The sequence below is a fragment of the Drosophila mojavensis genome, unplaced genomic scaffold, assembly GCF_018153725.1.
Source record: "Drosophila mojavensis isolate 15081-1352.22 unplaced genomic scaffold, ASM1815372v1 contig_74, whole genome shotgun sequence".
NCBI classification, from domain to species: domain Eukaryota; kingdom Metazoa; phylum Arthropoda; class Insecta; order Diptera; family Drosophilidae; genus Drosophila; species Drosophila mojavensis.
The window spans coordinates 829,003-938,688 of NW_025318899.1; the positions used below are offsets into that span (position 1 = coordinate 829,003).

Here is a 109,686-nt window from a genome sequence, read left to right on the forward strand (position 1 = left end):
AACTCTGGAAGTAATAGGCCAACAGGAATGAGTAGTAGGGTGAAAAATGTTCGCTAACAGTATATTAGCAGCACACTGTTAGCGCACGTTTATTACTCTGTTAAATAACAGCCTGGTAACAGTACACTGTTAATGTACTTTTCACGAACACTTCCCACCCTACTTCTGATTTCTGTGGGCCTGGTACTTCACCAGAATACCTATAGAAACTCTGGAAGTACCAGGCTAACAGGAATGAGTTGTAGGGTGAAAAATGTTCGCTAACAGTATATTAGCAGCACACTGTTAGCGCACGTTTATTACTCTGTTAAATAACAGCCTGGTAACAGAGCACTGTTAATGGTAATGTTAACAATCATTTGGCACCCTACTTCTGCTTTCTGTGGGCCTGGTACTTCACCAGAATACCTATAGAAACTCTGGAAGTACCAGGCTAACAGGAATGAGTTGTAGGGTGAAAAATGTTCGCTAACAGTATATTAGCAGCACACTGTTAGCGCACGTTTATTACTCTGTTAAATAACAGCCTGGTAACAGAGCACTGTTAATGGTAATGCTAACAATCATTTGGCACCCTACTTCTGCTTTCTGTGGGCCTGGTACTTCACCAGAATACCTATAGAAACTCTGGAAGTACCAGCCCAACAGGAATGAGTTGTAGGGTGAAAAATGTTCGCTAACAGTATATTAGCAGCACACTGTTAGCGCACTTTTATTACTCTGTTAAATAACAGCCTGGTAACAGTACACTGTTAATGTACTTTTAACGAACATTTTGCACCCTACTTCTGATTTCTGTGGGCCTGGTACTTCTCCAAAATATCTATGTAAATTTTAGAAGTAATAGGCGAACAGAAATGAATAGTAAGGTGAGAAGTGTTAGTTAACAGTGTATTATTTTAACACTGTCCGCTCACTATTGTTTAACATAATAAACACTGTTAAATAGCAGTGCATTACAATACACTGTTCATTAAAACTTAATTTGATCTATTTAGACCTCCCTACTTCTCATTTCTGTTCGCCTGTTACTTCCCCAAAATGTTCGTTTAAATTTTGCTCTCAGCGACAGCCTATAGGGTATTTCGAAGTCTCTCAGTATCACTCATTGGACAGACACTCTCCCTTTTTTCTCTTGTTTGCTTGTGTGGCTTGGGTTCGAACGGCGCAGAATCGCCGATTGACGATGCCGCGATTCAGCAATGCCGAACTTTTTGTTCAGCTCAGAGCAAGTAAGTATGTTTTTGTTGTTGTCATTGTCATTGTTGTTGCTGCGGATCCATTAAGCCAAATGATGTGCAGCCTCCCGGCCGAATGAAGCTTTGCGCAACAAAGTTGCAAATCGGCGACGTCGAGTCGCAGCCACGGCGGCTGCCGCTGTTGCGGCTGCTGCAGGGATCGTCCCATATGCAATGCATTAATGAAGTGATTTGCACTTTTTTCTCTGTCTTCCGTCTGACTTTGCTTGAGCTCCTTTTGACCACCAGCAACAACGGCGAAGCTTAAAGACAAGCTTAAGCCACCAAGCGATTCCGGGAACAATCCCATCATGTGCCAGCCAAGGTAGGTGAGATTTATGACAGCCGTTGTGGATCGTGTCAATGTCAGTAAGCAGCAACAACGAGAGCACTTGAGCGCGTCCAAGATCTCGGAATGCTACAGAGCATAAAGAAGAGTTCAAGCCGAGCTGAGAAGAAAGAGTGCCTCGGCTAATTGTACCCTGATCGCCAGGCGTTGGGAATTGATCTTAATAAAGGATTTACTGTTACATTTCAAACCGCGCAGCTAAAGAAAGATCATTGACATATGTATATAACTTGGCGGACTTTGGGCCAGCTAATCGATCATAGCTAACATATGATCTTAATATACATTTATAGAGCGATCTACATGTAGGGTATATGAATATATGCATTTGCTAAGCGAGCAGATCACACATTGCAACATAGTTTAGGTAAGTATCTGATCTATTCCCTTAATTGTCTTAGCTCCTATATAAAGGTATATATTTATCTGTTTGATCTGGGCTAACGATCGTGATCAATTGATACGAAGAGCAGGCATTGTTCTGGCTGCTGCTGCTGCTGCTGCTGCTGCTGCTAGCACACGATCTCACGATAGCCTCGAACGCCTTCTTGGAGCTGGTCCTGTCATCACCAGCAGCAGCAGCGGCGGCAGCAGCAGCAGCAGACCGAAACCACATTTTGCGCATAATTCACATTTTCATTTGGCATGCCCGTTGCCTAATGTCGCCCTGCCTCCATCCGCCTCTGGCGCATCTTTTAGTGATCTGTCTGGGCAAGAAATGGACATTGACCGTCTGCAAGGCGAGTCAATGATCTTCAAACGTGTCAACATTAAAAATAGCAACCAAATGCGCCCAGTGCCAGTCGAAAGGCCGCCTGCTCGAGTTGGTTCCTCCTCCCCCCTCCCCTTCTCTGCTTTAGCTTCATGCCCCAATCGCCGTCGCAGTCGCAGTCTGTGCCCCAGCCAGTGAGATATGTAGACGTGCAGACGTTTGCGAAATGCCAAACTGAGGAGAGACCAAAGACACAATCCCCAAAACACCAACAGCAACTACAACAACAACACATGTAGACATAGCAACAACAACAACAGGATGTTTGGCGGCGCTATCAACGAAATTCCAGCATTTGATCGCGAGCACCTCGAGAGGATCGCAGACGAAAATGCAAAGAATCAAAATCATATATACATATATACATATATATGTATGTATATGTATGTATGTATGTATACACATGTTGTTGGGCTGACAAAGCCATTAATTACTGATTGCCGATATTCTCGACGCTCAATGAAATTTGCAGACGCGATCAAGAGGGGCACGAAAATGAGCGTGAGCAAGAGGGAGAGGGGCAGATGGAGGGAGCCTCTTTGATGGCGCTAAGCGAAGCAGAAAACCGCAAGCAGTTAGCTCCACTGCAAACACACAAATGCACACAAATCTGAGTGTGTTGCCTCCGCCGCCCCTGGGGCCTCCCCCTCTCGCTCTCTCATGGCATCCCCACTTGTGCGCATCTGACTGACCGTTATGACTTCCGCTCGAGATGAGCTCAGCGAGGCGCGCAGCTTCCCCTCAGTAAGTCAACGATCTGCAGGCGCAAATTGGAGGCAGTGCTCAAGTACAGTCTTGAGTCACAGTCACTGAGCGAAAGCAGGTTGGAGTTGTAGAAGAAATGAGAATGTCAAATCTAAAGCTCACGAAGTAGTTCAAGAATGAACTATATGAATAATGAGTGAGCTTTGAACGATTCATACATTCAACAGAGAAGAGAACTAGTTTAGAAACAGCTAACGAATAGAGCACTAATGTTGTTCGTATCGTACTTTTCTCTCAGTGCATGTCTGAATACATGTCTACTTATGAGGCATACCCTTGCCCAAACAAACACACCACACACTCAAGCACACACACACATGGTATATTCGATATGCCGCATTGTCCTTGAGCGTTTAGTCGAATTTTATGAAATGCATTGAACTCCGTTCACTAAATTAGTCAGTTAAGGCAGCCCAAACAAACCAAAAAAGGAAGAGAAAATAACAAAAATAACAATACCAAAGAAAGGGAAACAAACAAGAAAAATCCGACTGCATGATACTTTGTTCCCACTTTGTGTTTATACTCTGAGCCCATTGAAAATGTTGCTAGCTCTATAAATAGTCAAATTTTTTCATATATATTTTCAAAATATCGTATTTTCAAATATCGTATTGTTGTTACAGTATCATTAATCATTACATCTACACTTATCTAATTGGTAATATTAATATTCCAAGACCCAAGTTAAGACTCAGCCTTCTTCATCAACATCTTCAGCTGCATCCTGAGGCAATTGGATGCCGTGGCAATGGGAAGAACATCATCAATGCTAAAGCGCCGGTTTATAAGCTCCCATAACTGCATTTTGCAAGTGCCCACCTGGGCGTGCCCTGGCCAATGAGCGAAAAAAGAATGTGCTAGGGATAAGGCAAGTCCTTTTGAGCAGACTAAGCGGCTGGCAAACTTCGTCCTGAGTAAATCCTTGGCTTTGTTTGCGCCAAGAGAAAAAAAAAACAAATAAGATCGTTGCAGTTAGGTGCAATCGACTGCGTGATACTCTGTTCTTGACAAAATGTAGCGGTGCTATGCCAAGGTGTCCCCATTTCGCATATTAGACTGTAGTGAGTTATCGAGTTACATTGTTATCTGTAGAGCCAGTAGATCAATTACTTCCGACATTTAAGCATTAAATAGAATTTTTTTTAATTTGCCTGAGTTCTTACAGTGCACAAAGCCAATATACTCGTTTTCCTTCTGAGAACAGAGTATGAGAAAGGAACTGCATTAAACTTTTGCGCAAATTTTCATGTTTTTGTACACGTAATTCATATTTATGAGTAGAGACGTTACGGCATCGGTGTGTGAGGAACGTCCCCGAATGGGCTGGGCCCAGAACTTTGCTCAATTGAAAGTCAAGTGTCAACGCAAACTCCTCAGAGCAGCTCAACGGCAATCGACTCTTCAGGACCGCTTTGGCTGCCACTCCACGAGGTAGCCTCCATTCGCTATCCGCTATCCGCCACCCCCCTTTCACCCTTTCTCTCCGCCTCCACGCTCACACGCAACCCCTTCAAAGAGGGCGTCCCTGCATCCCTCTCGGCTATTTGCGCGCTTTGACATGCAAAACGCGCGCTTCATTTGACATTTTCTTATTTCTTTCTAGTCCGTCTTTTTCCCCCCAGCTCTTCCCTTTTCTTCTTCTGCCTCCTAGCCTTTTTTCAAAACGTTGGCAACGCGCGCGCTCGTATCGGGTGCTTATACACCGTTAGAGCATGCTAACCAATTTGCCACCCGCCACATCATTTTCACATTTTCAGTTCCTTGTTTTTTGCTTTCTGCCTTATGCGGGGGAGCCGGGAGGGTGGGGTGTGGAGGTCTGTGCAGAGAACCCTTTCATCAAAGGCGCCCGTGTCTACGGTCCACGGCATTTTTTGCGGTTGCTGTTAATATGATTTTCCGCCTGGGCCTTTCATATACCTTGTTATACTCTGAACCCATTGAAAATAAAAATCTGGTTACAATGCTTTTGTTAAACTGTATGTCGCAGGCAGACGGAGGCGTGGCAGACCCAATATATTTTTGACCAGGGCGACGAGCTGAGCCGATTTTCTCCGGTACGCTAAGATCTAGAGACTTGAAATTCGTTTGTAGGTCCTTGCACAGCACGCTTAGATCGAGTTGGTTTCATAGCACATCTTCAAATGATAAATATAGTTGTGTGATTTCTGTAAACCCTACCCTCCAAAATTTGCATATAAAAACGTGTCTCAAAGACAGAACAGATAGGGGATCTCATAGTCGGGCAGTGCTCTAGTCGCTGTTACTTGTTTCTTATTTTTCCTCCACAACTTCATAGTTAGCTTCTGCTTTTGTTGCTGTTGTTGTTGCCTTTTGGTAGCTTGTTCAATTATCCCTTTTTGTGAACTGAGAATACGCACTGCGTTGCTAGAGATGGAATATGCATGAAATGAAACAAGGTGGAACAACATGGAATAAAGTAGAATCAAATGAACCATGGAGAAAAGAGAGTTTAACTTTAGGTAAATTTCAAGTGAAACAATGTGGAGTCCTATGGAGTAAGTATACATAAAATCAGCTTTTGAAACGAAACTAAACGGAATCTTGCAGAATACAGACAGAGCTTTACTGGAGATGGAACATATGGAATCTTTACTGCAGATCGGGAAATAAGAGTAACAACAAACAAGCCACACCAATTTCTTCAGGCAGCTCATCATAGACCGCTCTACTGCCTAATGCCAACTACCTAAATTACAATCCAAATAGTGATTCCGGTTCAAGGAATCGTAGTTCGAGTTCTTAAGCCACGCTTAAAGCAGACTAAACTTTTTCTGATGATTAAGTAGGGCCAACGTTTATTATTTTTAGTGGAATTTTGTGTGGGTGGTTGTTTTGTTAGTGGAGAACCTTTAAGATCTATTATACTTCCGCTGTCGCCGCCCTGCGTCACCCTTTCAGTTCGTTTGAATTTTAATTACAAGCTGTCAATTGCTGTTCCCTTTTTAGACGCGAGCGAATACCTGCACCTTCATGTTGTCTAGAGTTACACGCACTTTGAACCCTGCCGTCAGTAGGGCAACCAGCAACCGGAATGCGTGAGCGCCCTCCCACCCCCAGCTGAACCACCCCGCACCGCTATCAGTCATAATGTCGTTTGCCACGAAGTAATTGGCGATTGCTCATGAAGCGCGCCTAAAATGAAGTCGAGGCTCGTCTGGCAAGGGGATTAAGTGTCAGTGGCAACCGAGGCCCCCAGCCGCCGTCGCTCAATCTGGCAACCCTTGAGTCCCACTAGCGGGGCAAGGGCAACTAACCTAGAAGCGGTGTTCGGGCCGGCTGGCGTAAATAAGGAAATCAATTGTTATGCATGCAACTGGGCATTAATCTTAAGGATGACAAGAGCGCTGCTCCATTTCGGGGCGTGGCAGCCCCTGAAAATGGGACAATGCGCTTCTGCCGACGAGCCAGCATCGGGAGCAGCAGTTGTAGTAGTAGCACGATGCCAAAGTACAGTCACAGCGAGCGTGGAAAACAACGGCGGGCCATAAAGACGTCTGCTGCAGCTGTATAGCCGTGCTGGTTGGGCGGGCAGCAGGGCGTGGCACCCAGCCAGCCCCCCGTCAGCACTCGCCGTCTCCTGCTGCCCACGCAGACGACATCCTTGTGACTCGACATCTGCCCTAATCATCAGTGGCCCAACACTCTCCCCTCCCCCCGCCCTTCGCTGCCCTGCCCCGCTCTTCCCTTTGCCGCCCCTCCCAGCTCTGCTCCTGTGTTAGTTTTCATGGAAGCTTTTAGTTGTCTGCAAAATTTTCGGCGCCTTTTTTGTATTTTTATGTGTTGTTGCTTTGCCGGCGTGCGTGTGTGTATGTGTGTATGTGTGTGTGTGCATTTTTGGGGGTTGAATTTTCGGGTTTTGTGATAAGCAGCAAGACAGGCGCCCAGCGTAGAGTGGAGAGAAAGCGCTGCTCGCTGCTCGCTGCCTCTGTCGCTCTGCCTCTGCCTCTGCCTCTGCTACACGTATGTGTGTGTGTGTGTCTGTGAGAGAGAGTTATAAGCAGGGCATTGCACTCACTCACACACACACACAGCATATATGTATGTATGTTTGTATGTCTGTTCCACACACTTGACGCTTTCGCACAGTGTTGCAAAAGTCTCGCTTTTGTGTGTGTTTTATCTCATTCCATTTCATTTAATTTCATTTTGGCATTTCGGTATTTTGGCTTTTCGGCTTTTCGGCTGCTTCTGCGGCATCTGTGCTGCCACGTCTATATAATTAACCGTTAAACTTGGCTAGTCAACGGCGCTCAGAGTTGTCGCAGGTGTCGCCGGCTATTCCCCCCCAGCAGTTTGTGAATGAATCTCCCGCTCAGTGTTGAGCGCGAGTATTCGATTATAATAAACAGTTGTAAGTTCTCCAAGTGTGTGTGTGTGTGTGCGTGTGTGTGGTCAACAGGCTGTCAGGAGCGGGTTATAAATAACATCAATAACTTCACATGATAACAGAGTTCCCGTTTCTTGAGGCAAGGAATTGCTGTAAAAGCAGCTTTTCAATATGGGAGTGAAATATATATTTAAATTCGTTTTTCGCACATAAATCCTATTCACATAACAATCGCTTTGTGGTCTTAAATTACATATTTAAAATATTTCACGCCTGAGAGCTGTGAATAACGACCTCAATAACCATTTGAAGATATCGGAGTTAGTTTTATTATCCCTTGGAAATTATTTAAAAAACATATTTGTAATATATATAGAACCTTATGTAAATATCAAAATATTTACCTTGGGGAGAGACAGACGGACGGACGGAAGGCCAGTGTCCTCCCTTTCACTGATAGCAGAGTGAACTTTTGCCAAAACTAATATACTCTGCATTTTCTTGACCATTGACTGCCTAGACTTCTGAGCTCCACTGATACCAAACCCAAGCTTACCCACATATACAACTCATATATTCAACCTGACATCTGTATGCAGTCCCATTCTGGTATCTATCTTGTTTCAGCATAAATTCTTGCTTCCTCCCACAATAGCATTTCAATTCAGTATTCAAACTGCCAACATTTTCCAACACTGCCCTTTTATCAGGCTCGCTGTCGGCTCCGAAGCTTCTTTGAAGCCTTTTTGTATTATTTTTTAAGTACATATACATTGTTATTTTCATGCTTTATGGCAACAAAAGGCAAGTGCATACAACGTTCGCCTGATAAGCCACAGTGTCGCTCTGATGAGCCGCAGCAAAACAGTTACATTGCACATTACATTTACCGTTACAGTTACAGTTACATGGCCTCATGATGGATCCAGTGTGGCCGGCGTTCAGCAAATGCCAACAGGAGCTCCCAAACACACGCGCACACAGACAATAGTGGGTATGGGCAGAGAGGGGGGAACAGAGTTGTTGGGGCACAGCAGAAGCAGAGGCAGCGAGCAGAGCAGCGCAGCAGCAGCAGCAGCGGCAGCTGAAAAATGTTGGGCTAGAGTAAAGTGGGAAAATATCGATTGCTTCCTTTTTGTTTTGTTTTTGTTTGGGCTTTTTTTTTTTGGCTGGCGGAGGGACGGAATGGAGCTTTGACTGGAAGGAGGCCTGTTGGAATTTCAGTGTAGTGTGGAGAGAGAGAGAGAGAGAGAGAGAGAGAGAGAGCGAGCGGGAGGAGTTGGTTAAGCGTGCGCAGCGTGGACTTTCGATTAATGAAAAGCGCGCCAAGCGTTCCGCCTTGCTGCAGTGTCACTCACAGGAGGAGGCGTGGCAGAGATGGGACGGATGGGAAGGGTGGGGGTGGGGAGATGGTCGGAAGAGTGGATTGGGTCCACATTCCGAATGCGCTTTCAACTGTCAACGACGGGCGCCCGGCGTGCAGAGAAACTCACAGAACACAGGCTCGAAACGTTTTACGAGTGCCACAAAGAACACGCCAATTGGACAACAACAACAACAACAACAACAACAGCTCGAACAACGCGAACAACGCGAACAACAACAATCAGAAATGCTGACATTTTCGCAGCGACAGCTGTCAAAAGGACGAAGGCCGCCAAGGGCCAGCCGATTGGATATGAATCGAGATATTTATGTGTATATGTGTGAGGGTGGGCGGGGGCCTTTGTAGAGGGTGTTGGGGTGGTAGGGCTGTCCCCATCCTGTGGTCGCTCTCTCATTATGCAAATTTTATTGATATGCCAAGGCGGAACGTTTACGAATAAAACTTGCGCCTGGTTAAAGCGAGTTTTAATATGCGCTGTTTATGTTGTTGTTGTTGCCTCGCATTTTGAGTTACACCGGGGAGCAATGCTTGTGCACCCCCCACCCACCCCCAGCCCTACTCCAATTGAGCCACAAGCAGCTGAGCAGCCTTTCCTGGTAGCTGATTATGACATGGCGAATGGGCTCGGCAGACCAAACATGTTGACTCTCCAGCAAGGACACCCGCTTGATTAGGATTGGCAGCCTGTAGGGGGCGGTGGGCGGCCTTTAAATTGCTTGTTTATAAATAACACTGGCGAGCCGATTGATTAAAATTGCTCTTTAAAAATTCATTAAGTTGGCGCTTAGTTTGAATTGCACATGGAGCACACGCACACACACACACACACACGCAACGAACTCTAATGTCAGAAACATATTTGGGGGTTTGAGTATTTCGCATCGATTGGCGCGAATCGAGTTGAATATGAAAAGCATTCAGTGTTGATCAACGTGTAAAGGCAAATGGAATAGATTGAAAATGAAAGAGGACCACCTAAATGTAATGGGTGATGGGATGATACTGAAATAGGTGATGACTGTTCTGGAGCTATCAATCACCATCATTCGATTCAGAAGAACACCCCAGTTTTCCGGGCAGCGCTGCCTGCCCTAGACTACCTGCATTTAACTCGATAACTATAAAAATTTATACACTTACTCCTATACTTCCCCCTCCTCCAGTTTACCAACTGTCTATGAAATTCACTTGCTACAAGTCGAGTTACAATAGAACAATCAAACCAAATGTATTTCCTATGCCACTCCCTCCCACTTCCATCGCTCCCGCTAACAGCGATGATTTAGTGAACTGATCGATGTCTGTAGCTTTAGTGAATGAAAAATATTTGCTCTAGCTCTTATCTACTGGAGCCCTATCTGAAACGCATTCGAAACTCCCATGCATTGCACAAGGCCCTCCTAAATGGTAGCTCCGAGTGCAGTTGAAAATATCTCAGGAATTTCATTCACAAAAAAGAATACCAAAAGAGACAAGAAAATTACGAAAAAATGTCAATAATCAATTTTGACGATGATAAGTTATCGGGGCAGCTGCTTAGTAAGCGAATAACTGTGAATGCAATGCGCCGGACAGCCACTCCGAGAGCGTGAGAGGGGGCAGGCTGGTGGCTCTGGCTGGTTCCGGGTCTGACTGGCAAGTGGATGGATTTGACATTATCTGCAATAAAGATTACAAGTTGACTTCTTGTTTGGCTTTGCCTTTTTGGCTGGATGTCATAAAAAGGTTTTATGAGATGCCGACGACAATGCCAGGGGCGGCAACGAGAGGGGGCGGATGAGGGATGGAGGAAGGAGCAGGAGCAACAGCAGCAGCAGCAGCAGCAGCAGAAGCATTTTGTTTGCTTTTTTGTTGCATGTCACTCGCTCGATTCGTTTTAGAGCTGTGATTATATTATCTTGATTTACGTTTACATTTCTTTACGGCGGCATTACCCTGCCTTCCCCTCCCCCCTTGTGCACCTAGAGAAAGTGCACGGTCATGCGAAGGCGGGAGCCGGCTCGGGGTCACTCAAGACTTTTTACAGACAATTTCTGGCTTATCTTATGTTTGCGTTAAACATATTTACACAGCACAGCGTGAATGGCAGCGGAGAGGGGCAAGCTGGGGGCAAGCCTGGGGGGCGTGCTTCAAATTTTCCACTTGGTAAGCTATAAAACATTGATGCGACACTAGTCACTAGAAAAGTCAAGCAGAAGAAGTTCTTTCGAGTCGCTCGCTCAAGTGCTGGATAGTTTACAGAGCACTGTTAATGCTGCTAGCAGAGCTCTGCTAACGAATTGCTTTCAACTCTTTCTGTTCTCTCTCCTACAGCAGGCCAGCCAATCAAAACCTTTGCTCAGAGAGATCAGCACAAAACTCTGTTAAGTAACTTACATATGTATGTTAATGTCTGTACTATTTCATTCCGCGCTAATCAAACGCTGTTAAGTGGGACTCTGTTAAGTTAACTAGTCTGTATTGAGCTGCAGCAGATGCTATGCTCAGAGCATAAATATGTGTGCTTTGACTATCCCCCCTCCTGGCATTTCGATAAAAGGGATTCCTGAATTCAATATGAAAATGTAGTTGATAATAAAATTAGCCAGCCAGCCGTAAAGTAGGTGTCTGCCACATGAATTTCTGGCGCTCTCAATAAGCAATTTAACTGAATGCCAGAACCGCATACCACCTCCACCTCCACCTCTACCACCACTTCACCCACTTAATCATTAACATCGGGCAAATGGGAAATTGCGAATTGGGAGCTGGCGGTGCCCCGTTCCCTGCGCTGCGTTGCGTTGCTTTGGCATCCCTTTGGGGCAGCGAGGAGACAATGACAGCACTTAGAGACATCAAAAAGCAATGCAAACGCTACCCATTCGACAGCAGCAGCAGCAGCAGCAACAACAATGCTCTCCTCCCTGTGAGTCAGCTAGTTCTGTTGTGCCACGCCCCAAGCCCACCAGCCTCGCTCGCTGCCAAATGCGACGCCCTTTTCATTTAATATAAAGCAATTTTCCCCTCAAATTCACTTCAATAAACAATTTTGACTGCCACACACACACACACACACACACACGCACACACACACATTGAATGCAAACAAAAGCGCGACTTTTGAAAGATTTCCCCCGCAAAGTTTTCCACCCATCAGCTGCAAAAGGTGCGCCAACCCAAACAAAACTGGGAGAACTGTGAAAACTGAATATGGGATAAGGTAATCAATTTATGCAACCAGCTATTAATAACTCACTTTCAATTTCCATTGAATGCCAAATGCGCGTTGTCCCCGGATTGCGCGATGATAAATGCGGGAGGAGATTATAAGGAACTGCAGATATTGAATCTAGTACCATCGCTTAATACTGCTACTGTAAATAGCCAGATTAATAGAGATACATACGTTTATGGTCCGTTCCCAAGTCTTTTAGCTACGCAGCCTTTCTTTATCCTTACCTAACCACTGGGTCCTTACCTAAGTCACTGGGCTTCATTTTTGCCTAATTTGTAATCCATCAAAATCTTATTATGATATTATCTTGCGCAGTATTATCTTGTTGTAGCACCACTAACCTTAAAGTCTGAGGTCTCACAAGGAAAAAGCTGAAAATCTTGGGTTTTCGTTGGCATGCATTGTTTAAATATCCAAAGTACAATATGGGTTTGATCTTCACTTGGGACGATACAGAGCCCGTTAAGGGAGCCATTGGATATGCGCCGTTCAACTTGAGGGAAGTCCGCGAGAAGAAGAAGCGTTTAGTATCCTGCTGGGGCTATTACAGCCACGTGAGCAAATAATTTTATCCAGTATACCGAAACAGACTAATCGAGATTGCCCTTTCCCACTTTAGACTGTAAAAAAACGATATGGATAACGGTCAAGAGCAGAGAATTTCGTTATAAGACCGTTCAAGAGTTCGGCTATATGTGTACCTGGACAGGGTACGGCAATTGGACCTAGCATTACTGATTTGAGTGCCCCACTGATGAGCGACGATATGATTCCGGGGGTGAGCAGCATAACAACCGGGTACGGTATAACTATGTATGTAAAGGTGTAGCAGTAAATGTGTTTGCCAAATTTATAAGAGCAAGCATTTAGCTCTACCTCAAGGCATCTACAATTTTTACTATATTATCAAGGTGCAAGTGTCTGGGTATTTGCTAGTCGTGCACTCCGGTAACACTGTACCTCTTGTATTTGTTCATGTTCAATTTGACGAAGGAGTAACAGACGCTGCGAGTGCCCTCACTCTCACCAACTGTTGTCCCGCCTCCTGTCTCCTTTCAATTCTCCACTGCACGCTTTTGGCAATTATTTAAAAAGTGTCAACTGTGAAAACAAGCCACAATTCACAGGACTCGCAGAATTCGCAGGAAGCTGCGACAGGCGAATTGACAGGCGAGGACAAAGCGCGACCGAAATGATGAACGGGCCCCGGGGAGCTGACTAGAGGGAGCAGTGGGTAGGGCCTTGGCCCACGTGAAGGGAAGAGCTAGAGCGGTTGGGGTAGAGTGAGTGGGTGGGTGTGGCTGTTTGACCTCGACTCGGCTCACAAGCGTGCGATGCCCGTGCGTCGAGCCTTGGTCCTTCTCGAGGGTTTTCTGCCTGCTTCGGCTGCTGCTGCTGCTGCTGCTGCTGACGACTCGTTGTCTGTCTCAAGTGGGTAAAAACGCTGTGAAACGTTTATAGCGTACACACACACACACACGCACAAACTTGACCCAATTCCTTGTGCGTGTGTGTTTATCCTTGGCGCTGGTGAAAAATGGTGTTTATGAAGCGCTTATTGTGTTTGGTTTGAAGCTGCTTCCGTTTCCGCACTCGAATGGCGTGCGCCACAATGAAAACCAGGATATGCCGCACACAGACCCCCAACCCCTTGCCACCTCCTCCTCGTCCTGCTCCTCTTATTTGCTTGGCATGCGCCGCTGCCTTTGGCCCGTTTTTGTCGCACGCTTCGAGCCCCCCCAGCCGCCACGCATCCGAAACATTTTACGCATCTATTGGCATAGGCGTGCCCAGGTCCAGTCTAGTGAGTAGAGTCCTGCCTATGTCCTGGGCCACTTTGACAGCAAAGGGAAACGGAAGCGGAAATTTCGTGCCCATGCGTTTTCATTTTTTGTGTTGACGACTGCCGCAGGACTTCTACTACTTTGTCCGCCTCTGCCTCTGCCTCTGCCTCTGCCTCTGCCTCTGCCCCGGCCAGGACGTGGGGTGTATTGGTGGTTCTTTTGTGGTGTGGCAGAGCACCACCCCAGCCGCCGTGGCTCACAAGCTACTGAAGTCAACCGCAAGTGTTTCACATTAGAACAGCTCACCAAAAGTGGGTGGGTTCCCCCTTCGGGTCGCCTAGGCTGAGTCAAAGTTCTATTTCATACTCAATCACGACAGTGTAAAAAGGTATATGGGTTTTATGCAGTGTCCCTTTTGTCCGCCTGTCCGTAACGCTAGAGCTAGAGCCAAGAGACTTGAGATTTGGAATACATTCGTATAGATTCTCGAATTACAAAATACATAAAACTTGGGGGCGTGGCAAGGTTTTGGTAGATAAGTATTCTACAGTCGGTAACAGCCGACTGCACCGTCTCTAATTTTTTTCCTATACATTCTGTAAACTTTTGTTGCAGTCTCATTTCTCGTTTGATTTGTGGGCCTGTCTCGTCGAAGTCAAGAGAAGAAAAAAAAAAGAAAACAAAAAGGAAATGAGAACTGCTGTGAAGGGGGTCAGAAGCTGTTCTGAAGTCAAAGGAAATTAGCCAGGAATGCTCGAAATACTAAATTATTTTCCTTTGATTTTTTCCCCAGGCCCAAGTCCCATATTTCTATATTTTAAATTTAGTATTAGAGTCTCATCTCACTTTCACTAAAGTTAGTAGTGGGCAAAGTTGACTCTTAAATTATTAAGCCAACTTCTCAGAAAGCTCTGCGTCTTACCATTGGGGTAGCTCACTCCCCACTTCCCTCTGGCCGACCCTCGGCAAGGCCTCAAAGCATTTCTCATCCCGTTTCGGGAAACATTTTTTAATAAAATGTAAATTATGCGTCCTCGTTTGATAAATGTCCATTGAAAAAGTTTTTAGTTCAATGTGTTGGCTTTGTTTTTGGAAAGACACGCACACGCACGCACACATAGATATATATAGATATCTTTCTAGTAGCACTCGTTCTTGTGGCTTTTCAGTGGCTCCAATATTTTATTCATAGTTGACACGAAATGCGTAACAAATCGTTTCAAAGTCGATTCCTCTGACTGGGCCATGAAATTTATAGTTGCTGGCCCGAGCACGGCATACGTCAACGGAGGGCGAGGGTGCCCCAGTGCGAGGTGGGGGCGTGGCAGTCGAAGAAGACAAACGTATGTGGATGTAGGAAGTGGGCTTCGGGCTGATCTGTTGGCCGTTGCTTTTGTTGGCGCTCGAATCAAAAATAAATAAATATAAAACCAGTGACAGGCATCCAGAAGATGGAGGCGGGCGAGAGAGCAGGGGGCGTGGGTGGGGCTGGGCGTGTGGCTTGGATAACTGGAAGCAGCTGGGGCTAATAAAAACCGAATTTGCATTGAATTTCGACGCACGTCGCCAGCGAAATGTGTGGAGCGAGAAAGGGAAAAGGAAGAGAAGGGAGAACCTGTAGATATGATCGAATAGTTAAATAACCTATAAGGTGAGCAGAGAATATGGGAGAGATGAATGCATAGAGGGCTGGGAAGACTTCCGACAAGACATCTTATATCTTATATCAAGTGAATCATCTGTTCCGACGAGGTATGCGGATATGAAATTTCCCAAAGATCCTAGAAAACCCCATTTCGTTGGACTCTCTCTTAAGAACTCTTCCGTCTTACACTAATAGGCGTATATCCAAACCCAATTCTAACAAATTTCCTTGCGTACCAATTTCATTCTCTCTATTTTAGTCCGAGTAATCCCCAGCTACTTTCAGTGGCTCTCTAATGTACCGTAATATCCCACACATTGCTCAGCCTGATTCATTGAGTTAATGTTTCCTCTTACTGCTTCGTCTGTCGCACACGATTTTCGGTCTTCCCCTATCTGGCTACCCTTCTCACTCTTACTCTCTCTCTCTCTCTTCTCTCTCTCTCTCCCTCTGTCCATTCGCTGGCTTTCAAAAATGGGCCATCAGCAAAGTCGGTTTCATTTGGGATGTTTACAAACAAATCGCTGCGACAGAAACAAAAGCAAACAAATCTGTTACCTAGCTCTGTCCCCATCCTCGTGCTCCCTCACCCCCGTTCGCTCCCTTGCCTCCCTTGGGCTAATCCAGCTAAAAAATGCAAGTCTGCATTTGTCTGCCCGCCTTTTCGGGCTTTCAATTTTCAATTTTTGCGCGCTAAATCCAGATAAGGCTGAAGTCCGGTCCAGGCGGCGACGTCGGCCTCGCAGCCGGCTATCGGGTTACAGCTCCACAACACGCGCTCCCCGGCCGTCCCCACTTCACCCACTGTAATTCAAGCCCCTTGCCCCGCTTTTAATTGAAAAATGCCCGTGCGAGTCGAGTCGAGTCGACGAAGTTGCAGCTCGTAACTTGACATCGAAGTAGGCGACGCAGTGCCGGGCTGGGGAGGGGCAGCGGGAGGCGGAGGGCTAGGGAGCTTGTTTAAGTGCTTGTGGCATCTGTGGCAGCGCACGTGCAACGGCTTTTTGTCAAAGTGTCGCCAGCGACGTTGCAAATTTGCGCGGGAACTTTTTGTCCACAAGCAGACAGACCTCCCCTCCCGCCGCCTTCCGTCCGTCGGCAGCATGCGGAAACCCCGTTGCGGCTTCATATTTACACAAGCGCGGGCGAGCGGGCAGAGCATGTCAGCTTTTATGAAAGCCAAACATTTGGTCGGTTCATGTGAACCCACGCTAATCCATTTTCGCAAACAGAGGAGGCGAGGAGCAGGAGCAGGAGACGGGGGAGGGACCCCTCACCGCCTAATACAAACAGATCTGGCGTTATCGGGGCTATGGTCTGGGGCTCGGGTCCCTGGAGTCTGCCTCCCGACGCTTGGGTGGCGACCGGTTATGTAAGCCGAGCATTTGCCCCGTCTTTTGGGCCGAATTCGCATTCGCAAAATTAGTTTTATGCAAATGCTGAACGCCACATAAATTTGCTCTACAAAACTGCAGCATGCAACAGAGGGGAAGCGGGCAAGCGGGCAAAGGGGCAATTGGTGAGCAATTCGAGTTGGACTTCCACTTTCGCCTTGATGTCTTTTGTGGCCAGTGAGATTGCGCTACAATAGCAGCCAGGTGGGCGACCAGGTGGGCCTAGGCCGATAAAGATGACAGACACCGCATGTGAAAGAGAGACAGAGTAGAAGAGGATGGGAGAGAGAGAGAGGGGAAGACAAACAGGGTACAAAAGTGAAATTGAATTAATGGAGGCAAATGTGATGAAATTGTGGGTTAGAAGTTCTGTAGAGTCTCTCTCTAGAGATATAGAGGGAGAGAGAAAGATGAGAAACGTGTTTAAAATGAGGGGAAGATTAGGATAAGATAGAGGGATTAGATCAGCAAGAAAGGGAACTTGGTCTGTTGATTGATAGATGATCTCTTCGAACACCTTTAAATCCAGCTAGCCTCTTTTCTCTTCCTTTCCTATCTCTCGACAAATAATGACCTAATTAAGTGCCACACAACACGTAAGCCTCAAGAGCTTAAATCATCTGCCTAGCCTCCTGCTCGCTCGGAAGTTCCCATCATAAAGAACTCTGGGTTGAAAGAGTCTTTCACAATTCAATTCCAATTTATTGGAATAAGATATCGGAAACCTAAGCGGGCAGTCAATGCCATAAATCAGTCGATGTCTCATAATTCAGAAGGTGGAGGAGGAGGAGAGCGAGAAGTCATTTGGAATTCCATTGCTAAACGATCGTTTAGCGTGTTGAAGACAGGAGGGGGAGCAGGCGGAGCAGAAGGAGTGGGAAGGTGTGCAAAGGAGGAAATAGCCGAAGGACACACGCACATGTGAGCTGCCGCTGGAAAGGGGGCGGGGCAGAGACAGGGACAGGGGCGAGTCGGTCTATGCGTCTGCTTGAGCACGGGCGCAGTGTGTGTGTGTGTGTGTGCGTGTGTGTGTGTGTGTGTGCGTCTGCGTGTGTGCGTGTGTGTGTGTGTGCCCTGTCGACAGCTGAGTTATCGCTTTGTTTACTTGATAATGAAAAATGCAGTGCGTGGAATGCGCGACAGAGCATAGGTGCAAAGGGGCGGGGGGTAGGCAGTCGGTGGTCGGCCTATAAAGTGCGACACGCAACGAACCTCACGTACGCACTTCAAGAATATGACGAAGAAGAAGCGGCAGAGGAAGAAGCAGCAGCGGCAGACAGTGCAAACACCCACTGCAGTGCCCCTCCTCCCCCTCCCTGTCTCCATCAACTACCACGATCGCATTTAAATTCTTATTGTTGCTTTGATTAGCAGGCAGCCAGAGGGGGGTGGTTCGGCGGTACAGTCGACATGGAGCAGCAGCTATCTAGGCGCAGCTGGTGGCAACACCTGCCTCAGGGATTAGCACGTTCACCTGGGTCGCATCCATCAACTGGATTAGCTGCACGCGGTAAAATTCCATTCAAATTGGGGGCGTTCAAACACACACACACACACACACACACACGGAGAGAGATACGCACATACACGCACGCGCACACATACAGACACAGGCGAATGAATGGTGGAAAAATTTCACTTTCTTCGGGCTTGCCCCACCTCCCACTTAATTGGGATTTTTATAGGAAATTTCTAGAGAATTTCATCAAAATTGGGAAAACGAGTGAAAATATTGCCTTATAATGGAGCTAAGAACAAATTATTTCTAAATTTGCATCAACTCCAACTACTGCTTACATTTTGTATATATATACATACGTATGTATGTATGTATGGCTGAAGATTACCAGACCCACATAATTGACACTTGGGATATACGAAGTAGATTTCCTAGAAGCGCAGCGTTAAGTACATTTCCCTTGCCCAAGAAACAATACAAAGATGTTTTTCTGTTGTTCTTAACATTTCTGACAAGCAGCTATCGGACTATCGCATCAGCCTATCGGCGGGCGTTTCTTTCCTTCCAGAATAGTCGCGCAGCAGCCCCTGACCCGCAGCACGCAAACACAAACACACACGCACACACACACACACATGCAGACGCACGCACGCTAAACAAAGACAACAAAAACAACAATTACAATCTGCACAAGGCATTCGTCAACAGCGTCTGCTGCTGCTGCTGCTTCTTCTTCTTCTTCTTGTCTTCAGTTTTTGTTTTTATTTCGTTTTTCGTTACGAGACCTTTTACACGCACACACAAAACGACAGTTCGTCTGCCGTCTGCCGTTTGCCCCTGTTCCACAGCCCACATCATGCACAAACACTCATACACACAAACACACACACACGCACGCAGCTCGTAAGCGTTGTAAAATTACAACAGCGCCGAGCACAAGTGAAATTGGCACGAGGCTCGCTCCGCTCACTCATTTGCTCGCTCGGCTGCTGTTGTGAAATTCCCATTCCACACACACATATCCAAAAACGCACACACACAGCTGCGGCTCGCTCACACGCATACGAATTATAATTGTTTGTTATTCTTTTGTCTCGCTCGCACGCTGGTTATCGGATTTCAGAAAGGCGCATCAGAAGCAGCAGCACAACGGCAACGGCAATGGCAGAACAGCAACAGCAACAAAAATACATACTCAAATACTACTGCATACTACGACAACAACAAGCAGAGAGTGCGCTCTCTTTAGCTCACACACAGAACCATGCACACACTCACGAATACGGCCCCAACCATTCCATTCATACAACGCTTCGCGTATTAGACAGAGACAAAACACAGTGTGAGAGTAGCGCGCGTACAGACGACGCCGCCGCAACGAAGAAGAAGAAGGAAAACAAAATTATTTACGATTTATTTTGATCCACGACAGATAGGCGAGGGGTTTTCATGTCAGTGGCGGTCGGGCTGCTCGCTTGCCTGCCTTTGTGTGTGTGCATGTGTGTGAGTCGGATTGGAATGGCAGAGCAGCGCAGCGGGTACAGTTGGCAATGGCACGCAGAGAATTAGTCGTCATTTCCTAAGAGAGCACAACGCAAAATGAACTGTGGAACGCAAGTATTCATTTCGGTATGCTACTCTTTGGCCCAATGCCACATCATTCCTATGTGAAACGTTATGGTATATGGCATGCGCGTTTTCGGCTCTCTTATGCCTTGCATACACTTTCGTAACATTGCCGTTGTGTTGTGCTCTTTTAGGTCGCTCGCCTTCTCTGTTTTTGCTAGCATTCTCTCTCTCCCCACTCTAGTTCGTTACAAACTGCTTCTTCTTGCGGCAGCGACGAGTCGCTGCCACTGCCGCTGCCTCTGCCTCTGCCTGTCGCTGTCGATACGTCTGCGACTGCGACTACTGCTGTTGCTGTTGTTGTTTTTTGTTGTAAACTGTACGCGAATGATTTCTGTTGTTTTTGTTATTGCTTCGAGTACATTTTACGTTACGTTTGTAAAATTGATCAACTTCCCCACTCTCTCACACTCTCTTGCTCACGTTCCATTTCCAGCCCATTATGAGTTCATAAAATTAGAAATGTAAAGTTTATTGGCGCGCTTTCTGTGCCTTCACACATATACACACACACAGGTAGAAAATGACAAGTTGCAAGCGGGAGTCTTTTGTCTTTGCTTTGTCTCTTTCTCTCTCACTCTCTGTGACATCTGTTTATGCTGCTCTTTGTATACTTCTTCAAATGCAGCACAAATCAAAATAAACATTTACCGTTCCTATTTTCCACTAAGTTGAATGAACCAAAGCAGTGGCGTAGTTTCACTGGGCATAGAGTGTTGGAGGGGACACAAAAGGGTGAGGGAGCCACATCTATTTAGTAAATGTCTCTCTTAGAAACCTCCACTAAGAATTTAGTCACATTAATTGCCATAAAACCGCGGCAGCCACCAAATGAGGCGTGGCACGTGTAAAACTTAACGTTATATTTATAGCACTCAATGCGAATAACAGTAAATGCGTAAAAATGTGAATGTAAATTGCGGTTGGGGTGGGGGTGAGTGTTTTGGCATTGCTATAGATAAGATATTGGAATATGTTTGTTTTGCTTTTGTTGTGTGCTCCACTATAATTTAGACAAGAGCGCTCAAGTTTATTATAAACAAAATCATTTGAATATTTATTAGCAATAAAGGCCACGAAAAGAATACAATAATAACAACAAGAACAGAATACCAAAAGAAATCAATCAAAAAACAACCCTGAAGAAAAGAAAACAAAAACAAGGCTAGCGAAAACACGACAATGGGAGATATGTACATATGTACATATGTAGATACATACATACATATATAGAAAAACAACTGTAATGTGCGTGATGCGTATATATGGGGTATAGGGAGTGTTGTATGGTATAGGGTATGAAGTATAACTGTAAATTGAAAGAGTTAGCCAGCGAGTAGAGTGGCCTATTAGATTATTAGACTTCAAATATTTACATACCTGATTCTGCAATGGAAGAAATAAAAATCCAACTTTTCCTGCATTCGATCTATAAAAAGGAAGATGAGGCGAGAAAAAAGCGGGAATGGCACCACTGTATGAATGTCTGCATACGCGCATTAAAGAGTTACAGCAGTTAATCCACTCTCTCTCTTTCTCTCTCTCTTTCTCGCTGTGTTGTGTCGCAGTTCCAAAGTCCAAAGCGCGACTTGGCTTTCCATTCATTTCCAGCTCAAGCTCAAGCCACAGTTACAGTTGCTGCTGCTACTGCTACTATTGTTGTTGCTTTTTTTTGTTGCTCTTTTCTGTTTTCATTATCCGCTTTGGCACATTGCATAACGGCTTATTAGCGAAGGCTGTTTTGCAGCCACAACAAAGCGAACAGAGCAAAACAAAAACAAAAACAAAAAATGCAAAAGCACGTTTCCAGCCGTATTTCCAATGCCAAATTTCGCATCTCTCTTTCCATTGCAATTTTTAATGGCCTCCCTCACCTGTAAAAGCGAACGTAAATAAATGAAATTCTTTGGCAATGAGACGCGTAAAAGCCGCAATCGAACGGTGAATGTTTTTATAGAACTTACATAATGTTTTTTTGCACATATTTTATTTTATTTCTTCTATCAACACAGTTCCGATGAAGCGAAAGCTATTTCAAATTTGCCAGCTCAATTGCGGCGAAACAGATGTGTAAAAATAAATCAAATTGCAGCGAATTCGCAAGAAATTCGCTAAGCTTAACGTGACAACAAGAACAACAACAACGGCGAATCATTGGGGTAAAGCCCAAACCAGCATCAGCAGCAGCTGTGAGTGAGAGTGAGATCGCAATAGGCACGTCTTAGCACCAAGATTAAGTCGTAAGCGTGGAAATTCCGCTTGCAACTGGCGCCGGGCTCTGGCAATCGGAATTTATTAATTGATCAATAATTAGCAAACAAAAACAATTTACATTTGATTTAATTGGCTTTGATTAGATTCTGATTGGCTTCACGATTTATCGAGCTATTCAACTTGTTGCGAGGTATTATCTAAATTAGTTTAAATGCATGTTTTATCTCAGAAAATCTATTGAATGTGAATTTTTAACCAGTTGCTTATGACCTAACTAACGGTTCCAATATGTCAATTTTTAAGACATAGGTAAGTGAGACAAGTTTTTCAGGAAATAAATAAATTGTTCCTTGGAACTAGTTCCTTTTTAACATTAAGAAAACTAGTCCATAGATCCATTAAATACGCTTGTCTAAGGGAACTGTCATATTGAATGCAAAATAGACCATTAGAACTAGTTCCTTCACACTAAACTATCAGTTCTAATCTATCATTCAAAGCCAACACCAACAGTAGGGGAAATGCGTCACTCGCATCTCAGAAAATTTTCTCAGAAAATGGAAAATTGTCTTCTAAGTGGCCCAGCGATATCGTTTGACAACATTTTCAGCAAAAATTTCCCACAAATTTCTATGTGTGAGCACGGAAAATAGAAGAATCGAATCCGAAAATAGTTTCGAAATGCAATTTCTGCTTTAGCAATTAGGAAAAGTCCCGACCAATTTTCTTGAGTTGTTTTTCTTCGGCCGGGGAAAATGACTTCCGGGTGCAGCGCATGACAAATGATGACATGAGCTATTTGACATGAGCTATTTGACATGCGAATTTGACAGGCGAAGGGCTTGCGCGAGTCAAAATAAAAACGAAAATAGCTAGAAATATAACCAAATACGACGAAACGAGACTTTCGGGCTGAAAGGGGAGCCCGCTCCTATGCCTATCCCTCTGCCCCTGCCCCAGCCGTGCCTTGCTCCTGCTTCTGCTTTGGCTCCTCCTTCAGCTGTCAACATTTTGAGGCGTGGCACCATGATGACCAATTACTTGGAAAATGCAACAAAGTTGCAAAAACCAAATGAACAAGTTGCAAGCACAATTCTCCCCCTCTCCCTGTATCTCATCCTCACTCTGTCCCTCTCTTTCTCTCTTTCTTGTTGCCTGCGCCCACAAATGTCAGCTATTAAGTGACAAGAACAGGGGCAGGGGGTGGGGGCTCGGCCTGAGGCGTAGGATTGGCGCAAATTCAATTTCCGCAAACGCAAAAAGTCAGTGCACTGAGCGAAATTTCACTGCAATTGCTGTTGAGCTGAGAAGTTCTATATAAGCAGACTATATGGAATGGAACCCGTATCTAGAATGTGATTGTAGTTAACTTTTTTTCTACTAAACCTTTTCTAAGCACAACCCGCTATATCTTTTCGCGCAGTGTAATAACGAGCTGCCACTAAAATCCTGAAGACCCCAAAAGTCCAAAACGATTCACACATTGTCGCAGCAGCAGCTACTCTCTATGGCCCTTCCCATTCGCCACTCGCCCCCTTTGGCTCTACGCCTCTGCACAGCCCATTTTGGCTTTGGTGTTAATTGCTGTCACATGGCTGGCGAAAGAGTGGCAAAAGGATCCATGCGGGCTGCCTGTCTGTCTCTCTCACTCCCTCTCACTCCCTCTCACTCCCTCTCACTCTCTCTCACACCCTCTGCTCGTTTGATGATTCAATTGTGAGCAAGTGCAGCAGCCTCCTCGCTCTCTCCCGCTGCTTTCTCCTCTTCACATTTGACACTTGTCGCCGACTGCGATTTTGAGTGTCGAGGCATGCTGCTGGCCATGCCCACCGCCCATGTTCCACCTTCTTCCTCTTCTCTATCATAAGTGATTTTTACAAAGTGTTTTGCGTGAATTGTTGCGCTTTTCTTTCCAATTGCCACCTCACTCTGCTTCCCTCTCTCTCTCCCTCTCTCTCTCTCTCTCTCTCTCTATCTCTTATGGCTGTTGTATTTTGGTTGATTTTACAACGTGCGCCACGTGACATTCGCCAGACACTTAACGGACACTTGCCACATGCCACATGCCACATGCCCCTGCTGCTGCTCGGCTGCTGTCTGCTTCGACCTCGCCGCTAAGTAAACGCGCGTTACGCATACGCCCCGTGCCAACGAAGAAACTGCAGCTCCAAACCAGAATGGACCTTGTGATACCCTGTATACTACTTCTACCCTGTACGAACTACTCTGATACATTGATATATGTATTTGAGAGTGATGAGAGATGAGAGGGATATATCGATTCTATTAGCTGTCTCTCCCTCCTATCAATCAGTTTTCAGCTTTTCCCAACGATACAAAATCTCTTCTGAGCCAAGAGTGAGTGAAAGCTTCAATCAGAGCTAAGAAAGTTTTAAGGTAGGCGCATGCCTTTGTTTCAAGCACCCTCAATCACAGGGTATGCTCTAATAGCCTCATATTCATGCTCAAGGATCCATTTAAAACATTTAACCAATCGAGTCGTCAGTCAGAACTTTATCTCACCCCCCTCAAGCAGCGTCATTTACAGGGTATACGCCGGCACATGCTGATTGCCGAATGCAATGTGGGAATCCGTTAGCAAGAAGCAGCAGCTGCTGCCTGCCAGCGGACATCTTGCCACATGCGACGCGTTAACTTTGTTGTTGCAACATTTTGTGCCTTTGGCTGTGGCATTCAATGACTTGCCCCTTTATATGGATGCCTTTTGTTGTTGTTTGGGTGGCACAAACAATGTCGCCAGCCGCAAAGCCGTAAAGAATCCATAAAAAATAAATGCAACGTGGCGTATGAGCAACGGCAACAGGAGGCGGCAGCAGCAGCAGCAGCAGGAGGCGCTTTTGGCGCCAGCCTCGCAGTCGACGCCACGAGTAACGAGAGGACAATGTTAACGAGTTTCCAAATAAAGGAATAGCTCAAACTACCACTGCACGCATCGCACCCCTAACCGTAACCCCTGAGCCCCAGCAGACTTCCTCAAGAGTCCCTCAAGAATCCCTCAAAAGTGCGGCAAGGCAAACAAATAAGCGAATGCATCAGAAGAGCAAAAAGTGCAGCAGCAATGCTGGAGTAAGGCAGAGGAAGCGGTCGGGGGGAGGGAAGCGCAGGGGTAGAAAGTCAGGGCGAAGGTTAAGGCGCACAATGAATGCAGAACTGCATAACGAGAATAGGAGCCTAAGAGAAGAAGTTGAGATCATAGAATAATCATGCAAACTCTAGAAGCTGTTCAGAGGATTCCGAATTGGAGATGGAAGATGATAGATGAAAGAGGGATTTCGTAAGATTGACTCTTACTATGGTTGAGTAAATCGAAATGAAATTAGTTTTTACATCAATCAAATATCAAATTGTTGCAATCTGATAAGGCTGAACAGTTCGAGCAATCCAATAACCCTATTTGGCACATGCCTGCTATCAACTACAACTAAAGCCCCGATGACCTTTGATAAGAGAAGTTCAATGGTTCCTCGCAAAATGCCAATGCTAAATATTGGAACTTCCTGTTCAATAGTTTATCAGACGAAGATTAAAATGTGGATAACATGAAGCAAATGTCGCCGATCATAAATAATGTTATTACATACCCCATATATATACTCCATATATATACTCCATATATATCTAGTTAAGGCAACCGCAGAATATATTGCAAAGAACTATGAACCATTTACAACATGTGACGCTCGAATAGTATATGTATCTGTGAGTGTGTGTGTGTGTGTGTGTGTGAGTGTTCATTGATGTGCATGCACTCGTGACGCCTTAAAGCACTTGAGTTGTCTACACGCGCAGTAGCAAATGCAGCGCCCTCCCGCCCATCGCCCATCGGCCATCGGCCAAGCCAACATGATCTGCCCAAAGTAATACTCCGCTCCGCCCCGGTACAGTGCTCTCTGCTCCCTCTCCAGGCCAAAACACGCGCCTCTTTTTGTTTCACGAGCAGCGCGCAAAACTAATAAAGAAAAGAGGAAGAAAACACACACACACACACACACGCGAGCAAAAGAGCATATAAAAACAAAACTACGATAATGGCAAATGGCAGCTAGAGTGTGGAGCGAAGTGAGCAGAGATAGAGAGAGAGAGAGGGAGAGAGGGAGAGAGCGCGAGCACCCAGCGCTGTCCAGAGCGATTCCCATTTTCAACAACAATAAATTGTTGTTGGCTCCTGCAGTTGTTGCTGTAGTTTTTACGCGAGTTTTTTACTACAAAGTAAATGTCAAGTGCGAATCAGTAGGCGAGTGAATGACTGAGTGTGCGAGCATTACAGCCGACTCGCTTGCACGCGTGTGTAGTGTGTGGCCTTGGGAACGTTTGTTAACCTCATTTTGATAACCAAAACAACAACAGCAACAGCAACAGCAACAACAACAACAACAGCAGTAACAACAATCGTAGCTCGACACGCAGCCAACACGCCAGGGGCGTAGCATTCGGGGCGGGCGTTATGTAAAGGGTGCGGTCAGGGTTACGTGAAATGCAAAAAAAAAACGACTTCGTAATATTTTATAGTTTAGACCACATGTGGGACCCTCTCCAGCTACCAATAAGCGTGCCAGACACTTAACATTTCAGCAAAAAAACAAAAACAAAAACTTACAACTAAAATGCGCAAAAAATATATAGCATAATAAAGCGTCGAGTACCTAGAATACAAAACAATGATAAAACGTAAATTTAAATTAGAGAATATATGAATATGTGTGTGTGTATGTAATAGTGTAAGTATATAAAAGACATTGGAGCTAAAAGACAGAAAGGACAACAGATCTTTAAGCCACACATTATATATTAATTTTTATTAATTATATTATTTATTATTAATAAATTGTTACATGCGAAATTCAAATATTGTGTCAAATATCATGGCAGTATCCTCAGATCTCTTTTCCTATCTCAACTTCAGTTCAGGGTTTCTCTCTCAATTGTTTACTCTCAGATTCTTAGTCTCTAGAAACTTCTTCAGCCTACTCATGAAGGTTATTCGAGAGTAAGTAAGGGTGCGTTGGGTCTTTGGCTGGGTATGGAGTGGTGCTTGGCCATTTGCCTCGCAGCTTTCGTGGTTTACTTCACTTCGCAAATATTTATAATGTCGGCACATTGAAAGGAGCAGGAGGAGAGGGGGAGGGCTGAAGTGGCTGTTGCACATAGCTGACAATATCTGTGTCTGTGTGTGTGTTCAGGTAGTGCGAAGCCAGATAATCACGCGCTCACCTGTCATGAGAAAGCGTCTGTTATCACGAGTCGTGTCGCCCGTCCTATTATTGAAGGTGGGAGAGGTCAAACAAAATAAGCTCCATTTCACGCATGCTCCCCTCCCCTCGACTCCTCACCCTCCATTACGCGCTCATTATGCAATGTCGCCCGATAATGCCAATGGCAGCTAAAGAGCTCAAAAGATAAGCAAACGCATACATTACGTATACGTAATTTCTGGGTTGGTGCGCGAAGCACAGGCGTGGGAAAGGGAAAGCCCATAGCTGGCAGGCGGGTGGTGCAGTTGCTGTCAAATGCAATGACAATGAGATCAAATGCTGGGGAGAGAGAAAGAGACAGAGAGATAGAGAGAGAGAGAGAACTTTACCTGAGTCGAGTTGCCTTGTGATTGCTGACCTTTTTTTGCATGGAATGTCTCGTTCCACTATCTTGGCTTCTCCTTTCCTTCTTTGTATTTCTGTATTCTCCTCCTCTACTCTTTGCTATCTCGTTTTCCTCTCTCTCACTTTCCCTCAGTTTATCTCTCTCTCTCTGTCTGTCATGCATCTCTCTCTACCTTCCCAAATCACGCTTTGTCTAACCTTATGTTCCTCTCGGACACTATCAATGCCTCACTCTGCTTTCTTTTTCTATCTCTCTCTTTTTCTTTCTCACTATCTCAGTATCTCCTGGTTCAACATCCTACCCCTCCCCCACCTCATCTCTTTCTGCCTGCCACGCCAGTGCTAATAGCTATTTCCCTTGTTATTCTCACACGTGGTAAGTGTGCATACATTTTTGGGCATTTCCGCTTCCTTTTGTTACCTCACAAACAGCTCCAGCTCCAGCTCCATGTGCCCAACCAATCACAGGGTAGATCGAGCAACGCCAAAGTTCATTGCCTCACTATTTTTGGCGCCAAATTTTGCTTGGCGACTCATCGCCAAGCGCTCGCATTGTTGTAGCTTTATTTATTGTTGCTGTTGCTGTAGTTGTTGCTGCTGTTGTTGCTGTTGTTTCTGTTGTTGTTGCCGGCTCGTGTTTTGATTTTTTTCCTTTCGCTAGCTACTCACTCTTATTATTATTGTTGTTGCTGTTGAGTTGAGTTTATTGACTTGGGCGCCGAAAAGCGACTCAGTTCGCAGAATGAGAGCAGAGCCAGCAGCAGCAGCAGCGGCAGTGGCAGCGGCAGCAGCGGGTGGTGTTGCCAGTGGGGCCCGAATGGCTGGCCGAGGAGGTGGAGAAGACCTGGCCCCTTTTAATGGGGTAAGCGAACGCTTATGGAATTTGCCACCTTCGCGGCGGTACGGCAGCACGGCAGCACGGCAGCTCTGTCGACGATCGGCGCTCGCTTTTTGACCGCACATGAACCGCGGCGCATGAATTGGGGAATGTGCTGTGTAACTGCGTGCTAACGCCGCCCCAGCTGCCGTCGCCACTCCGCCTCCTCCAGTGCCCAGTTCCAAAAGAGAATAACAACAACAGCTGGAGGAGGCCCGAATGTGAAGCCAAAACAAAACGGGCGCAAATAAAAACAGAATATGGGGAAATACGTGCGAAAAAAAGCGAAAATTTTTGGTTGGCGGTGTTTTTGGCTCGAGAACCAAAACAGCAACAACAGCAGCAACAACAACAATAACAAAAAGTGCGCGTTCCCAGCGCCAAGTGCCGGGTTAATGACATCAACAACAACAACAACAACAACAACAACAACAACAACTATAAACAACGAACTGAAGTCACAGCAACAACAACAATAACTGCCCATAAAAATGAAGCAACAACAAAGCAAATTACAACAACACCAACCTATCCAAGCAGCAACAACAACCACCACCAAAAAGGCAAAGTGAAACAAAAAGTGTATTTAATATCGTTGTTGTTGTCTTCGTTGTTGTCGTCGTTGTCTTCAGCAAAAGTTTCTAGCCCACGCTCCAGGCCCCCCAACAACCCTGATCAACACTCCAGCTATCCCCCTACCTCTCTCACTGTGCTGTAGCGTTTTGCTGTCTCGCTTCCATAGTAGAACCTAAAGAAGAACCTGTTCGACAAGTCCAATGTCTCACCCGCCTCCCTAACCTAAAGTAGCGCCAATAAAATTCTGGAATGGTTCTCTATATAATACTCTACCCCTATATCTGTATCTGTATCTGTATCTGTATCTGTATCTGTATCTGTATCTGTATCTGTATCTGTATCTGTATCTGTATCTGTATCTGTATCTGTATCTGTATCTGTATCTGTATCTGTATCTGTATTTGTATCTGTATCTGTATCTGTATCTGTATCTGTATCTGTATCTGTATCTGTATCTGTATCTGTATCTGTATCTGTATCTGTATCTGTATCTGTATCTGTATCTGTATCTGTATCTGTATCTGTATCTGTATCTGTATCTGTATCTGTATCTGTATCTGTATCTGTATCTGTATCTGTATCTGTATCTGTATCTGTATCTGTATCTGTATCTGTATCTGTATCTGAATCTATATCTGTATCTGTATCTGTATCTGTATCTGTATCTGTATCTGTATCTGTATCTGTATCTGTATCTGTATCTGTATCTGTATCTGTATCTGTATCTGTATCTGTATCTGTATCTGTATCTGTATCTGTATCTGTATCTGTATCTGTATCTGTATCTGTATCTGTATCTGTATCTGTATCTGTATCTGTATCTGTATCTGTATCTGTATCTGTATCTGTATCTGTATCTGTATCTGTATCTGTATCTGTATCTGTATCTGTATCTGTATCTGTATCTGTATCTGTATCTGTATCTGTATCTGTATCTGTATCTGTATCTGTATCTGTATCTGTATCTGTATCTGTATCTGTATCTGTATCTGTATCTGTATCTGTATCTGTATCTGTATCTGTATCTGTATCTGTATCTGTATCTGTATCTGTATCTGTATCTGTATCTGTATCTGTATCTGTATCTGTATCTGTATCTGTATCTGTATCTGTATCTGTATCTGTATCTGTATCTGTATCTGTATCTGTATCTGTATCTGTATCTGTATCTGTATCTGTATCTGTATCTGTATCTGTATCTGTATCTGTATCTGTATCTGTATATGTATATGTATAATATTAATATCGATTCACTACGAATATACCCCGTTTGTTATACGTTTGCCTTTTTCGGGCTATGGCATTGTTCGCTCAATATGTAGTTGTTGTTCTTCAAGATTATCTATTTTGGCTAGTTCCCGGTCTATGTGGCCTGTTTCCATTTTAACTGGGCTATTGCGACTTAAACTGAAGTATCAAAACATATAGCAAGAGAGACAGAGAGAGGTAGATAGAGCGTGTGTTGGTTGAAGAAGTCGTGGAGTGAACTACGGCAGCGACGACGCTTCAGGTTTTATTGAACTTTGCCAAGTTCTGAGCTCGCCTCGTCCGCCCTCTCTCAGTCCCGCTCTCTGAATACCGCACACCCCCTGCTCAACCAATACGTCAATTCGTGTCTTTTTTTGTTGCTGATTTTGCGAAATTTATTTAAATTGTATTTTGGATTTTTTGTTGTTGTGTTTTCGGTTTTCGTGTTTTTGTAATGAAAAGCGCCAAAAAGCTAATGATGAAATATTTGCCAGGCTTTGCACTGCGCAGTTTCGGTTCGGTTTTTTGTTTCTGTTTTGTTCTCCGCTGTTTCTCTTGGCCGTTTGTCTGGGGCCAATAATCTTACACGAGCTGGGCTCAAAACTACTAACTATCTCTCTCTCTCTCTCTCTCTCTCTCTCTCTCTCGCTTTCAGTTTTCCTCTTCGAATCCCTGCCGCATTCTTTAGCCGATCTGTGGAACGTGCCAGAAATTGAAATATCGCTAGTTCTTCTTTCTAGGTGTCATATTGTTAGATATATTGCGCGATCTGCAGATGTACCAGGGCGCACGTTGTGTATGCGTAATATTCACGTAAATGTATACACACAAACATATATATCTCTTGCGAGCGGGATTCAAGCTCTAAGGGTTATTGACTTTGAGCCGAGACTTTGCTTCCAAGAATTGCGTCCACATCGAACATGAGCTCATTTATGAGTCAGCTGGAATATGGGAATGCTGAAAGTCAAACGCCCAGTTATCGCGCCTGAATTGGGCAAGATATATACACATATATGTAATTATAATAGTTTGCAATAAATGTAGTTTACTTGGTGGGTGTAATAGGATGAGGTAAAGTATATTAAGTGAATTGTGAATCACGCAGTTCAGTATCGGAGTATCTCAATATTATAGTATCTCAGTATTGTGGTATCTCAGTATCTAGTATCTTAGTATTTTAGTTTCTTAGTATCTTGGATGTCAATTGGAAATGTTGGCAAAAGGTTAACTCTATTTGTGGCATTGCGTTTGCGTTTATCGCAATTGACTCAGCTCGTTAAAAATAGATGAAGGCATCAACAACAATTCGAAGCTTGTACTTCCCACTGATGAGGGGGTGATAGCGGCTAATGGGCGTGACAGTATCTGGAGTTCCCATGAGCACTGGCGAAAATAAAAACAAATCAAGTCGCAAAAATCAGTTAGCAAAGTCATACACAAACGGATATTGCTGTTTGTTGTTTACGACTTAACGTGTCATTAACGCGGCCGAGAGCTGTTCGAAATTCGTGGAAAACTACGAAAATGAAATCGTAACTCGAAATCTGATGAGTTGACTGATTTCGTCGAATGGTGGAAGCAAAGCGCGTGCCGCATTTCGACTCGGACTCGGCTAATTCACACGCGGACACTAATCAAATTGTTTGCCCAATAGTTTTTACACACGTAATTAACGCGATCGCTGCAGAAACAACAAGTGAGTGGGCCTTAGCTGGGAAGGGGCACTATGTGATACTCTGTAAACAGCTGGGAACTGTAATTGGTTAAGTCGCACCATATGTCCTCCGCTTCTAATGTAAGCGCTACATAGGCTGTATATGAAGCGATCGATATTTATCGATTGTGTGTACGATGTTCAATTGCTAGCCCAATTATATTTATTATCCATGAGATTTCTGTCTGTGCTTTATAAATTTGTTTAACTTATCAAAATTTGTGTTTTAGAATTTTAACAGAACCAAAATTATGGGCTCGCCGCTTTTTTTTTATAACTTTTATCACGTTACTATGTCTATTTTCATTGATGAATAGGGGTAAGCCATATCGATTGCAATAGTAGATGTGTTAGGATTGCCTGACTAATTGATACCCTGAGTCCCGTCCGAAAAGAAATTTGTCTTCGCAGGAATCAACTCAAAGTCTGTCAATCACATCACGAAATCATAAAATAAAACAAGTATTTCGATTGATCTTAGATCATTGAGTATAACCAATGTTTATTCCTTAAAGCTGAAGCTAATCAATTTAAAATTGTGGGAGGTTTCGAAGTCAATACCTCGGATGCTCCATATATGGCATCATTGCGTTATGTACACGAAGAGGCTGATGCACTGGGCAGTGGACATTTTTGTGGTGGGACTATTATTAAAGATCGTGTAATTATTACAGCAGCTCATTGCATATTTAGGTGGGTACGCCTAAATGAATATGCCTGTTTATTAACTTAATTTGCTGCAGAAAGAACCAAACTGATGTATCGGTTGTAGTGGGATCCAAGTATCTTTTCCACAGTTGGCCGACAACGAAGAAGCTGAAAGTCTCATATTGGACCTATCCTGTAAAGTATGTAAGGCAAAAAGTACAACCTACGATATTGGAGTGATAGTCACAATTGAAAATATAGAACCCGTTAATGGGGCGATCGCATTTCTGCCCCTTAACACGGTGGAAATAAGCCCTGGTACTAAATGTCTATTGTCTGGATGGGGTCGAGTTGAGCACGTAAACAAATCTATTTTATTATTCACTTTATTCGAACTTGGACATTGTTGCACTCGTGTATCGATAACTAGACTAATCGATTGCTTTTTCCCATCATAGGATGAATTCAATACTTCAAACAGTCTGCAGGCAACGTGGCAAAGGCTTCTAGACAAAAAGGCATGTTTTAAGGTAATTCGTCTGTATAACATATTATGCTCCGACTCAGGGGGTTCGACTGGAGCCGGTCTTGGTGATACAGGTGGTCCGTTGCGATGCAACGATAAACTTGCGGGTGTTATCTTCGCCACAAACTTCAAAGGTAGCGTCTTATATGTAGATGTCCGGACATTTGCCGATTGGATAGAAGAACAGATTAGGAATAATGGAATAATGCCACTTGGCTCGTTTTGCATTGAGAAGCACGTTGTTTTGGCCATCAGCATTTGTGTGGCCACCATTTGCAAGCCGGGCATTCTAGACTTTTCGTCGTACTCAAACTAAGCCGAGTTATTTCCGATGAGTCCGTAGGTTTTTATTATTTTATTATTTTATTTCATTAAAGATTCCAAATTTCCTCTGATATTGATGATGATGTTATTGTATTTACATCTCAGCCATACAATATCCATTTTATGATCTCTAAATATCTGTAAAAATATGTACTCTTTCAAATTCAATAACACTTTCAAAATCATAAATGAAATGAATAAACGGATATGATTTTATGTCCGTATGTCGACCTCAGAGCTTATTTGTGTTATTATGTGTAACAAAATGAAATACCAAATTTGTGGAGAGTTCAGGGTATTTGCTAGTTGAGCACTCTCGACTGTTACCGCCTGTTGTGATGCTTTGCAGTTTTTACTTTGTTTTTGGGGAATTTTTTATTCGATATGATATTTCTCATATACCCTGTCAGCCATTGCGAACATATGCGACAGGGGCATATTAGCAGTGAGTAAGTATATGCAAAATTCAGCTAGTTGATATTCATCAGCCATATATGTGAGTGTATTATTGTGGGCGTCAAATCGTTTCTTTATAAGTGAAATGAAAATCGTACTACGACTCAGCTGACTTAAGTCACTCGATCATTATTGATATGGTTCGATATCGATGGGGTGGCTAGCATTAGATAAGGATCGGTAGACGTCGTTGCCAATTACATGGTATGTGCTCATCGGGCAAGTTCATCGTTCAAGTGTGGTTGTTGCTTCTGCGAATTGCGATACGATGAGTTTATTTGTTTTTGTCGCGCAACGCGCAATAAATAAGTAAATTTACATTCAACGCAAATACAATAACAAATGCATAAATAAAAGCAATTCCAAAAATTCGCACACGACCTCAATGAGTCACAATGAGTGGTAAAAAACAGGAGACAGAGATAGAAACAGACGGGGAGGGAAGGAGAGAATAACCAGAGGCAGAAAATGCCACAACAAACACCTCAACTTGCTGCTGCTGCTGCTGCTGCTGTCATCGGAAGCCCCAAGCTCCCCCCCTTGCTGCACTGAGGATCCCCTCAGCTGTAATGCGCGACCAAAAATAAAATTTGTAAGAGAAACCAAATTAAAAGCAGCGCAAAAAGTATTTAGGTATATAAATATGTATGTGTGTGTGTGTGTGTGTGTGTGTGTGTACATATATAAACGATTCTGTTTGTAAACAATTTGAGAGTCTCAAAAACAAGTTGGATGCATTTGGCCCTCGAGCATTGCGCTCCCGTAAATAATTACCAAGCCCGATATACATATATTGACAATGATAAATATATACACATGCGATCAATGGGCTATAGATAGATATGAAAATATTGCCAATTTGTTATGGGTTCAATAAACCGTATTATTGCTCTTATCAGGCCAATTAATCAAATGAGCGAGCTGCGAACTTTGACCACACATCAGACCAAATTCTCAACATCTGGGCATGGTCGTAAAGATCTCTAGAGCCAAAATATCGCCTATTTATAGATCGCGCTTTTATATGCACCATAAACCGAACATTAAGCTATAATTATAGCGATTAGCTATTTTCGTCGATTTCCTAAATGTGAAATGATATATGAATATTTTCGAACTGGCATTGTTCTATTTATAGCCAATTATTTAGATCCATTAGTCATTGGTGTTTGAATTATTATAGAATTTGTCATGGGTGTGTCTCCTCTCTTATAAATATTATATATTCTCTATTGACGAGGTCTGTGAGGTCTGATGTGATCGCACAAAGTCTGGGGAATAAGGGGGAAACTTTATAGAGATTCCTAGATATATTGTTTGTACAACTTCAAATACCCTGCACACACTTCAGGAGTCTGTCCTGGTCTTCCGACAGAAGGTCTAGTAAGACCCTTGCTGAAATCTTCGAGTCTATTCATTAGCAGCTCAAGGCGAATCGTTCGCCGATTCTGAGGTTCATGCCCGCTCCTTACATAATTGCAGCTGCATAGCACTGTGCTCAGGTAGACAGATGTGCGCCTTTTAGCGACCACCACAGGCGCAGCAAGGACAATAACAACAAAAAGAAGAACATGAAGATGAAGAGCGAAAAGTTGCGGCAGGTGCGCGAAATTTGGTTGTTTGTCGAGTTGGGAATTGAAGACAAATCGAAACGAGATAAACTCCAAACAGGCAAATGGTTAGCTTGCACCCTGTAAGTGCAGAGAGTATTGGGGGCTTTGATTGATCGAATATATGAATGTATATAATGTATATGGGTATGAATGTTGGACAGATACAGGGTATCATTATAGTTGGTCCTAGTCTTGACACATTCTCTTCACACACATATACAGGATAACATTCTAGCCTAGATACAGAGTATCACTGTAGTCAGTCATCAGTGTTTGATTCGTGCTGGGGCTTGTCAGCGCAAATAAAGTGGAAGTAAGTGGAAGTAAATATTGGCCAGGTCGCAGCCATGTAATTTGACAGTTGCCTGCTGCCTAAAAGGGATGCAATGAACCCCAGGGCCGATGAGCGAGAGAGGCGAGGCGAGGCGAGAAGAAAGGGAGAGAGAGGGAGAGAGAGAGAGAGGAGCCCTTCAGTACGTGTCCAGCTGTTGCCTGTAAATGCAACACGTGGCAGGTGTGGCAGTCACTACCTTGACGTCGTGCAGCTGCTGCTTTTGTTCTGTTGTTGTTGCTGTTGTTGCAGCTGCTGCCAGACGCTGACAGGCAACAGCAGCAACAGCAACAACAACAGCAAGAGCAGCAGCAAACGTAAACGCATTTGGCAATTATATTAAGAAGAGCTGAGGACCAAAGGGCCACAAGGATAAAGTCAAAGCTGTGCCATGGTCGAGTCGAGACTCAAGCGCCGCCGCGTGTTGCACCTGTCCTTTTGTTGTTGCTGCCGTTGCTGCTGCTGCTGCTGCTGTCGCGTGTTATTGTTGCTGGTAGTTGTGATTGCGACTGTTGCTGCTTAAAAGGAAAACTCTGCTCATTTCTGGTAGGCCCAGCCAATTAGCTGCGCTTCGTTATAACTCATTTGCGGCAATAAATGTCGCTGGCTGCAACAAGCCAACAATCCAACAATCCAACAATCCAACAGGCAGCCAGCCAACCAAGCAACAAGCAACACTCAACAATAAACGTGGAGCAAGAGCTAAAGGGCGGCTGAGCGGGGGGATTGATTGCACTTTGGCGTGTTGCTCAAGTTGTGCTTAAGCTGTTGTTGTTGTTGTTGTTGTTGCTATTGACGTTGCCGTTGCCGTTGCTGCCATTTGTGATTTGGCTTTTCTTTACCTGGAATGTTGCACACCGAGCGCACGCCAGCAATAATATTGCCCAAACAATGACAGTGGCATTAGAGGCTTCCGCATTCCAATTTAATAAGTCACTCGAGTCGAGTCGACCCGATCACAATATAATAACAACAATTGCCTCAGTCGTAACTCATGCAAAACAGTTTGAATCACAAAATAATTATGCTGTCGATTGTTTTCCTACATGAAGGAAAAATACCGAAGAGAGGCAAATGGGTGGAGACAGACATTCAAGATTAGTAGTTAACTAGAAGTAGTAGGCTATATAATAGATATTTTCAGAAAAAAATCAAGTAGATATATCATATATAACGAGCTAGGTCCTCCTATAATTGTTCAATTTTTATATTAAACAATATTTATATACTATGGGTATTTCTTGAGCTACCTCGAGCCGAGTTCCATTTGAGAGCACACACAGCTTGAATTCCTTCCGCTGAATCAGTTCGACACACAAATACGCAACGATCTATGAATAACAATTATAATAAATGTGTTTTCGTGGATACAATAATATAATGATGTCATATGGCATATTTCAAGCATTTCATTCATATGGATCGTTGGTCTAGTCTAGTACAGAGAGGCCTTCAATTGCATTATTGACTAATTCGCTTCCTGGCCAACAGCCCAAAAAGTGACTCAACCTCAAATTGTGAATGTGAAATTCAATGAATGTATTTTTATTCACAATGCTGTCCAACTACGGCTGCAAAAACGAAAACAAAAACAGAAAAAGCAAACCATCCATCAATTTGAGCGCTCGCAAAATGCAAAACAAAAAACAAATTGCAAAAAAGTTCGCAACAAACGTCACGAAAACCTTAAAAAAGTGGTAAATTAAAATAATAGTAATTAGTGACTGACTAGGGAATACCCTGAGAATGAAATACATATCTCAAGGAAATTCATTCGAATGAGATTCAAATGGAACAGCTAAACCATATTGATAGTCTAGGGTATATAAAGTCTGTCTTAGTAGTAGAGTTCTTTTATATTATATAGAACAGACAGATAGATGGCTAGACAGACGGGCAGAGACACAATTTGATGGACAAGGGTGAGATATAGAGGAGCTACGGTACGGAGAAGCTGGCGGACAGATGAAGGGACGGACAAAGAAAGCAATAGTGAGAATCTCAATAATAATACTGTATCTATCATACCCACTCTCCACTTTCCAATCAGTACAGGGCATGAAAATGGGCTAATATTAGTAAGCTTTCGTCATTAAGTTTCGAGCATGTGACTAAAAGAATTTTGCACAATGCTAAGAACACCAAGAGCTAAATTTGGCAATGCCTAGAAAAAATGTATAATATGATAATCTTAATAATTCAATATGAGATGGCTGAAAACGTATTCAGTACCAGGTATAATATACAGTCATAAGCAAAGATCGAGAGTGATATGGTTGGGCTGTTCGGAAAGCTATTTCCGGTTGTAGAAAAGTAAAAGTTGCAAATCATAGGGCAGAGACTCGACTCTCGATGGAGGGGACCTTTGAAAACAAGTGCGAAAATGAATGAATTATGAGTCTTGTACAGCTAGTTCTAATGCCCCGTCTCTGCGCTGCCCCTTCCGCGCCCCTTCTTCTGTTCTTTCCACTCTCGTCTGCTTTTTGGGGTGCTGTTGCGAAATCGTATGAATATTTTGCTCACGCGCTGCCAACAATCACTCATTTTGTTGAGGCGACAACGGCCCATGTCCCCTGGCAGCCCCCACTCAGCAGAGCAAAGAAGTCACGTTTGTTAACGCCCCCGCCCCCGCCCCCGCCCCCCGCCCGCGACTCCGCCCCCAACCCCAGCACGCATCCACCTCCCACACTACGCATCACAAAGCCTCGCATACAAAGTCAATTAGTTGTGATGCCCCGACGAAGGCTTCTCTTGTTCTTGTTAACGTCTTTGCTGTGGCTGTGGCTGTGGCTCTGGCTGTTGCTGTTGCTGTTGTTGTTGCTGTTGCTGCTGTTGAGATTTAGGCCAACAATGACGCACAGCCGAGAACAGCATTGGTCCATTTTTTATGATGTTGCCACCAGTGCCACGTTACCCCTCCACGCGCCCAGCCACTTGCCCCGCCCCTAGTCTAACCACGCACTCAGACACTGTCGCGAATACAATTTTCTTTTCCTTTTTGTCTCGTTTCTTCTTCTTTTTCTGTTTTTTTTTTTTTGTGGTTACAAAACGAACGTCAAACGTCAAGTCTCAGACGCATTATGCCTAAGTGTTTTTGATGGGGTATACGGAGAGAGTTAGACGCTTCGAGCATACCTGTGGATTAACTATATAATGTTGGTATATTATTTGGACAGAAATGAATACAATGTGATATATAACAAACACGGAAAAGTATCCAAAATAAATACCAATAAATACTAAATGACATAATATTTATATCAATATATGTATACTTAAACAGAAATTAAGTAAGAACTACATAGATAAACATCTAGAAACTATATAACAGAGACTACGTTAAGGTAAGGGTAAGTGCAATGGTGTCCCAGTTGTGTCCCAGCTTCCTCTTTTCGTTTTCCGTTTCTGTTGCAGGCGCTCTAAAGACGTCAAAATATTTTTAGCTGGCGCCGGATATGCGAAAGCCTTTTGAATGATTTCTTTTTTCATTCCGTCCATTTTTTATATTTATTTGTTCTTTTTATTTCATTTTGTATTTTTGCTGTAGCCTGTTTTGGCCTTCTCGTGGACAAGAACATGACGAGAGCATTGCATAAGGCGGCGGGCCCAGGGGGGTCTACGATTGGTTTGTGTACCTCGTATTTTTAGCTAATCACGCGGATAAAGCCTCACACAAACTTTCTTGCGTATTTATGAGCCAAAATATTAAGAGCATATAAATAACATTTAGGAAATCTAAAAAAAGAAAGGCTAGACTAGCAGATGCCCTATAAATGGGAAACAAATTAAAACAGAAATGAGATCGGATTTCGGAAAAAGCTGAAACTTTTAGTTGCACAAACATATTCGAACGTATACACTCTGAATGCCTTAATAGCTGCAGGGTATTATAGTCGTAAAAATAATTTTACGTTTGGGAAAAGTATTTTTTGAAATATATTCTTAAATTTAATGTGCGGCAAAGTAAACAAGCGATACTTATGTACTAACCCAATTGGTTTATAATCCAAGCAACACTCGTAAAACTTGATGTGTGTGTGTGCGAGCGCATGTGCGCGTGTGTGTGTGAATATGTGTATGGATTAAGTGAATGAGTAGTATTATTAGAATGCTCATTAGGAATGCTTGGGCTTAGCTGGGATTTGCGCAGGAATGTATTTAAAATAAATAGATCAAAAAACGTATTTCAAAATAAAACGAAAATTTCATGGGAGAAAGTTTGGGAAACTATCGAGAGAGAGAGAGAGAGAGAGGGAGAGTGGAGGGGAGAGCATTTTCGATAAGCTTCTCTTTAAATGAAGATTTCTTGCTGCAAATATCCATTACGAGCTGCTGCCGCTCATCCTTTGTGGAACGTGAGTGGATAACCCAATGACAGCTGGCAGCAATGCTGGTCAGCTCCAAGAAGGTGTGTGTGGGGCGGGGCAGATTTGCTGCAATTGAAGCTTGCGGCTGGTCGATGACAACTCCATTTGGGGGCTGCGGATGGAGGTCCGTGTTGGCCATAAGTCACCCTTCAGTGGTAGCTGGAGCTAGACAGGGAGCCAGAAATGAAAGTTGGGCAGAGTTAAGCGTTGACAGCTCGCACAAACAGGAAGAGGAGGCATGCGACATGCGGCATGCGGCATGCGGCATACGGCATAGGGCATGCGGCATGTGGCATGTAGCTAAGCTGGGAACGTGCGTTGCGTTAAGTGAAAATACAAGAAAATTGAGGCACGCGACGAATTACAGCTGAAAATGTGAATGGGAACTTTGGAGCTGGGAATTAGGCGCCTCACTGAGTGGCCACTGGGTATGTGACCTGATGACATATGAGTGTGTGTGCGCGAGTGTGTGTATTTGTCAAATGTGAGCAACTGTACGCTGACAAGATTTATGTGGCAGCGGCAGCTGCAGCTGGCGACAGGAAGGAGCAGCAGGAGGAGGAGCCAGGCAGGGCTGGAGCTAGGCTAACACCAAGGACGGGCTATGACAATGGCAAATAAAAGATTTTTATTATCACATTATGCGGCAGCAGATTTCGCCCTTAGCCCAGACTAGTTTACGTATTCTCTCCCTTTGCCACGCCCACTGCTGGTGCGCCTTATTTTAGATTGGGGCCAAGTTGTTAAGTTGCTTTGGCTGGCCCAAAAAAGCAAATGGCGGGGCAGGTTGGCCAAATTCAATTTGCCAAATGAAATTTCTAGATACAGGTCCAAAAGCGTCGAAAGACCGAGCATTAAAGGCAGTTCTGGCTGTGCATGCACCGACTATATAGACACCCCATAAGAGATGAGAGCAGAGTATCTCTTGAAAATATTATACTCAGCCACATGCTCAGCACCTCAACAAGGTGTAAGAGAGCATTGGCAGTGACGTCAGCGGCCAAGTTAAGCTAACTCACACGCTTTCTCAATTTACAGGGTATATATATTCCTATACAAGAGTATTAACAGCGACGTCAGCAATGCAGACAGCGTCGTGTGTTCTTCTTGGCTGCGTCGTCCAACGTCTGCCGTCTATTTTGGTCGCCTGACTCGACGGGAATTACTAATTTGGATGTTATGCTCCCGGATTTGTTGCTGCATTACATGCTAATTATACAAAAATAGAACACGTGAGCCCGTCGTCAGGCCATCTTCGCGATGGGGAGGTGCTAAGGAGGTGGAGGGCGTCACTGGGACTCTCGCCCTTCTCCGAGGGGGTGTCAACTGTTGCATGTCGTCGCCTGCTTAGAATTGGGGAGCTGAAAAAGTTTTGCGCGCCTCGTGTCGCATCAGTCAACCACGCAGCTTCAAGATTGATGCGACGCCACCTGAAGACAACTCACGAGGAGCAGGGCGGCGTGCAAGAGAGCGGCAGTGGGTGCCCCAACTCACAGACAGGAAGAGAGCAACAGCTGCCGGAACGAAACTATTTGGGTCAAACTTGGAAGCAGGGAGATGCACAACTGAAATGTCCAACCGAGCGCGGTGTGAATCGCCATGGAGCATAGCTAATGCCCCAGACTGAGCGGGACACAGCAAGAGCGAGATAAAGAGAGACAGAGAGAAAGAGAGAGAGAAAGAGAGAGAGAGAGAGAGCTGTCAGAGAAATTAATAAAATTTTGCGAGCAATTGCAAAAAATTAGCCATGGCCGATGATTGTTGATGTTGCAATCATTAATAATGTAGCCCCGAGGGGTGGGGACTAGCTGCACGGGGGTAGCGACGGGCTGTGGGGCGTTGTCGACATGATTAATGTTTGGTTTGTGTGCGTGGCATATCTATAAGGCAAGGTAATCACGAGCAATGCGCGCGTCTGTTATTGTTGTGGGTTGAGAGACTCTAATTGCAAGTCGAACCGTACACAAATTATTTATGTATGCTTGGCTGATTGATAAAGATTGATTATCGATTGACATTGATCGCAGTCGCAGCCGAAACTATTCTTGCTTGGAGTCAAGAAGTTGAGGTCACAACTAAAGTGTGTGAAAATCTTAATTGTCATCGAGTAAAATGTTAACAAAACTCTATTCTATACTGATTGATAATGATTGCTTATGGATTGACATTGATGGCAAAGCTAAGATTTACGGGTCGAAAGCTTAGACTCTATTGTTAGCTACATCGTTGGGTTATAGATATATTGCAATCAGCTAAATGTTGAAAATTTCAATTGATTGATAGTGATTTATCTCGGAAACTGTAGTTTTTGCTGTTTTGCTTCTTGATTCGAAGGTAAACTTTAATGAAGACCGACAACGTCTTGAGAAGCATGCAAACTAAATTGTGAACCAACTTTATGATTGAAATATTACTTTGCATTTTGGATAACTGACAGGAAACTTAAATAAACTCAATTCCATGATTGAAAGTGATTGATTGACATTGCAGCTAGTAGAACAATCTTGAAATGAAACTAAATTCCCTGGTAGTGATTGACTCATATTCAATTAGGTTTCCGCTAGGTAAAACAATTACAATTTCGAGCAAAACAATTCTTAATTATAGAGGATTATTTCATCTCTTTTGATTGAACCAAAATGTGTTAATTAATTATGTGGCAAAGCATTTGAACCAAAATAGCAATGAATATTTTCGATTGCTGTCAAAATTGGAATTTATGAAAAATAAATGAGTTTTAACAATTCATATTAGGAGCATGTTTTAACTGTGCCAGCCCCTATATAGTCAGTAAAGACATCTGTATATATATATTTTAGTCAATTATGATTTCAACTTGAAGCCAAATGCATTTTCGTTCGTCAAATTGCATTTGTTGCATTTAAGAAGCTTTATATAAATTATTTTTTAGGCATTTTTGCTGTGGTAACTGTATAAGCCACCCGCCAATTCGCCGGTCCGCCGGTCCGCCGGTCCAACCGTCCACCTGTCAGCTGACAATCAAAAATGTCAGACGGGCAACCAGCTACAGGCCGAGCTGAGCTGCGAGTGGAGTGGATTGCATTGCAGCTGAAACTTAATCTAAAACTCAAACTTAGCAGACGTTGAGAGGCGACAGAGTGGGGCCAGAGTGGGGCATAAGTGGGGTCTAAGTGGTGCAGAGAGGGGAGTCGTCGCTGCTGCTGTGTAATCCGTCATTTGTTCGCATTCCATTCAAGGCTGCCTGGCCAGATCCGCCTCAGTGGGTCTCAGTCAGTCAAGCCACTGTGGCAGTCTGTCTCGCTCTAAACACGATCTCTCTAGCCCCCTCTCTCTCTCACTCTCTGTTGCACCTGGACGGCTGGCTGGCTGGCTGGTTGGCTTAGCGGCCATTTGGCAAATTGCAACTTTTCGATAAATTCGAATCATTTGTCATTGACACAAATAGCTTTCAAATTGCATACACAGCTAGGCACGAGACAGTCAGGGTGTGCGAGTGTGTGTGTGTGTGTGTGTGTGTGTGCATGTGTGTATATGTGCCGGGGAGCAAGTTGTGCAGCAACTGCTGCAATCGACGTTCTCAACGGAAATTCCCAAATACAGCCAAACAGACGAACAAACACAAAACAGAGCTCAGATACACAGCCAGAGATCTGAGCCCAGCTCTCGCTCGCTGCTTTAAATGCTCTATCTGATGTAGGATATACTCAATGCGGATACGAAGGAAGGTCTCTGCAAGGTGCAGAAACTAAATCAATTAATAACAGAATTACAAATTACAACTGAAATTGAAATCTGTATTTGTAGCATTCAAAATATATTCGAAAACAATAAAAAACTACAAAAATTATATAAAATTTATTGAAAATTTTTGTTAAAGAAATTACATTAACTAAATAAATAATATAGGGGAAGTACGCTAAACTAATATTAAAAATTATTTACAATTATTTCTTTCCATTTCTTAGGTCATTCCATAAAAATATGAACAATAATTTGAAGTTAGTTGCGATTTCTGGCCAATTATCGTTCCACGAGATAGAGCATTTACAGCGGCTTGAACGTTATGCTGATTTTTTTTTGATCAGTTTGTTGTTATCGCCGCTGGTAGGGCATGTCCCACGTTGCCATCGTGTTGGCGATTTCAAGCTGCGTCCCAGCGGCGAACAATCGCTTAACAACATTGCTGTTGCCATCTCGCTCGCTCGCGCTCACAATGACCCAGTTTCCAAGCGGAATGTAAACAAATTTGACCTGAAAAAGCGTTAGCTTGTTGTTGTTACTTTTGTTGTTGCTGTTGTTGCTGCTATTTTGTAAACAAAACGCAAAAGTGACTGAGACTGAGACGCCAGCAGAGACAGCAGCGACTCACTGAAGTGTGTTTGTGTGTGTATGTGTGTGAATGTGAGTCGCGTTTTCATTTTGGCCTTTGATGCCAGCAACAGCAGCAGCGACAAATTTTGCACTAACAAAGTCATTTTTGCCCAATGGGAAATAGTTGCGGTCTGCTCTTAGCGAGAAAGAGAGAGAGAGAGAGAGATGGAGGGCGCTAAGTATATATAAAAAGAGCGAGATAGGTAGTTTTAGAGAGAGAGAGAGAGGAAGAGAGAGAGAGAGTGAAAGGAAAACAGTAGTTGTTACTGTTATTCTTTTTTTTGTTGCGTGTTGCCTTGGTTGCATGAACAAGTCGCAAGCAGCTGCCACACAGAGATACAAACAATCATTGCACCGCAGCTGAAGTGCCGAAAGAAAACAAAGCTTGCAAAAATAAATATAAATAATCAAAAGAGCTAAAGACAACAATGGATCATTAACATTAACAATGCTTTATACACTCATGTACAAGAAAGGCCTAGGACACCTTTCGAATTAGCCTGGGGATTATAAATGCGCCAGCCACGCCTACTGCGCCTTCATGGCAAGCTATTTGAAGTTGACTTAGGAAAAATACGAATTTTTGAAAGGTTTTCAACCTACCAATGGGTTTGCCGATGGGTGGAGCTTTTATGGAGTCATTTTCAATATTCCTTGAGAATTGCATTCAAGTTAATAGTTGATTTTAATAAAAGTTATAGTCCTCAATATAAATACACATTAGTTGGTATCAATTCTTCAAAAACTATATAAAAAGTCCACTCTGATCCTTATTGACTGATCTCTTGATTAGAGCTAGTTACACATATATCACATACCAGCAGCTTCTACATACCTGGACTTCTTCATTTCCACATGTTTTAATACGTAGAGCCTGAAAGGAAAGGAGAAAAAAGCAATTTAGTCAGTATATAAGACATTGGCGGTGGCTAATTTATAATCTGGTAGCAGGTGCCCAGACTCGAGTCCCAACTTGGCCGCTTTGAGCATTCCCTTGCTGGCAGAGTCAGTTATTGTAGACATTAATATCTTAGCATGCAAATACACTTACAGAATGAATCATTTTGTTACCATATAAATGGTGATGGCCAAAACAACCTGTCTCTGGATGCAAGACGGTCGCATTGGCGGAGCTCCATTGAAGCTACTGAGCTCACGTCGTATCCAAGGGTATAAATCCCGAATACTTGTGTATGCGGTCGGACCACCCTCAAGCCTTCCCACAGAGACGATACCCGACAATTTATCTTCGCACCTCAACGGGCCCCCCGAATCACCAAAGCTGGGCCCAGTAGTGGACTCATCGCCGGCGCAAATTACTTTAGGTATACGATAGAGCTTCCTACAGATTTTAGGGCTGACAATCTGTATCCATTGCGCCCTCAGATCATTCGTGCGATCTGGCACAAACTTAAGTGGGGATTTGCACTCGATTAGTGTAGTTATCGATGGTTAAGCCAAAGGAGTGATTTACGTGATTGGCTTGACCCCAGCCGGATACTAGACATCTGGTACCCACGTCGACTTCCCTCGTGTTTAGGGGCAAAATCTCAATAGCCCCACTAATGGGTTGTATATGCTCGACAGTAAAGATCAATGCAATATCGTTCAATGGCTTAGTATATTTTTGGTGAACACGCCAAGATAAGATTTCCAGCTCCTTCGTTGTTGCAGATCTGTCGTCTAGAAAAGTGTTTCCTACTACAACTACTACTTCTTTCTTATGGCGCCTGCAGAAAAAAATATAAGATAACCGCCAAAAGATTCATTCGCGTGTACCTCCCCCTTAGGCAATGAGCTGCAGTGATAATCGCACGATTGCTAACAATAGTTCCACCGCAATAATGGCCGCTGCCCCATCGTTTTCTCTCTCTATAGGCATAGCGCAGTGAGACCTGATAGGGAGTCTCCTTGATGTTGCAAGAAAACCCGTTTATAATTTTGAAAGTAACATTGTCTGAAGCTTTAAAATAAGCAAAAGTTATCAAATTACACAAGATCAATAATACGATATGCATTTCTGAAAGTAAATGCTGATTACATGCTATCTTTTACGGGATCGATCAGAATGGGATGATCAGATACAGTAAATAAAATATATATGAAATCATTTCATATTTGTATAGACATTTAGATATCAGCAACGTATATTGAATACATAACATATAATAAATACGATGTAACTGTTGCTTACCAGCATTCGCCGATGTCAATGGATAAAATAAAACGATATGAATCATCAATATTAGCATTAGAGACATAATATTTGTTTTCTAAAATTCAGACAAGGAAATTTGGAATTTTATAAATCTCGAAATATTAGTTGTTAATTGAACGAAACTCATAAGCCTACTGATTTATAAGTCATTGTAAGTAACTCGGTTTAGTCTGAGTCTAAAATCCCGACTTGCATATGGTGGCCACACAAATGCTGATGGCCAAAACAACGTGCTTCCCAATGCAAAACGAGCCAAGTGGCATTATTCCATTCCTAATCTGTTCTTCTATCCAATCGGCAAATGGCCGGACATCTGTATATAAAGCGAGACCATGTAGGTCTCCGGCAGCGATAACACCCGCAAGTTTATCGTTGCAGCGCAGCGGACCACCTGAATCACCTCGACTAGCCCCAGTCGGAAGCCCTGAGTTGGTGCACAATAGGTCATATCTATTAGCGATCTTAAAACATACTCTTTTGTCTAGAATCCGTTGCCACAATGACTGCAGGCAACTTGCTCTATGGGGTGCATTCTATGATAGAAAAAAAAATCATTTAGTCTAGTTATCGATACACGAGTGCAACAATGCACTGCAATGTCCAAGTTCAAATAAAGTGGATAATAAAATTGATTTGTTTACGTGCTCAACTCGACCCCATCCAGACAATAGACATTTAGTACCAGGGCTTATTTCCACCGTGTTAAGGGGCAGAAATGCGATTGCCCCATTAACGGGTTCTATATTTTCAATTGTGAATATCAATCCAATATCGAATATTGCTTTTCTTTCCTTTCTATATTTTTTATGATAATTCCAATTTGAGATTTTCAGTTTCTTCATCGTCGGCCAATTGAGGGAAAGATACTTGAATCCCACTACAACCAATGCCTTGGCGGGGCTCCGTCTGCAGCAAAAATTAACTGAATGAACAGGCAACATTTTCGCTGAGGCGTACCCACTTAGTTAAACAATGAGCTGCCGTAAGAATTACACGATCTTTAATAATAGTCCCACCACAAAAATGTCCACTGCCCAGTGCACGAATCTCCTTGCGTAACTCACGCAATGAGGCCATATATGGAGCATCCGAAATGTCGGTATCGAAACCTCCCACAATTCTAAATTGATTAGCTTGAGCTTTAAGGAATAAACATTAGTTATATTCAATGATCTAAGATCAATCGAAATACTTGTTTTATTTTATGATTTCGTGTTGTGATTGACAGACTTCGAGTTGATTCCTGCGAAGACAAATTTCATTTCGGACGGGACTCAGGGTATCAATTAGTCAGGCAATCCTAACACATCTACTATTGCAATCGATATGGCTTACCCGTAACTTTCGATGAAAATAGGTATAGTAAAGTAATAAAAGTTATAGAAAAAAACATCATTTTGGTTCTGTTAAATTTCTAAAACATAAATTTTGATAAGTAGAAAAAATTTACAAAGCCCAGACACAAATCTCATGGATAATAAATAGGGTTGGAAATTGAACATATGAAGTCATACACACCATCGATAAATATCGATCACTTCAACAATTTGATTAGTGTCCTCGTGTGTATTACGTAATTCCACATTTCATATGATTGTAAAGATTTTCACCCATATCGTTTTTTCCTTGCGTTTTTCCAACAAATTTTTTGGCTTGCATACAAAATTAAAGGTTTTTTTAATTTCTATTGTATTTTTGTTGCAGTAGTATTTTTCACTATCAATTTATTTCATTTTCTTTTTAGCATTTACCTTTTATTTCTGTTTGGCAGCCACGCCCCCTTGCTGTCTCTTATGGGACTGGTGCAAGAAAATAAATTTAGCAAAAATTTGCGAATAGCTCACGTAATAAATTCCATAAATTGCGTTTTACTTTGACACACATAACAACGCTGTTTTTGTTGTTGTTTCTGTCAGTTTTGTTGTTGTTTTTTCGTGTGGCATTTAGTTCACAGTTAGTGAACGTAGCTCTTGCTGTTTTCACTCGAGTTTCATGTTCACTTTGAGGTGTGTACATGCGTGTGTGTGTCTGTATGTGTGTGTTGTTTTTCGCAGTCTCTGTTTTTATCTGCACATTTGTTGTTATTTTTGTTGCTTTCGCTCGCTTTCGCTGTACGCAACAAACAACCAACCAACAATAACAAGGGCAACGAAAACAATAACAGCTGCCAAATTGCTAGCCAATTGACAACATCTATTCGTGACAGTCACCAAATGTGATCATCATCATCATCATCACAAGCATCATTAGCATCATCATCATTATCATTAGCATCATTAGCATTATTAACAACAGCTACGTGGGCGGTCAGAAGGTCAAATTCGCAATTTTCTGCGTTTCTTGTCTGATTCATTTAGCCGCTTTCGTTGCCATTGCCAAAAATTAAAGCTAACAACAAAAGCAACAAAATAAATAAACAAACAAATGGACAACAATACCAACAAGCGAGAACGAGGGACGAGATCAGAGAATATTGTCTTCTAATTCAGTGAAACAGATATGGTTTGCCACGATTTGCCACGCCTACAAGGGCAAACATGCGAGTTGCAAACAGAAACCAAATCGAGAACCAATATACTCTCGTGAATTTTGGCAAAGAAACCAAACGTTTTCAGTCTGCAGATTGAGCGCGTTTCACGTGGCGTATGCGTAATTTTTTGCTTATTGATTGCAAAAAATGAGGGAACGCGCGTCAACAGCAATTGAAAACCAAAATTGTTGCCATATAAAAACAACAGCAGCAGCAACAACAACAACAACCAGAGAAACAAACAATAACTGAGTAAAATGCAAAGACAGGCAACGTTTCAAGGGGCAACACGTGGAAAACGAGTGGCTGGGTTGAAGAGGGCTGGGCCAGCACCCGCGCGAAAGAGAGATAGAGAGAGAGAGAGAGGGGGGAGAGTGAGCGAGAGAGAGAGAGCAGAAGGCGACCAAGTGACTGAAAAGCGCTAAAAATAACAAAGTGGCAAAAAATGTTGACAGGGCAACAACAACAGCAAAAACGACGACAACAACAACTACAACAACATCATCAACAGCAACTGCAACAGTCGTGTCTGGCAACGTGTGTTGTTTGGCTGTTGTGTACACAACATTTGCAACATTGTTGCAGACACCGCTGCAGCAATGGAAATGGATGAATTGCATTAATAATGCGCCCAGACTGTCGAGGCCGCGCCACAGACACATTAACAACAACAATGACAATTGAAACAGCAACAGCTACAGCAACAAAAGCGACGGCGGTATGCAGAAAGTGAAAGAAGATCGTCAGAGAGAGAGAGAGAGTGAGAGAGAGAGGTAAGAGAGAGAGAGAGAGAGGGACATAGAGAGTGGGGATATTTCAATGAGAGCGTGAGTTAGCAATATATATGCCACAACAGCAACAGTTGCCGTTGCTGCTGTTGCTGTTGCTGTTGCTGCTGTGGCTATGCAAAAATATTTCACATTTCAAGTGCGCGCACAGCTAAATGAGAAATATATGTATGTAGATATATATATATATGTATGTACATAAAGAGCAGACTGAGCTGCGCTCAGAGTCGAAAGATAGGCAGCAGGCAGTGTGGAGCAGGGAACGGGGGCAGGAAATGGGGGCCGTTGGTAGTGGACGCCAAGTCTGTAGGGTTCTGAGTGCTAAAAGAAATTGCTTGCTCGACGCTAGATGGTTAGCTAATGCTTGTTAAATATTCGTATTATTTCACACTTTTCTACTGTGTTGGCTACGTAGTACGTAGAAAAATTCCTTACGTCAATGTCGAATTGATGTCAAGAGCTTTCGCATGCGATGAACTCTCCGACAGGCTCTCATTTCATTCTCTCTCTCTCTCTCTCTCGCTGTTATTCACTCTCTACTCTCTCTCTCTTGCAGACCGTCGTTCTTCTTCCCTCCATCTATTACAGAGAGATGCAGCGAAAGAGAACAGCTTGGTCAGATGGAGAGCAGCACAATAGTCCTTGCCTGACTGCAATTTCTTGGCTAATGGCTCGGCGATTATTCAGCTACTTTCCGTTTGCAATTTGCGGCTGCTGACGACTCGTTCGAGGGGCTGGAGGAACTGCCAACTGTTGCAAATAGACCTGCAACATGTATTTGCACAGCGAGTTGAGCGTGCGAATGCGAGTGCGAGTGCGAGTGAGAGGGTCGTTAAGAGCATCATTAAGTCTTCGGGCTCGTCCCGCATCTCCCGTCGCTCGTGGTGGCAGCAAGCGGGGAGCCGCAGACTTAAAATAAATAAAAACTTCAACTTCAAGTTAAGCGCTTAAGTTGTTTGTTCCTCCGCCTCTTGAGCATTTCTCAACTGCAACATTGTTGCATGGGGCAGACATAATGAGAGGCCTGCCGAAAGAAGGGATTCCGCCGGTGCGCCGGTGCACCGGTGGAGTGCATGCCGAACGGCTGTTAATAGATCAGCCAAACAGTGTGAACTAACTGACGCAAGCATCGGACGAGCTGTCCGACCGACAGCCAGACAGCTAGACAGATAGACAGCTAGGTAAATAGAGAGAGGGACCCAAGAGGTTCAGAGGGGACAAAACTCTCTGGAGCAGTTCTCCTCTGTTAATTTGATTTGTATTGGGCTTCGGCTTCGGCTTCGGCTTCACTGGATTCGGCTTCCTTTTGAAAGGGTTTACTTACCTTTTCTTTATTTCCTCCTCCAGTTTTTCTTTTCTTTTTTCTTTGAAATTTCTCTCGAGCGAATGTTGTTTATGATAATTGCCAAAGGGGCGAGTACTTAAGGCTTTGAGATATTGCTAATTGAGAGTCTGCAGAAGTCTTTCATAAATAACTCTTGGCTAGCCCAACAGACGGAACAACTCCTCAATTATGTAAGCGAACTTTACAAAATATGTAAGCCATAAGCTGGTCTAGAAATTATATATGGCAAAAGCATTTCAACTGTGAACTCGCTTCGAGTTGACTCTGGGAATTTAGGGTATACGCTGATTATACACCAATGCAACAAGAGGCGTCGAGGAGCTGTCGCCTGGCCAGTTCCGTCTCTGAGAACGCAGGTAGTATTCCTCTCGTAGAGACAGAGGTCTTCCCAACCCTGAGAGTAGCTAATTGACCGACCCGGCGAGGTATATTCAAGTCAGGGTATTTTCAAGTCAAGCACTCCTGTCTGGCTCACTCTTACTCCTTTTTACTATATATTTCCTAAATTTTGATGCACAGCAGCTGCTGCTCTGCTCTGGCGCTCTTGCTCTTGCTCTTGCTCTTTCTCTTTCTCCTGTCACATAAAACATTGAAACTTTTACTACAAAATTGTTGTTGAGTTTTCACGTTTTTCGTTATTCGCTTTTTCGGCTTTTCGGGGTTTAGCTTTTTGCTTTTATCGATAAACTGGTCCGAGGACCACACAGGCACTCACCATAAGACACGCCCCATTCACTGCAAGCACGAACTAAAAATATAAATAAATAAAGGCCAAACCATTCACAATTTGTGCAGCACTTTTTTGTTGTCTTTGTTGTTGCTGTGGACTGCCAGAAGACAATTATGCAGCAGCCGCAACGGTGGCCGCGGCAACAATGTTGCAACTGCAGCGGCAACAGTTGCTTCCGCTTCAGCTATGCAAACGATTTGCATGCGCAATATAAATTTAGTCAGCCGTAAAAATTTGTATATCGCATAGATAAAGGGCAAAGGGAGCGGTGGGCGGGGGGCGCCAGTGCTGTCAGGGGCAGACCGGAAGGCCTGCAGACTGCACAGAATGAATTTATTTTAATCTGCGCAAAAAATGTTAATTAAAATGTCACAAGATAATATGCAGTACATGCCTGCCACGCCCACACTGCCACACTTGCAGACGCCCGAGACGCCCGAGACGCCCCCACCGGACCGATAATCAAAAACCAATATTGAAGCTGATTTGTAGCCGCCACAACGAGCGCCATCAGCTATTCATGAGCCACGCGGCTGAGAGTCCTGGCTGGTCACGTCCTGCGGCCGCTCGAACCCCAGCCCCACACAAAGGAAAATTTAAATAACATTTCTTTTCCGAATTCCTGCTGCTTTTTTCCGCTCCTCTGGCATGGAGCGGAGCATATTTGAAGTCCATTAACGTGTCCGAGGGGCAGGTCGTGTCATAATCACCTTGTTTGTCGGCCGGAACACCTGAACACCTATCATGGGAGAGTGTGGGTGGGGCAGGCATTGTTGCCCATCTCCCCTGTGGCAGTCGCAATCGCAGTCGTTACGCCGGATAATCAGCGAGTCGCATGGCCCCCGCCCGCTCTCCCGTCAGCCAGCCATCAAATAAACGTAATTCAATGCACAAAATGACAACATTTTCATTTTTGGACAATTTCGAACACGCCCACCGCACCATGGCCGCCCACCACGTGGAATTTTGGCAGCTGTTGGGGGAGCGTTATATATATATATATTTTTTTTTTGGCAGCCAAGGCATTTTTGAGTACGGCGGCTTTGCCTGCCATTTGCATACGGCCAATTGGGCAAAGCTGACAAGAAGTCGTTGTTGCTATTGTTGTTGCCGTTGTTGGCGTCCTTGAAGTCAGCCAAGAATCCAATGATTACGAATTATGCTTATGGCCTGGCTCATTACATACGTTAGTCCTTCTAAATTAAGTGTCTATTTGAACAGCAGTAATTTGCTTAGTCATAAGAATTTATCATATGGCATCTGCCACAGCCACAGCCAGCCTTTAAAGCCCTTTTGCTTCTAACCCTAATAAACTGGCCATGTATATGGGCTATAAAATGTGCTGGAGTTGCCCAAAAGGAGCTCAGCGAACTGTAATTATGTTTGTGCCTAGCTGATGGATTCTGTTTGATGAGCGCCCCCACACAGTTGCCTTCATATTTATAAACCTTTCAATTCATTATTTATGAATTATGAATATCGTAATATTGGCGGACTTATTGATCTTTTATAATTATATAATTAGTCTTTGATTACTTATTTATATATTGACTGAAATGATTCCTTGAAGCCCTCTTTGGGCAGGCAGACAGAGACTAAGAATAGAAGTTCTAAATGGAGAGCGTAATCGAATATTAAGAGTAAATGAGACGCCTCAATAGGTAATATAAACATAAGAGAGCTAATTGGAAGAGTAATTGTTACCTCAGTCTGCGCATTTTCTATGCTTGAAGTATCCTAGTCCAATCCTCTTAGCTGACGTTTCCTACTCCACATCCTCAACTTCATTTCGATTTGGACATTCATATACATCTCTTCCCCAGCTGTCATCTGGAATGTTCCACTCGATAGTCTCGTCTATCTTAAGGTTCTATTATTAAGGTTCAACTCTCAAATAGTTTTGTGTTAGTGTTGGAATATAACTTTATTTATTTGTTGTTTCAATCGTTACAAATATGGCAAATTATCATCAAGACGATGATGCTCAATAGAATCAATAACTACAACTAACATTTATCGATAACAAATATTTATCTTGTGCTTGGAAGATAAACTTATGCACTAAAACTTATTGGTGTAACTGTGTGTGTGTGTGTGTATGTGTGACATTTGCTATATGTATTAACTAGTTAGTATGTTTGATTATACATGGTGAGTTAGTTAAATGGAATCCGTTTGCGCGAAGTGATACTCTGCACCAAAAACAGTTGCTCCATAACAAGTTGGCCACATCGCTCGCTCCATCTCTCTCGCTCCCCTGCGCGCTCTCTCTCACTCTCTCTCTCACCCTTTCTCTCTGTCTATCTCAGTCACACTCGCACTCACCCAGTCAACTGAAAACGTTGCACATACGACCCGTATGCACGCTAGTTGCTATCGTCGCAATCGCACCCCCAATCATCCATTAGAGACGCTGGCAGCTCCTCCGAGGATGCAGCCAAGTGTTATGCAACTACTTAAAGGACTTTATCATTTGATTTTTTGCTAGTTTCTGTTGTTTGATTCTCTTGCTGTTGTTGTTGCTGTTGTTGTTGCATTGCTTGAGCTGTGATTTTTTAATGGTGCTGGCTCGCTGCTCCCGCTCGCATCGCATCCTCCGTCCTGTCAGGCTGTCAATGTCAAATGTGTCTCGATTGGGCTTTAGAGCAGGTAACATTTTCGGCGCCAACAGGAGCAGGTGCAGTGCACGTGGCGATAGTAGCGACACAGGCACTTCAGATACTTATAGCCCGCACAGCAGTGGTGCGAGTGCGAATGGGAATGGTAATGGCTGTAGCAGGACGTCGTGTCGTGCAAGCAGTACGAGTAGCAGCCGCAGTCGCACATCTTGCCAGGATCTCAGCGCTCGTCTCTAATTGTCAATTGCAGAGCTTATATTTGAATTTCCTTTTCCTTTTCCTATTCCGCTTCCTCTTCCTCTCTACTTCGCCGTGTGCTCCTTTCCCGATTTCCGATTTCCAGTCCAGTTGTCGTCCTAGCTCGCTGCTGCCTTTGGCTGAACTGATTTCTGGCCATCGCTTCGTCTTTCAACTTGGCTTAGGTTAGTGGCGGCTCTTGTCCTCGACTGTTGCCCCGGCCAACCCAACAGCTGTTTGATCGATGCATTCGTTTTGCGTATTCGTACCACGCCCCAAATATCAGCCAGTAGCTTGTATCGTTGTTGTTGCTGTTGTTGTTGTTGCTGTTGCTGTTGCTGTTGCTGTTGCTGTTGGCATTATAGAAATCATGTCAATTGATTTTGGGGCCAAACTTCAACTGTGTGGTTTATTTCGCCTTCGCCTGGCACAGCGGCACACTCGAGCTATATGATTAATTCACAATGCTGTCGCCGATTTTTACGACCGGCGCAAAAAAAATATTATAATTTGTATCTGCCGACTGGCCAAAAATAGAAGCCGCCATCGTCGCCGTCGTCGTCGCTAAGCAAACGCAAATTCATGCCTGACCCACATTCGGTGCACATTTGATTCTATTAGTCACACAGCTGCCGCCAAAAACAGATGAACGTAGGCTATATGTAGCTCACACACACACAGAGGACAGACGCGAGGCGCTATAGATGCAGCTGGGATCGTGATGCAATCGCCGATTGGCACACACACACACGCACACACACATACAGAGACAGAGACAGCAATCGATGACACATGCAATGACGCGACATTCGCACGCGCCAGATGCAAGTTCCGAGCCGTTGACGTCATTCATTTGTAAGCAGCAGGTAATACGCTGCGTATACGTCATTTCATAGGCAGCAGCCAGATGCCACCGCAGCACTGCGCCTATTAATAAATGCAACGATCAAGAATGAGATCAGTTTACCCAGCCCTACGGAGTGAGCTCATGGAACCGATCAATGGCCAACGAGCAACGATCAACGATCACCGATCAACAGCGGATGTTACGCTTATGAAATTGCTAATTGCAACTTTAAATATATAAATATATAAATATATAGAAAGATCTGTGAGAATCGCAGTGTGCATAACCAAAAACGTTTGCCTGCTCTCAGTCAAAGATCTTGCATTGATCTTGGCTGCGAATGAGCTCATAGCTCTTGTTGCTGCATGCTCAATTATATATATATGTTTGTTTGTTTGCTGTTAATTGCGTTGATCAACAAAACTACAGTATGTCATAATACCATCAGTAGTAAAGATGAACTATTTGCCTCTGATCTGTCATGCAATCAATTGCAAGAGCTGAAAGATTACTGCTGAAATGAGATCAACTCTACAAGTTTCTCTTCTGCAGCTAACATAAGTCAGTAACTAAGTCCTAATAAGTAGTTATGTATAATTTAAGACTAATAATCTGATCCTTTCATTATGTTCGATGTATTCTTTATAACTCACAGTGAAAGGGCAAAATCTAAAGCTCCCAATAGTCCAAGTTCGGATCCTAAGTAAAGTTAACTTCAGGCGGAGTTCACTCACTTTTCGTTTCTCTCCATTCTCACGATCTCTTGAGAGCCCTTTCGAGTGCTTAACCCAGACTATCACCGATCTTAATTTGATCAATATTTATAAAAATCAAATTAGAGTTTTTTAATTAATTTTTGGGATAGTGCAACATAACCTCTCTCTCTCTCCGTTGCACTTTCCCTCGTTGGTCCCTCTCTCTATCTCTGGCTCTGCCAATTACAGCAGGTGTTTGACTGCGGAATCTGCAATCATTTACAATTACAAATTCTTCAGCTTATCTCTTAATGAGGGGGGAAACTTCTCCCCTTTTTAACGAGTTTTTTATTAAGCTAATTTGTTGGACAGTTGCAGCAGGTGCGTGTTGCTTATCTGCCCGCTGTGGCATTATAGCCGTGTTGCAAACTCATTAAAGTCAACTCCTGCGATTCGAGGACACGTAATGTCAGCTTTAAGGCCATGGACATACAGTTTATAAACACATATATAGAAGTCTTTTATTTTTTGTTGTTTTTGTTTGCCGTTAGGGACATGGGCAGGTCACAGAGTGAAGTGTCCTTGTGCGCTTAAAAGTCTTTCGACACGTATTCGCATTGGCAAAAGTTTGTCAGAGCCCGAGCTAGAGCCCGAACCAAAGCTAAAATGAAGAGTGAACTGTTGAGGTTGAGGTTGAGGTTGAGGTTGGGCTGCAGGTGAAGTGGTGGCCAAAACTGTGGAAAGGGTCGCAGCATGTGGAGTGCAAGTGCATGGCTTTCAGCCGTTTAGTTCAAGTTGTTTCAAGTAACACTTGAAGGACAACGGGGCGACCAAAACGACTCGACCATATGCACTAGAAATTCGGGCTAGCACTGAGCTAGCTGGGGGCATACGGACATGGACAGGACGGAAATGCCGGCTGTCAGTATGTGGCAAATAATGGTGTTGCGTGTCGTTTTGGCCACCGCAATGATAACCAACTAAATTTGCAACAAGAGCAACAATAACGGCACAGAGAGGAAAGCAGAGGAAAAAAAAAACACGGCAAGAGGAATGAAAAAACAACACGAAGCAGAAGGAGAAATAGAAGCAGAAGCAGTGGAAAGAAACTCCCTCCATGCGGACGTTGCGACGTTCTCGACTGCGAGTTTGCGACCTCGTGAAAAGCGTAACTGACACTTAAATTAAATTTGTTTTCATTTTGGCCCGACAGAAAGTCAACGCGACACATTTTGGGTTTGGGGGCCAAGAAATCAGCGCAAAACACAAAACACAAAACACAAAAACCGAAAATGCATTTCGCAATAAAATAAATTAAAACGAAAGCCAAGCAAATTTTCTGCACTGAAAGTTGCCCAAAACTCAACGGGGCGTGCGATGGGAACTGCCAAGCATGCCGGCGAGAGGGGCGCTGCTGCGAGTGGCTCGCGGCGACGAGGAAGAGGGGTGTGGGTGGAGGGCAGAGGGAAGAGGGGCGTAGCCCACTGATGACTTGGTTTGCCCCAAACAGCCAAAGTGAAAAGACTAACCGAAACAGCTTGTGACGCCGTGTGCTGTTTGCAGTTTGTTGTGAATGCGAACGCAGACGCCCCCTGGCGGACAGAATTGTCGACACACACACACACACACATACACTCAGTTTTGGTTTGGTTTTCGATAATACCATGCCTAGAGCGACATTTGTTGAATTCACAGATGCTTCGGGGACTCGCAGAGCATTTGTAGCTTTAATTTGATTAGCACTCGATATGCAGTTAGTTTGAGCTGAGGAAAATTGAAGCAGCTCGCATTCAAGCTCAAATAAATTGATGCATTTACCGATTAAAGCCATGTTGTATCGATATAGAAAAGTGCAGCTTAGGGGATTTGTCCACCATGGGACGCGTTCAAGCAATTGCTAAGCTCAAAAAGAACTCAGAAGTTGAGCTATAGATTAAGTGTCGATATTTAACTGCCGATAACATTTACTCAGCTATTACCAGCTATACAGAAGTTAAGAAGTTAAAGAAATTATCGATAGATACTATGAAGGAGTGAGGGAAAAGATCTTTAATACAAATTCAGAAATTCAGATAGTAACTAAGAGCTGTGGGCTTTAAATTTTAGAATTTCAGCTTAAATCCTCATTAAGTTCAACAGCTGAGATAATCAGTAAGTTATTGATAGGCGTATTACCGAAAATGGTTATACTTTGCCATACTTCACTGTTGTTTGAAAATGTTTGTGGTAGAGGAAAACTGTTGTTCTTTGTCGAGCTACGGTCCAGAAATATGTATGAATGCTGCAATTACTGTTGCTGCTTGGCTTGGGGATGCACCACTCAATGCTTCAAAACGTCAACAAAGCTGTCAGCCAACGGAGTCAGAAGCCAACTACAGCCGTAGCATCACAGAGCATTTACCCAGTGCCTTCGCTCTCTCCCTCTCCTCTCCCTTACTCTACCATGGTCTGCTCGTGTCCATGTCCATCCGTGTTCCGTTGGCATATTGTGTTCATGCCAAAGCGATTGCCTGCCGCATTTAGCTGTGGATTGGTTGGGTTGGGTTGGGTTGTGTCGGGTTTGGGTTGGTCGGGGGCTACGGTTGTGTTGCCATGGACATGTTGGATTTTCCATCGTTTGTTTCGCACAAAATTCCTGCTTCCTCTCGCATTTATTGTCGGTTGATGTGTTTTTATTTTGCGAGTTTTTGATGTGTACGCAGCGATGGAATGCCACTGGTGGAGGGGGCAGGGCTAGGTGTCAGGAAAGCAACCAAAGCCGCAGCCAAACAAACACATTTCAATCAAAACGCTTGACGGGTTGACGGAGGGAAGCAGCAGCAAGTGCAACAGCAGCAGCCACGTGGGTGGCCACGTTTTCCCCACCGACCACCGACCACCGACCACGACAAAGTTCAGGTGGGGAGCGGAGCGAGGGCGCGGACTACGGACTACGGCAACTGTGAACTGGAAACTGGAAACTGCGAGTCTGGGCATCCGTCCACCTATTTGCACTGCAATGCGGTTCGCTTAAGGCATTGCACTCTGATTCCAAACAACGCAAGACGGGCATCGAAATTATAAACATATTCTATATATAGCATATACGTTCTTCAGCCCTTGCAGGTATTCCAGATGATGAAACTATCAACTTTTACATGGCTAATTTTGTATTACAGAAATATAATATGCTCTCTGAAAATCTGAGAGCTATGAGTAAGCATTCGAGATTCGTTATAGTTCGATAATGATCGATTGCAAAAAGAAGCTATCGATTATATAAGTTACTAGAGCTGGAAGTCTGTGTGTCATTTAGCTAATAAATATTTCTGAAGACCACAGAGAATGAGAGAGAGCTTGTACATCCATAATTAAGTTGCGATTGAACCAATGTGCGTTGGCTGTAACTGTTGCTGTTGCAACTGTTGCTGTTGCTACTGTTGCTGTTGCTGTTGTTGTTGTTGTTGTTGTTAATGTTAACCATGGTCATTGCCACAACTACCGCAAAATGGCACTTGGTTGGTTTTTGACACAAGTTGACGCGCATGCAGCGAGAGCTGCTACTGGCATTGCCAGTGTGTGGCACATGCCGCATGCCGCATGCCACATGCCACATGCCGGCACAAAATGTCGTGTGCATTAGGTATGGAGTCTGAGCTAAAGCTACAGTTTCAGCTGCTGTCCACGCGCCATCGCCCAACTGATTCTGGCCAAGCAAAATGAAGACATGAGCTCGCCAAATACCGAATAGCAAATAGCAAATAGCAAATGTTGCACATTGCACGTTGCACGTTGCACCTATCCTTGCTTGCTGCCCCTAACGGAGTTGGCAACTTTTGTCCTCAATGACACTCAGAGCAGAAAGCAAGATAAATGCATAGCAGGACTGACATCTGAAGTGGACACAAAGCAGTCGAAACTATTTGAAACAATCACGATTCACCAGAGAGTGAGAGAGAGAGACAGGGACAGACAGGGAGAAAAAGCCAGGCTCTCTTTGTTTGTCATGCTAAAACCCTTTGATTAGACAGAACCAGAACCAGAAATGTGAAAAAGCATCGAATCACTCGACTTTCAACTGGGAGACCTTAATTCAACGGTGCATCGCGCTCTCTTCTGTGGCAAATCCGTTTAGTCTTGCCGAAAGCTGAAGAGGTTCGTGACCCCAAACAGTTGCCTCTCCGGCATCTGGTCACGCCATGTCAACAGCTCGTGAGGATTACTGCACAAAACAACATTATTATAGCAGAAGCGAAGCAGAAAGTTCACTTGGTATTGGGCGAGAGGCATTCTTATTAAATTTAAATACAAATATTTCGCATAGTTGAGCTGAGCAAGAACTGTCTCTCTCTCTCTCTCTCACACTCTCTCCGTCTTTATAATTGCTGCATGTGGCACGCAAGACGTCATTAAAAGTGAGCGGAGCTGGAGCTGGAGCTCTCTTGGCATCTCCATGTTTTAGTTCCAGTCACTCAACGATTGATGCAGCAGGCCATAAAGAACCAAGGAACGGAGCACAAAGACCTGCAGCTCAGCACAGAATGACAACAATTTCGCACACACAAAAAGCCAAGCGAGACACGCAGTCGCATGCAGCATGTGGAGCACATAGGTAGGGGAGGGGAGGGGCGGCAGGAGGAGCCCATGCCCCATGTGAGATGTGAGAGTAAACAAAATGAAATTCCGCACTGCAGTCGCACACTCTCTTTGACTGCTTCAGTTAGGAGCCCAATGCGCAGATCGAAGACGAAGATATCCAAAACAACCTGCCAAGCTGAGCTGCTCTCTCTCTCACTTTCTCTGTCTCTCTCTCTCTCTCTCTCTCTCCCAGTGCCTCTGAAGAGCTGACAGTTCGGCATTCACTAGTGCCATTGGCACTGGTTCTGTCTGGCCTGCAACTACGACTCCTACCTCCGACTCCTACTCCGACTGCAGCTTGGAGCTGAGAGGCGATTCTTCCACTTCGTTTACAACTTCGACTTCGACTGCATTCCTTCATATTTTGCAACGCTAAAAAATGCGAATGAGCGGGCGGGCGACTGTTGTTGTTGTTATTGCTGCTGTTGTTGTCTCTGATGATTCTTGGAATTGCGTTTTAGTACCGCAAGTTGAAAGCCTATTGCTGGAATACGAGCATTGGGCCTCTGGTATTTGGGTTGGCATTGCGCGTGCGCAAATTTGTGAGCAAAATATGGCATTGCACAATGGACTTCGACTTGGACGTGGACGTGGACATTGACGTGGTCTTGGACTTGGACTTGGTCGTGGACTTGCACATCGATTCGGTACCAAATCTGGGCACGTCAAGATGATGGCTCTGGTATTTATAGCCTAAGCTCGTATAGAATATAGCCCCAAGCATTTAGTAAGCGTGGGAAACACACAGCTTTGGGTGGTCAACCCGAGTTTCGACTGAATTGTGAGGCTTGTGCTTAATGAGAGAGCTGCTGCTAGCTTGACATGAGTAATTGTAACTGATAGGCTGTTAAATAAGTAGTTCGCTTGCAAAACCTTAAATGAGAACACAGTTCCCGCTATAACTCATAAGCAAGATGTTGGCTGGAATAGATCTCAAGACTTTGAGCGACCAGCATTCCAGTAAAATATCAAAAATATCAAATATTTTGTTGTATTATAAGTCTTTTCTAAGACGACTCTGATTAACATTGTCTTAGTTGTCTTATCCCAACAGCTCAGTTGAAGAACTGTTGTAATCGTCAAGTGCTGGGGTTTTTTCCACTCACACAAGTGGGTTAATATGATGTGATTATGTCACTAGCTGTGCAATCCAATTAAATCGATAATCAGTCGACTGGTGTCGACTTCGACTTTACCTTATGCCAGACGCGCCAGCTATGCCTCTGCTGTGGGATTATCACTGCTCAGTCTCAATGCTCATATGCTCGCCACATACATATGTATGTATGTGTGTACGCGTGGGTATATGCAACTCAACACGCAGTTGGCTGCTGATTGACCCCGCGTGGAGTCTGGCTGCAGTCACTTGTTGAATTGTTTGCGTCTCTTTGCCTTCCGTCTTTCGGGGGCCGGCAGCCCTTCGAGTTTTGTTTACAAATTGAAATGGAAACTTTTTGAAATCTTTCCATGCAACGAGAAATATTCCAGAAATCGTTTCATTCATGCGAAATGAATAGCACAAACACACACACACACACACACCTACGACTGCACTTCAGCTGCTGAAAGTTGTCCAAGCGCTGCTGAGGCAATGGCCTAAGCAAATTGTTACACTCGAAGGAAAACTACTCAAGGAAGCAAATAAACAACAAATAAATAGAAATAAATAAAACACAAAATAAATGATCGAGTGCACAAAAACGTGCCAACTGGGTAAATTTCCATTAGGGCTGGGAATTTTGTTACCTCGTCTTTATTTTTTGTCACTGTTGCTCTGGTTCTGCTTGCTGTTGCTGCTGTTGCTGTTGCTGCTGTTGCTGTTGCTGCTGTTGTTGTTGTTGCTGTTGTTGTTGTGTTTGCAATGCTCATTAGTGTGAGCTTGTTTATGTGGCTTTCAAATAAGTACATATCAAATGAATTTCGGTTTTTAAGCTACATATCTCCTAAACAATACCCAATTGACGTCATGTGCGAGCGAGAGAGCACGAATCGCACGCTCGTAAAATTACCAAAAATATGCGCCGGTCATTTGTATCTGATGGATGCATGCATTGACATTCGCCACGGCTGTTAAGCAACTTTCATATAAATCATAATGAATAACCCACAAAAAAAAAAAAGAAGAAAAATATTAAAATTAAAGGCGGATACGTCGTCGGTTTGCCAACATCTCGAATACCCTGTTGCTCAGAAGAAACTGAGAGTTAAACTAAATGTGCAATGTAGGATATACATACAAACATATGTATATAGAGAAACTGACAAGATATTAAAATATGAATTAATGATTTCATATTTTTGTTTTTTTAAACAATATTTTAATTGAAAATAATATGATAATAATATGCATTCGATGATATGCAGGGCATATTTTATTTTAAATATTTTTAATTTATAATTATTTGTTTATATGAATTGTTGAATTTTTTAATTTTTACGAAATTTCTTAGGGTATTTAGCATACAAAAATAAGAGAATATTTACAAAAATTGTTGTTCGTTTAATTTTTAGTATTTGTATTTTTTGTGAATGCGATTTGCGGATTTGCGAATTCATTCACCTTTTAATCAGGCAACTGGTTTGCAGTTGTTGTTATGTTGTTTTTGTGTGTTGTCCGAAACCAAAACAAAAAAGTAAAACAAACAAAAACAAAATACAACGAATTTCCCTTTTTGTATGCGCCACGAAGTTCGTGATTTTCGAAGCGAAGCCGCGCCAAGCGAACGATAAGTGGCCAACAACGTGAGATAAATACACAAAAATATTTAGATACGATTAACCAGAGAACAACAACAACAACAACAACAACAACAACAGCAGCAGCAACTTAAAGGAGCTACAAATACGATGACTAATCATAATTGTGTCGCTGTTTGGGAGCGCGCAAACCAGCAGATCTCGACACAAGTCAAAGACCTCAGAGCCAGCGATCAATCGATCGATCGATCGACCGATCGCCCCACAGATTACGCATATAGCTCAGATATTGTGTATCTAAACGATACCGAGCATCTATCAGATACTCTTTGAATGCACTGCAAATACAGTGATCGGAGAGGACTACTCCCCCCAGCGAAATATAATTGGGCTCGTAATGAAGTTTACAAATCTCCCAAGCCGTTTGTTGTTTGTCATTGTTGTTGCTATTGTTGTCGCTGTGTTTATTGTTGTTTTCGCACGAGCATTTCATGAATGAAGCGGCCGCAATTGTTGTCGATAATATTGAGCTCCATTGCGGACATCGTTGTAGATGTTGTAGTTGTTGTAGTTGTTGTTGTTGACGCGTTCATTCGTCGGCTGTTTGCACTTCACACCAATCGGCGGGCCCGACTCCACCGTCCGTCCGTCCGGGTGCCTCCGAGCCCTGCGTGGGCATTCACATTTGTTTTGTCTCATTGTTGTTGCTGTCGCTTTGCATTTGTTGTTCGACTGTTGGTTGCTGCGTTCACTGTACGTGTTTTGAATGAACATTTCATTTCTCAGTGGCCCTCGGCTCGCTGTTTTATTTTCGCAAAATTATCTCTGACTAAAAATCTACAAAATTCATGAATGAGACAGAACACGCACGCAACAGAGACAGCAGCAGCAGCGGCAGCAGCAGCAGCAGCAGCAGCAGCAGCGAAAGCAAAAGCCCCCGAAGCCAAAAATATCAATACAAACAGTAAAAATTCGAATGGATGTGGATAATACGATCTTGTGTGCCAAACTGTGATACGGATTTTAAGCTAGGCATACAACACTCTTAAGTCTAGGTCTTTAAATGTTTTTTTTTTTTTTTTTTGTGTATTTTGCTGAGTTTGTGGGAAAAAGTAAGCTTTGCTTAAATCAGAGAATTTCTGGGAAAGAATATGTTAATTTATAAAAGTCGACAAGTTGCTTTTAAAAACCCGTAAAAAATGATATGCAGAAATTTGTAGAAAGTGAGAATGGGAACTTAATTATCTATTTATTATTTTTTTGCTGCAGACTCTTTGCGAACTTTTCATAAGGCATTTAAATAACAAAATGAATGATATTTCGAGAATTTCTTTTGTGACTGATTCCGATTGAGGCTAAACTAATACCAATACCAATAACTAATAACATTCCTCACATTTCAATGCCGATCCTTGACCTCAGTACAATCGAATTTTCTTGAACATCTCATTTCGATGAAAACTGCGACCACATTTCCTCCGCATTTTCAAGTTGTTCAACTCGCGGCTGGCGACTGGCGCTTTCAACAAATTCGAGGTAGCTGAAATTCATATGCTAGTTGCCCTAGTTGTGTAAGCCAAAGGTATTTGGCTGGCTTTCCCAAGCCGTGTTGGCTACCGTATTACGCTCGCAGAGTCCATTAGCTGGCAGCCACCTAGTTAGCAACCTGATGCTAGGCAGACCCTTCCGAGGCGAACATGGTCGTGGTCTTGCTGTCTTGCTGTCTTGCGGTCGCGCGATATCTCGAGTACGTTGTCTACGATCTTGGCCATTTAAAAGCATGTCCAACATGGGCCACTTAATTTCTCTAAAATGTCATATTTAATTTCGCATTTAGACGTCTTCATTGCCGCATTTGAGGCTTCTAACGTGTTCGACTGGGGCCAGCCTGAATGGTTGGCTAACTCTGGCGTCTGGTTCACTGACTACCTGCATAGATATCATACCTTGGACTTGTGTCTGTGTTGCTTCTGCTGTGAGTGAGTGTGTGTGTGTGTTTTTTTTTTTTTTTTGCTGTTTCAGCGATTTCCGGTTTGGTTTCATTGTAAAAATTTTGTACGTTTTGGTATTTTCGGTTCACACGTGCGCGGGTAATAAACTTCAAATGACCGAAACTGAAACTGGCGCTCAGCGCTTTAAGTGGCCCGTGTGCGTGGTTCGAGGCACATACAAGAAACACCGAGCCACCAGCCCCCACCCGACCCCCAAAGAGCCGAGACCCCTGTACCCAAAGCCGGAGCAGAGCCACAGGCGAAGACAGACGCGACCATTGCTGAAATCAAGTCAAGTACTGAAAGCAAACACTTTTGCAACACACTTCAGGCAGAAGCAGATGAGGGAGTGCGCTGTATTGAGATACCCTGTAATCGACGTATGCGTGTTGTAGAGGCAGCTGATGGGTCTTTAGATGATATTAGAGATATCGAGAGCATGGATTCTCTGAGAAATAAGATTTATCGACCTATAGATGTTCCCAGAGAGAGAGAGAGAGAGAGAGAGAGAGAGAGAGAGAGGAGAGAGAGAGAGAGAGAGAGAGGGAGAGAGCGAGAGAGAGAGAGATGTACTACATGCATATATTTTGCATATGCATATATTATATTAATTAAACTACTATATTCTCTATATTTCTATATTTCTCTTCCATATGTTACACTCAATTGCCGCAAGCTGATCTACCCTATTCGCAGCTCCCTTCTGCCTAACTTAAGTACACACAGAAAAATGTTAAGACCCGTCGATTAGCCATCTCGCTCGCACCCGCTTGGTGGCAGCTCATTATCAAGTTTAGCTTTTTAATGTATCTTCTGTGTTTATCATTGTCGAATTTTTTAATTAAATTATGTTGAAGCCAGGGCAGGCCAAGACGAGACGAGACACTGCACACGTGTAGCTCCGCCAGCTAGCAGCTACTGTTTTAACAGCTCGTTTTGGTCGCAAGTTCAATGTCTCTGGCCACAATTGCTGGCAATTGCCTAGGCACCATACGAATGCCCATTTTATTGTGCCTCAAAATTGGCCTTTAAGGGGGCGAATACTCGCTGAAGGCTAAGGCCTAAAACGATGCCAAGATAGCAAGCAGCCAGGCAGCCAGGCAGGAGACAGGAGGCAGGACGACTGTCTGACCCAATAAACCCTTGCCAGCGACTTTATTACCCAACCCGGCCAGGTCGGAAAATTAGCTGGAAGTGCTAATTAAAATTGTGCATGAGACCCTTTGCCTCCACGGCCCCTGCCCCTGCCCCTGCCACTTCCACGGCCAGGGCCAGGGCCATTTCATCTCACCCTCGCCCGTGCAAATAAGCAATTTTAAGGTATTGAATTACATTTTACATGCCACTTGTGTGTATTTTGTGCTGCGCTCCTCCGGTCCTGGGTCCTGGGGTCCTGGGTGCCTGGCTTAGCGCATAAGCAGGCTGCCGAGCAACATCAACATTTAATTTATTAATAACCCTTCTGCGGGCCCAATCCATTTGCACAATATGCTTGCCCGCCTGCCAGGGGGAGGGCAGGGCTTACTCGGCAGAGCGTACTCTCTATCGGCCATTCAAATGGTAACGTAAGCGTTTTGTCGCCAACTGTCATTAAAGCAGTCTGTGGCTAATTCAGGATACCCACACACACACACACACACAAGCTTAAGTGTCAATGCTAATGTTAATGCCTAATGCTAACGTTCATATCCTGTCAAAGCTTACACTAGAGTGGGCGGGCAGCTAAGCTGGGCTGAGGCACAATGGTATGCTTATTATTATAATTCCTGATTGTTTACCGGTTTGTTATGATTAGACATTCGAATTGTAAAGTGAATTGAAAGTGGATAGAAATCATTTATCAGATATCAATTAGTAATTATGAGTAGCTAAACTGAATTACTAGTTCTCTGTACTGGCATCTTGTGAAGATGGCTTGAGTATATTTCGACATGAGTCTCTTTAATCTAAAGATCTTAGAGGCCTGCTACAGCTAACTGCACTTCAGGACAGACTTAAGGCTTTCTTTGCCTATGCCTTCATCATCATTATTTTTCAGTACTTACATTTCAGAACGTCTTTTCTATTGTAATTTACCACCTAAATTTCCTGCCCTTTTTACACTGCTTGCCTCACTGTGCCACTCGTATGGTATAGCTCTTCCCTGCTAATAGACTTCACAAATGATTTGCTTACAAGTTGTTGCCTACCGCAGTCCTTCTCCCTCTGCCTCTCCCTCTCACCAACCTTCCCACTCTCATATGTATATGTATATATCAGAAAATGTTGGTGCCAGCATGTGCGACGCTAAAGCCCCCATGTGCTGATATCCTGTTTCCGCATTTTATGGCACCCAGCGCTGCCTCAAGCCCCACGAGGCTTACTGCAGTTGCTGCTGCTCTGGCGCCTGCTCGTGTTCCGTTTGTTCGGGCTCATTTCCGTTCAATAGAGTTGAGTCAACAAGCTAATTTCACGTTAATTTTAAGTGCTGCTGCCCGCTGAAGGTCCGAGCTAAACGATTTTTTTATTTTCGGAGAGCTTTAGCTCTAGGCTGGCCTAATGAATATGCCTGTTCGTCGGAGGAGCCTGATTCTGGTGCGGGAGCAGGAGCGGGAGCCGGTCAAAGCCTCACAGGACGGACGCGTTTCCGAGTCACTCGGAAGTAAATTTTTATGCACAAGTTTTTGTTGGTAGCGCGTAAAATTTGATGGCCTACTAAAATTTCTATAAAAGAGTGGGCATACAATTTTGGCCTGCTCTTTAGCTGGGGTGGGCTGACTCTATAGCGACATATTAAAACTTTATATGCATTATAAAATTGGATTTTATGTCACTCTCCAAGCTGCCATTAGCTCTGGGTTTTTGGTTTGGGTTTTGGTTTGGGGTTCGGGTTGGGGTTGCCCTGTTGCTGCTGCCTTCGGCTTAGAGACAGCAAACAAATAAAGCCAACATAAAATTTTGATAGTCAATTGCGTGCAAAAGAAGTTCGAATGCCGCTGTCGTCTGTCCCATTGTTTCCGACTGCAGAACAGCCACAACAACAAAATGTATATGCAAACCAAAAAAACTTATCCATAAAGCTCAACATGCTTCAAATGCCGTGTAATGCACGGCATATCATCGTAAAAGAAACAACAGCAAAATACAGAGAAACCCCCCTCCGACTCGGAGTGAAATGAATATTTGCTCGGAAAGTGCCCCAAATTACAATGTGAAGCGAAGCAGCTCGTTCGTTGAGAGCGGTTCCGAGGGCTTAGCTGTAAAATGGAACATTTTAACCATTTTAACATTCTTTATGGTTTCTTTTTTGTGTGTCTTCTCTCTCTTTATTTTTACATATTTATTGGATACGCATCATTTGGCATAATTCCCAGGGTTGATTTTGTACGGCATGTAGGGCTTTTACTGCAACTGAATTTAATTGGATATGTAAGTTAGACAATCGAGGGAGGAATGGGAGACGGGGCAAGGGTTTGGCTAAGTGGAATAGTCTGTCACATCTTTATGGTGATTTATCTTTCACAGAACATCAGAAACTTTTCTCAGCTGGAATATAGCTGTATAAGTATTATATGCGAAATATTAAGAGACTTTTGAGAATCACATAGAAGAGCATCATCCTTTGTCTCACACAAGTTGGACTATATTGACTCAATAAAATTATGAAAATTACATGGAAAGCCTTTATCCCCAAGTTTTCTGCTTCCTTCAATTACATAATTGTACCCGTAGTTTTATAGCCTGTAGCTCCTAGAAAAACGCCTCTTTTCACTGTAATCCATATCGTATGGAAAGATCTAAAATTCCAAAACGAATATTTTTAGAGTGCAGAGCTAGGTTCCAGCTTCATGGTTTTATGGCTCATGCAGCAAACGGACGAGAGTCAATTAAAACCTTGCCACAGCTCAATTTCGGCAGTCGTAAAACGGCAACCCACAACGAGCTGTGCCGCGATGTCCACTCTGAGCAATCGGCAGCTGGCAAAGATCAGCGCTGAGCTCAGAGTTTTGCCAGCGTTTTGTCGAGTTTTATGGCCTCGACTACCTCCGGAGGTGCAGGAGCAGCGAGTTGTAAATGTCATAAGTAGGCATTTTCCAATTGGCCAGACAAAATAACGGCAATAAAAGCAAAACTGTGCCACACAAACTGGGCCCAATCGCTGGCCTCATCTCTTGACCATTTGCCTAATGTGAGTGTGAGTCTGTGTGTGTGTGTCTCTTTGTATAAATTGTTCTTTTTGTAATTTTTAATGCTTTTACGAGCATATAAAATTATTATCATATTTGGTCTGGCTGGCTGGCTTTGCTGGCTTGGCTTTGGTCCTGCTCATGGCCCTGGCATATAACTCATGCGACAGTCAGATCCGAGCGCTAAGATAGGCGCCAGTCGAGCAAGTGCGCAGCCAGCTTCAAGAGGCGGCACTTGAGCAGCAGCAGCAGCAGAGCAGCAGCAGCAACCATTGCCGCATTCAAGCTAAATGACATTCTTTTTGACTTATGAGGCGGCATTTGCTGCATTGCCGTTGCTGATTGAGTGTCGAGAGATGTGGCAGAGTGCAGAGCTCTCGGCCATTATGCTGGACCGCCTGCCAACAAGGCCATCAAATTTGATTGCCACAGCCTATAGCTGGGCTAGAAGGCAGCCACGCCAGCTACGACAGATACGAACGCTGTCCGCTGGCCGTTGGACGTTGGCCGTTGACTGTTGGCAGGTGGCCGCGAACCCTCGCGCGTTGCCATAATAAACCAATAAAAGCGGCCACTTGCAGTTCCAATCAAGTGACTTTTATTGGGTACCCAGAATAAATTGCCATGGCCCATGGCATGTAACCAAAAATAAAGTCAAGTGCCGCACTTGCCCAGGTAACAACAATAACAAATGGCAGTAGACACTTTTCTGCACTGAGCTCGAATACCAAATGCTCTTCGTTGAGTAGATATTCAAGTATGGCAAATGAAAGAGTTACAGCAGTAATTGGATATATCTCTGATGAGTAATTCATAAGTTAATTGAGAGTTCCTTATAGTATGATGATTATATGATTATTATATGGAAGTCAATAGAAAAGTCTCTCCCTTTCATAGGCTGCCCAACTGATACTAAGCTAATGTACCTCGCCTGCTTTATAGAGTATGCACCGACAACAATAATAAACATGTAATGAGCCGCTTTCTTCACCGGGTCGGCAAATGCATGGTAATAGATTTCGATTGCATGCCGCGTGCCTCAAACTCAGCCGCAGTCGCAGCCGCAGTCGCAGCCGCAGCCGCAGCCGCAGCTACAATCGCTCTCTAATAGAAAGAGGGAGAGCCACCAGCCTCAAGCCACTAGCTGGGCAGCCGTTGACTTGGAGTCCAATTCCGACGACGCCGACGCCGACGCCGACGCCGACGCCGACGCCGACGCCGACTTCGACTTGCGACTTCAACTCCGATTGCGACTTTGTCCGGCGATGGACGCGCGATTGCTTTAGTCATGGTCTGCGGGCCATGTGCGATAATTATGGTAATATTTGCATTTGCGTGTGGCTCCGCTAAACAGTTGAGTGAGTCGGCGGGCGCCAGCGACTGACCAACTGACTAACTGGCTCTGGTCCCTCGACTCCCCGCGACTCCTCGACTCACTGACTGACTGGAGCCACAGTTGCACACAGCTGCTGCAGTCTGCCATTGAGCTGTGCTTCCTTATTGCAGACATGCAGCTGGAGTTGGAGTTGGAGTTGGAGTTGGAGTTGGGGTTGCCTCCCTCTACTGTGCTTTTCTTTAATGGCATTTTAAACAGTTGATGCTGCCCACTGTGCGGCCACGCCCACCTCAAGCAGCTCGTCGCCGTCGTTGTCGTTGTCGTTGTCTCGCTTTCAATTAGGCCTCCGCCTTCAAATTCCAATTTCAATTCATAATTTCGAAATGAAATGCGATTTGAGTTGTCTTTTAGTTTTTATGTCGCATTTTATTGCCCATTAAAGTAAATTACAGCTAACGGATTGCGACAAAGTGGGCGTGGCCAGACTGCTTCTTCTTGTCTTTTAGATTGTTTCAATTTTGCGTACAATGCGTTTTTTATGAATGACTGCGGCCGAACGAACTTCAATTTATGCTCGGCCATAAAACACAACAAGCTGCCCCAAAAACCAAAAACCAAAAGCAAAAAAAATACTAAAAACACATTTTGAAGGCTACAAATTAATTAGAGTGCTTTATCAAGTTTAATTAATATCTTTTTTTTTTTTGTTTTATTATTATTTTTTTTATGTCCGACTGCTGACGTCAGATGGCAAAGATCCCATGTCAAATGTCATTTGGCAGCACTGTAAGTGCCTTCAATTTAATGAGAGCTACTTAATTACAAGCTGCGCATAGTCCACAGTTGATAAAAAGCAGACCTTATATAAATACTAAACTAGACAAATGAAATTATAATTATAGCCTGAAGAGAAACTAGGCCTTCACTTTTCAGCCAAGACTAAACATGTCAACCAGACCAGAGTTTACAATGCCAACAAGTTAGATAAAATGATTTGAATAAATGCTCAGTTAAACTCTGCCAGCTGCGATTCGGTTCTTCTTCGATTTACAATTTAGGCTTAGATCTATCTAAGAACTAAGGCTTAGCTTAAGTTAGCACAGCTCTCCCTGATTAAAGAGCCCAATTAGAGACGAGCAACTCAATTAATTTGCTCTGCCTGTTGACCAAAACACAGTCAAATAAGATGCAGTCGCAGTCGCAGTTATCGATGAAGCTGGAGACGATAAACAGTTGCGTTTGCCCCAAGGATATTAAGCGAAACTCGCAGGGGTATGCTTAAAAGGGCAATCACCCGCAGTCAGCCGACAGAGACAGACAGACGAAGAAGAAGAAAAAGCTAACAACGAAGAAGAAGAAGAAGACGATCCCTGATGGCGATGTATGTTACGTACTACACACATCGGCATGGGATCCCAACACAAAGCAAAGCAGCAAAGGAAAAAGGAAAACGAAAGCCAAGACGAAAATTATAACGAGCATTAAAAACGGTTTTCGGTGTTCAAACAAACCACCGCATGCAGCAACATTTGGTGGCAAGCCCTGCCCTCCCTGCCCTCCCTGCCCTCCCTGCCCTCCCTGCCCTCCCTGCCCTCCCTGCCCTCGCTGCCCCACCAGCGCTCCTTCCAGAGTTCAGGCTTCTGGCCTGCGTAGGCGCAGCCACTCACCTGAGCTCCACTTGGAGTGTTCGAGTGCCACAGCCGCAGCGTCAAAGTGGCCATAAAAATCATAATGAAGCGGCGACTAAAACAAAATGCCATAAAATGCTTTAAATGAAAACGGCATAAAAAATAAAAATAAAAAAACAACACAAACAGAGCCAAACAATATAAAAAGAGAGATGTCCTTCTTGGAATTCTGACCAGGTCGAGACAGCGACGGCGGCTCAGCTCAAAAAGAGCAGTCCGAAAATTCCCAGCTCGCTTGTTGGGCGGGGGGAGGGGGACGTGGCTGTGTGGCATGGAATTCATTCAACAGTTTGTAATCAATGTGGACGTGCAGGACGCAGACTTAATAAGCGTTGCATTCAATGACCCAATGCTGGCCCAGCCCAGGTAGCCGACTCAAGCGAAAGGTGCAAAAGGACCAAAATAAACGAACGAGAAATTTCGCGATTTCGGCTATTTCGGTGGCCTTTAAGTGGCGTCTCACTAAAGTTGGCTTGTTTATGATCGGACCGAGCCGATTAAGTTGCTGGCGCATTCATAAGAACTGATCAGGCGAGAATGAAGAAGCTGAAGCGGAGTTAGCATACAAGAAATTTTGTTCATAAAAGGATATGAGAAGACTATATGGGATATTTAATAGTGGAATTAGATAGATGATTTTATAATTTGAAATATGTGAAAAATTACCTAACTATCATTGAGTCAAAAGTATTTTAAGAAGAGGAATTGCAACATATTAAGGAACTTCTTTAATAAATTGATTTTCTCTTAAACAGATTTAGTGTCCCTACTCAAAGAGATGCATTTCATTTGCCTTGTCTGAAATAAGTTTAATTAAATTTAATAACCAATATTAAGTACTTCAGCTTTGATCAATTCGTCGAGGGCAAACACTCCCAATTTTGAAGAGTTCCCGAAACTCAAGTGCACAAACAACAGCAATTCCAAGTTCCAAAAATAAAAGCTCAAATTTTCGTTCATCTCTCTATGCAGAAAATAAAAAATAAAAACACAAACAACAACAAACTATTTGAGAGTTGTTGTTGGTTTTGCTTTGGCTCTCTGCTGGGCTGCAGGTCAATGCGCTTTTGCAAGGTAAATTCAGACGAAAGGCAGCAAATTCCTTAGAATGGCATAACAAGAGCCCACACACACACACACACACACACACACACACACACACACCTTCATACTGTGAAGGAATTAAAAACACATAAATGTCACTTTCGCATAGCTTTTTGTTTTATGGAGCATCCTTTTGCAACCGGAGCCCAAATGTGCGGCTGGCGACGGAGTCGGAATCGGAGACTGAGTCGGAGACTATTTTCAACAAAACCAAAACAAAACCCAAGCCAGAGCAGCGCCAAAACTAAACCCAAAGCCGCAGACATGGCCACACTTCAGCTGCAGGCCGAGCTTCAGGCTTCCAGCTTTGCCTTGCCCTGCCCTGCCCTGCCCCGCTGTGCCCTGCCTTCTCTGGCCTGGCCTGCCTGCTGCTGGAGTAGCAAAATTTGACGCAAGCGCAACAAATTCACAGACTCTCAAAACACACATACGCGCACACACTTGAGCAGACGTTACCTGAACTTGACAATGAACTCGGTCATTTCGAGGGCAACAAACAAAAGGTGATTTACCTTTATCCTTTGCTATGCGCCTTGCGAAACGAGTTGAACGCATTCAATAGATGCCGACAGACCGGCTGAAAGAGAGAGAGTGAAAGAGAGAGAGAGAGAGAGAGAGAGAGAGAGAGAGAGAGAGGGAGAGGACACATTCAAATGCATAGACAGATAGAAATACAGATACACCACACGGAGCTCAGAGAGTCCAGCTAAATTCTGCTGAAATTCATTCAGACACACTTCGCACATTAACGCCCAGAGCACCGAGGTCTCAGCTCTGAGCTGTGAGCTGTGAGCTCTGAGAGCCTTACCTTGTCCCAGGCGTCGTGTCCTTTTCATACTGCTCCTGCTCGAGTTCCTGGAACTGCGTCGGTCATTTCAAAAGTATACTCTACTTGGATCCGTTCTATTTAATCTCAGAAATTAATGTCCCTGCAGCTAGCGCTCTGCCTCTCTCTTTATGCAGCGTCGCTCTTAATCAATATCACACGATTTATCAATGATACACGTCAAGGATGTCTCTTGAATATACTGAAAAACACTCTGCTTGAAATTAATGAGCCGCAGTGCTCTGAATGCTTCGCTATTTCCTGCTAAATAACTGTGGAAATTCTGTGTGAAACTGTGAAAGAATTTGGTCTAAAATATGAAAGATATAAAGGAACTACTATAGACTTCCATTGAAAGTGGATGTTATGCACTCCCATGTTTACAATACCTTTTTCAAATCTACAATTTTGTAGCCCAAGTGCTTCATAAGTTTCCTCTAGAGTTTTCATTGAAATCAATCAGGTTAGGCTCTGTGTCCAATTGAATTTGATAGTCATATGCATTAGCCTAAACTGAAAGCTATTATACACTCGTTTACTACAGATACACACTCACCCACACACACTCAGACCTATGTGTCATATTAATATTCAGCAGCTGCTTTAGCTCTCTGCTGCTCAACCCAACCGACGGCTCTGTCGGCTGCTTCTCTCCGCGTCGCCTTCGTCGTCCTCGTCATTTGCCTGCACTTATACTAACCATAAATTACTAGCTGTTAGCTGCTACCCAACGCTTTATGGCCAAACACACACACACACACACACACACACACACACACACACACACACACACACACATGAGCTTGCTGAGAGTTGGAGTTAAATCTCCATTGGTCTCGGTTAACTGAACTCTCAAGTAGTCTCGATTAGCGATAATATCTCGCCGCATTGTCATAATTCTTGAGCTGCCCAGCGCAAAACCCATTAAAATCCAAATTGTGCGGGGTTGCGATTTGGGGGGTTGGACTCTCGTCTAAGCTTTCTAATAATCCCGGCATGGCATTGACCGTCAGTGCGAGTCGCCGAGTGTGGTTGATATATGGGGCTTTTGTGTTTATCAAATGCCATCATCAAATTTTCATTAACTTGTCTTTTTTTTCTTTTCCTGGCTGCCTGTGCTGCTTCGCTTGCTGTGAATACAATAAATCTTGTGCTCGAAGTTGCGCCAAAAAATACGTTTTCAAAGAGTCAAAGGACGTTTCTGGCCTATGCCATAAATAAATATTCCGCTCACTCTCCTAGGTGAGTCACAGAAAGCGAGTGCGACAGAGAGGGCGAGAGCGAGAGAGGTTGGGCATCGATGACAGCAATAGACAGGAGGAGTCTGTGCTCCGTGTCTCTGCTCGCTCGATGTCCTTTATTAGCCAAGTTTACAGACACATTTGTCAATTTTATGTTGGCTAGGCGTCCAATTTGCCGCATTGCAATAATTATGAATTATATGCAGGCCTGGCAGCAGCTCCACTTGATGCTGCTGCTCCTCCTGCTTCGGCTGCTGCTCCTGCTCCTGCTGCAGCAGCTTGTGGCACATCCTTCAGTTAATTACCAACAAGACGTCAACTTTTTTAATTCATTTGCCAACTTTGGCACACATTTCCAACACACTTCTTCGCCTCCTGTGCTCCTTCGTCGTCCTCCACTTTTTTCGCCCTGGACAGATGATCGATGTTGGCATCGCATTTGACCTCGCACTGTGTGTCTGATTTTATTGGAAAACTTTTGACGCCAACTGGATACAGCTACAGCTACAGCTAGAGCGCCTGCTCTTGGCTTGCTGTCCAAATCATATTTTATGGCCATCATTATTACCTAATTTTTATGCGCCCAACCGTCGCCGTCAACTTAAAAGTTGGTCCTCTTCTGTTCTGTCTCTAGCGCCTTCTTGTTGCACATTTCTTCAGCTGCACCAGTTGCCTGCCTCAGCCTCAGTCTCAGCCGCTTGGCTGCCAGCAAACTGATAAAACTTTCTTCCAAAATTATTTTCCCACTTTTTTCGCTTCTGCATTTAAACGAGCGTGGCAGACAAAATGCGATTGCTAATTTTTCATGGCGGATAATGAATGATATATTGACTGTAATATGCTGCCCCCAAAAGAGGGCGGGAATGTGGTTGCAACCACCAGCTGGCTGGCTGGCTGCCTGGCTGCCTGGCTGCCTGGCAGAGCTAGTTGGCAGTGCAATTATTCAAACTATTTGTCGGAGAGGGTGAGGCTAACGGGGCGGACAGGGCGCTAATTAGCCAAAAAGTTTGCATTTGCATCGCGCTGTGATAGATAGGCGATAACGAGGCCAACGATCTGGCTTGAATTATGGTAACAGCAGTTAGACAGTTAGAATTAGGCAATAGTTTATGATGCGGTCTATTCAATTTGCAATCATTTCCTCAGCGTTGATTTGTTATAGACTCAAATGCAGCTACAGGTAGTCATGTCTAGTAGCATCTACTCTAAACTTAATGCATCTCATGATAGTAGAAATTGTACTATCTCTACGAAGTGGCATCGCCTAGGCAACTCTGATTAAAGCATCTCTCGTATTAACAAGATTTTGTTACTTTTACCCAATCCACAAGCCATAAGTCCATCCGATCACCTCTCGACTCCAACACTTCCAATCCCCACAAATATCTTCCCCCAGCATCTTCGCCCAGGCATCATCTTATCGCAGTATCTCTTGCTGATGGCAGTGTCAGAAAAGTCGCCACGTTTTAACTCAGTTACAAATTGTTCAATTGATGGGCCATTTGATCATCTCAAGCTCTCGACGGCCGCCGCCGCCTTCGCCCCCGCCTACGACCCCTCGTAAGTACAGTTGCCATGTGACCGAGCTGATAACTGATTTGTGATAAGCCAGCTTTCAATTTTGTTCGTTTTTGTGGGCCAACAACACGACGAAGCAGAGGCAGCAAAGCAACAACAGACATTTGGATAGCCATTACGTGGGCCAGGACAGACACATAAAGTAAATACATAACGTGGGCCAAACGACTAATATGCGATTATGGCAAATCAAATGCCTTTTGGCTCGAGAGTCAACAACAGCCGCAGCAACAGCAGCAGCAGCAGCAACAACAACACAATGGAAACGTGAACGAACAGATTGGGACTTGGGCAGCAGTTGGAGGGCCAAGACGAAGGCGCAGGCGACTTTCCAACATTTTGCACATCTGTTCGAATAATATATAGAATTTTTTTTGTCGTCCAGACGACGCAAAATGCGAGCAAGAAAGGCCCGAAAAAAAAAAAAAAAGAAACGAAGCACACACACTCTCTCATATAGAGCGTAAGTACAAGCCCAAATATAATAAAACGACAGGGGCTGCAAAGCAGGCGAGAAGGCGAGAAGGCGGCCAGGGGTGGGGGGAGCGGCTGGGCATGGGGATGTACAGATCGAGGGGTGTGTGCCAGGTCTGGGTTGCTGTAGCAGTAGCTGCGGCTGTGGCTGAAGCGGAGGCGACAATGGCCAAAGGTTACTGACACAGCACGCACATTGACCTTGATCGCTGGGAACGTCTGGAGACGTTCAGTCAGGCAAACGGGAAGCAGAAGCAGCAGCAGCAGCAGCAGCCGAACCCGAAGCCTCAGCCGCAGCCGCAGTCGAAGCTGTATGGGCAAGGAGCGCCCGCCAGGAGCAGGAGACAGACACAAGACGCTAGTAAATTATTTGCAAATTTATTTAGCCCCGGCTGTACAATACAATAGCAGCAGCAGGAGGCAGCAGGAGGCAGCAGCAGAAGCAGCAGCCGCGATTCCCAACCTACCGCATTGTTACATCACGTAAGGCAGACGGCCAGAGAATGGCAACCAAATAATACAGCTACATAAAAAAGGAGCAGCTATAGGTAGGGGTGCGAAGCAAATAACGGTGCCTGTGCCTGTGCTTGTGCCCAGGATGTGCTCGTTACGTGTCCAAGTTGAAATGAAACCGAAACTGGACGCTGGCAAATTGCTTATGAGGCTGAATCGCCGGCAAAATGTGAAACGAAAGCTGACCAGGGTTCGCAGCGCCAGAGGGAGCAGCAGGACGAGGAGGAGGCGGTCCTTAACAGTCGGGCAGGAAGCGCTTAAAGTTCGTTAAACTCGCTAGCGACCATTGTTGCAATACACTGAGAGAAAACTTGAGTGTAGAAAAGGAAATCGATTCTAATTAATTGACCAATTGTTATTGTGTTTAGTCAGGGATTCCGCCAGCCAGCAGAGTTCCTGATTTTATTGCTGCTCTTTGCTTTCAGCGAACAAAGTAAACCTCTCAAGGATTTCTTCCACTGTAACACATTGAGGCAAAAGCCACTACGCGCTCCCGTTTGTCTCTCCCTCACTCCCTCTCCCTCTCTCTCTCTCGCTGTCTGCCTGCCTGTCTGTCTGTCTGTTGTCCGTCTGCCTGACTGCCGCCGCCCTTCGGCCCAATGGCGTCTCAGCTTCAGGACCTGGCCTCGACACGCTGTTGTCGCTTACGCTTCCTGGCCACGCACAACGCACAAAATATCAACGCACTTTTCAAGTCCTCGCATTTCTTCTGTTCGGGTTGTGGGTATCGTCTGGCGGCGCGGCGAGCAGGGATCAGGGCAATAGAGCGCAGCGCCTGAAGCAACCACCACCAAAGCGAGGCCAAACCCAAACCCAAACCCGAACTCAAACCCAAGAACAAAACCCAGACCCAAACCCAAGCACAAATCCATGTGCGGGCCCTTGTCTGGTCTATGCCTATGCTTAAGGACTCGCTGCTAGACCTGCTTGGGCTTGGGCAAGGACTTCCTGGTGCGTAAGGCGCTGCGCTCTTCATTCAATTCAAATTTTCTTGCGAAACGCTTTTAATTGCCTAGCCCGCCATGGGCGTTGTAGCAGGCTGCGGGGCGACGCGGGGCGGCAGAGGGGGCCGAACACGACTTGAAGAGCCGACCCCATAAATTACGGACAGTCAGCGAACTGCTCACCATACTGGAAATTTGATATTAATATGGAAATTTACTTTTGGTATTATTGTTTTTTATTTTTTGCCTTTTATCCTAACGGCCCGTCCTTTTGATTGTTTCGAGTGACACTAGCTAAATTTTAATTAAAAAATAATTTAAGAAAAATATGTGCAATACTTGAATGAAGTACAGAATGTAAGGGAATTCACAAGAGAGAATAAAATATTGTATATGCAAGATAAGAATGAATTATTATTAGTTGAGAAATTGCTGACAGTAAAATATAGGCAAATGTAAGATATATAAAGATGTTGATAATAAAATAGAATGAGGATAGGCTGAATATAAAAGAAGAAAGCTCAAGTTATGTTTGTCTGATCAACCTTTCTTCTGATCATGTTTGTATAGTAAGCATACTCCAAAGCCTTTGCCAAAACTTGCCTTTAAATATTAATTTGTTTCCCTTAATTAGTTGCGATCGCTATGCAGATTTTTTAGCATTCCTCATATTGCTCAATTAAGTCTTCCTTAACTTAATTTTTGAGTAACAACTTCATTTCTTAATATTCATATACAAGTGATCCTTCTTATAAGCTTCGAATTCCACCTTTCCTCCATATCATACCGTATATGTATATATACACATCTCTCGCTCTCTTTCTCAGTCTCTCCCTCTCTGAGTACAGCTGCCACGCCTCAAAACTGTACCTCGTGTTGCCTTGGGGGTTCACATGTTGACGCTGCTGTGGCTTCTCTTCTCGCACATTCTTCTCCTGCACTGCGCCCCATTCTTCTTACTGCTCTCTTCTGCTCATGTCTGTCTCTGTCTCTGTCTCTGCTTCTTCCTTAATCGACGACGACGCATCCACAAATTAGCAGTCGTCGACCTCAATATCAGCTTACGAGCCACGCCGAGCCTCAATCCATAGGCATAGCCGAGTCTCGTAGACTCTCTCCGACTGCCCCTCTCTCCTGCTCCTCTTCGTCCTCCTCCCCCCTTAGGCTTGTTCACCTTGCATCTATTGCGCCGCCACAGACATGAAATATTCCCCCTCATTATTGCACGTAATGTGAAGTTGTTTCACTCTAGAATCGTCGCTCGTTTCGCTTCGCTTTTGTATCAACTACACACACGCACTCGCACACTCTCTCACACACACACACACGCACTTTGCGTTTCGGGTTTTTGGATTTTGGATTCGGGTTCAGGTTCCTGCCTTGCTGCCCATTGCTGTTCCCCTGTTCAACGACGTTCTGGTTTTTGCATTTTGCGCCTCGAGCGCTGCGCTTGGTTAGCCCAGACAAACAGACAGAGCGAAAGAGTGAGAGAGAGAGATAGAGTATGTGTGTGTGAGATAGAGCGGGAGAGAGGGGTCTGTCTGGCTGTCTGGGCGTATTTTATGTTCTGTTTTGGCTATATAAATTCTGTTGTCGTTCTGCCTACCACCAACGATGATGACGAGTCCAACCTTGCTTTTCCCGCCAAATGCAGACGAAGCAACAGAAGCAGCAGCAGCAGCAGCAGACAATACCACATGGCAAGTCCTAGGTCGGTTACACCACCAGACAGAGAGACGGACGGACAGACGGAGACAGGCAGACGGGCAGAGGGGCAGAGAGACAGACACACAGACAGACCGAGGGTCAACAGAGGGGTTACTCACGCTACTATGACTCGCTCAGCTCGCCGAGGGTTACTCACTGCGCCCCAATATTGAAATTCGCAAATTCGAGTTCGAGTCGAAACCGAAACCAAAACCGACGCCAGAAACAACAACAAATCATCATCAACCAAATGCCGGCAGCTCGTCGTGTGAATGAACTCCGTCAAGGACAATGATCTGCTCGCCGAGCGTCCGAGTGCCCATTAAACCACCTCCGCCCGCCGCCTTCACCAGCAGACTAGCCCGTGCCACGGCCACGCCCACCGCGCCTTTTGCTTTGCATTTATTGCGATTTATTTTTCGGGCCGAGGGTTGATTTTTATGGAAGCAGACGACGGCGACGACGGCGTCATTGACATTGCAAATTCACGAGCAACAGACGCAAAACAAAACAAATCGTTAAACTCTGTGGGATGGATCCCCCCGTTCGATGGATGCTGTCTGCTGCGCTAGCCTCCCCCACAAGGCACATCGAAAGTGAACACAACTCAGTCAGCAGATTTGTAGCCGAAAAGCTCCATTGTCCTCTGGCTCGTCCTGCCAGATGATGCGTTTCATTATTAAATATTTAGCGAATGTCTCTCTGCCTGGCTACCCCCGGACTCCAATCCGCTCCTCCCCTCCTCCCTTCCTCTCAGCATTAGACATTTAAATGCGCCTTCACGTCCAATCCTCAATGTTTATTGAATTTCTGTTTGCCGTTCGTCTGTTTTGGACCAGTTAGCAGTTGTTTCTTCTGCAGCTCGCTGTTGTCGCCAAATATTGCACCTGCCCTGCCCCCTGCCCTGCTCTGCCCTGCCCAGCCCTGCCCAGCCCTGGCCATTTGCACCTGTCCACGGCGAGCTCAAAGCTTTGATGTTTGTTTAGTATGCGGGCAAAGTTCAATGGCCGCTGCACACAGCAATTCGAATCGCATTGCATTCGACTTTGCCCAGAGGCAGGAAATTAATCGAAATTGAGCTAAACACCGAGGGGCCCTCGCATCGTTTTAATGACTTTATAAGTGCTTTTCCCGCTATTAATATTGGGGTAGTCTCGTTCAATGTGCGCGATGCATGCGGGCTTGTTGTTTGAAAATTGATCAAATTAATTACTTTTCTTTAAGAGTTAAATATATGTTGATATAATCAATTAAAAGCCAGAGATATACAGATACATGTAGATATCTGTATGTTTATCAGCTCATTCATTTAGCTGCTTTTCTCTTCAGAGCCTCTTCTTATATGTTCTGCCTTTACAATCCCTCACATTTTCCCTCTAAGGCCTTTTTCTTGAATTTCCTATAAATCTCCTTATTTCTTTCAAACAGCATGCCCACACTTAAATTGCTGCCTATCCACAGCTCGTTTCGTCGCTTTTCCTCGATCCCCTTGAAATGCTGTGTGTCAAGCTGTCAAATGGGCAAAATTGGTTCCCCCGGCTGAGATTGGCAAATGAACAGAGGCATTAATTTATTTCAATTTGTATGCAAAACTTTGCATTTGCCAGTGGAGACAACTGCAGTGACAACAACAGCAACAACAGCAACAACTTGACTGACAATGCTCGAGGATGTCTGTCGGCCGTCTTCGGCTGCGGCAGGGGCAACATTTTGACTGGCTGTCAGTTCAAGTCGAGGTCGCAGTCAAGGTCCTATTCGGCAGGACTCTGGGCGACATATTGCCAAACATGTTTATTTACAGCCAAAGGAACAAGCAGCAAGGAACAAGGACAACAGCTCGCGAGGAAACAAACAGAAAAGAAGCAACAGAAAAGGGAAGAAAGGGAAGCCGAGTAGTGAGCACCGGAACCAGATCACAGCCCAAAAAAAAAACCGGAGCAACAATTAACAAAATCTTGCAAGTACTCTGCGAAATTGTGCTCTATATATCAAAAATATTTACTTGTATATATCCCTTAAAATAAGTGACTCGTTCAGCCGAGACACTCAACTTTTTCTCTGCGTGTAATCGCGAACGCATCTTGTCACATTGTCATTGTCATCGTCATTGCTATTGTCATTGTCCGTGTCATTGTCAGGAGATTTTGTTTTCTCTCGTTTGCAGTTCCAGACGTCGAACAATTCGAGCAATTTCACTTTAAAAATTGCGGCGTTTAGCGCGCGATTGCCACAAATCAAAGCGACATTAAATTTCCCCTTGGCTCCCCACAGCCCCCTCGATGCCACTCGACTCGTATTTACCCTAGGCAGCGGCTGTAACCGCCTTAGATTTGTGCGCCTGTGTGTGTCTGTGTGTGCCTTTTCATTTTTAGATAAATAAAACATCGCAAAGAAATCCCAAATGTCGTCTTCGTCTGAGCAGAGGCGTCCAAGAAAGTGGTTTGAGGGTCTGGTTGTGTGTGAGAGGGCAAGGACAGTGAGCAGGGAGCGGGGAGCGGGGAGCGGGGGATTGACTGCTGCAAACATATGCGATGCCAAATCAGCAGCAGACAAAACAAACAAAGACTTCGGGACAGACAAAAGGACCAAGACAGAAGGACAAGCGGACAGAGGGACAGACAGGCAGACATTGAATTCGCCGCCGCTGTTCAAAAATCGCTAAAGCAAATGAGAGGAAAATAAAAGTTTACGTGGCGCGCACGTGAGTGCCAGAGCAGGCAGCTTCTGCCAGAGCTCATGCGAGGGTGGCAGACTCCTCCTCCTCCTGCTCCTGCTCCTGCTCCTGCTCCGTTGCCAGTGACTGCTGCCGATTTTCGTGCGTAGACATCAACACAGACGACAATATTCCACTTCAAGTGATTTGTTGTTCAAAGTAGAGACTCAACGACAAAAAGAAAAGAAAACCAAGGAGAAAATACAGAACTTTTCCAGACGTCGGCGGCTGCTTGAATGACGTCCATGAGGGATGGCGTCAGGGTAGAGACCAGGGTGTGGGTGGGACAGGGCCCTTAGGCCTACAATTTGTACAGAGCTCAGCAGCAGTCGGTGGCTAATAAATAAATATGCAAGCAAGAAGCAGCCTCCATAGCTGGATTAGTCTGCGAATTTATGTCTGATCCATAAGCCATGCATGGAGCATTGCCTATGAAAGCCGATACAGATGAGGTCTTAATATATAGATGACAGTCGAATGGGCACAGCTGAAGCATAAATATGCGAGAAATATTGAGACGCGTCGTTGGCCTAGGAATGGGTGTGATCCTATAAGTGACATAAATTCTTGACGGGATCAAAATGGAGGGATAAGATGAAAATAGATTTAACTCTACACGTAACACTAGATAAATTAGTAGTAGTACATGAAAGACTACGAGGAGAACTACTAGAAGAATAACTAGAAAAATATGAGATGAGCGACTATAAAAGAACTAGAACTAGAACTAGAAATCAATTCCAATCATAGAAACTTCTAATGTCTAATGTTGTTAGTCTAATGCGATTATCGTAGAGCAAAAACGCGAAGAGGCCTGGCTTGACTGTCTGACAATAGCGCTGGCTCTGCTTATTGGCCTGTCTATGCCTCATCCTTGTCTATGAACGTAATGTCAAAATTTCGACATCTCTGAACTTTGACCCTTGCAAAGAGCGGCGTCTGTGACCTTTGTGCGTGCGTTGACGCGTCTGCGCCACATCAAATTTTATGGATGCTGCGCTCGAATGTTGTTTCTGTTGTTTCTGTTGTTATTACGACTGTTGCTGTTGCGGATTCTGGTGCTGTTGCTCAGTTTGTTTGGCACTTTTTTATGTGAAATTAATTTAGAAACTTTCTCGAAATCAGAAAATGTGAACAGTTCACGTGTACGCCCAAGGGGTCAGATGTCGGGCCTCAGAGCTTTGAGGTTGGGCTTTGTTTAGGGTCCCTTACTTTTATTGGGCAGCTGAGTGCCGTGTTTTGACAAGTATGTGTTTACAGTTAATGCGGCTTAGAAAACCATAAAGGTCAGAGGTTCAAGAGACACACGACAACTGCAAAGTGAAAAACTTACGATATATAGAACAAAAAATCAAAATATCCGACATAGCATACTTGTCTTAGGATTAAAGACAGCAACAAATGGAGTGTGGGGCAGCTTAGCAGAAGAAGTATAACGAAATGCAGAAGTAGCATAAAGCAGAGGCAACTAGTATCTGTCTATTCTGTACTTAAGAGTTATGTTTATCTTTTGAGTAAGTTTCACTCTTAGTGAAGCTGTATCTTTATCTCTTTAGTCAATCATCATTGTGCATTTTAGTCAAGCCCTCTCTCTCTCTCTCGCCGCGCTCTCTGTCCAACTCTCAGCTAAAGCACTTATAGTTGTATTTTTGTGTGCTGTGGCAAACCCTCGTTGCAGAAGTTTTATGGTAAATGCCCCAACGGAAATGCCCCTAGCCAAGAAGTGTCCCTACTGACAGCTCAAATGACCCATTCGGTGGCCACAATTTGCCATCGCTTGGATCTCGGTGGCAAGAGCCGCAAGCAGCAGACGGCAGCATGTGGCGTGCGGCATGCGGCAGGCGGCAGGCGGCAAGTGGCAAGTGGCAAGCAGCAAATGGCGAAGACGACATCAGCAAATGGCAAATGGGGCATCGGCATCTGATAGATATAAAAACATCAACACGCTGCCATCCACTCAATGCGCATTTGTATCTGTATCTGTATCTGTATCTGTATCGCTTTATCTGCAAATGTATCTCGTGTGTATGTGGCTTTGCCTTTGGGTGCAGCATCTTCCGTTCATAGTGCATCGAACTTCCACTTTGGATTCTACGTTGTAAATATCTTGTGCTCATGTATCGACAATAATTACGTCTGAGCTACTCGTAGATCGCAACTCAGAGAATTTGCAAGTTGCTCAGATGGAGCAGAGAGCGGGAGAGTGTGGAGAGTGGGCAGAGCGGGGAGTGAGTGGAAGGGGGAGAGGGCGCTATGACTGGACGTGAGAAGGCCGCAGACAATAACACAAACACGCCAAAGTGTGTAGAACGAAATGGAAAATGGAATCGAATCGAAGCGCATGAAATGAAATTGTGCACCCAGTCCAGCACACACCCAACCCGTTCCCCCTTTACTCTATCTCTCCCTCTCCCGCACGCCTCTCTCTCTCTCTCTCTCTCTCTCTCTCGGTTTGCTGTCCGCACAATGCTCGTTCGCTCGTTCACTCGTTCCTTCCTACATTCTGCGAGGTGAATGGACGCAAGGTGACGCGACGTAGCGCAGTCGCTGCCCGCGTCGCTGCTGCAGTGAACGTCAGTTGAATGTTGGCTTCATTTACTATGGATTTGCGCGCCAAAAACGTTCCCCTTTCAGGAGTTGACTTTGTTTTGAGAGAGACAGAGCGAGAGAGAGAGAGAGAGAGAGAGAGAGACGCCAGTGAAACGTTGTGAATGTGAAACGTGGATGCCAAAAGGGCCATAGGCATGGGCATGGGCATGGGCGTGGCAGCAGAAAAAAACAACAGAAAACAGAGAGCAGAGAACAGAAAACGAGAAAAAAAACGAGACAGGAGCACAGGCCAGACGCCAACTGTGCTGTACTCGCTGCCATTTACCATTACCACTTCGCATCGACGACTGCCCCCGGGCCTAAGCCAACCTCCCCCCGCCCACCAGCCCCCACCCGCCCGAGAAGCGAAGCGTTTCAGAGCTGCCGCTCCTTCAGTTTTGTGTTTGTCTTGCGAGTTTTGCTTTGATCCCCTCATTCTGTCTGGCTGGCTGGCTGGTATTCCCGTTCGCATTCGCAGTTCTGCTTTTGCCTTTGCCTTTGCTTTTGTTTTTGTTTTTGTGCCCATTGCCATTGCATGCACTTCGCCCGCCACAGACAGAGCCATGTTATTGCCCTGTCGTCCTCTCCCGCTGCTGCTTCTCTCCTCTTTATCATCACTCTCGTTGTCGTTGTCGTTGTCGTTGTCGTTTGCTGGCTTTGTTTACAAGCATTTGATGGACCACTAACGTCGCATTGAGGCTCCCCTTCGCATTCGCATTCGCATTCGCATTCTGCAAAATGCGCGCGATTTTCTTGTTGCTGCCCTTTTTTGTCTCTCGCTTTTGCTATTTGTTGTTTTTGCGTTGGGGGTTCTTCTTCTTGTGCTTGGCGAATTATGACAGCAAAACGTGTTGCGTGGCACAAAAACAAATGGCGAGAAAATTGTAATTCTCTTGCTCGCCCGCCTGACCGCCCGCCCGCCTCCTGAGGGTCTGCTGCTGCTGCTTCATCTTCTTCTGCCTTGGCCCCCCAAAGTCTTCGCGGGCAATTCGCATTCTCATTGCCATTCGCTTCATTTTTATTAGTTGTACTTTATTGAATTCGTCGATTGAATGAATTGCTCAATGAGCGGTTCCCCCCAAACAGACGCCACTCCAAACGCCCCCAGCTCCAGTCGCCCCCAACTATCCTCGCCGTCATCATTTCCATTTGTAGGGATTCTCAAATGTAATGAGAGAGAAAATATGTGAATTATCTATGTGAATGCTTGTTCGGAGCTTACAGAAGGACCAAACTCTATGAATTGAAATACTATTTAAGTTACGGCTTGTTTATGGGAATAAAAAGATTTCCAGAGAAAATTTCGAAGAAATTTCCCATTCTTACTTGGGAAAAGACATTCCAACTGTTTTTCCTTTCAACATAAATTGATTTTCAGTTCTTAATTTTTGTTAATGCTTTAACAGTATTCCATGAACCTCCTACAAGGAAAACTTATTGAGATCTACATCATATCAAATAGAGTTTAATTTATGATTTTGAACATATTTAGAGTACATCAATGTGTGATTTTACGAGCAGTTCATTCACATTTCCGATAAGACAAGGTTGTACTCATAAAGAGATCCATTCATAGTACATGTAGCTTTGGTCAACAACAATCGTCATCGGAGTCCGAGTCCGAATCATCCAGGGCATCGCAAATTTCCTGCGCAGTTTTTGGCTTGCTGTTGGCTGACGCACATTTGATGGTCTTCGAGCAACTTACGGCGCTGCGGAGCAAATTCTCCTCTATAGTGGTTGTGGCTAGCTCTATAGCGCCATAGGCCCTTTTCGATCCAAAGTTCTGCAGTTGCATAGCCCGATTAATCATGATATTCAGTTTGATTTTCTCCTTATCGAGGCAGTTGAGCAATTGTTTTATCTCGTTCCTTTCCTTGTAGGTCTTGCAGGGATTCTCACACAGATCGCGTGTTCGCTCTTTCAGATCGTTTATAATTGCATTCTGGCAATCGATCTCCTTCGTCAGATCGAGATACTCGCGGTACATGCGATGCTCCTCCTCATTATCCTCGCTCGTCTCGTCCAGCAGCTCGAAGGGATCCACCTCGCTCTCATCGGCTTTGTCCTCGTCCACTGCTTCCTCTTGCTCTTCGGCTGCTGCCTCTGCTTTTTCGTCTTCTTCTGCCGTCTCAACGGCCTCTCCCTCTGGAGCTTCTTCCTCCCCCGCATCAGCCATTTAGTTGGTTTAGCACAAGTTAAAAATTTGTAATTTCCTAACAATTTAGACTAGTTCGAAATTATTTGTCAAGTGAGTCATGACAGATGAATAACAGAGGACTTGAATACAAGGTGAGATGTAGACTGAAGTGACATGGAGTAACCTCCTTTCAGACATGGTTATATGATTACATATAACTGAAGTATCATGTCGTAATCAAAGAAGAAGAGCTCCATTGAGCTGTTAACCTTACGCGCTAAACTGAATTGAATAGGAAAATATATATAAGGAAAAGTTTTTCAATTAGGCTGCATTTTATTGTCCCTGATTGAAAAGTGGAATTGAAATGGAACTGAAATTGAAATGGAATTGGGAAACTTTTAAGTTCTCCTTTCTCCATTTTCCATTTAGTGACGCACTTTGAGTGCATTTCGGCTGATGTCATCATTGGTTTTTATGGCAGGTATTAGCCGCCGCTTACATTGTGTCTACATTTTGCTTACTTTTGATGCAGCGCACGGTCACCCGCCTCACTCGGCCTCGCCTCACCTCTCCCACCTCATACAGGTTAGCCGCTCACCTGTGTGTCCCCTCTGTCCTGATGACGCCTCATAAATACATGTGCCGCCATAATGTCGGCGCCCATAAAAAAACCAAGTCGAATGCGAAAACTAAAGCTGCTGAAATCGTTGCTCACAGGTAAGGCGATGCGAGAGTCCTTTATTATAGGGAATACTCGTAAAGTGGCTTAAGTGCCTTGAGGGAGCCGCTGCTCCTGTCGATGACTGTTGCTGCTGCTCCTGCTCCTGCTCCTGCTGCCTCTGCTCTCCAGCTTATGCTCCATCGTTCGAATGCACTTAATGCCAAATTAAATGCAATAGGGGTGCGTGGAGTGGGGCTTAGGGGCTGTGGCAGCCATGAAAACCGCTTTATGATTAATGCGCAGCAGAGTCATGGCGACTCGTGTCGAGTCGAGAGTTATGCGCCTTGAAGCGTAATCCGCGTGGCATCAGCAGCAACAGAAATCACAGTGCCAATAAAAGCGTTAGGCAAAGGCTAGGCGCCAAAAGGGGTGACCACGGGGAGGGGGCGCAACAGCTGCAATAAAACATAAATTTCTGACTGGCGAAAGGAAACGGAAATGCGTGCATTAACCACTAGCACAGGGGGTACTTAAAAGGCGACAGTTAAAGGGATGTTAGTAAAGCGAGAGAATTGTTGAAGAGCTCTAGCAAAGGCGGAGTACGATAGTTGAAGTGGGAGCAAGAAGTTGTCAAAGGGGGAAGATAGTCAAAGGGGGAACAGTTAGAGAAGGACTCCTCAAAGGATAGCTTAGTTATGCCACTCGCCAAGTGTTGACTGCCTTCCGCTTGGCTGATGGCTCGTTCTGTTCGGCTTCTGGTGGTTTGGCAATGCTGAAACCACTTAACTGCCACTCGGTTGCCACGCTGCTGTTAGCACATTTAAGTTCAGTGTGCACGGGAGATAACTCGGTTCTCTGCTGTTTTCTCTCTCATTTTTTGGCATATTTCCCGGCAGCCGTTTGCTGTCTTTGACACTTGGATTAGTTCAGCTCGGCGTTTTAGCCCTGACACAAATATGAACCCCAGGGCTGAGTCCTACAGCCAATGGCAGGCAAGGACATGGACAACATCATCATTAGCCAGAGGGAGCAGCGGTCGGAGGAACGCGTTGCATGCCCCCATCTACATAGCCGACACAATCTGCATTGCTGCCAGCTAGCTCCTTGTCTCAATGCATTTTCGATCTGTGCGCCGATTACGTATACGACACGTTGGACGCCTTAAAGACTTTAACATGCTAGATCAAATACAATTTGTGCAAACTTTCATTTGCAAGCAGTGCAAATACACACATGCACCAACACACACACGCACACCCCACTCTCCCGCACACACACATATGCTTTGTCTACACATAAGTTTTGGTCCTTGGCAGAATCTTTGCGCTTCGCCCTTTTGGCTGCATGCAAGTTTTTCTTCCAAGTTTATCTGCAGCCCCTCTCCACACGCCCTCTCTCTCCTATATTTGCTTTCAGTTTACTTTTCTTCTAGGTTTTCTTTTCTTATGCATTATTTTTTTGTGCCAGGCATTGCAACTGGCGCATTTGTTTTGTTTGCTATTGTTGCAGCGCTTTGTTTATGCTGCAAAAAGAAGCATGAAATGATTTCATTAAAAAAGTTGTAAACTTTTTCATTTAATTTAACTGCAAACATCTTTTGTGCCTGCGCTCGCCGTATTATTCGCATTTTCCATAGCCAGGCCAACTGCCACGCCCCAGCCTCTTCTGCGGCTCACATTATACGGCGAATTGCGAATTGAAAACTGTGAAAAGCGAGCGTTTCAATTAAACTTTTCGCTTTTCAATTGAGGGCGCAAAAGTCACTCCTCCTGAAATTTCTGTCGCACGAAAGCTCAGCCGCTGCCCAGACTGGCGATTTGCACTTTAAATGTCAGCTAGCCCCGCATGGCATATAATTGAAATGACGAGCTAATTGAGTTATTCCGCTTAATTGCAGGCTATGATGTGTGTGTGTGTGTGTGCGTGTGTGTGTGTGAGTGTCAGGCCGACAACTCATATCTGCACTAGCTAAAAACTAAACAGTATCTGGCGTAATCAAGCACTCGCAGAACAACAATTATTTTGGACTTGCCGGCTGGCATATAATTCAATTATGGCCACAACACACGCTGTCACACAGAGCGAGACAGAGGTAGACGGAGGGAGTGAGAGAGGGAGAGAGACAGAGAGGAGGAGTGGTGGCTGCAACCCTTAAGCTGCTGGCTGGCACGCGTGCTGGCACAACATGTCGTATTAGTAATATTTAAACACAAAAGCTCAGCAAATGTTTGACATGCGTCGCCATTAGCCGAGCGATGCATTGTGGCACGCATAGCCAAGCGGCCCGCAGGGGTAGGGGGCGGGCGCGGCAAATTCAATTTTCGCATAAAACAAAGGCAACGTCTCCACTCCAGGCGACTCGCCCCGACTCCCCCTATTCGCCTCGACTCGCCCTGACTCCATAATAACAACAATAATAATCTTCTTAGAAGCCAGCGATGCGAAAGTGAAGAAATGCGTTGTAATTCCAAAGTTCGCTGCCGTCAAATGGAAACAAGGCAACAATATTGCAGCATATGGGGGCAGGCTAGCTGCTGGGCGGGCGCAAGCGGTGCCAGCAATGCCAGCCGTGCCACATTAAGCCGTATAGTGGCTTGCATGCCAAAGAATGTGGTTGCAAATATAAATATCTATGTATATAAGGGAAATGCCTTACCATCTCCCTCTCTCGCTCCCTCCTTACTCTCTCTCTCTCTCTCTCTCTCTGTCTCTCGCTCTGAAATGTGTCATGTTGACAGCGTGGAAATGTCACTCATGCGGCGTCGTAATGAGTTTTGCCAACATTGAATATATATATCCACAACCTCCAACCTGCAACCCCCAACCCCAGCTCCAGTCATCATTCTCATCCAAGACCCCCATTAAGCAGCACATGTCCATCCCCTGCAGTAAGTTCGCAATGCAGCTAACGCCCACTAGGCGTATGTGCACTGCGCCACAGATGTTGAGGCAAAGCGTAGTTCTTGCCACAGTCTTGCCACACAATGGCATCGTTCCAGGCGAATAGCTGCAGCTGTTCAACTGCAAGCTCTAAATTTATTGATTGACTGATTGATCTACTAGCTGATGGAGAGAGCTTTAACCTAAGCTCTGATTGATGTATTGATTGAGTGACTGATGATCATTTACCGACTTAAATTGTGATTTACTGCCAGTCTGCACTGTCTGATTGACTGCTTTTCTGACTAATTGATTGACTGACAGACTTGATAATTGTTCTTCGACTACTGATTGTCGGATGATAGATTAATTGATTGATATATTGCCTGATCCATATTCAGATTGATGATATGTTTAGCAAACGATTGACAGATTGATTGACTAACTAAATGACAGGTAAATTGATTGATTGATTGTGTGACTCTTATGATAGAATTTGAATGATTGATTGATTGAATGCTTAGCTGTCTAAGAGACTTACCATGACTTGAGCAGATTGATTGACTCACTCTTGATAAATGACTATTGATAAACAGAATCAGGGTTTTTTTTAACGTAGTTTCAATATAGTATATCCTCGGTTCTCTCTGCCTATCACTGTGTCTCAGTGCTAGCCAAGACAGTATCCCTCAGATTGAATCAAAGCACACCTTTTCTTGAAGTAGCATCAGAATAAGGCCTTCACTGTCAACTCTGCTATTAGTTATCAAGGTCCACTGCAGCAGTTGAACAAAACATATAACTACAATATAGATACTATATGCGCTGCACCGAGTCCTGATGAGGGCGACAGCAGAGGACTGCTTGAGCAGGAGGCATCTGTGCCACATTTGAGAAACTGCATCTCAAGGGCTGAGTGAGAGAGACAGAGAGAGAGAGAAGAGTTGGCCCGCACGAGACCAGGCAAAGAATAAATTTGCCTTTTGGCCAACAAAGTTGTGAGTGCCCATGCCCACGCCCACTCCCACGCCCACGCTCATGTCGAGGCTCAAGAGTCAACAATGGAATGTCAGTAACGCCCACAAGCCCAAACTAAAACACCAACACACACACACACACACACACACACACATGTGTGACAATGGACGTACGTAGCCGGAAGCCAAAGACGGAGACGGAGAGAGAATGAGAGAAAGAGAGATAGACAGAGCAGAGCAGCTGCCTGCAACTGCCGTACTATTTCCATTGTAGTAGAATTTCACAATAATTGCAATGCAGTTGTTGCAGTTGTGGTTGTTGTTGTTGTTGTTGTACTACTATATGGAACGTAGTATGCTCTATATACGATACACTTTTGCCTTTTTCGGTCATGCAGCCCACAGCAGAGCGAGAGAGTGCAGCACACAAAATATCGATCGACTTAAATGAATTTAGGTCAGCCACAGTTCCCGCCCTGCCCCCTGGAACCACCCTCGGAGTCCGGGTGGTGGTGTTTGTGCATCTTACAGATACATGGATAATGGAGGGTGGGAGCAGTGGGAGCAGGGGACAGTGTGGAGTGGGAGCACGGAAAATGTCAGCCACTACTCACGTAACTTATTTTAATTCAAATCAAATAGGGCAACTTGATTGAAATGAAGGCGGCTGCAGCTATTGATAGTGCGAGAACAGTCGCACACGCGCACAGCATTTCAAAGAGATATAAACTATATACTTTATAGATATACCATATACATATGTATTATATACACATATATGTTTGTAACAATAGTGCAGCTGAGATGCCAGAGGCTAGCCTCCTCTCTCAGCCCTTAGATTGGCCATGCCAAACACGCGCCATCAACATGTGCATTTTATGAGCGCGCTGTCAAAGCGAGAGACAGACGCATTGACGAATACGAGGCTATGCTAAGGGGAGTTCACAGCCGTAGCCCCCTCTCCCATGACTCCCCAATCACCCAGGCATAGTAGTCAACTAATTTAACGTTTTATGACACAGGGCCTACGTGCTGCGACGGAGCATGGGAACAAATGGTTAAATCATAGACCTCCATAGCACACGAAATGCATAAAGCAGCAAATGGAGCGAGAGGGCGAGAGGGCAGCCGTAGCGCGCTAGAGCGAGAGGGCATCAGGCTGCGCGTGTCTGCAACTGTCACGTGTGGTCTATAAAAGATAGAATTCTCATTGTGTTTTTATTCGAAGATTTTTACGCTGAATACTTGAAAGACTTGCCGGTGCAAGCGGAGCGAAGAATGGGTTGCATCTATTATATAGCCGCACACACATGCCGAGAATATCCATATCTAACTGGAGTTGAACAAAACACATATTGTGTATAAACATATACTTAGTAGTTCCTATAACAATAATACAAGCAATAGCCGCTGTTTTAATGACCGTTCGTAGTGGCTTTGTCTGGTCTTAGTTACTGAGGAAGCTTATTGGCTGGCAATTTATCTCTTTGTTTCTCACTGTTTCCCTCTCTATCTCCCTCTCATTCTCTCTGTCGTTTTCTTTCCCTCTCTTTCTCTCTTTCTCCCACTGAATGTTTCTCTCTCTCTCTCTATGTCTCTATCTATGTATCTATGACTCTCTCTTACTCTCTCATTCCCTCTATCTATCATTCATTCCCTATCTTCCTCTTTCTCTACCTCTCATTCCCTCACCCTATATCCTTCCTTCCCTTTCTTTGTTCAATAAAGTTTTGCTTTGCTCCTCGTTAAAAAAGCTCTTATAGAGCATAATTCCCAGTCTAATATTCTCTATCAAAGCACTTGTTTTCTCTCATTCTACTGCTTTTTAATGTATTTTTGCTGTTAACTAGAAAGGGTTAACGGGACCCTGCAGCGCAGTTATATCCATTTACGAAAGCAGCCGCAAAGCGCAGGCAAAACTTCAACTTGAAGTTGAAGTTGTGAACAAAGTCGGCATTTTGAGTTGCTGTCCAGCCCTCCAGCTCAAGCCTAGCCACGCCCCCATTGGGTACGTAAAGAAGGCGTAACTGTCACAAACTTTGACAGTAAATAAGAAAAAAGAAAAAAAGGAGGTGTGCATATGTAAATATGTTTTCTGAAAAATATTGTCCCTTTTTCATTTAAAGTTTTCGAATATTGGAAAGTTGAGCAGCTTGTTAAGTCTCTGGCTGAAAACATTTTCATCTTTGGGCTAGTTAATGGCATTTTAATTGCTGTGCATGTGGAATCGATTTTTAAATGCAGCTCCCTTAATAATAGAGGGTCACCTGTGCAAGTATAGGTGGACGTGGATGTGGACGTGTGCGTGTGTGTGTGTGTGTGTGTGTGCACATGCTCTTTTTATTTTCATGGAAAAGCTCCGACGCCCAAACTAATTATGCATCAAGGACTTGAGGGCTAGGTGCGACTCGTCAGACACGCCCTTTGACGATGGCAGCTAACTGGGTTAACGGTAACTAGCAAACGATTCCGAGTCCCAGTTTCCAAGCATACCATCCACAGCATGGCATCCACAACAGCAGCCAACGGCGTCCACAGGGCCGCGACTCGGTGCAAGCGCCCCCAACTGCCCCAGTTAAGTCGGTCAGCGGACAGCGGACAGCGCGGATAGCAGGCCATGATCTACTACCACAATTGCAATTGCTCTCGCTCTCGCTCTCTCTCTCTCTCTCTCTCTCTCTGTTTGTGTTGCTATCGCAATCGAATGCAGCAGTCGCGTTTACTACGTGCCCTCTGTTGTCGTTGTCTCAATTGCAGCGCAAAAACAAGCAAAAACAGTTATGGTCGGAGCAACGACTAGTAGGTACACTCTCCGATATACGACTAATGGGAACATATGAATGAAAGTATATAATAAATAAGTATATGCTTAACGAAGCCCTCTTCTACTAGGCATCACTGTAAACGTAGTTATACAATGTCTATTATAAGTATTATAACGAAACTTGAAGAACATAAGCACATACTCGAAGTGTTTTCTATTGACACGTTGAAATTATCTCAAGTATTTCATAGGGATTAAAACTATAGATAAGCTCTGAAGAGTTTTCCTGGCTACCTGTAGAGTTAACTATAGGCTAGCAATGGGCAAGCTAGAGCTTAGCTGTAGACTATCTATAAACTGGGTGTAAATTACAAGTGTTAATCCAGCTATAGACCAGCTGCTACTTATAGCCTATCCATGGACTACTTTGATAGTGTCTCTAGATTTCAGCTATGTGTGAATTCAAGCTGTTGCAAAGATCTTGACAAAGTGCTGTCGCTCCGAGTGCATTCACAGCCTGGCGCCAAGTTTACGTTACGTTTGGCGAGTACAACTCGACGTAGACCCAGCTGCAACAGCAACAACATCATCAAAACAACAACAAGCGACCGAACGTGCCTACAAACGAGCCGCTGCCGAACGGAGGCAACAACAACGTCGGCAGCAACGACGACAGCGACGACGACGACGACGACGGACCATACGAGGTGCCCAACCTGTAACCAGTTGGACGCCTCGTCGCTCGGCTCTGGGGCTCGTTGCAGTCGACGCGAATTAAGTTTTGGATTTGGCTTTTGGATTTGGGGCTTGGGGTTTGGGTTATGGGTTTTGGGTTGGTCGCCAGCCCACAGCGAGCGAGCAGCGAGCAGCGAGCAGCGAGCAACACGCCTACCTCGGGGCCAAGCAGCCGCCCTGACGCCCTACTTTGGCTGGCTGACTGACTGAATGGCTGGCTGGCAAGGTTCGGCCTTGGCGCTCAACACTGACCCGCTTTTTGACTGTGTGTGTGAGTGTGTGTGTAGCTTATGAAGGCATGCTGCTCTTGCTCTCTGCACTGATGATTGTTTTTGTCGCTGCTGTTGCTGCTGCTGTTGTCGGCTGTTGCATTTGAAATGCATGCAGCGAGTTGCATTTTAAATTAAACACAACATTTTACGCTCAATTAGCGAGGCGTATACGCAATATTTATTAAGTGGCATTTGAAAGGGTGAAAGCACAAAATGCTGACGAACATTAAAAAAGCGTCTTTAAATATTAAATATTATTTATTTAATAGTGTCTAGACAGCAAATAACCAACATTTTAATTACCAATACTAATGTGAATTGCGTTGAGCGTATGAAAATTCGAGCTGAAGTCAATTAATGTTTGAGTGCTTGGTTAGATGAGAAGGTATATAATATGATAGTGCTACTTCGATTTTTATTATTAATTATAATTATGATACCTGGTCTACCTATATAGAAAAACTTAATTGAAAAGCTATTTATTTCCACTGATGCTTGATCTACTACTCTATCTACTACTCTATTTACTTCTTAATCCTAAATATTCATACAATTTATTCATTTTGAAATCAAGAATTTTATTATTATATACATTCCATTGCCTCAAACATTGCCCACTAGACAATATGTTATGTATGCAATGCCAAAGAGATTGATTAGCCTTCAAGATGTGAATTGGCTTGGCGCAAAAGAAATGGGTCAGCTCTCCAGCTCCAGCTGTAGCCAGCTGCAAAAATACAATTACGAGAAACCAGACTCAAGACCTCTCGAATGAAATAATTATTAAAAGAAATTGAAAGACAAAACGCATTTGGATTGCGGTTGTTCACGGACTTTTTCTTTCTACTTTTCTTGTTTTTGTTTTTTGTGTGATTTGTGGTCAGTTTGCATAGATTTTGGCGAAAGCCGCCAAGCAGCGCCCACACAAAGAAACCGCCAACTGCGTCGGTCGAGCCACCAACATAGCACCACTGAACCACTGGCCGCCGACTTGCCAACTTCCCGGCTGCCCGGCTAGCCACTGGCGCTCCGCTGTGCTCGGCCGTGCTGTGCGGGGCTGTGATTCATCACGCATCAAAAGAGAAACTCCAGCCAACGAGAATAATGAAATTAATTTGAGCTCTGGCCACAGGCGGAGGCAATGGCAGTGGCAGTGGCAATGGCAGAGCCAGAGAGCAACCCTCTGGCTGTTGCGGTCGCATCTTGCGGGGGCATGCCAGAGTTCCAGCGACGATTGCCATGCTCTGTTGCACGTTGTTGTTGTTGTTGTGGCAGGTCGCAAATTTCAGACAAGGCGCATTGCCAGACAGTGACTCGAGCTCGAGCAACTCAGAATCAGACTTGGGCCACGGGCCGCGGGCAACGGGCATCGATGTGGCAGGTGCACTTCCCCTCGTCCTCTGTCCATCTGCCTGCTACAACATTTGCAAACGCATCGCTGCACAAGCTGCGAAGCAGAATTTCTCGCAGTCGTTGGCTGCTGGGCACACTTAATGCCCCGTTACTTTCGTTCGTCTGCCACGGATCGGACTCCAACTGTAGAGCACTTGAACAATGCTTGAAATACATATATATATGGTCTGTGTACATTTCCAATCAGCATAATAAAAAGTGTTCTCCATCAATAGACAACTGCAACTGCACTCGAACAGAAGAATCGATAGCCGCAAACTAAATGAAAATTGTAAGAAACTAAAACTAGTTGAATAAGAAACGAGCATTTTCACAATCAGTCTTTATCTATTGTCAGCGGATACTGAACTATGCCTTAAGTGTGCTGCGATTAATTGCCGATGAAAAACAACCGATATATATCGATTTCATAAGTACAGCAAATCAAAATCAGCTCTGCTAATTTTCCCCTTGATGTTGCACAGTAAAATTTCAATTTAAGGGAATATCTCTAATGTCAGCACAAACACACAGACACAGAGCTGAGCCACACTATCAGCCGAGATTGCGTCCATGCGGGACTGGCAATGAGCTAAGTGTCTGGACAACTGGCAATGCTGTGCTGCAGTTGTGCCTAACTGTTTGGCCAATTGGCAGACTGATGCGAGACGAGAGATGCTAGCTGAGAGCCGAGAGCCGAGAGCTGAGATCATTATTTATTTACACTAAAAATGTGCTTCCCTTGCTCTTAGATTGGGCAATTTATAACGAGGCACTTGACGCCCAACAAGCGGCCAATTCTAGCGTCACGTGGCAGTCTCAGATTCTTTGCTCAGATTCATGTACATATATATGAGTGCATGTGTGTGTGTGTCTGAGATGTGGAATGTGTGGAGTGCATTTGTCCGTTTGGCTGGACCCCAGCAACAGCTCAACAATTTCAATATTTCATCAAAGACATTCAAAGACTGCGCTCCCTCAGCTCGCTTTTGGTTGGGGGTTAAGTGCAGCAGCGCCATGCTGGCGCTGCAATTATTCTCGTTAAATGTGGAGCAATCGATGGGAGGCTGTGGAGAGCCAAGACGAATGCCAAGTAATGCACATGTTACTATTTACTTTGCGTGTTCTCCAAAAGAAACAAATGACAAGCCAGCCAGTGCAGCGCAGCTCCCAGTTGTTCAAGCCGTTAGATATTGAACGTTGGCGACGTTGCATACCACAGTTGACAGCAGCAACCCCCAACCCCCCAATACGTAGCCCCAGCTCGACTGGCTGACTGTCGTTGGTTATTACTCATACGCGCTGTGAGACGGAATTGACTTTGCACTCGCAGTAATGTTACTGCCTGGCATTGTGAGCTGCACAGCTCGGCCCAGAAATGAGGTAATCAAACATGGCTTACAAAGGACAGGCCCTGTGGCTGGGTCAACCCAGCCAATTGTGCGCATCCGATTGTAATTGCGTTTGTCAATGGCAAACCACAGAGCGGATATCGAAATGCTAACAAAAACATTTGATAGGTGCGCACTGCAAATGTCAACACAGGCGGCCTTTAGCAAAAGGGTAGATTTACAGAGGGATGGTAAAAGGGGAAGAAATAGACACAGATGTACAGAGACTCTTAGATGGTTTAACAGACAAACTATTGGTCGTAAATAATTGTATATTAAATTTTAATGTATAAACATAAGTTATATAAAGAAGTATAAAATCACTCACCGAACATTTTTTATGTATTCACTGTAATAAAAATAGATTTAAAAAAAAAAAAGTTAAAATATTAAAAAAATATATTTAATTAAAAATAATACAAATAAATTTGCAAATAATACGAAATAAACAAAAAATAATATCTTAAACAAATTAGTAAAAGAAAGGACATTAAAATATGTCAGCTGCGAGAGCAAGATGAAAAGAGAGTAAATTATATAGGTAGAGTGTAGATAAAGTAAATTATAACTAGATCCAGTTCAATTAAAACTTGGATAAATTAAATTTATATGAACGGAAATGAACAGAATATATTGACGAATATAAAAGAAGTGGAATACCAGCTCAGCATGTTCATATATGAGAGCCGCATAGACGGATTCATTTGGGCTCTTACGAAAGGGATATCATGAAAAGCGCAACGAGAGTTGGGGGAACACAAATATTCTTAGGGAGCATATTATTATGTATTAAAATATAGTTATTCGCCATTCATTTTCCCACACACACAACATTTCCCAGCACTGCTCATTTCCCAGCCATGCAGTTAGTCCAATCAGTCAGTCCGTCATTACTTCAATCAAAATAGTTTCCCACATATATTCATTATTCAACTTATAAATATCCCACTGTGTTTTTTCCTTTGTATCAAACTTTATCAACATGTTTTCGTGTGTTGCTTCCTTTTTGCCTCTGTTAAGTGCTAAAAATTCAGTTGAGGTTTATTTATATTTTGTTTTGTCTCTTTCATTTTCTACATAATATCCGTTATCTTTAAATTTAATCGCTTTGAGGTTATTTTTGCGGTTGCTGTTGTTGCTCTATCTACAACTTCGCAAACAGCTTAAGTCTCTTTTTTTCCTCTCTTTGTTATTGTTTTTGTTTTCTTTGAGTTTTTTTTTCTGCCTTTTGGCTTCTTCTTCTTCCTCTTCTTCTTGCTGACTTGTTTGCATTTTTGTTTTTCAGCTTTACGGAACTGTTTCTGTATCAACGTTGCATGCGAATGCTTTGCGTTGTTGTCGTTGTTGTTGTTGTTGTTGTTGCTGCTGCTGTTGGTGTTTCTTGTTTCCATTTTTCATGCAGCGCCAGCGTCGTTAAATTTTTGCCTTTTTGGGGGCTTGGAAAAAACGCGAGTCCAAAGTCCATAAAACATCACGACGCTGTCAGTTGTTGCAGTTGTTGTTGCTGTCGTTGTTATTATTGTTTTGCTTGAATTTTTGCTAAAAGTGGCAGAGCCACCATAACGGCAACAACATCAACAACAACAACAACAACAAGAGCAAGCCAAGGTGAAGCGCTGCTGTAGCCGCAGTTGCTGCCAGCAGGCGGGTGCACGCGGGCAGGCAGGCAGACACAACGGCAAAGAACGTGCAAGAACAACAACAACAGCACATATAACAATAACAACAACATCAGCAAAACAAAATAAAAATGAGTTAAGAGAAACGGACGTTCATATTACCACGTAAGTTGCTGCTGCTTCTGCTGCTGATGTTGCTGCAGTTGTTGTTGCTGCTGCTGATATTCTGTACATTGCTGTTGTTGCTATTGCTACTGCTGCTTATATTTCTCATTGCTGTTGTGGCTCCCGAAATTGCTCACATTGCTGCTGCTTATATTGCTCATATTGCTGCTGTTAATATTGCTGCTCTGTTGTTGCTGCTGTTGCTGTTGCCGCTTTAGGTTCAGTTGTTGCTGATATTGCTCATATTGCTCATTGCTGGCGCTGTTATTGTTCTTCTTTCTGCTGCTGTTTCTCTTATTCCTGTTGTTCCGACTGCTGCTGCTGCTGCTGTTGTTGTTGGCTTCGCTCCACTGTGCAGATTTTTACACACACATGTGCAGATTTTGTAGGTTCCACTTCCAGAAATCGCAATGCTTCGCTGTCGCTCACTCGCCTGCCTCGCTCGACAACTACTTCAGCAGCATCTTTCACCGCATCGAGAGACAAGTGCAATTGCTAGCTGAGCTGAGCTGAGCTGCTCTGCGCTGAGCGCCTGAGGCTCTCTCGACTCTTCAAAAACTGAAGCTGCTGTGCCTTAGTTCCCAGCCTCTCATCTTCCCATCTTGCAGCTACAGATTGGAGGCCCATTGATGCTGACCCCTTGGCATTGCCATGGCCTCGCTTTAGGTTGTTATTGCTGTTTCTGTTGTTGTTGTTGCTTTTACTCGAGTCTCGTGAAACTGCGCAAGAATTGAAAAAAGGCTGCCAACAATTTGGTGGAATGTGAATGCCTTGCGAATGTTTATCTGAGCGTCTTTATGGGAAGTACTCGCATTGGCTGTCGCATCGCCACATACCCTATAGTCGTAAAGCCAGCTATGCCCGACTCAGTATTAGCTAGCGCTATTGATAGTCCAATAAAATATTTTAGCTCAACTGCCAAACAGTTTCACTAGCTATAAATCGCTAACTGCACTCTCCACTGATGGCATCTTAAAACCCATCGTAAAATACGCAAAGCCAAATCGTAAACAACTTATTCGGGTTTCTTTTCTAGAGGTTTACGCATGAGTCAGAGCTGAAGACATTTATGCATAGATCGAAATCAGTTCGGTATACGAGAGCAACATTTCGTAAGAGTATTTCTGATGATCGATTCGAATATCCAGAATTCATATGATTCGGCAATGCTTTATAAATAAATTTAATTGTAATCAAAGCTCACTTAGTTCTCTCTTGCCTATATACACGTTCCCTTTATTTTATTGATATTTAATGTATGCAAAAGTTTATTGCACAAATTCAACTTCAACTCATATCCCATCTATATTTATGATCTGTTTAGTATTTTATTGGCTCTTTGCCGTGTTTGTTGCTTCGTGAATCATGCCCAGCCCCCTTTTTGGTGCTCCAAGAAAACTACTTTAGAGTGGCGAATGCCAACGTCGAAATGGAACTGCTGTAGGTAGCTACTAATTAGAATGAGCTAATGGCTCATGCCATGTTCAAAATGACCCAGTCGTCAGTTGCTCAGCCAGTTCCGGCTAGGCGTTGGCGTTGCCGTTTGCTGCTGTTGCTGTTGCGCATGCGTCACTCGCCTACTTTCCAGCACAACAGCAACAGCAACAGCAACAGCAGCAGCAACAACATCGGACGACAAGCAACAATAACAATTGGCAATGGCATGGACTTGGTGCTACAACGTTGGCGGCAGTGTCATCCCAAGAAACGGAAATTCAATTTCCGTCACGTTCAGCGAAAAAAGAAAAAAGAAAAAACATTCCACTTCCTCGCCCATGCAGACATACTCAGCGACCACGCCCCCACCCGCAGTGCCTGGCCCCCGCTTTCTCCAAATAGAACATGGAGGGGACATGAAGGCAGGCAGCATTTCGTTTTCATTTCCCTTAAAAGCCAAGCAGAGTAAACTTCATCATTGGCTTTGGCATTATCATCATTATTAACGCCATCATCAGTGTTGCTGCTGTTGTTGTCGTCTTTGTTATCGTCACCCACTCAACGTCAGCGCCTGAGCCAAGCGACCAACTTAATTAAGCTTGAAAGGGAAATGTTTCCTCCTACACGATTGCGCTCTACAACAAAGAAAGCAACAACAACAACAACAACAACAACAACAGCAACATTAACAACAACAACAACCATTGCCTTGAAACTTCTCTCAGCAGCTGGGATGAACAACTGCGCAAAGCCGCTTAATGAACGAGCAAATGTTTGGACTGAATGAATGAGCCAACAAATTAATTAATGCAAATTATGCTGCCAGCCAGAAAAGGATTGAAAGGACTCGCCACCTAAGTCCACCTATCAGCCGGCCCGCCACACCCCCGAAATTGCTGGCACAAGCAACACGCAGCTCAGGAGCAACTTTTCGCCAGGGTCAAGAGAGGCAGCAATATGATTCCATCAACAATATGCTGCACTCTAATAAATTTGACTTAAGCAAGTTAGGGCTAGCTATAGCTCTTTTTAAAGACCAAAACTATATATTAAAGTACCCACTATTCAGATCCTCAACAGATATACTAAAAATGCTATATGTCCACGCCCAGATGAGAAGTGATAGACATTTTCTCTTAGTTTAATTCGTATTTGTGCTTAAATTCAGCTCCACGTTTTCCAATTACCGTTAATTTCAGAATAGTTTTAAAAGCCTTGCCTGCCTCATGGATGGATGAGTGTCTAATTGCCATTGGCTTGCGCCGCCAACTGAGTTTGGCGGGTAAAAATATCTATCCGTAACCGTTTGCACTTCATTATGACGGTTTGTTTGGCGCCCCCAAAGGCACCCATACACACGCACACACACATTGTGTAACTTATGCATGTATAAGTGCATATGCAAATGGTAATGAGAATTGTGGAAAATGGGTTGACGGTCGATTTGGCCTGGTCTTCGCAGTCGTCGTCTGGTCGCTAGCTGCAATTTACGTTGCCCACTAATGCTATAAACATTGCAATTATTGCATTTACTCTCATTTACCAACAAGTCGGCAGCTTGGCTTGGCTTTTGCTTGGCTCGTTATAGCCGTCGCGCCCGGGCCACTTAAAAAGGCGACCAGAGAAAAATTGCCATGGAGAAAATTCACGCCTGGCGCCAGGCAGTCAGCCAACCAGCCAGCCAACCAGCCAGCTAGCCAGCCAACCAGCTAACGTGGCTCAAACTCCAAACTCCGCTGGCTATTAGAATCGCCTCGAACCCCAAAACAGTTGCCCGGCTTGCCTGGCGGCTTCTCACATGTTTTGCCATAACAAACAAGCAAAAAGCAGGAAGCGTATCCTTCGCTCTGGCTGTAAATAATTTGCACATTACAAAATAAAGAAAAAAGGAAAAAACTGGGGGCGGCAGGTGAGAGAATGAAAATGAAAATGAAAAGAATTAAGGACTCAACGTGAATTGGCTATTCGCGGGCCGTTGTTATTGTTGTTATTATGGCTGCAGCGGAAGTTCCCATAATTGGGTCATAAAAAACTTATTTGTGTAAAATTATGAAAATGAAGTCAATTGCAATAATTTGGTGGAATACCAGCGAGCGAGTCGATTACCAGGAAATAGCCCAAACGCCCAAAACAAATTAGATCCAAATGACCTGCGTGTGCCACATGGCACCAAAATTCGCGTCAACTCAACTTGGCAAATGCACAAAATACGTGCAAGCATTTCCAGGAACAAATTAAGGTACAGTTGCTGCAAATCAAATTGCTTTCCAAAAATATGCCTGCGCCAGGCTGGAGTCGAGAGCTGACAGAAGTTGTGTGACAGAGCTAGTTAGATATGTATAGGATATATATGTAGTATGCATGGGATATATATAAGTTGACCGCTCTAGAGTGAGAGCTCTAAACTGAGAGAGAGAGAAGAAATCTAACACGAATTGAGTTGCCATTAGGAAATGAATGCGCCTTCAATTAGCTGAGACTTTGACCACGGAATATGGAGTCCTAAAATCATGTAAATGGGAATGTATATATAAGGCGGGACAGAAGCAATGTAAGTAGTTGCCAATTCGGGTTACATGAAACGAAGCAGAAGTTGAGCAAATAAAGGTTCAGATTAATATCCCGATTTCATATATGTAAGGTATTATAGCCTTAGCCAATTTTGCATTAGTAAGCTCATTCTAAAAAATATATTCAAGTTGATTTCAAACTGACTTTTTATGCGCAATCCACAGAAGCTTTTAAAGCAATCAAAACAGTTGAGAGTTGTGCTTAAATAAATATCTCCCAATATCTGTATGTATATATGTATGTATGCTTGTATATATGCATCTCATTCCGTTTGTGCGGCAGTATCTGTCAAGTGGAACGGTAAATTGCCATTCGATATGCAAATGTCAGGCGCAGTCAGCAACCGAACGAACGAACCAACCAGCCAACGGACGACAGAGCGAGCGAGCGCTGCGCTTTTCAATTGCGCTGCATTGAAATCAATTTAACTTTCTGCTCAATGCCAATCATTGACACCGTCTGCCAACCCACACACAGTCGAGCAGAGAATGAGAGAGAGAGAGGGAGGTAGAGGGAGGGAGATAGAGAAACCACAGTTCCGTCAATATGTCTGCCGAGCTGTAGTCAAGGCAGGGTATTAGAGGCAGAGACTGGGACAGTGGCAGAGTGGAGGAGAGGGAGGGAGAGAGACGGCGAGGGTGAGAAAACAAACAATCAGACGGATACGAGCGCTTATTTCAAAATTCATTTGTCATTTTCTGACAGCCAAATGAAAATTTGCAAGCTATGTTTTATTTTTTTTAGAGAGCTGTCTATGGAAACCAAGGCACAATTGCTACTTCCCTCTCTCTCTCTCTCTCACTCTCCCACTCACTCTACCTCTTATTGTTTTACTTCCGCATCATTTATGAAGTTCTGCAGCTGATCCAAGACCAAAATGCAGATGAGCTTAGAGCCCTCTGGCCAATTGCTTGGCTCTTATCAATAAGAAGTTCGCGCAAATACTATGTAGGCGCAACCCTTGTTGCCCAACCGGAACGACATGACATAATATAACGGTAAAAGGAAAATCATCGATTTCATTTGATTTATTTTTGCCTCTTTCCGCTTCATCTTTTTTCCTTTTTTTGCTCGTCAGGCAGCAATTTCTTTGGCCGCCATATTTCGCTATCTCTGTGCATGTGTGTGTGTGTGTGTGTGTTTACTGGCAATAAATCTCGGAAATTGTGTCAGCAATTGTGTTAAACGTCACGGGGCGGCCGCCATATTGAAATTAGAGGAACTTCCGCTTTGGGGGTTTTATTTCTTGTTGTTTTTCATTTTTTCACTTTTTCTGTTTATTTCTTTAGCGACTTTGGTCAATTCGGTAAGCGAAACTAAGTGCCGGAAGATATGCGTAGCAAACACACACACACACAGTCAAGCAGGTGTATGTTTGTGTGAGTGTGTGGGTGCTCTGGCTGGGATTTGTGCCTCGAACAGTCCCCAAAAAATACAGTTCAATGTTTGTTTTGTCAACATTTGTTTACATTTTCGCTTTTGCGTTTTTTAGGTTTTATTGTTGCTGGTGTTGTTGTTGCTTTTGGGGTTCTGCGGCTTTTCAAGGTAAAACCGCGCTGAGTCGCGAAGCCAAAAAGTTGATTGTGCAACAATTGCCATAGGCGAGTGTATCTGAATCTGTATCTGTGTATCTTCCAAGTGTATCTCTCTCTCTCGCGAGGCTCTGCTTCTTTTTTTAGATAAATGTATTTTTAGTTTTTAACAAATTTGTTTTGTTATTTTCGCATCCACAACAACAACAACAACAACAGCAGCAGTGAGGTGATATCAAATATATGTATCTATTTATATATCTGTATACATGTACATATCTGCCAGTCGATAACAAATTGCACAATAAACAAACTAGCTGTGGGTTGATATATCTATTCACTCTCTGTTCATTCTGAAAATGCAAATCATCCAAATGATCAAAGTCGATTGTGAATCAAAAATAAATAAATAACAAATCAAAAACAAAACAAAAACTCAAATTTATGTGACTGCCATTGTGTTGGCTTGCGCGAGCCAAGAACTAAGAGCTATTATCTTAGTTCAATAAAGATGTTTAGAAATTTACGTGTTGAAGCTATACAATTACTTACACGTACTGCTTGATAGCTTGCATAACTTCATTAAGATTCCACTCATTCTTATATTTGACTTTAATTCCTTTGCATAACGCAAATGCATTTTACTTTTTATATGTAGGCACCATTTGATTAGATTTACTCACTTTTCACAAATTCTTTTGCTTTTTCTTTTTTTGAACATTTTTCTGATGAAAATATGATTTATTCTGATATTTTTTATTTTTATTTTCTATTTTTTCTATTTTATGTTAAAGTCAATGTCAAAATTCTGACATATAAATCTTAAAAAGTACCTAAAATATCCCAAATTTGTCATTTGTTTTATATTACTTGCTCTAGCTGAAATTGAGGACGAATTGAAGAACTCTTGTGTCAAGGCAAACATATTTCGTATATTAGGTCAGCCTTGCTGCCATTCTGTCTGTGCTGCAGTCCTGTTCTACAGAGAAATTAACAATTCAATTAGCAATTAAAGAAACTGCGAATATATTTATTTGGCGATCAAAAATTTAACTTAATTCACAGCGCGTGCAACAACTCTTGTTTATGAACTCGTAACGATCAATTCGTAAACTGCATGTTTTCGGCCAATTAGAAATTCAAATTCGAATTCAATTCCGACTTAAACTTCGACTTCGACTTCGACTAGTTCTATATATAATATCTGGTCATTTCATGTGCTGCGCTCGTGTCACAGCAGGTTATTGTGCCAAAGATATGAAACTGGATACAACAACAACAACAACAACAACAGCAACAACAACAATGAGAGCAGCACTTTGTTATTCTTCAATTATGTATAAACAGTTGGGCTTCGTTTATTGTCTTTAACTATTTTTAGCCACGTTTACGAACTTGAAAGCTATTTTCGAATGCAGCACACAAAATGCAACAACAACGACAACACCAACAACAATGGCAGTGGCAATTGGTAACACATTGGCTGGCCATAAAAATAGTTAAGAGTATCTCAAGCGTGCTCCGGGCAACGCTTCATCATAATGACAATCAAGTAGATGATGATAATGATGGTGCAGCTGTTGTTGTTGCTGCTGATGATGATGATTTTGTTGACGTCGTTGACTTTTGAGTGAGTCGCGTGTGGGTTGAAAATATGCGAAAAAATAAGCTACAAAAAATAGTACAGAAATACTCATTACGCGAAAAGGCGAAACCAACAACAAGCTCAACAATTGCTATTATTATAATTGTTGTTGCTGTTGTTCATGTTGGCAATTCTATTTTTATCATGGCATGCAGTTTATTTATAAAATGGTTTCGCGGCTCGTTTCCATTTCCATCATATCAAAAGGTTCAAATCACAACAACAACAATGGCAACGGCAGCACCAACAACCATAGTAATCACTCACTGACAAATTAGCACAACAACAACAACAACTACTACTTCAACAACGACACAAACAAAACAATCAACGCAAACACCTTGAAGTTGCTTTCGCAGAATTTTTAAGCGCGAGCTGCTCGAAGCTTTGTAAATATTTGAAATCATTTGTAATGCTCGTTCAGCTTCCAGTTTAATAGTGGATTGTTGTTAGTTGTT

The 109,686-nt window shown here is 44.0% G+C and overlaps 3 protein-coding genes and 1 long non-coding RNA gene across 16 annotated transcripts; 1 reads left to right on the forward strand and 3 right to left on the reverse strand.

The window, feature by feature from the left end:
• The first annotated feature begins 32,416 nt into the window (after positions 1–32,416).
• On the forward strand, positions 32,417–33,967 carry LOC26527528. 4 transcript variants are annotated; one of them, XR_006357580.1, is made up of 5 exons: positions 32,417–32,553; positions 32,750–32,927; positions 32,978–33,086; positions 33,144–33,241; positions 33,341–33,967. It is a non-coding gene; the product is annotated as an uncharacterized LOC26527528 (long non-coding RNA). The 4 variants fall into 4 exon arrangements; XR_006357579.1 differs by having other exon boundaries at positions 32,978–33,082; XR_004364693.2 differs by having other exon boundaries at positions 32,417–32,658; positions 32,978–33,241.
• Positions 33,968–44,406: 10,439 nt separating this feature from the next.
• LOC116804681 (trypsin I-P1-like) lies at positions 44,407–108,369 on the reverse strand. Of its 10 annotated transcripts, none has more exons than XR_004364687.2 (7): positions 47,047–47,230; positions 46,632–46,815; positions 46,327–46,582; positions 45,904–46,262; positions 45,688–45,726; positions 45,456–45,621; positions 44,407–44,732 (listed from the first exon to the last, which is right to left on the reverse strand). XR_004364687.2 is itself a non-coding variant. In XM_032733289.2 (6 exons), the coding sequence occupies exons 1-4, from the start codon at positions 47,111–47,113 to the stop codon at positions 45,912–45,914; spliced, it is 858 nt and encodes a 285-aa protein (XP_032589180.1). In that variant the 5' UTR covers positions 47,114–47,230; the 3' UTR covers positions 44,407–44,732; positions 45,688–45,726; positions 45,904–45,911. The 10 variants fall into 10 exon arrangements, 4 of the variants coding, with proteins under 4 accessions (XP_032589180.1, XP_032589181.1, XP_043865776.1 ...); XR_004364686.2 differs by having other exon boundaries at positions 45,456–45,629; XR_006357577.1 differs by having other exon boundaries at positions 45,456–45,636.
• On the reverse strand, positions 54,369–55,613 carry LOC6586425. Its single transcript, XM_002012002.4, has one exon. It carries the CDS (start codon positions 55,287–55,289, stop codon positions 55,104–55,106), a length of 186 nt encoding a protein of 61 aa, XP_002012038.1. The 5' UTR covers positions 55,290–55,613; the 3' UTR covers positions 54,369–55,103.
• LOC6586428 lies at positions 88,490–89,325 on the reverse strand. Its single transcript, XM_002012005.4, has one exon. The coding sequence runs from the start codon at positions 89,221–89,223 to the stop codon at positions 88,636–88,638; it is 588 nt and encodes a 195-aa protein (XP_002012041.3). The 5' UTR covers positions 89,224–89,325; the 3' UTR covers positions 88,490–88,635.
• Positions 108,370–109,686: the final 1,317 nt, after the last annotated feature.

Bases quoted from the DNA above. Each gene is read 5' to 3' on its own strand.
- LOC6586428 (XM_002012005.4), bottom strand. From the start codon at position 89,223: ATGGCTGATGCGGGGGAGGAAGAAGCTCCAGAGGGAGAGGCCGTTGAG.
- LOC6586425 (XM_002012002.4), bottom strand. From the start codon at position 55,289: ATGTGCGACTGCGGCTGCTACTCGTACTGCTTGCACGACACGACGTCC.
- LOC116804681 (XM_044009841.1), bottom strand. From the start codon at position 108,223: ATGCATTTGCGTTATGCAAAGGAATTAAAGTCAAATATAAGAATGAGT. The intron at 48,210-108,135 runs GTAAGTAATTGT...TATTCCTTAAAG, and splicing joins CAAGCTATCAAGCAGTACGT to CTCAAGCTAATCAATTTAGA. The intron at 47,604-47,711 runs GTAAACAAATCA...TTTCTATCATAG, and splicing joins GATGGGGTCGAGTTGAGCAC to AATGCACCCCATAGAGCAAG.